The sequence below is a fragment of the Carex rostrata genome, chromosome 3 (genome assembly GCF_964058835.1).
Source record: "Carex rostrata chromosome 3, lpCarRost1.2, whole genome shotgun sequence".
Classification (NCBI taxonomy): domain Eukaryota; kingdom Viridiplantae; phylum Streptophyta; class Magnoliopsida; order Poales; family Cyperaceae; genus Carex; species Carex rostrata.
The window spans coordinates 15,214,716-15,355,007 of NC_135920.1; the positions used below are offsets into that span (position 1 = coordinate 15,214,716).

Genomic DNA, 140,292 nt, shown 5'->3' on the forward strand with positions numbered 1-140,292 from the left:
TCAACTTTCAAGTGTGAAATTAAACTGCGCTTAATCCTCTGTTTTTCCATCTCAATTGCAGACAAGTGTACTTTTTTTTTTTTTATGAAAATCTCGTAGGAGCTTGTATTGTATTAAATGAACATAAAGTCTAGATTACATTTTGCTACTGAAATTTAAAATATTAAAAGACCGTAAAAACTACTTATAAATCCCATCGTCCTAATTAATTAAATGCCTCTTGAGTTCCGCCCTCTTCTTTTGTAAATACTGATCAGATCGGGGTTCTGACTGAAATTTTTTTCTTCTCTTTTCTTTTCTTTTCTGACAGCTCTCCTCCTCCTTGAGATGTCCCTTAATTCATATTTTGAACAATAACCTTACTTGAATGTGAGGTTGCTTGAATATTGCTTCATTCTAACTTTCCTAGACGGAAATCATTTTTTTTTTATTTATTAGCTGACTTTCTTGGATTTATTGTCTTATCGCGCACACAAGGAACCAAAAGAAATCAACATCGTATTTTATATACAAGTCGAGTTTAATATTATATATTTGGGGTTCTTTGTGAGTCCAATTTATAATGTCAAGCTGATTATAATATCAATTGAATCAATAAAAACTCTTATATTAAATTCAATTTCTAAATTATCAGATTTTCAAGAGATCTTGCCTCTGTGGCGCCATTTTAATTATTTATCCTATTTAATTTATCGAAGTATATATATATATATATATAGGGATCAATTTACGATCATTTATTTTGACAGTCTTGATAATCTTCAAATATAAAGTTTAAATTCAAAATCTAACATCATAAGCATGCATGATCTATATATATAATTCAATATCTTGATTTTAAAAATGATGAGATTTAATTTATGTTTCACAAGTGCCCTTAATTTCAACAATTTAATTTGCAAGGAACCACCCTTGATGTATCATCAAATAATATTTGAATTGCATAAAACTCGATTGTTAGACTATCTATATATCTTATGACATATTTATAAAATACCTTTTGATTTTCAATTTAATTTAGATCGATCGATCGATCTCAAAAATGATTATTATTAGATGTACGTACGTCTACTTAATCATAGTTGTATGTATATTTTTGTAATTAATTAGTAATAATAGAGGAGTTGGGCTTGTGTGAAATGGTCAAAATTCAAACATATAAAGCCGTTACTTTTGGGTTCGTTGCTTCCTGGCGGCTTCCTTCCCTTCCTCTATATATACATTCATTTCATCTCATCTATTTTGTCTCTACTCGAATCAATCAATCAATCAATCAATCAATCTCTCTCTCTCTGTCTATCTAAAACTATATCTTACACTACTTGACTTTTGGGGTTTGGTCCGTTTGGAGGTTATTCAAGTCTAGAATCTCTTAAGTAGACAACTCTTACATATTTCAATCTCTTAAGTACAGAACTCTTATTTCTCCTTCCTTAGTTTTACAAAATCATTCTCCTAGTAATTTTTGGTGAAGAAAAGAAATCAAATTTAATTTCTCAGAATATGATCGAAGTCTCCAAGCGCTGTAACATCTGCAAAAATAGTTTTGCTTCTAAGAAACTTTCTGTCCAGAAGAGCTTCTATTTTTGGATATTTCAAATCTTTAACCGGTACTGTGTCAATCAGTAATTTACTCAGGAGGATGTTCTTAGATTAGCAGTAAATTGTACATAAATTAAACAGTATATTTTACTGGTTTTCTTGGGTTTTTTTAACCCCAAGATTCAGTGTTATTCAGTTTCTTTTCCATCAAATCCGACGAATTCCATTTTCTTTCTTTCTTTCTTTCTTTCGCAATATGGGTGCTTTGACTCTGCCACCTGGTTTCCGATTCCATCCGACTGACGATGAATTGATCGGCTACTACTTGAAGAGGAAAAATGAAGATCTTCAAATTGAGTTGGAAGTAATACCAGTTGTTGATTTGTACAAGTTTGAGCCATGGGAGTTACCAGGTAACCATTTCTAACTTAATTTCTCTTTGTTGAAATGCATGCTACTTACTATTCATTAAACAGAAGCTGAGAATATATATTTAACTAGCTAGGTTCATAATCTGAAAAATTGAAATGATTCTCTAGACTACACTTATATCATTTTTAAACTTCAAAGAAAATTCGCATTCATATATGGAATTAAAATGCATCACATAATGCATAATTTAGAAATAATTAATATGGTTTAGAATACCAGTAATTATGTGTCTAAAACAATTGAAATGTCTGCTTCTTAGCAATTTCTTCATTAAAAATGTAATAAGTAATGTGGTATGGAAGACCAGTAATTATGTGTCTAAAACAATTGAAATGTCTGCTGCTTAGTAATTTCTTTATTAAAAATGCAATTTTCAGTTTCCAAGTAAATTTAAAACAGCAAAAATTAGTTTACTAATGGCAGATATAGTTCATTAGAAAACTAAGGGTTCAAATGCCTCCATTTTTGTGTGCCTCCACCATGCCTCCATTTTTAAAACTTAAATAATTCAAAATATAAAACTTAAAAATCAAAATAAAACCGTTGGATATGATCTACATTATTTTAACTATGCACGTGTAAAAAATTATGACATTTCAATTAATGTTATTTTGATTGTTATCAAGAGCTTGTAAAAAAACATACTAATGTGGGTAATTTCTACACGTTGATTTTTCAACTTATTGATTCACATAAAAATAAAATTGAAATGTGATATTTTTTTTATGAGCACATAGAGAATATAACATAGATCACATCTAACGGTTTTATTTTAACTTTAAAATTTTAAATTTTGAGTTATTAAAATTTAAAAAAAATGAAGACATGATATATGCACAAAAAATGAAGACATTAATTTGAACCCTTCTTATTTTATATATAGTTCCAAAACGAATCATCCTTTATAGAATTCTCCAAGCATGGCAAGAATCTAGGTTTTCTTTCCAATAGGTCGGTTCTAGATAGGTTTACAAATGTCATTTCACAAATAAAAGTACACTTTTTTATCATTCCATTTGTGATACAAAAGTCAAGCTTGAGGAATATTCTTGTATAAAAATTGCAATTTTTCAGGATGAAAAGACGCAATTTATATTTTGGTTGGTTGGTCCCCTATAGCCAAGTATTCCTTTTTCTAACATCTTTTAAGAAAAAAAAAATTTGCAAAATTTGCACTCGTTAATTTTCTTAGTATATGAGCGGAGAAGGAAAATTGGGCTCTTTCATTATCATTTTTGTAAAAGGTTTACAAATACATCAAAAGTACTACATTGGGTGAAAAGAAAATGCTAAAAAATGGTATGTGTTATAAAGAACACTAAGTAGTCAACACATCATGCATGCATTGGGTGCAACTTGTAAGCCAAAAGGAAATTAACTAATTACTAATTAGCTATATTTTCTCCAATTACAGAGAAATCTTTTCTCCCAAAGAAAGATTCAGAGTGGTTCTTCTTCTGCCCCCGGGATAAGAAGTACCCGAATGGCACTCGCACCAACCGCGCAACTGCTGTTGGCTACTGGAAAGCCACCGGTAAGGACCGGAAAATTGCATGCGAACCCTCCATCTTTGGGCTCAGGAAAACCCTAGTTTTTTATAAGGGGCGAGCTCCTGGGGGAGAGCGTACAGACTGGATCATGCATGAGTACCGCCTCTGCGAGAATCTCTCACATGGATGTAACAGCTTTATGGTACTTATTTTTAACTTTCATTTAAAATGTTTAATAGAAGTCTACTTGTATTAAACTTTTGAATATGGTTACTGATACCATTATATTATTTGATGATTACAGGGTGCTTATGCATTATGTCATGTGGTGAAGAGGCATAACGACACAACCGGACAAAGGGCATTTTCATCAATCGAATTACCTGCTAACACAAATAAATACATCAGAAATGTTGAAGGGAGATTAGCTGCTAACACTAGCCCAGATGGAAATAATTCCGTCATGACAGATCAATTTAACATTAGCAATGCCTCGACACCTGCTTATTCTTTGAATTCCCCTCTTGAAATTAGCACAAGGGAGATTCCAACACTACCAAATTCAAATTCTTTAAAGGTACAACTTGCCATTATTACTTGAAATTAGGAGATATGTATGTATGGTAATTAATTTCTCTATGTATTTACCAGTAAACTAGTACTAAATTTTAAAAAAAAAAAATGAGGAACATACTCACTCCTTGTTGCTCCAACAGAGAGAACAGATAATTGCCAGTATTATTGGTTGAATGCATGGTCTCTACAACATAATATATAGTTGCACTTAATTATTTCTAATTTATAATTTGCAGTTTTCTTCAACAAACCAAGGCATAGACGATGACTGGATGTCAACAGATAACTGGCTTCCGGATTTAATGGAATTAAACCCAAATTCAAATTGGAACCTGATGCCCCCACTATCTTCCATCAGTTGCTTAGAAGAAGACCACTCGCTCACTCGTGGATCACACTCGACTGAACCACAGCCCTTGACTCCCACATTTCCAATACAAGAGATGCAGTTGCAAGATCAGATCCTTGAAATGGATACACTCATGAAATATCCATTTGAATCTTCCAATGGTACGCTACCTGTTTGCCAGTTCATACATTACTTTTTTTTTCTTTCATAAAAATCAAATTTTACACATGTACGTAGTTCATGTAACTTACAATATATTATCAAATAAAAGTTTGAGGCACAAATAGAAAATAAATCAATAAAAGATGTCTAACAATATTTGTTTTGAATGATTTTAGGAATTGAGAATTGGAACACAATGACTTCTATGGCGCTTTGCAGACAAGCAAGTGAAGAAGAAGCTAGCTTGTGGCTACAAGATGATAACATGTTCCGCATGATAAATTGATGCATGCATGACGGTTAAGAGAACCTTATTATGTTACATTTTATAGATGTGAACAATAAATTAATTAATGATCTTCGTGATCACGTATATAGTTCATTATTTGTTGTTGTATTCCTAAATTAAAGGTTTATGTATTTCTATTTCGGCTTGTATTTGTAAATTACCTAGTGTATGCGCTGTGGGTTCTATGTATAATATACATAGCTATAAACATGTGTATTGCTTTTATGATGCATCATGTTATATAGTATATGAATTATTAAATTTGAAAATATTTCTTCGCTGTTGTCAACTTTAATTCTAATTTATCTTTGTAGAATGGGATCCATCAAGTTCAATTCAGTCAATTGATTGTTATCCAAAAACAGAAGTGAGTGTAAAATTAAATCAAATATAGAGTTTATTACTAAATGCGCAACAAAAATTTTTGTTTAGTTGTAGGGGCAGTAGCCTTCTTCTCCGTTCTCGTGTTAGTTTTACGCAACAACAACAATAGCCACGTCTCTACAGATATCCGTACGAACAAGTTGAAAACAATTACGAGTCAGAGTGTTAGCGCCGACTAACAACCCCTCTTCTCTATCTAGATCTCTCTCTCTCTCTCGGTTTTTTAAATGGTGCATGTAAACTAAATGATCAAGAACAGAAAAATGAAATGTTCACTCCGTATTAATAAAGCATATCATCAGTTGGTTGCACCATTTCAAATGCAAATATCCAGATAAATATTTTAAGAAATGGAGAAAAAAATTTACCTCATAAATTATGCGATCCAATAAAATTTAGTTCATAATTTAACTATTAAATTTAGACCAGACAATTTGGCATGTAGGACACTTCTAACCTATGTTGTATGAATACGGGTACGCATATCGTATCGGACACGATACGGATACGGTGATACGATAATTTTCAAAAATCAAAGATATGATGTACCTATTATATATATTATTTATCATTATTTTATTTATATTATTAAAACACTTGTATACATTTAATATAATTTTGGAGTCCCAAATAACATTAAATATAAAAATTGTGGATAAATACAATAGCCTAAGTATAGAATAAATATGCATGATAGCTACTAATTTGTAAGAACAAATGTGAATTAGGCTAGTGGTCAAGAGGCGTGTTGTTTGGGTCATAGGAGTATAGGACCTTGGTTCAATTCCTCTAGGCGCAAGAATAAAGTTTTTTGGTACGTAGGTGGTCCACGCGCGGTCCATGGCTTGGAGCGTTGTCTGCTGGCATACGGGGGATGGTACCGAAACTTTTATTAATAGAAAATATAATAAAATAATATCCAGATTAGGAGACGCTTTTTGTGATTTTTCAGATATAAGGAAAACGTTTTTAAATATCGCGGCCAATGGCCGTTGTGGTTTATAACGGCCATACTTAGTGCCTTATTAACCATTTTAACTACATTAACCATGCTAATTGAACCAGAGAAAAAAACCGGAAAAAAACCCTGTCCGTTGTGAATAAAAACGGCCAGGCAAAACAAAATAAAAAATTGCTGTCCGTGATTAATAGCAACGGCCAGGAACAACAACAACAAAAAAAAAAAAAAAAAAGGCTGTCCGCGATTAACAGCAACGGCCCACTTTTTAAAAAGATGTGTCAAGAATGTTACAACAGTAAATCTGTATTGGAGCTTTTACAAAGAAAAAAGGCCTTTTATAAATCAATCCCATCGCATCATTTTTCTCAGAAAAATATTAAATAAATGAATGGTATTTGTGGGTCCCTAGCATCAATTTTCTCAATTGTCGCTCTTCCAATCAATCACATCACATTACAACATTTTTTTATTTTGGGTACAACTACAAGACTTTTATAAAAGGGCACGATATCGTTCCTTATCACAACAAAATTTGAGCCATTAATACCAAGTGGGCCGTTGCTGTTAATCGCGGACAGCCTCTTTTTTTTTTTTTTTCTTCCTGGCCGTTGCTATTAATCACGGACAGCAATTTTTTATTTTTTTTCGCCTGGCCGTTTCTATTCACAACGGACAGGGTTTTTTTCCGGTTTTTTTCTCTGGTTCAATTAGCATGGTTAATGTAGTTAGAATGGTTAATAAGGCACTAAGTATGGCCGTTATAAGCCACAACGGCCATTGGCCGCGATATTTAAAAACGTTTCCTTTATATCTGAAAAATCACGAAAAGCGTCCCCTAATCTGGATATTTTTTTATTATATTTTCTATTAATAAAAATTTCGGGGGGATGGTATCTTTCAATTTTTAAAAGTCAGAAGAAGTACCATGCATAAGCCCCGCAAAAAGAGCGAAGAAAAAGGAGAATGTACACATCACTCTGACAAATATGAATGTTGAAAAGAGAAAAGAAACCATTTGTTATATCACCTACTTGATTCCCAGGAGAGGAGAGGAGATGGTCGTGGTCCCCTTTGTAATCTTATGCACAATTATTTTCAACGTTCATTTTAGAAAATTGTATAACTAAAAAAAAAATAATAGAAATAGAAAGAAGAATCACAGGCCTTAAGTTTTTCCTTTTTCTCTTGAAACAGTAAATCAAATCACAGGCCTTGAGTCAGGCCCTGTAGGGCCCAATTAACATTAAAATTTGCGTGGTTCAAGTTCGCAACAAATCGAACGACTCACATTGGACAACGGACACAATATCCATCGGACGCTACCGTTTCCTTTGAACCCGACCCGATTACATCGTCCCGTTACGACCATACCAAAACTTTCAATCAATCGAAAACCAGATCCGACCCGACCCGACCCAGTGGCAAGGCAGAGACGAAAAAGACTATGGCGCGGTCTGGTTGTTTCTCGCGGCGGTTGGGGGTGGCCGTGCGAGAGCTCAAAGGAGCATGGTACGGGCGGCACATGGCAGCTTCTGAGCGCGCCATCGTGGATCGCCTCCCTATCGTCGATGTTGTCCTCGAGATTCGCGACGCTCGGGTAGGCACTAAGCAGCTCTTCTCTCTTCTCATTTTGCTCTTTTTTGTTCTTTCTACATAAATTCGTATTAATTCCATTGGAAGAAGCAAATCCTTATTAATTTGCTCTTAGATTCCAATTACCTCTGCATTCTGGTCTCTTAAGCGCTGGTTTGGATCCAGTAAGCATGTAATCGTGTTGAACAAAGTCGACCTAGCTGATCGCTCTTCCACAGAGGTGTGCATCATAGTTTTTTCCTTAAAAACTTTTCTCCAAAATTATGAATTGAACTTTATGAATTGAACTCATTGCAGGACTGGATGAAACATATTATGCAACAGGGTTGTGCATGCTGTGCAGTCAATTCACACAAGAAAGATAACATAAAAGAGGTAGAACAGTAGCAATTGCTATTTACGGGGAAAAAAAAAAACATGTTAATACCATGCCAAAAATATGTGTTCTGTTCAGCTATCAATTGTTCTAAGAGATAAAATAAGAGAGCTCAAGTCTGGTCAAGATAGTTACACTGCAACAGTTATGTTGGTTGGGATACCGAATGTTGGTAAATCTGCAATTGCAAATTCATTGCATGAAATTGGAAGGATCCATGCTGAAGGTACGCTTTTCTAGGTCAAGTTTATAGATTCAAGGCCTTCTAATTTTTTTAACCAACTTATGGTGGAATTTAATTGTTTCTGAACTTTTTAAGAGAAGGGGAGACACAGGCATGCTGTAGTGAGCACTTTTCCGGGTGAAACTAAAGATATCACTGCTTATAAGGTAACTCAATTACTGCATCATTATGAACTAGGCACTGGTACTGATGAAGTATCTTGCTGGTATTGTACTGATTGTAGTATTTCTCAGTAGTGTTTAATTGGGTTGAATATGCTTTAGCTCTATTGAACAATTAACCGAAACCAGCTGGTACATATGTGGATAATAGCCTTAACAGTACAAGTACTCAATTTGTATTTGAATGGGAAATGAGTGGGTTTCGTAACTGAAATATAATAATAATTAAATGAGATCACATGTATTCACATATTTCTGATACTCAAAATCGCCTTTTTCAGATGCAAAGCCATCCAAGTATTTACGTATTAGACACACCAGGTGTTCTATCTCCAATAGTTGCAACTGATGACTATGCCTCCAAGCTAGCACTAACAGGTAAGAAATCCATGTCATTTCATTTTGTATAAATGTATTTGTCATGTTTTTGCAATGCTCACTTACCTCTCACTGAAGGAGCAATCAAGGACTCAACTTTACAAGATGGCGGTCTGGTCGAGTTCTTCCTTTTTGTTCTTAATTTTTCTGGCAAGTACAACAGTTGGGAGGATTCAGATGATAGAGCTGAACTCGTGTCTCAAAAAAAGATCAGAAAACATCATTCAGATCATACCAATGTATGGGTCATCATATTATAATTGTTTCAACTCAAAAAAAAGTATCATAATTTTTTAACTACTTATTTGCTTATTTGTTTCATTATTCAAGAGTTTTGTTGGATGTTCCCTCCTATTGTCTTCCTTTTCGTGGCACCCAATCCAAAAAGAATGGGAAATAAGGGAGGAAACATTTCAAAAGTGTTTGAGCTTTAATATCATGCCTTCCCCTGGGGAGTGAGATCCATTTCATATCTAATCTAGACACTAGAGAATTTTATTACCAAATTTAATCATCTGATCAGGCTCTCCTAATTTTTTTTCGAGTCAAAGAACAACCTACCTTATTCTTTTTTTTCTTTCCTTGTGTAGAAATAAAAAGCAGGAATAGGAGCTTTGTTACATTTGGAATAAGAAAGTTATAGAAAATATGTTAAGTGTTTATCGACTCTTGAGTTGTTTGTTTTTTACAGTCTGCATGATCCTTCTTGCTTTGCAAGCATACATGATATTGACATTATGCAAGGTTACAAGTGAATTACCTTATTAGGAGAATCGATGGCGTTAGGTTGTCTTGTACAACATGGCATAATATAGATAGCTCTAAAAGGTACTTTTTCGCTTGTGTAGGATGTTATTGTGAAGGATGTCCGAAGAACCCTTGCCAAGATAAGACACTCCTTTAATGGTGATTTGGAAAAGGAAGATGAACATGGAAAACTTATAGAGTCTCAGTTAGTGGCACTGCAAAAGCCGTTTGGGCTACATTGTGGTTCGGTTGGGGACAGAAATAGAGCCATTGCATCAAAATTGTTGGACCTTTACTGGACTGGGAGGCTTGGTCACTACACACTTGATACTTTTTCAAATGATCTGTAGAAACATAACTGTTTCAAATGTTACAAATTCTTAATATCCAGATATTAATTTAAGGAAATACTTCATAATTTGTTTCAGAGTCATCTTTTCTTGCGTAAGAGTGAATAGATGCCATGAATGAACTGCAGCATTAGAACACAGATTGTAATCAAATATATCATTCTCATGTTACTTTATTCCTTCCAGAACAGCAATTTGATTTAATAGTTGAGTAGTCTCTAATGCTTTCTACTGACAAATAAGGTGAAATATTATTATTGAATGCCTGAATTACCATACCAGATGGCACAGAGGACAATTATTTAAATTGAATCCAAGAACAATAAAAACTTGTTTGATAGAATGTTAATTAAATGGCGCCAATTGGTAATGTTGGTTCCAACTTTTTTTTTTTGCATCAAAGTTGTTGGTTACAACTTACAGAGTCAATAAAGGAGGAAACTCGTGCCAAAATGTGGTGTGACATCATCTATGATTGGTTCATTACTGAACCTTAGCACACCTCTATTTTATAAACTCATCTAAATAAATAAAAAATAGTTAACAAAATCGATAAATAGCACGACAGCCACAATAATTGATTGTGTGATATTCAATTACCCTGCAGAAAACAATTTAAATAGGTCCACAAAACAGTTCTGCAGCAAAATCATTTAAATATTTGAAACTTTTTGGAATCATATATGCTTTAATTTGTGATTTATAAGAACATTAGGTGTATAGAAGAGGTACAGGAATACATTATAATACAAGGTTATTATAATTTACTGCCACAATGATTTTGTAGCAGCTTTATAGCCTATTATTAGAAGAGTCCGGTACTTGTATCAACAATTGCCATTTTGGTTGCTTTGTTAAAGTATTTGCCAGTAAATTTTACTCAATTACTAACAACAAATGAACAACACTTAACAGTATCATGCCAGTTAGCCCAACTCAATTTACAATACATTCAATTATTCTCAATTCGCCTCAAGTATACATCAACATGCAATCAAAGCATCAAAAGCCAAGGAAAAGTGCAAAATAATAGATTGAAACAAGACAATTGACAGATTTATTAAACCATTTCTAATATGGTACCAACAAAGTCAAATCATGAAACAGTGGATCAAAGGAACGATTAAAAAAAGTCAAAAGAAAAATCATCAAAGCACCTACAAAACTAGTATATAAAACTATTATATCAGAGTGACACACTACAAGATACTTGACAGAAAAGGAGGTAGAAACAATACTTGTTGCTTAAAGATACCGAAACACTCATGCTGCATCAGTACCCACTTCCAGAAGATCATCAAATTTTCTAGCTTTCTCTTTCAGAATACCTATGATTTTCTCAGACTCCTCACGAATCACCATGGGCAGGAAGAATTCCATATTATCAAACCATTCATCAAGTGTCATTTTTTCAAAATCAACCCTGGCTTCTTCACTATTCCTCTCTCCCTCTACTCCGACATCCTCTTCTCCTTCCTCTTCTATAACCATAGAAGAATCAGCACTGGTTCTGGCCTTTGTTCCCTTTCTGAGTTCTGGAATGGAAACATGATCAGGATCAGAACTGGGACTATCCAATTTTAACACTAAATTGTCAACATTTTCATTTTCCTCCTCTGAAACAGTAGATGCTGTGTCCCTTCCTCCTCCCATTCCCTTTCTCTTCATACCAACCTCCTTTACTCTCGGAACTGAATCAACCGTACAATTCCCATCTACTTCCTTCAAAACCCTAGAGGACTTAACCCTCCTAGGATTTCTTCTCACCTTTCCCTCTCTGTTGTGATCTGATTCTTCAGTCTCTAAGTGAAAAAACGTCACAGAATCCCTAGACTCCTCTTTTTCCAAAACCCTAGCAGTACTCCTTGCTATAATATCCCCCATACCTTTTTCTGTTTCCTTCTGGCCCATTTCAACCCCAGAATCAGAAACCAAATCAGGATTTAAAGCTTCCACCTCTTCTTTATCCGAAACCATAGTAGAAATAGGTCTAACATTGTTCCTACGACCCCTTACCGGAGCCGAGACTTTAGATTGAGCCCCTTTCAGCCCTATTTCCTCTACTCCGGCATCCTCTTCTCCTTCCTCTTCTATAACCATAGAAGAATCAGCACTGGTTGTGGCCTTTATTCCCTTTCTGAGTTCTGGAATGGCAACATGGTCAGGATCAGAACCTGGACCATCCAATTTGAACACTAAATTGTCGCCATTTTCCTTTTCCTCCTCTGAAACTGTAGATGTTGTGCTCCTTCCTCCTCCCATTCCCTTTCTCTTCTTACCAACTTCCTTTACTTCCAGAACTGAATCAACCGCACAATTCCCATCTACTTCCTTCAAAACCCTAGAGGACTTAACCCTCCTAGGGTTTCTTCTCACCTTTGCCTCTCCATTGGGATCTGATTCTTGAGTCTCTAAGTGAGAAAACGTCACAGAATCCCTGGACTCCTCTTTTTCCAAAACCCTAGCAGTATTCCCTGTCACAATATCCCCCCTACGTCTTCCTGTTCCCTTCTGACCCACTTCAACCCCAGAATCAGAAACCAAATCAGGATTCAAAGCTTCCTCCTCTTCTTTATCCGGAACTACAGTAGAAACAGGTCTAACATTGTTCCTACGACCCCTTATTGGAGCCGAGACTTTAGATTGAGCCCCTTTGAGCCCTATTTCCTCTCCAGAAACCCTAGATGAAATAACACTCAGAGAAGCACCTCTTCTAGTAACCCTCCTTCCCCTTACATTGTTACCATCTGTTTTCCCTTCCAAAACCCTTGGTGTGACAATTTTGACACCGAGCTTGGTTTTGAGACCGATCTCAATGACATCCCCATCTGAGATGGATACAAGCTTGGATGTTTGAATTTTGGAGCCATTTATGGTTGTGCCATTGGAGGTGTTAAGATCGGAGACAAACCATCTAAAATCATCCTGAATAAATCGGAAGCAGAGGTGATTTTGAGATACAGCTGGGTCGCGCAATGCCAGACTGTTACCCTTCATGATTCGACCGATTTGGATGGGGGAATCGGGATTGCAGACAAGAATTTCGCCATTTCTGGGGCCTTTGAGCACGGTTATTTGGAGAATCGGCGCCTCCATAGTAGATCGGAGATCGGAGGAAGAAAAGCAAGAATTGGGGATTTGGGGGGGGACTGGAGGAGGGATTTTGGAGAGATTTGAAATTTTGGATGTTAGAATAGTAATGGGCTGAAAAGATGTGAAAGAAATCCAGGTCCATTAGTTGAAGTCTTTTTACTTTGTTTTTACTTTTTAGAATTGCAGATCCATTTACTAAGTTTATTTCGGGGCTTACTTTCGTTATTTCAGTTCAGGGTAATAGTGCAAAACTGGTCCCAATTTTGGACAGCACTGAGCTTCTGACTTCTCACGAACCAATTTGTGGTTATTTTGATTTGTATCGACAACTTTTAGGGCTTTTTATATGAAAGAGTGAATGACAACTATTTCCTTGAGAAATTTGGTAATTCTATGGATGGTTTCTTAATTATGCAATTAATGCAACAGGGAGGCTAAATTCATAATGTCATCGGTTTGAATTTTCTAATTTAAGAACTTACAAAATTCGATATTTTTGTTTTACAGTATTCGATTTCACTGTTGAAAGAAGAACACGACGAATCATCTATGATCTTCATCATTTGCGTTTGGATTGAAGGGCAGTGTCGAACATCATTTGCGATTCAACAGATATATTTGTGTGTTGAATATTATGCTTGTGTTAAACAAATGCTTTTCAATTGTTGTTTTTTGTTGAACAATGATGTATTATAGTTTGCAATTGTTATCTTTGTAGTTAACATATGTCAGTTTACAGTATTAAAGTGTTATAGTTTTATTTTTTCACTTTTTATTTTTGATGTTCTGGATGTTGTATACATTCAATTGGTTTATAGTTTACATGTATCAGTTTTACAATATTGGTATTTTGTAGTTTGTACGTTTTGTTTTTATAGTTTAAGTTTACAGTTTTACAGTATTAAAATTTTGTCTTTTTACATTTTTTTTTATCGTTTTCATCTGCTAATTTTATATTATTAAAATTTTATAGTTTGTACGTTTTGTTTTTATAGTTTAAGTTGACAGTTTTATAGTATTGAAATTTTGTACTTTTTTACGTTTTATTTTATCGTTTTCATCTGCTAATTTTACATTATTGAAATTTTATAGTTTGTACATTTTATTTTTATAGTTTGTACGTTTTGTTTTATAGTTTTCATCTGTCAATTTTGCACGACTGCAATTTTGTAGTTTGTACATTTTATTTTTATAGTTTAAATGTGACAATTTTACAGTATTCATTATTGAGATGGGCTACGATGAGTTGCGAAGTAAAGCGACTATTTTACTTCACGCTCATATTTTGCGATTTTAAAGTTGAAAATGTCGATTCGAACCATTCATCTTGTTCTCCATATTGAAATGTGCTTGGAGACCAAATTTTACATTTTTTGGAATTTTTTTACTATTTATTAAACAATTTTGAAAGTCGCTAATCTGATGGTCCAGAAAATTTTACTGTTTTTTAGTGTTCACAGCAAAATGATAATTTTAAAAAAATGCTTAATAAATAGTAAAAAAATTCCAAAAAATATAAAATTTGGTCTCCAAACACATTTCAATATGGATTAAACATCTAACGGTTCAGATCGGTCTTTTGGACTTTCAAAATAAAAATACAACGTGAAGTAGAAACGCGTTTTACTTCGCAACTCACCGTAGCCCATCTCTTCATTATTTATATAATTCTTTTGTGTGTTGATTAAATAAAGAAATTTTTTTAAAAAAATTCTAAAAAAAAATTATTTGAAAATTTTAATTTTGTCTTTTCATCACGTGTTTTTCGAAAAAACTGCTAATAACTAACACTAACTGCCAATAATTTTCAATAACTGCAATTTCCAAAAGTACAACAAGTGGACCCTCTGAAAGTATATTTTTTTAGTCCTGTTGTGCAAGTTGCAAACTATTAATAACAAACTTGGGATCACTTTGAATACCAGCTAATTGATATTTTATTAACTGATGTATTTTATGTGATATATTGTGTAAATATATAGAATGATGGAAGAGTTTTATAGTATTCATGCAAGTTAAATGACATTTTTTTCTGTGGACAATTAGACGCTTCCATCATATTGTTGTGTAAATCTCACTTTATATTATTATTATTAAATCGCTTTAACTTTTACAAAAAATGATCTTTTGTTGAATAAAAGTAGAAATAACATTTGAATAGATTAAATAAGTATCCGTATAACTATATATGTTAAATCAAATCATCATGGTCAACCAAAACTTACTTTATTTAGATAACAAGTATGAAAAATATAGCATAGTAGGAAACTATGTGCAAAAAGGACAATTTTAGCAACTAATAGGTATATAACCCTGTAAACTTGGTAACAAAAAACAGCTCAAAAGTCTTCATTTCTGCAATCTTGTGAAACGTAGGTATAAATTTTCAATTAAAAAAAAAAATAAAGAACATCAAGCAAGAGCTGCAGATTAAAACAGAACCTTTCTGTCAACAATACAAAAGAAGTAGAAAAGTATTGAGTGACGCTATGGTACTATGCATAGCGCATATTAGACCATACTATGAGTCAATATCTCTGTTTTCAAAATTCAAACAGTCGATCTAAACCGTTTAACATGATCTCTATATGTAAATGTACATGTGGATCAAATTTTATAATTTTTTTTACAATTTTTCTACTACTTTTATAGATGAGTAGAAAATAACTTGATCTAAAAATTCTTCAATAGGATTTTTCAAAACTGTGTTTTCCTAGCTTGAAGGATTTCTCATAACAAAATGCAAAACAGATGAGCAAAAGATAAAATTTATTGAGAACGGGAGTAAAATATCCAATTCATTGGCAATTTTTATGCTCTTTTTTGGTTCCTTCCTCATCAGATGACACGCCAAATGGCTTTGTTATGCTAGAAAGCAGAGTTAAAACAAATCCAAATCTAACACAAAAGAATAAATACTTGTCCAAATTTTGGTCTAATTAATTATTGCATGAACTCAAAATTCGGAGGAATAATATTGTCCCTTGAGAATCAATCAAGGGTCTCTACAACAAATATTTTTCCCCATAGGAGTAAGTATAGTGGCCTTGTGCATTACAAAATAGTGCAACTATCTGCTAAACAAAGCATATATATGATCTCATTCCCAACTTCTCAATCAACAGCAGGATTTAATTGAGGACTATACAATTCCCTGCTTTTTGCATTCTCCTTTGATTCATTTCGCCTCACCTCAATCGAAACCAAGTCTTCTTCTTCGTATTCCTTAAAACTCGCTTGTCGGCCCAACTCCTCCACCTCCTCTATAACAAGCTCTAGCCTTGCCGCCATCTCCACTAAAAGTGCCGCAAATGCAGCAAAAGGAAGCGCCTCAGAGAACTCCAGACTCAGCATAGCTATCTTGCTTAGAGTTGGTCTCAGCACCGGCTGAGGCTTCGCTTTGTTGCTATTGTTGGTGTTGTTGGTGTTGCCATTGATGTTGCTGTTTCTCTTTTCTAGCAGTGCGGCTACATCGGTCTTAGCTGAAGGAAGTGACACCATCCAATTGTTATTAGTTGCATGTTTGGCAGCAGAACGGTTGTTTTTGGGATTCAGAAAAAGTCGGGGCTGTGAACGGATGGCAGAGTTGAGGTCATGGAGGGCTTGATGGAGGTGGTCAGAGAGGACGTCAGGGGAGCACCGGCGGTGGGTCCGTAAACTGGAGGCCAGGTCTATGAGAACTTTGGAGACTTCATTGGCAACTTGGATGCAAGGGCCTCGAAACAGCGCTCTGACGGATGGCGTGGTCTTTGAGAGTGTTGCAACCATGCAATGAAAATTTAAGTGGTTATGAAGGCAAAGATAGATGCATGTAATGATGTAAATTAATACTGCTCATAGATTAGTTGGTAGCTAGTACTGTGATATTATATCTAAATCAATGGTTTAGATATATATAATTCTGTATGTAATTAAAGGGGGTTCACCTTTTCAGATATACTGTAAAATGAGTAGATAAAGCTGTATATATTTGGCAGATAGCTATTATATCAATAGGATGCACTATTAGGGGCATTGTATAAGTTTAATAAGTTGGATTAGTAGATATATTATCTTTTTATCTACTTTGGTTTCCTCACACCCGTATGTCAACAAAGTAGAATTATACTGTGATTAGTGTCATTGGTGCCAGACATCTCAATCTATATATATATTCTGGGTTTATTACTTTTATTTAAATTGAATTATAATTACCTGTATTTCAGATTCCAAACATCCATGAAGAGATACAGCTGTATAGCCAAAATGCCTAAGCACAGTACCAAGCTTGACATACTGTTGCCATGGGTACTTATAACAGTGTCTTGAGTGGCGCGGCTCCCAGCTTGCAAACAATGCCTAATTTGTTTCAACATAATTAAGATAGAAATGTTAATTTGTCATTATTATTAATACTTATGAGAAAATCAAATCATGTAAAATAAGAACTTACAAGGTTCTCATCGCTTGATTTCGAATCCAACACAAGCCGATAGCCATTGGATATCATCTCCTTGGTTGCTTTCACATCAACAATGTTTCCATCCTTGTCTTCGTCGTGAAAATAGAGACTTACACATGCTGGATTCATTTTTTAAGATGTTATCAGACACAATATACTGTTATATATGCATCTTAGTTTGCGGTTATTGAACAACTACGCTGGTGTTAGCATAAGCTTTCTCTACAATATGTCTTCTAAGTGAAGTGATGATAGTTGAACGAACACTTTGTGATTGTTTCAGGACAAAAAATCATGTGTAGTATTAGTACTCTGACATAAAATCAAAATAATTTGACAGATATTTTTTAGAAGTGACAGATATCTAACCTTCAATTGAAGTAGCTAATCCTTCAATTTTACGAACAGTATAATTGTGAAGATCTTCACCCGACCAATTTGGAAAAACAATGAGGCTCATGAAGAGGCAAATGCCACAACCAATAGCAATGGTGAAGAGGCGGTCACGTGCCAATGGTACAACATTCTCTTCCCGAAAGCTGGAGACGCTTATCAGATTAAATGTCAGTAGAAAAACCAACACCCCGTAATCATAGTTTCTTTTAATTTTTGTGTGGAATCTCACATATGTGGCACCAAATCCTGTAAAAAATATAGATCACAAAAATTAGCTTGCTTAAATATTCTTTCATTTATAGTTACTGCAATCCAACGGCATCATTTTTGGTTGCTACACAGCAAAATATCACTTAATGCTTATAGTAAGTACAAGTCACCATTAATTCTATGTGGTTATTGGTTGATTAAGCTCAATGTAAACAAATTTAGCCTCAGTGAAACCTCAATGTAAGCAATTTTGTTATATACCTATTATAAAGACTGATGCTCCGACAAAAAATGCACGAAGTGTTTTTCCAGACTTCTCAGCTACAACTTCAATAAGAAATGCTAGAGACCCTGCGCATAATGTCCCAAATCCTCTATTCAGTCCCTTGCAAAGAGTGGCTCCTACAAATAGAGCATGTATAAATAAAATTTAGAGAAAAGAAACAAAGCATAGTAGTAATTAATTAAGGGGGGATTTCTTCTGTACAGAAGATCTGAAGATGTGCCATAATACCTTGAAAAATGAGATAAAAGAGTAATATCCACAATAACCTATCTTTCTAGAATTTGCATGTTTAACTATATGAGTGAGAAATAGGGACACTGTTTTAGTCTTTATTGAGTGAGGCTATTGTACTATGCATAGTACGGATTAGTCTGTACTATGGATCAATATCTTCGTTTTTAAAGTTCAAATAGTCATTTGAACCGTTCAACATGGTGTTCATATGAAAATGTACTTGCTAACCAAATTTTACATTTTTTAGAATGGTTTTACTATTTTTTTTTAGATAGGTAGAAAATCACTACATTTGATTGGTCTAGAATTGTTAGATCAAGTGTTTTTCTACCTATCTAAAAAACGTTACAAAATTGTAAAAAAAAAAAAAAAAAAAAAAAAATTGATCTGCAAGTGCATTTTCATATGTAGGTAAGGTTGAACAGTTCAAATCAATTGTTGGGACTTCAAAAATAGAGCTATTGATTTGTAGTATGGACCAATCCGCGCTATACATAGTATCATAGCCTCAGTCTTCTTTATTTTTAAGATTTGCAGGGCATGGGCATGTTTCATCCCTTTTTACTGCAAAACCTAAAATGAAATTCCTGAGTATGACTCCTTTTTAGAAAACAAACAGAAGAGATTAAATTGAAATTTACCAGCAGTGAATTCAAGCACCACAACCACAGTCATGACGGCCCACATCGCATTTTTACCGATACCTTCAAACAATGGCTGAAATATATACAAGAAGGAAACCAGTGTAAGTGCCACACCGACCTTTACGGCATGCACCACTCGTCTCGGATCCTCCCTTCCAATTAGGTACCAAGTTTTCAAAAATGAAACAAAAAATGTACTTATTTTCAGAATGAACTTCTCCATTCTTGGAAACCAAGTTTGCTTTGTTTCATGAAAGGAGAGGTTTCCAGCCATCGACATGGCCCAATGAAGTTGTGCAAACACCATAAGACTTTAAAATGTTCTTAGTTCATGTGTCGAACCCTCTATATATGAGGGGAAGGAATCAATTGCAGAGTCTAGTTTTGCTATCTTTGTATTGTGTGAAGAGTGTAGTAGAAGCAGTTGTTTTCTGTGAAGTTGGCAACACCTCTCTTCTATAAAAAGGAAAGGCTTGTCAATATCAGGTCACATGAATCCTACTTAGAAAGTGACATTTTGATGGCCAAATTAATTAAACTCCATATTAGGTTTCGTAGAGCAAAGATGCATTGATTTTGAGCCATACATTTCCAGTTGTATGGGGAAATCGTTGGTCCGTTGAATTAATTGTGCAAAAAAAAATTATATAAATATTGTTTTTTGAGTCACATGCATTTTTGTTTCTAGAATTGGTACTCCTTGGTACCTTATTTAGATACCAAATTGTTTCCCTGATTTTATCAAAAAAAAAAAAAAAATGCTTCCCTGATATTTTGAACTCTTAAGAGCAATCACATAGTTTACTGTATTAAGAAGCACATAAGCACTAGAACTGTAGAACATAATAAGTTTTTTTTATAAGATTTTCACTTTGAAGGTAAGCACTATCTTTTAAAAACAAATTTTCCATATTAGTAAGCAAATTATTATTCCTTTTTACTTGTAGCAATGTAGGATGCTTGCCTTGTGGAGAAATTTTTATTGGCTGTTGATTGGTGGCTATCTAAATAGAGAATTACTCTAATATCATTTCTTAAACCTTAAAAAAAGATCTTACTATAAACAAAATGCTGTTATGTTTGTTCTTCTTTGACAAATATAATGTAGACGCGTAACAGGACAACTACAATTAGACTATTGAAAAAAATGCAATAATTGATTAAAAAATAAATTAATACGAAAAAACTCGGGTTTTCTTCTAATGAAGAACAGAGACAGCTCCAATTACTTGGCTTCGTTTTTTCAAGTTTGACTTGTTAGCTAGTGACAGTGATTTGGTGTGTCAATCAGGTCATGAAAAGGGAAGGTAAAGGAGAAACTGATTGTGCCATGAAAGGTGAATATATTAGCAATTTCCCTGTAATTGGGGTGGTTTGATTTAGGCTTGAGAGGTTTAGATTCCAGGCAAGTGTCATTTTACAGGATATATATAACATTTATTTCCAACTGTACTGTAGGGAGAGCATAGAACAGGGGGGTATTTACCTTTTGTACCAGAAAAAGTATCAGCTGAATGCAACTAGCTACTAATATTATATTTTTGCGGTACCGAACCGTACCAACTACCAAGGAGGTCGAGTACTCTCAACATTCAAATATGGGGGTTCATAATTCATTCATTTCAAGATTTGCACTGAATCTGAATTCAATATCATCGATCATCGTTTAATTTGGTGCAGTTACTACTGATTTTATATATAAAATGCATGCATGTCAACCCCATAGGATATAATCTTCATAAAAATATATAAAATAATTCCAACCTAGCTACATATGCACGGCACCTATCAGCCGATGCTATATATGAATCTATAACTCAATTTTCAATATCCAAAAACTAAATTCATTCGACAACTCAATTTCAATCTACATATTAAAATTTTGTAGAAATCAAATTTGTATTTTGGTCCTATTTTTCGCATTGGGAGAAAAACTATTCTATTTCTTTATATTGAACGGAAATCAGTTCTTTTCTCTCTATCCTAGAATTAGTAAAAGGATTTTTTTTTTTTAAATGTAAATTTTAGTTTCTTACAAAATTTTGATGTGTAAATCGAATTGAGCAATTCAGATCGACCATTCAAATACTTCATATTGAAATTTAAAGTTGTAGCTTCACCTGATTGATGCTATACATAATAATACCATAAACTCATTCAATATCTAAAGTATTTTTTTTTTAATTTTCCACAAGATGAATATAGTCACTTTTCTAGGGTTGATTTGTAAGAATGAAAGTTCTCATTTGTGCAAGTTCCTCACCCTTCCCTCTCTTTAGATATTTTAATCATCAATGAATTCTGCATAATTTTTTCAACTAGATAAATAAACAATGACACGCCATTTAATTTGAATTACTGTATTGATGATCAAATATATATGTAATATTTTGTGACGGAGATATGTCAATTATTTATGTTATATGTCAGCTATCAGAACCATATTAAAAAATAAAAAATGTCAGCCATACGAGCAAGGTATTCTAAAGGAAGAAGCCGTCCAGTTGTTGTACTAGTAGTATTACAAGACTTGCTAGATATATATATTTTAGTATGTAGCATTGACTTGCTAGATATATTATTTTAGAGAAAAGTTATATTTTAACAGAATAATTTTGAGTTTATGCAGCATATGGTATTACACTTTTGTTTACTCAATGTACAAACTCAAACATACTTTTAGCTGATGTGATACACTCTCAATGACAATTAGTGAAATTTAGAACTTCATTAGTAGGAATAGATTTTCAGAAATGGACATAATTACTACATCTAATCAGCTCCACTTCATTCAGTTACTCACACGACAAAATTGAGTGGAAATGGAAAGCCTCAGAGAAGTTTTCAACTCATTCGATTTATAAAATTCTTAACTTTGGTGAGTATCAACCAAAACATTCAATGATATGATGAAACTTGCTGGTACCACAAAAAATTAGAGTATTCATGTAGTTAGTTTCGCATAATACACTATTAACCAAAGACAATTTAGTCATTCAAGGGTGGGTTGGAGACCCCAAATGTCAGTTCTATTTGCACCATGAATCGATTGACCATCTCTTTATCACTTGTACATTAGCTCAACAAATTTGGTTTTGATTAGGAAAAAGTCAATTTATAATGCAATCATGGACAACTTGAGATAGTATACTTGCATTTGCATATTCTCTCAGTGTCATAGATAGAACATGATTCTTAATTATCCTTAATGCAGTTAGTTGAAGTTTGTGGAAACATAGGAATGAGGTTTGTTTCAATGTTTGTGCTATTAAAAGTGCTAGAAATCTGATTTTACTAATTAAATTTCTTTGTTCTTATTGGGCAAGAAACATGAGTAAGAAAGTCAAGAATGCTGTTGGAGAGTAGCTACCGGTCATAGAAGATGCAATTTCCTTGAACCAATACATGCCGATGGAGCTAGTGTCTTTCCACTCGGGTGTAGAGGTCTCTGGATAACAAGGAATTGCTGCTGCCGATGTGTTATCTTAGTAGAAAATGAAGATGCTTCACCAATTTTGTCATATAGTTATACTTAGCCTTAGCCCAAAACTTTGTGGCTTAGTTTTAGCAAATTTAGCATACTTTTGATGCCTTGCTAATAGCAAAATTTGGCGGTTATATTGCATTTCACTAAATTTTTGGTTTGTAAGGAGGAATAATGAACTCCAGCCTAATGGATAGATAAGAACTAGTCCTTGTATTTATTATATTTCTGAAATGAAATGAGCTTTTTTGCCTTTTTTTTTAAAAAAAAAAAACTTAATAACATTGTATATAATTAATTTGTGTGCTACATGGAGTTAATTAAAACTGCTCTGTTAAAATCATTACCCTAATTTTTAGTACAATTAAGTCACTCTTGTTGATACATGTGCATCCCCAAATATATGAATTAAAATTCGTAATAATTACAAGTCAATGGAAAGACACCAAAAAGAGCATCCAATAACCCCAACTATATATGATAATGAGTTATCCTAAAGTTTCTTCAGCTTATCTAAATTAATAGTAATACAATGTTAATTATAATTCCATTTAAGGTTAATGCTATGTAGTATTAGATTTCAAATTTGGTGTGATTTGAGAATCAATTCGTTTCAATTATATTCAATGGAAAGTAATATAATAGTCCTTACAAATTAGTGAAGAGAATAAGAGATTATATATGCCTACGGGCGGTTTGACAAAAAAATAATAATAATATATTATAATATGAATATTGAATTTGTATTAATTTATGTTTGTAATTTTATGGGTTTTTTCTATTTTCAAATGGATCTAATAATTTAACTTGATGGTCAGATAATTAACCTGATTTTGTTTTATTTGAGATGAAGAGTTCTGAATTCTGATCTAGCAATAATGCTTAGTGACTTGAACTTGAGAAAAAAAAATCAAAATGATTCAAATCTGGTTTGGTCCAAATCTAAGCAATCTGAAATCCATATCGATCTGAAGTCAAAACGTCTCAAAACTCCACCAAAATTGAGCAACTCAAAATCTATATTAGTCTAAATTGAATGATCCGAAGTCGAACAACTAGAACCCAACCCGACTTAGTCCAAACACAAATGATTCGAAATCCAAAAATGATTGAACATATGACTTATTATACATAAAACATTATATATATAATAATCTGACAAATCTTTGAACCCGAATTTAATCGGATCTAAAAAACCACGATTAGACAATCATTTAAATCAATCTTAATTTGAGACGGCCCATCTAATTATTACATCTAGCTCCAAACTTATATAGAATTGAGGTACAACAAAATTGTGATTCATGGGTAAAATTATTGACAGTGTTAATTTAGCTTCATTCAGAGCATGATCAAGAGATAAAATTAAGATTAGTGCGCTGCTCTCCGTTGAAGGAGTTGTATCGGTGAATTGGGAATTTGGGATCTAAACGGACAGCCGTTTATGAAAGTGGGTGCTTTTTGTCGTGCAGCTGAAACAGGAATTCTAGCGATTTCCAAGGCCAAGCCAAGCTGCCTGGGATCCAACTTCCTCTTCTAGCGACATCTCACATCTTCAGTTGGAGGATTATTTCCTTTGTTGCGAGCTTGTTTACAGCACACCATGTAGCGAGTCTTTTGGTCTACTGACAAAGACACATATAGGCGCCTCTTATCTACCTGTTTTTCAACCTTTTTACCTACTGATACATTGCATCTACCCATAGTTCCATAATCCATACCATAACGGTAATGGAATCAATCATGGTTTGCTTGTCACCGTAAAACTCTTGACGCAATCAACAGCTACCATGAATATATCCTATCCTCATTACCTCATATATAAATACAGATTAATAATATTAATAATTAAAAAAGTTGCATTGTACACTTATAACGGAATTTTTTTTATAAACCATAAATAATTAAATTATTTTTAGGGAACCAATATGATTACTTTTTTTTTTTTTAAATCATAAGGACCGGACGGTCCGTCCGGTCTCAAAATCAGTTTTTCCCCAGATCGGACGAACCGTTCGGTCTCACTTTTTTTTTTTTTTTTTTAAAAACAGAAAATTTTTAAATTTTTTTATTTTTTTGTATTAAAATATTAGAAATGTTGAATATATTTCTTTGAAAATAGATGAAATACAATATAATTTGATTTATTAGAAAGACTGCAACAAATAACCCGGATCAATATTTTTCAGATCGGGTTTTTCGCAGCTGTAAGAAAAATTAATATATTTCTTTATGTGTTATTGGAAAAAAAATAAAAATGTTTAGATTCTGAGTTATTGATCCCGGTTCAAAAGTCATTTCTAGGTAATCCAGAAAATATTGTGATCATTCTAGGACATTTAATTTATAAAAAGTTGTATCTATTTTTGAAAAAAAAAAATAAAAACTTTAAGTTATTTAATGATTATTATTCAAAAAGAATTCTCAAAATAGATATTACTTTTTATAAATTAAATGTCATAGAATGATCACAATATTTTATGGATTACCTAGAAGTGACTTTTGAACCGGGATCAATAACTCAGAATCTAAGCATTTTTATTTTTTTCTAATAACACATAAAGAAATATATTAATTTTTCTTACAGCCGCGAAAAATCCGATCTGAAAATATTGATCCAGGTTATTTGTTACAGTCTTTCTAATAAATCAAATTATATTGTATTTCATCTATTTTCAAAGAAATATATTCAACATTTCTAATATTTTAATACAAAAAATTTAAAGTTTTCTGTTTTTTTTTTAAAAAAAAAAAAAAAAAAAGTGAGACTGAATGGTCCATCCGATCTGGAGAAAAACTGATTTTGAGACCGGACGGACCGTCCGGTCTTTATGGTTTTTAAAAAAAAAAAATAATCATATTAGTTCCCTAAAAATAATTTAATTATTTATGGTTTATTAAAAAAAATTCCTTATAACGGCCCGGCCTTGATTGCAACTTGCAAGACGTGGCATCCGTACATGTGAGATACAGATTTTTCACTTTTGTAGGGATCTCCTGATAATTTTCCCTCGGAAAAGAAGAAATAAATTCACATCCTCTCCAATACCTAATAAGGGAATCTTTTACAATTACTAGGTCTGGACCGTTCTTTTTAACTTGACACGAATCTCAAAGCTCAAAATATTGTCACCTATGGTGACCCGAATCCCAAACCGTAAAGTGAGGGTGATCCTCTACAATACCTGAGAGGATACGGATTCGGAAAAGAAAGTAAACAGTGAAAATTCAGCGTCGAAGAATTTTCACAAAGACCCTTTCTGATTGTCATTTAAGTCGCAGTGATAAGCGTCTCTCTCTCTTTCTGCCCACAGAATTACTTCTCTCTCGCTCGCTGTAATAGTGTAATGAAATTGAAAAGCATGGCGATGAAACCAGCAGTAGCGAACCTAATAGACGAGCTTGCCTCTCTCTATCGCTCTCTGCCACCAAGACCAGCCATTGAAGAAGTCGAAGCAGCCATATCTGTTATTGACTCCTCAAAATCAGAAGAAGAGGCTAGACTGCGCGAACTGGACAAAATGGAGAGGATCTCTGAAGTGCCAGAGGAGCTCTTTTTCGTTTTGAAAGAGGCCAAGAAGAACTGGATCTCTCTCATGGCGTATGAACAGATCAAGGAGGCAGTACATGTGCTCAATTTGGACAAGAGGCTCCAGGTGTTCGACGAATTGATCCAGAGAGCCTCTAAGACAGTAAACCCGCATGATGATGAGCCTGTTGTGGTCACATTCGATGAGGTTGTCAACAACAAAGAAGAGACTGAAAGAGCTTTTAGCTTCAGAGAAGAAGCAGGGTACGGAGATGATGTCAAAGTTGACTCCTTAAAATCTGAAGTTTCTGAAGGTTTACTCCTCTCTCTCTCCCTCTCTCATACACACACACACACATGTAGCATAATAAGGTAGAGAGAGTCTTCGTTTTCCAGGATTTATGCCTTCTGAAATTAATAAGTTAATGATTAATTGCTAAAATGCAAATTCAATGTGGTAGCAAAAGGTTGTGTGCGCACTTATTGTGTACTTTTCAAGGATTTCCTACTGTTCTCTATGAGATAAAATAAGAAGTCTCTCGTAAAAATGTATTTTACTTTTTCTCTCTGTTGTTGTTATTATTTAATTTTTTTATTTTTAGAAAAAAAGGCAACAAAATAATAGTCTGACTTAAGCACTAACAACAATAATAATAGACTTAAGCACTTTCAAATTCCAGCAGTCTTGACTGAAACACATTAATGTGGAATAACAGTATAACAACATTAAATAACCGTAAATTTACAGAAGAAGAAGAAGAAGAAGAAGAAGGGTACATTTACAGAACAGTCCTGTTATTCTTTTTTCTTTTTTGCGTTTTGTAATTGTATTAGCTAACTGAATTATAGTGCTCTTATGAGGTAGTATAAGTATTGCATTTTTTTTTCCGTGAAGAATACAGTCTCCTTCCTTCTCTCGTAACTGTTACCATATGCATACTAAATATACCATCAATAATCTCTATTAGTTTAATCCTACTTACTAATCTATCAAATTAAAAACTGCAGGATCAGGGGAACCGGAGAAGCTGAGTCTAATTCAAGTTGCAAGTGTAATTGAATCCTCAGCCAAAAAAGTAACCCAGGTTTTGAACCTAAGGGGAAAATTAACTGACCAGATTGAATGGCTTCCATCCTCACTTGGTAAGTTGGAAGAAACCACGCAACTTGACTTGTCAGAAAACCGAATTACAGCCCTTCCAACTTCCATTGGCAACCTCAAGTCCCTAATAAAACTCGATTTGCACTCAAACCAGTTAATAAACCTACCTGACTCATTTGGTGATTTGTGCAACCTGACGGAACTTGATTTACATGCAAACAGGCTTGCATCACTTCCAACTACATTTGGCAAACTTGTAAATTTAATTGACCTTAACCTCAGCTCAAACCAATTTTCCACACTACCTGACTCAATTGGTAATTTGATCAACTTGAAAAGATTAAATGCTGAGACAAATGAACTTCAAGAACTGCCATACACTATTGGGTCTTGTGTTTCCTTAATGGAGCTCCGATTAGATTTCAACCATCTGAAAGCTTTACCTGAGGCAGTCGGCAAGCTCGAGAAATTACAAACCATAACCCTACACTATAATAGAATAAAAAGTCTACCAACCACGATGTCATCACTTGCAAGTTTGAGAGAATTAGATGTGAGCTTTAACGAACTCGAATCTGTACCTGAGAGTCTCTGCTTGGTGACGAGCCTGGTGAGATTGAATGTATCAAGGAACTTTGCCGATTTGCGCATGTTGCCTCGGTCAATTGGGAATCTTGAGATGCTAGAAGAGCTGGATATCAGTAGTGATCAGATACGTGTTCTGCCTGATTCATTTAGGTTTTTGTCAAAGCTTCGCATTTTTAATGCCGACGAGACCCCTCTAGAGGTACCACCTAGAGAAATTGTCAAGTTGGGAGCTCAGGTATTTTTTATTCTCTTAAGTTATTCAATTTAAGTTATCACCATGGATTTTTCAAAATTAACCATCAACCATATATTTTAGTATTTTTGTAATTAAGTTCCTGAATTTTTTAAGTATTTGTTGCCTCGGTATCTTGCTAATCTTTTCCAGATACCAGTATGAGTGGTGTGATATTCCTTGGATTGCAGAGCAAATATTTTTATAAAGCCAATAAATTGAGTACTGGCCTAGGTATTCATATTGGTATCTCGCTCAGAAAATCCTGTTATTTAAGTTTTTCAATTATGCATTATTGTTAATGTTATCTAATTTGCTCCGAGTTTGTGTACCTTGGTATAGAAGCAGATCTAGAAACTTCTGTAAGGGTATTCATTAAAGGGTTATAATTGAACTTGTGTATTCTACTTTATAAAATTACATTAGACAAACTTGTTATGAGCACATTTATATCATACTTTTCCAAATTTTGGGCATTCAATTGAATTACCTAGTTTTTTACATTAGTACTGTTTGGATCGGCTAGTAATAGTTTCTAATTACTAACTGCATAATCAACTCATCATCCTGTATAAAATCTCATATTTTAAAAAGGATTAAATTAGCCAGTAATTTATAACTTTGATTTATTTATTAATGTCTTTCTTTTTTCCAATATGATAGGCTGTTGTTCAGTATATGGCTGATTTGGTTGCCTCAAGAGAGACAAACAACAAGAAAAAGCAGGGCGGTGGATTCTGGTTCTGGATTTGCTCTGTGTTTCGACCCATTAAGAATAGAAGAGAAGTAAGATCCGCATCTGATATTGTCTAAGTTTCTACCCTTTGTATCGATCAGTAAGCCTGGTGGTGTCATTCCAGGCATCAAGTTTGCAATTTTTAAGAGTTTGTGCTAGGCCATAATATATCTATTTGGACAATGTCATATGCATCCTTAATAAAACCTCAAAATGTCAAGTGTGGTGTGCCTCTAATAAAATATTATCTTGAGGTACCTTGTATTTCGCAGGGTATCTGTGACATTTGAGGTATAGTAGGAGGGGAGTGCACGACATTGTTTCACTTTTTCTTTTCTTTTTTCATGGGAAGACATTGTTCCACTTTTGTTGTGGTTTTATTGTATTTATAAGTTGTAATAGCTGTGTAAGTATCTTGATTTGTAAATTTAAGTTGTACAGTCTTTTTGTAATATATTTCTGTATTTCTGTATTTTTGTATTTCCGATTGTCTTTAAATATCATGAAGGATAATATATAATATCTAGTATACTGTTACTCTCTGAAATAATTATAGGTGACCTCTCGAGTTTAATTTGTTTTTGAAAATTCGCATGATTCGCTGGCCTCCTATGTACCTATTACTTCTCTGATCTGAGATTTGAAGAGTTCATTAAGGTCGTTAATTTGCGGCTGCCTTGACCGAGATCTTTTGATATGTCCGTACTTCAATTTGGTGTTTGACATATTGCATGTTGTTTTCAAGCTGGTCTCTCTCTATCTTTTAGATAGGATCAATTAAAGATTTAATTGTATAATTAGGTATGAAAGGAGGACCTTTACCTGCAAGCTCGCAGCATGAAAACACCAAATTGAAATTTGATCATGGAGATTGTTTGTCGTGATCTAGCTTCTATTTCAATTATTTTATGTAGTATGTAAGCGTTAAATTAAACTGGGATCTTATCATGTTACAGATAAGATTGTTGACTAATCATGTTAACAGCCTTTCCTCTTCTTCTTAATTCAAAGGAATAATTAATTATCAAAAGACTTATTATTATATGCCAGTTTAGAAAGTTCAAGTTAGTGGGCCCACCATGACGTGCATTAACATGTACAATTGTAAATATGAAATGAAAATCTTCACAAATTATGACAGACGAGACGAGAGGGGCTAATTTGTCAAATTGTACTAAAATGTTTTGATACTAAATGAGGTTCACTGGCAAAAAGATAACAATTTATTGATTTAATCCAGCTTTTACAATTTATTAATTTAATCTAACTTTTACTATGAGGACAGAACCATCCCTTGTAGTACAACAAGACTCATAAAATAAAGAGTTATGTTTTATTCTACTTGCATCCATTGCTCCGGTATTCAAAGTTTTGAAATAAACTTGGTGCTCGATCGGCGCCCCAGGGGAAGTTTTAAATCTTCCCAGTTTGAATCTTCAATTTTAGAAAAATATTTGTCAACCGCCTGATCACCAATCAGCTCCAATTTAGATGGAGTCCACTACAAAAATCATCACAAATTAAACTTCTTGTCACCATGAAGCAGAATAACTTTTTGAGGAATTATATGGAGATAACGGTGGGAATTAGCACTATTCTTCCTTCATTCCTACCCAACGCTGGAACCAGAAAGTAAGCATGGTTGATGAGTTAGAACCAGTGAGAGAGAGCACAGGTAAGATATATTGGAGAACAACCATGTCTTTTGCTTGATATTTTCACAGATTCTTGCCCAGCAAGGGGGGCTGGTAATTAAATTTACCAACAGACAAGAAATTATGCACCTCTCAAATCCCCCCTCCCACACACACACACACACAACTCATTAATCCCACAATTTGATTCTCAGAACAGAGAAAACATCAAGGCACTGACTTTTTTAACCTGTCTCAAGTTTAGCTTATAGTCTGGGGTAAGAACCAAACAGTACTCAGAAGCAACACCAAAATATAATAGATTTGTTAGATAATATCAACACACACAAATAAAGTATATTTCTACCTTTGGGTTTCTATCCTTGTCAAACAAAATAGCGCGACAACCCTGCAATTGAAAATATTATTTTCCTTTCACAAAAAAGATGGAGGCTTAAATAGGAATATAAAAATATATAATTAGATGTCTTTCTTTGCAAAGAACTTATATTTACTTCAAAGAAATCCTTGCTGAAATCACCACGTAAAACATGGCAGACCATTCTATACTCTCTGGTCAAGCACTCGCCAACAGTTTGCATTCTTCCTTCCCTTATCTGCACCAAAATAAATTAAATTAGTATAACAAAAAATGGATATATAATGGATGGATTAATACGAATTGCCGATCAATATTGCTAAAATTAATAATTAGATCTTAAGAAAATTAGAACAGAAGTAAAATAATCCTGTACTTGTTCTTTCTTTATTTTTTATTTTTTTTTAATACTGATTCACAGAAATATTTAGGTAAAAAGACAATTCAAATAAACTTCTTAGAATAATCATTTTAATCCAAGTTATTTTTCAAAGAAAATAAAAGGTTCAGCCCCTAAGCTCATATAGAAGACATACTGATCTTAGGAATATCTTTAGACTGGTAGGTGAAGCCTTCTTAAGTGACTCAATTGCTGCATGAAGCCATTTGTCAGACACTTCCAAAGCCTCTTTTTCCTTGAAGATGGAGAAAATCAAATTATAAAAAGGAAATCAGTAAGATGCCCAAATGCATTAAGAAATAGTCTTAATACTTACAAGAGTTGATAAAATTTCTTCAACTGTTCCTTTGGAGAAGCACTTGTTTATAATTTCCAGCCTAAAATTACCCAAACAATAGCCCATAAGAGAAAATGTTTAAAGTGATAAGTTTATTAGAGTGGAAATAGAATCTGTACCTATTAAGAGCACTAGTCTCTTTCACTGGTACATCTTGAGAAAATTGATCAATGATTCCACAAACTGTGAAAGGGTCAGAGGTTGCCGACTGAGCAAGGGCTTCCTCTAATGAAGCCAGTTTCTGTGAACATGAAAAGAACTTTCAAAAGTACTCCATTTCTGTGTATTAAAGACAATCCATGCCTAGGGAAAAATTACAGTTTACTCCCTAATATTAATTTTAATTGAAATTAAAACATACTGTCGAATGTACAAAGTGTGTTGCGAGGCCACATGCTAGCATTTCGGACCCATCAAGCCTGACACCTGCTAGGCCAGCATACTCACCTGAAAATAAAAAATATAGAATAAATTAATCAGTTAAGAAAAAAACATCCAATGTAGATTGGAAATGTATTTTACTACTGTTAAATGGACAAAATAGAAGAAAATTACCAAAATAACCAGGGAGCTTTGATAAGAAATAAGAGGCACCTATATCAGGAAACAAACCCAGTGCTGTCTCTGGCATTGCAAAAACCTTAAAAATAGATTAAAGTGTGTTCAGTATTGATTGCTGTACTAGTATTGTATAAAGTACTGGCAGAGGGGTAGAGTTTGCTCTGCAATTTCATCAATATGTTAGCTTCTTTCCTGTGCTGGCTTATTAGTAACTTACCAGCTACATATCAGTTGGGGAGTTGTAATATATGCCATCGCTATGGGCACACTCCATTATTTGGTATATTAAACATATTCAGGTACAAACTAGAATGCATAGGTGCCACTGTCCCAGGCAGTATTTTAAAGACTATAAAACTACTAAACTATACTTTGCAGCATCAGCCTTACCTCTAATACAATATACAGAGATATTTAATACAATAGATGAAAATGAAAATTCTTACTGTTTTCTCTGTAACAACTCGAAATTTGCCATGGATAGACACACCAGCTCCACCTCCCATGCAAATCCCATCAAGAAGAGAAACCTTTAGAAATGCAACTATAACAATGAGAGCATTAACATAATAAGAGGTACAATAGGAGATGGTTTCTCAAAAAAGCCTATCCTACCTGAGGTTTGTTGGAAGTAGCAATTAGGTAATTCAATGTAAATTCATCCCTGAAAAAATCAGCCCCAACAGTCCAATCAGCTGTAGAAAAGGCAAAAGGCACATTACAAGTTATGAAATATAGATTGTATTGTATCTAGACAATATATTAAACCAATTATTACTCAAATAAATACCACGTGCAACTGCTGCCACGTCACCTCCAGCACAAAATGCCCTTCCTTTACCCTAAACCAAAGGGCACGGTTGTAATTAAGAAAGAAAAGAAGAAACCTCACTAAAAATCAGAAGATGATAGGCAATATATATTACCTTCAATATTAACAGCTTTACATTTGGATCCTCTTGAAAGTCCTTGAAATTCTTCAACAAGAGAGTAATCTGAGAAGAAATTTTGAAATATTAGCAGGTGAGAAATTAAATTGTTATATGGAGAAGGATTGATTATTGTTAGATAGTGATGATACCATTGTATAGGACAGTGCATTCAGTTGCCGAGGCCTGTTTAGAATTAATGTCCTTGCAAAACCTTTTTCTTCTACCAAAACCTACAAATGAACAAAGTGAGCAGCCAGTCAATCCATTAGAAGGCCTAAAGTCCCTGATTTGAGCGCACAGAAATGAAAGGATCCATTAAAGGAGAACTCCATTCAAGAGACATGACAGCGCATATAATATATTATGTTCAAAGAAACAAACAAGGTAATAAGCAAACCAATTAAAAATCGATTTGATTTTTAAACTTGTTGGTGGAAGTACCTGATCAGCATCGTTGCCATTTGTTAGTTGAGTCGCCATGAGAGACAACTATACTATAGGTATAGGGGCTTCAAACACTGACTGAAAAATTCGATCCGATAAGAACACAGGAGGTGTACTGTACGCAAGTAACAATTAATAAGAGGCGAATAATTTGAGAAATAAATAGCACGCGAAAGCTGATGTTTATCACCTAGGCTAGGTCTCTGATGCGCAACTGCGCAAGGAGACAGCGGAAGCTAAGCTCTACCTACCTGCTCGTATCGTATTGTATCAGTTTGTTCTTTTTGTTATTTTCTTCGATATTTCTCTCTATTCTATCTTTTTTTAGTAGTGGGCCTGGGCCTGGGCCTGCGCCAGTAAGTAGAGAGAGAGAATGAATGGATGAACAAGGAAAGAGAGACTCAGACGGTCTCACGGTCGATGTAGTCTCGATCCGCAGCTTCAGATTGGGATCTGCATATTGAATATGCGGTCCCACAATTTTTTTTAAGAATGCTTATTAACAAATACAAAATGTTTTAAATGACACAAATTTCAAGACAATTATCTTACACAAGAAATAAAAATAATTATTTGGAGAACATGAATTTCAAAAGAAAAATGAGATGTCTCGGGAGAAAAATAACACAATAAATCGCTTGAGACTAATTTTAAATAATTATATAAAGGATGGTAAGTATATATGTTAGTTCCGTAACCACAATACATAAACAACTTGTCAACTCATATATATATTCATTGTTGATGAGAGAAGATTAAAATGCTGATCTTTTATTTTAGTACCAAGAAAAAATGAATGTGATATTATAATTATATACAAGAGAGGCCGATATATGCATAGATTAAGGATTACAGTATGAACCACATCTTCCTTAATTGCTGCTAAAATCAACTTTTATTTCAATATTCGTGACATTTTGTTAGAACGGCGAAGGTTTCAACTGTAGCTGTTTATCAGCCTGGGCCCTGGGTAGTGGGTAGATGAAGGGCGGGCCCCACAAAAAGTAATTGTAATTCACGATGTCCGTGCACCACATATGCGCCGAGCGCACGAGAATTTGTCTTTGAATGATTTGGAGCCTTTGGTCGGAACGAAGAAGCTTCTACTCCAGTCAACACCCTCCCCTCCCCAATTTTCTCTGTACAAGGAGAAGGAGGAGATACCCTAGCTCGATCCAACAAGAAACGATTGCTAAGTGCTGTAGGGTTTCTAAGGAGAAGAGAAGAGATGCCGGTGGCGGCATCAGCCATATATTTTCTAAATCTCCGTGGCGATGTTCTAATCAATCGCCTTTATCGGGACGATGTCGGGTAAGAGAGTTACTTCCGTTGTTTATTTAAAAGTTTATTAAAATTTTAATCAATAACTGAATATTTGGCTTGATTTGGAAAAAAATAAATAGTTTCAGTTTCCGGATCATTTCTTATTTTCTACGATCTACAATTCTATGAAATGTCCTTCCATAATTTTCTCCGCTTAAGAGCAAATGCAAGTAGATTTGAGTTAGATCTGATTGGTTTAAATCATACAGTATATCTGATAATTGGTCATGATTTGTGCTTCCAGAGGTAACATGGTCGATGCATTCAGAACGCATATAATGCAAACGAAAGAAATGGGAACGTGTCCTGTTCGTCAGATCGGGGGATGCTCCTTTCTCTATATGAGAATTAGTAATGTGTATATTGTGATTGTTGTCAGTAGCAATGCTAATGCTGCCTCTGCATTCAAATTCGTGGTCGAGGTATATCTCCTTTCTCATGGTGTGTGGTATCAAAACCATATTTGTCACGTCCTATTAAGGTGTACATACTTGCAGTACCAGAATGGTTTTATTGGATTGGGTAATGAAACTATTAAAGGGGGAAAAATATTGATCATAATAAAAAAGAAAGAATATATATATATATATATATATATATATATATATTTTAAAGAATATATTTTAAAGAAGGAAAGAATAGATTGATGGAAAGAAAATAGTTTGCAATACCTAAGGTCTCCACATGCTTGTCTATTGCAAATGTAAATTCTAAGATCACTATTTATGAACAAATCAGTACTTGGAGATGTAGGTTTTGTATATATTAATAGGTTCTTACAAGACCAGACCTGTCCCGGCCACTACCTGTTCTTACCATACTAGAACTGGTGGTACTATAATGTTTTGTTACATACACTGGTTCATGCAGACAGTAACACAAGTATGGGCACAAAGAGCTAATATTACCAAAATTATAAGACAAAAAGATTTTCTCTTCCTTGTTACTATATGTTGAAGACTAGGCTCCTTTACAATTTGTCTTAATTATTCAGGTAAAAAATTAAAGCCATATAGCCTTTTCCGAACTTAAGCCTTGGCATAGGCCTACGTTTGTCCGTATATAGATCTGCTCCTCATTACATGAACTTCCTAAACATTGGTATCAATGCATGTTGCTCTTTTCTCTGAGCAGGCTGTTGTTCTATTTAAGTCTTACTTTGGCGGCAACTTTGATGAGGATGCTATCAGAAATAATTTTGTTCTCATTTATGAGCTACTTGACGGTATAATCCTGCACTTCGCACACTCACAAACTTGAACATTTTTGTTCCTTTACTTTTCCATATCTCCAACTTTGGAAATACCATTAACGCAATATTGAGTATTGACTTCTAATCGCATTGGGTTCCTAAAAGCAATGAATCTTACTTTTGTCCCAGAAGCTTAAAGCTTCCTATTTTGGTTCAGAAAAGCTGCTATTGTTTCTTTATGCTGTGGCATCTTTAGTATGAAATGAGCATGAGGTGCATATTTAAAGTTTTGTAAATATCTGCCCACATTTGCTAAAATGGCAAGAAATTAATTCAATTTGGGCTAGAAATACCAGGCAAGCGTCATGAAAACCAGGGTCCAGCTTGGAGTTCCTTTCAATCATTTAAACAGAAAATAGAGGCAGAATCAAAATTATGCAAAAAGTGAAGTTTTAAGGATCGAAGAAGGTACAATCAATAAACTTAGGGAGCAAAACAAGAATGAAGCGATAACCTAATAATTTATGTAACCACTCCATCTTTATCAAATCTTCCTGTATGTAGATTCTTGTGTACAATTGTTTTTCTATGTTCCCTTTTCTCCCTCAATTTGCAGAAATCATGGATTTTGGCTACCCCCAGAACCTTTCGCCTGAAATTTTGAAGCTGTATATCACGCAAGAAGGGATCCGGTCTCCATTTTCTTCCAAGGTAATTAAAAGCACCTTCTAGTTGCAGTTTGTGATTTATTTAAGTTGAAATTGTCGAACTTCTCAACTTCTAGTATCTTCTCTTCCTACTTTTCTTTTAACCAAGGCGTCAGAAAAGCCAGTCCCAAATGCTACACTACAAGTTACTGGAGCTGTTGGCTGGAGACGTGAGGGTCTTCATTATAAGAAAAATGAGGTGATCTTGTTTTGTCCCTCGGATTTGTTTTCCACTTTATTAACAGCAAATTGTCAATGAAAGAATGCTAACTGTAAGATAATTTTAGGTGTTCTTGGACATAGTTGAAAGTGTTAATCTTCTCATGTCCTCTAAAGGTAAGTTTTTACACATTATCATAAAGCATAGTTTTGTTGGAAGATGATTTTCATTTATAGTTTTGTTTGTCAAACTGGAGTTGTGAACACATGGATCTTTTATTTTTTAAGCATCCCAAGTTGAATAATACAATAAGTTGCCAGTTTAGCTTCTGGAAATTAACTGAATGTCTGTTTAATCATTTTATCTTCAATGTTAAAGGAAATGTACTAAGGTGTGATGTGACTGGAAAAATTCTCATGAAGTGCTTTCTTTCGGGAATGCCTGACTTGAAGCTAGGGTTAAATGACAAAATTGGCTTGGAAAAGGAATCCCAACTCAAAGCCAGGCCTTCTAGAAGGTGCAAGATTATTTATATTCATTAAATACTTTTTGGAAAAGCTTTCTTAGGTAATTCACCATTTGCATGCCAATTTGCATATTGTTTTTTTACAAAACAATGACCATTTCTTTCCAGTGGCAAAAAATAAACAAGATTTCTTATTTGCAAAACCCAATCATTTTCAAACTGAAATGAACAATGTTGAAGAATATAGTTACCTTTTCTTCGATGAATGTATTTCATTTTTTTGTTCCATTAAGGAATCAGGGCTAGGATTTTTATTGGATATTATTGATTTAAAGGCAATCTCTTTGTCCAATTCCTTTAAAGTTTCAGAATCAAGTAGTTGGACCTTTTGCATTACAATGTGTTTTGTTGTTCTGATTTGGAAATAAAAGCTGGCGTGTGTTTTGGTGCAACTTTGTTGGATATAATTGATTTAAGGGCAATGGCTTTGTTCAATACATTTAAATTTCAACATGTAATTAGTTATCATATTTGTCATTGGCCTTCTGCAAATACAATGTGTTTTGTATCATTGGTTTTGTAGTTGGCGGGTGTCATGTGGATCTTTAACTCAGCTGCAGAATGTATTGTTTGCTCTTTAAAGTATTGTGTTGTCTGCAGGCTTTGCATATTTTGCAAATTAAAGTGTACACTCAATACGTAACTAGCAGAGCTTCATGATCTAACAATTTTTTTTTATGATAAGCTTGCTTTGTTTCTCTTTTTTAGTGGGAAGACGATCGAACTTGATGATGTGACTTTTCACCAATGTGTAAACCTGACGAGGTTCAATTCTGAGAAGACTGTCAGCTTCGTGCCTCCTGATGGTGAATTTGAATTGATGAAGTAACTCCACTCTGAACTATCATTTACAACATGATGTTCTTACAACTGCATTGTGATTAATATGCAGTTTGGTGTTAAACTTTATACTTCTTTTAGGTACCGTATAACAGAGGGGGTAAACCTCCCATTCAGAGTATTGCCAACATTCAAAGAATTGGGCAGAACACGCATAGAGGTCAATGTCAATGTATGTAGTCAACCATCTCTCTATATCCACAAAAGTATTGAGCTGTATATTTCTTTTCTTTTTATTTTCATGAAAGTATTTACATAATCTCTAATTTACAGGTGAAGAGTTCGTATGGTGCAAAAATGTTTGCTCTGGGAGTGGTGGTGAAGGTCCCAGTTCCTAAGCAAACTGCAAAAACTAGTTTTCAAGTAACAACTGGCAAAGCAAAATACAATGCTTCCATTGATTGTTTGGTTTGGAAGTAAGTTCATTATTTATGGGCCTTTTTTGTAGTATCGACCCGTACTTTTGATGCGTTTGCATAGTCCTACAATATATGTACGGTAGACTATTTGAAATTTCCTGGCTTTTCATATGATATTTGACTGTTAGGACGATTTGATGGAAACTGCATGTTTTGTTAGCAAATGGCAGTATGACCTGTATGTTTGCCATCAACAGTCATGCAGGCCAACCCAAATTGAACTTAACAAACCAACCGTGTATTAGCTGTCGGGGTTCAACTTTACATAATACATTTAGTTAAATTAGTCTGAAGAGGATATGGATGAGTTGATAATATAACTTAAATTTTGCTTGAATTAACCTTTAACACAATGTCATGTTATAGGTGAAAAAGTGTGAGAAATGTTGAATATTATTGCAAAGTTTCATCTAGGCAATTCTGTAGGCCTGAACTACAGAGTAACGTATATTCTCGCTTAACTGTTTTTGTTTGTTATGGCTTGACAAAACCTAAATGAACTAACACAATGAGTCGAAGCTTAGGCAGTAGGGTGAGATAAAAAAAATTTAAGATGGGTTCTAGGCAATAGGGTTAGATCAAAATTCTAAGATGGGTTATGGAAATTGCTGCCTGTTCTTATTTATTTCTTTTCCTATAAATGGTGAAAAGTGTGCACAAACCTGTAGATTTGAACTACAAAAATCAAATAGCTTATGAAATTGCAGGATAAGGAAGTTTCCAGGACAAACAGAGGCAACAATGAATGCCGAGGTTGAGTTGATATCTACAATGGGTGATAAGAAGGCAGTAACTAGGCCACCCATTCAAATGGAATTTCAGGTATCATTATTATATTTGTAATTATCAAGAAAAGTATTCTGTTTGTAATGGTGATCCCATTCAAAAGGGTGGGTCTAGTTGGGTTGTACTGATACTTTCCCTTAGATTTGTTGTAATCGGACAAGAAGCTTGATCATCTGTTTTTCCTTAATAATTAGAAGGATGCATTTCATGAATATTTGTTTAAAATAATAACGCTTTCACAATGGAATTACTATGCATGATAATTCAGGAGACAATTTTGGCAATGAATAGGAGAGCATACTATGCATGATAATACATTACTTTCTGGAAACTTCGATATTTTATTGGCAAAATATTGCCAAGATATCATTAATAGTTTAATATATTTCTTCAGATTTGGTAAATGTGTGACCTGACCCAAAAAATGAAGTTAGGAGTTTATCTACTTGAGCAGTGTTTTGTTGTATTCTGTAACCTTTGACTCCTTTAATTCAACTAATAAGATTATTTTCATCTGTAGGTCCCTATGTTTACTGCATCAGGATTGCGTGTCAGATTTCTTAAGGTATATACAGCCATCTTTCTTTAGTATGATGTCTCAACCCAATCTTAGAATGGAATTGTTCAACTGTTCAAAGTTGCACTATTATGATTGCTTAGCATGTATGATACTGCAACTGAGTGGCATAGAACCATTGTCAATAAGCTCATAACTTGGATCCCATCCCTCTATTTCAACCGAGTGTAACATTTACTTGATTTCCAGGTGTGGGAGAAGAGTGGATACAACACAGTGGAATGGGTTCGTTACATAACTAAAGCCGGGTCATACGAGATTAGGTGCTGAATTTTGTTGCACCTTAGTTGTTTCAATCAATTCTGCTCATAAGACTGTTGTATTTGTCTTAATATCCTTGTTTTGTTGTCCCAACTGTTATAGATTAGACATCCTTAATTTTTGCTTATTATTTGATTTGCGCCGGACAATACTGTGTAAATAATAAGTTAAAAGTTCGTTGGATAAATATTAATTTAGATTGCATTGAGCATAATACCGAGAGAGATTTGTTCTCAAGATACAAGTTTGTTTTAACAGAATGTGCCCTTGGCTGGCTAAGTATTTAATTAGTTCTTTCATTACAAATTTATCTTGCTTTACCTGGTCTATACAAGAATGTATTATAGAATAAACATTCTCAAGATCAAGTTCCTATTAATAGCGCTTCTACATGTATCACTTGGGTGTAACAATGGCTGGCGTAAATCCAAAAGCATTGCACGTGCACTGACATAGGTTCAATGATCAAATTTGCGCTATAATATATCTGACCCCGATTTAAGAACGATGATTATAATAAAAATGACACAATGACAGTTAGAAAAATATTTAAACCCAATAGTATTTAGCAATGATATTTAGTGTAGCCACTAACGACAATAGCTTCAAACACAAAGGTCTCATCAACTAAAGTTTAATTAGAAAACTACAACAGAATAATTAGAAATTAAAATAAAGAAATCAACTGAACTTGACAATACCTGCCTCGGAAATAACACAACAAACTACATATGGAGGGAGGGAGGGAGGGAGAGAGAGAGAGAGAGAGGTCAACGTCAACCTAATCTAGCTAATTACTTCGATATCATCTTCACATCAGACTCATGTCTGGTCTGATTTGCCCCAGAAATTGGCCAACCCATTGGGCTGTAACCAGAGGAGACATGGTGGACCCCAGAATTGCTAAAATTGTGGCCCATATGGTGGTCCACAGGGCTTCCCGAGTCGTCATCTGATCCGGACTCATCTTCATCTGACATCACATCAGAGGGCGGGCTGCTACCTGTTGAAACAGGACCAAAGCCAGTCATGTGGGGCGGCATTCCCCCCATGTTATGTTGTGGTGTACCAGTTTTCATCATGGTGGGGACCGCCATGTGAGGAGCAGGTGGTCCAGTTTTCATCATGGATGGGGTCGACATAGGCTCCCGGCTAAATTGCTCTGGCTTCGGTTTTGGCTTCTTTCCTTCGGCTATGAAACTACCCACCACAACCTATGAAGTTCAGTCAGAAGATCAGTTTAGCAATAATTAAACACAAAAAATAAATAATAAAACATGAATAAGTCATATACTAGTACCAACTTTAATCCACCACCACCCATTAAATTTAGTCAGAAGACAAGTTTAGCAATAATTAAACACAAGAAAAAAATAATAAAACATGAATAAGTCATATACTAGTACCAACTTTAATGCAGTACTTGCTGGTTTTGCTAAATACAAAACTAACAACACGGTATGTGTGATATTGCCATGTTTTCCCACAGTAACTTAACAAAGCACTCATTATTGTGCATCTTTTGAGAAACAATAATAATGCAAGTCATTTCTAGGGTACAGAGATATATCCCAGGTTAATTGCACCAAAAGTTAGTCAACTCTGTCCTCGTATTTCGGTCACCCAATTTTGATTTATTACCCCACAACACTAGAAGTTTGATCTTTATCCTAATTAGGCCACTGTCTTCATTTTAATCCAAATGCACAAAATAGTAGTTTGGTGAATGTGGAGGGAGCAGAATTGGATATGAAGCTGAGTGAAACTAACCCTTTTCCATATGTGTGTTGTAAGAGTATGCATATGCTTTATATTTTTGAGAATTTGCACAAGTTTGATTTAGTAATTGCAACCCTCCATCACAGAAACAGTGAAGAAAAAGATGAATTTTAGGATAGGAAAAAAGAGTAACTGTAAAAGAAATAGAAACCTGAACAGGTGTAGAAGCCATAAGCATGCCAGCCACACATCCACCAAGCACACGACCATCGGATCCAGCCAATGCCACACTCAATCCGCCTGTGCGGCTGCGTGTGTCACCATCTTGTGCCAGCAGAAATGAACCCGAAAGAGATATTATCTCAAACCGACCCTGTTTCATCAATATATAAACACACCTTCAATGCGAAAGAAGAACAAATGCTTAATGGTATCAAGTTTTACTGAACACCATGGTAATATGGTACCTACTACAATGTAGGGGCCACCATACTACCTGCAATGCATTTGCAGGACAATTTTCAAAATATCAAGAAATATAACAACACGATTTTTTAGTCTTGCAACGTGTGACAAGTGATACTAGCAATGTGACCATACAAACAAAAATAATAATAAGAACCTCGTAGGTAACAAGGCCACCAGAGGTGGCAGGCTGACGCAAGGTAACATTACTTATGGCTCCATTGGCAGAAAGAACACATATTGTGCGGGGCCCTTGTTGTGAAAACGCCATTATTTTGGACGCGACATCCTGCAAAACGAAAAAAAAAAAGATAATCTTAAATTTGACTGTCACACAGAGGGTAACAGACAAAATAGGATCTGGACCACATACCTCGCCAGGTGTTACAGTTATAATATGAGGTGTGAATGCAGCTCCAGAAGAGCCTGAATAACACAGATTAAGAAAACAAAATATGAGATAACTACCTACTATATTTTCTTAGGCTATTACAGTAAGGTGATAAATTAACCAATAAACACTGTTCAACTTGCAGTATTTAGCAGTAGTAACCACATATATTTTCTTTCACAGAACATTCCTTGCATATGTTTTAGCCTCAAACAAAATCTCATGTAACTAAAAAAAAAAATATTAGGTTTTTTTTTTTTTTTCATGTCTACACCCAGGAGAAGTTCAAATTTCATGTACATCCCTCGTAAACTAGAAAACATGCATAATTTTACAAAAGTCACCAAAAGATTACTCTATGCCTCTCACACTTACTTCAGAAGATAACCCAAACTACTAGTTTTTCCTCACTTGTTATCTGTAGTCACTAAAAAAGAGTGACAACTTAGATATGTTTTGAGAGAGACTAAGGGAGAAGAGGTTTAAGCGATACTAATGACCTAGATGTGTGATTTTTCTCATTTTTCAAGGGTATGAATAAAATTTTCAAACAAAAAATATGATTTATTCCAAGTTTTTACCAAGAGCTTCAAGCTGCTTCTTTCTTCCAGACCCAGGAGGTCGTCCCTTCTTTTTGAAGGCGGGATCACTCGCAGGGCCATCATATGCACCTGGTGCAGAAGATCCCTGCCTCAAACCCAAAGCCATGCATCCATCAGGACCATACTTCCTTGGCCTTCCTCTTTTTTTCTTTGTAGGTTCACCTGAATTGCCATGACTATTGAGGAAGAAAGAACCCGGTGTTTGTGACCCGGGTGTTTGTGTACCTCCCGGACTTGGAGCATGTGATTCGAAAGAGAGTTGCACAGGTTGTGAGATACTAGAAGGGTTCCGGTTGGGAGCAAATGGAGACGAGCTGGGTGGATTGGTTGGTGGTGGGGGAGGTGCAGCTGATGCAAATGGAGAGGGTGCCGAAATGGAAGAAATTGGTGTCGGGTCTCTCGAGTCCATCTTACCAGAAAACAAAAGATCCTTATTCACTAGTCACTTCCTTAAATGTACTGATATCTGCAATTTCAAAAAAGTTATATTAAATTTTATGTAATAAAAAATAAATACATGCAAAAAATTCAAAGACCAAGTAAACAAGATACTTGTCCTGAAACAAACTAAGTAACATCATTCCTCTAGGTAAAACTTGCTAGTACTTTTTTTATAAAACAAAAATTATATTTAAGTTTATTCAAGAATGTCATATAAATTTAAGAATCTTGTTCATGTATCGAACTGAAATGAGCAAACAGCTTAGTACCATTGTCCAAAGAATAAAACACATATCTAGGACTACATTTTCATTAAGCAAACTCCAAATATAAGAATATTAATGCAGCAAGAAGTGCCGGCACTTGAAACAACAAAATCAGCACATATCTGAGACTACATTACATTCTAGGTTTTACCAACGGCCACATATCTGAGACTACATTACATTCTAGGTTTTACCAACAGCCACAATGTACAACTGATCTCCTAAAATTCTGACAAATTAGGAAGGTCCAAGACTACACCAATTAGAAAAGATCAGTCCCCAAAATATTGCAATTACTGCAATATGATCATTGAATTTTTTTTTTTTTAGAAAAAAAAAAGGACTTCGCCGATTTCAACAAAAACCTACTCAATTTCCAGAAAAACACCAGCCGCTTTACAAATTGCAAGAGATTTCACTTAAAGTCAAAACATAACCTGAGATCATGGCGTAAGCATTTGGGATCAGTACCAAATTAAAAGAGAGCAAAAAAACAAAAAACAAAAAAAAAATCCTAAACGCATTTACCGTACAGTGAGTCGCTCACTGTTACCTCACCTAGGGTTTTTACAGAGAGAGAGAGAAGGATACCTTACGCTTCCAGTCAGCGCAACCGAAGAGAGAGAAGCAGATCGAGAGAGAGAGAGAGAGAAAAAGGAGTGAGGGAAGACTAAGAGAGATATTTGGGTCATCTCATATTCCTTCGTATGAGGAGGGTACCCCGCTTTGACACATGGCCTTTCTCGTATCTCGATAACTACCTTTCTTTTCTCTTTCCTGCTTTTCAAACTTGTGCAAATAAATTATTAATTAAAAAGTAACCCGGTCAGAGATAACGGACACATTGTTTGACCGTGTCACAAGTTTCTGACAATCTTAGACCCCACGTAATTAAAAAAAAAAATTCTGGGATGCGGTGGGTCCCCCGTACCTGTGACCTACCACAGCACAAATTTGTATTCGTTTCAGAGAGCTGGAGATTCTTTAATGGGCTGTGAATCCAGAATAGAAACCAAATTCAAGCCCAAAAAATGGTCTTGGGCCGGATTCTTACATTTCCTATGGGTAGAGTCTGGTTAACTCGTTTTTCCTAGAACTTCGACAATATGCTTTCGGTTATCAAAATTTATCGGATCGGTCTTAAACAAAAAAAAATTCAAACTGATCTATTTAATGAGAGTTTTGTTTCGATAAAAAATTTAAATTTTTTCAATTTGTTTGCTATTAAGTCAAGCGTCAGAATGTGAAGGATTTTGTGTGCATCTTAATGCATTATTTTTGTTATATTTTTGAAGATTGAATGCATTATTTTGTTAAAAACCTTCACTTTTTTTTTTATCTCTTGACTTAATAGTAAATAAATTTGAAAATCTTAAATTTTTATATGGAACAAAGCTCTAATTAAGGAGATCGATTTGAACGGTTTGGATTTATTATTTAAAGCCAATTTGATAAGTTTTGATGGCTGGAAGCATATTGTTGAAAATTCTAGAGGAAGCCCACTAGCTGGACTCTGTGTGTGTGTGTGTGTCAGATGGGCTTCAAAGGACATATCCAAATCGTTGAAATCAATCTACTTCATCAGTTGATGTGCATATATGTAAAAATTCAAAAACTTCAAATTCATTTAGTACAAATTAAAGCGGTAAAAAAAATTGATGAAAAATAAATGCATAAAATAACTTATAAGATAATTGATAAAAAAATACATTTTATATATACACACATGTCTCATGAAGTAGATTGATTTCAACGGTTTAAATACATCATTTGAAGTCCATCCGCTTCATCTCCATATATTATTTACTTTATTTATATGTTCAGAATCGTGAAAAAAAACAGTCCTAAATATAAATTAAACATAAGAAATAAATTCAAGAAGACCGAAAACCGGATTCAAATTTTCTTCTATTCTTGAGAATATGAGGGCTCTCCTCGTCCTCTTTTATCTCTATCTTTCTCTTCAAAATCACCTGAGAATGGGATCCGCTATTCTAAGAGAGTGGAATTTATTTGAATCATTGAAGACCAACAGTTTAAGTCTTCTATATAAATAGCTGATTCATTTATATAAACAGAGCAAAGCTAGGGTGTGATGTGCTCACCAAGAGGGTTCAGTGAGCATAACTCCAAAAGTATATTGGATCGACTTCAAACACCGAATCCAAGCCGTTGAAATCCACGCACTTCATGAATGATGCATTTACATGCAAAATTTTGAAAGTTTCGAGTTTATTTACTACAAGGTCAAGCGGTTAAAGAAATGAATTTTTTATAAGTTAATTTATAAGTTGTTTTATATATTCAATTTTTATAAATACTTCTTTTCTCAAAAATAGAAACATATTTGGAAGCGAAGGAAAGCTTATCCTCCTGTATAATTAAAGTCCAAAATACTCTTTTGGTATGAATGTAGCCATGTAGCTAGGTATCAAATTGTGAATTTAATTATTTTACTATATTTGAAACTGCGTTTGGTGTCTTTAACTTTTGGATAAATATTCTTCGTTAAATTTTGTAACTGTTGTTACAAAAATATGGTATATATACAACGCAATAGTGATCGAATGCAACAACTTGTTTAAGCTAGCTAGCTCAACTAAAAGAGGGGTAATTTTGCATTATATAGTTTAATTAATATACTCTTCGGTGGGTTAGCAGTAAGGAACCCAAATTGTCTTTATCAAGGAATCTCATTAATTTTGATCGAGCTAGCTCACTCTCAGCCTCAGGTAATTAATTCGATATATATATCTAGCTAAAGTGGAAATTAGTTAGAACAGTGTTCAAATTAATTAAGAGATATATATATATATAGCAAATGTTGAAGGAAATGTTGAAGGAAGGCAGTATTAATTTGACATCGATCGGCACTTCACAATCAACGAGCTAGCTAGCTAGCTTCTTGTTAACCGATCGATCGAGAACAATTAAACTATATATATATATAATATATTGTACATAAAATAAATAAAATCAAGCATTGCATTGTGGTTGATTTATAGCATCCCGTACGTAGCGGCCATCATGCTTAAAGTACTATATATCCATGACTTGAATATATAATACAAAATGAATTAGTGAGATATAACGACCATAAAAAAATGACATGTTAGGTATATATATATATATTACAAATATTAATTTGCACTGTTTATGTAAGCGAATTGATCGAAACTTCTAGTCTTCCCTAATCGCACTAATTAATTAACTTTTAAGTAGACATTTTAATTACTCAAAAATATTATATGATGGATTAACAAGAAAAACGATATATAGGAGTTGAGATATTATAAGTAAAATTCATGTATTTAAGATTAATAAACTATATATATATTAAATCAGTTTTTGGATCGGATAATAAATGAGAAGTTAATCTTTAATAATTAAAAATAGAAATAGAGAGATATATATTCAGGGCTCGTCTGAAAATATCAATATATCATGAATTATTATATTAATACCTTCAGAATTAATGAGTCGGGAAGCATATATATATAGCTTGTTGAAAAAAAAACTAGATTCAAATAAGGCAAAGCATTCTTAATTTCTTATATTTTTAAATTTCGAATTCTATTAGTGGACCCTTTTTTAGGATTTGTACGTATTATATTTTTGTCGTCTAAATTTATATTAATCAAACTTCTTAATTATTAGCCATAATGATAAGTTCACTAAATAAATAGTAGTTCATTTTTATATAATTTTTTTTGTTAATTTATGAACATGCTTGTTATTCTCAGAAATTATCTATTTTCGCAATTTGTTTAGTTTTTTTTTCTAATTATATTTTTTGCTCATTAATCTCGGTAACTCTATTTTTTTTCTAGACCGGTAATTTATAACTTTTTTCTAATTATATATTTTGTTAATTTCATCGTCCTCTCGAAATTAATTAATTATCGGTCTATCTGAAAACACCACTCTATTAATTTTACCATGTCTGGTTTTTAATTAAGGCCTGCTCACTTGACAGTACGTACGCGCGTACTCCAAATTAAAACCAACAAAGAAGCGATCGATCAAGAAGGAAAATCAAGAAGTGATCAGCATGTCAACTGAGTGCGTATGCACATGCACATGCATCTTGAAGACGCCAGATTGGAGGGGGGTATTCCTTCGAAAAGTGTTTTCCAGTCTGACATTTCAACTGGTTCTCACAGTTTTGATGGCATCGATAATCGTTTACGTTCCACCGGTTGCTAATTTTTTGGCTTCAATTCGACTCTGTCTGGTTTTTTATATCGGTGCTCTAATTCTTCCCTATACTGGTATTAGTTACATATACTCCAATTAATTAGTTACATTTTATATATATAATTCCCTCTGGTTTTTAATTAATTTGTCGAAAATATGTTTCACACAGTGATGTGTCACAGATATATTTTTGACCGGTCCCACCCGGTCAGACTATTCTCACTAGGTGTGTTTACAGCCGTGATGTGCTTTGCGGTAGGATTGACATGTTCTTTCACCAAGGGTAAATATATAGTTTTATCACATATCTTAATTAATTAATTAATTAATATAAATTAAATTGTTAATTTGTAATTTGACAATGCCTAGCTTAATTAAATTAATTTAATTTGATGGTATTGACATGTACAGGATTTTATTTCCAGCTGGGTGGTGATCCTAAGCCTGACAATGTACCCATTTTGCCCCAAAATCAAAATCCATCCTCTCCAGTTCAGGTGCAGGCCATGGCCATGGTGTATGAAAGGACACATGCTTGCTGTTATTACCATCGGGATGATGTTTCTTTTCCTTCAGGTTAATTAATTAGTAACATGCACATGCACTACCTTAAAATTAAATTAAATGTGATTAATTAATTACCAGAGAAAATTAAGCCGAATTAATTTTAAATGGTTTCTTTAATTTAATTTAATTTTTCATGTAGATGATTTCTTCCCGCTCCATAAAATAATTTTGCTTTTTATATGGGGTGGTATATGTGGCTTCATGATATATGTCTGGCATGAATTCCCAGCTACCCGTGAACCTGCAGCTGCACGCACCGGAGGCAGAGAGCTCATGCGCCACTGAGCTCATGCGCGCCATGCACGTACGCGCGGTTGAACCTAGCTAGCTATATATATAGCTACCACCATTGGACACACCGGCCGGAAGCACCATGCAGTTTCTATATATCCAAATTAAGTACTGAAACTAGATAGCTAGCTAGATATATATATATGTGATACTAATTCCTTCATTATGCAGTTTCATTTAATTTTCCACATTGAAGCTAGCGCAAGTCAACATCCTCCTCATTATTAATTGTTCTTTTCGTTCCCAATTAAATTTGGAAACACCATTGCATTTACAGAAATTTTGAAACACCGGCCATTGCATGGATCTGTAAGCATGCATGCAGTACCTTCAATTTAATTTCCTAATTATATATATTCATCATTGTGATTATGTACATAGTGTGTTTATATATCTTAATTAATTTGACTAGAAACTAGCCTATATTATATATATATATATAACCTACATGTTACAAAATCATTTACTTGAATGCATTCCTCATTTCCTTTCACGCACTATAAATCTATAATTTAATTTATTTCAGATCTTTTGCTTCAGTCCTTACTTGCTGAATCCTGTGGCGAAACTTTCGTCTGTGATCGTGAATTTTCATAAGACCATGACCCAAAACCACAGCAGAGTAGATCCCATGAGTGATCATAGGCGCCAGAATGTTACCAGTCTATATATAATTATCAAGAAATTACTTAGTTAGAGAAATGGTAATTAAGACTGATCATGAGCCTGAGACAAAAGTAAACCAAAAGAATTAAAATAAGAATTTTGAAATTACCTGGATCCATTCAAAACCTAGGTAAAGCGCCAGCAATCCTTCTAATAAAGGAGAGTATATCTTTTTCATTTGCCTTCTCTGATACCAAGCTGAAATATATATTCAAAAATATATTGCAAAAGTATTCAGTATATATATATATCAAGTAACAGAACACTCACTAGCTAATATTAAATAACTAATAAAATTAATTAATTGTAGCATGAGATATATATATATATATATATATATATATATTACTTAGAACTAATTCTAATTACCTGTGAATAACTTCTTGTAATTTTCTCGGCTTGAAGGAGACTGTGGTATTGGTGTCACCACATAAGTAGGATCTGCAACAAAAATGTAAATATAATTAATTATAAATTGAAAGAAGGTAATGAAGATAAACAACTACAACTAGGGTACTAGCTTTAATTTACTTACCTTTAGGAGCAGTTGCTATGTAATAGAGGGAGCCGGTGAGGGCTGCAGTGACAACTGCCGCGAAAGCTTGAGCAAATGGAACGAAAAGTGGCAACATGCCCGTCTACAAACATATATAATTTTTGTCATCTTTTAATACATTATAAAAAAAAAATTAAGAACATTAATTGTTTTGTCTTACAAGTGATGCGATCCCTCGTGCATCTTTCATGAGCTCGGTACCCCTCAGGAATATGTCAGACAAAGAACCCTAGATATTTTTTGCAGGAAATCAAACAAATTAGTTTTTGGCATTTTTAGTTTGATATTTTTTATTTCCTAATTAAAATTTATTGAAAATATAGAAAAATTCTGAAAAACTGGGTTTAATTAAGAGGCACATAAATGTGCAAATTAACTTAATTATTGTACCTGAACCGCGACACGATAGAAAAGCTCCTCTCCAATTGAACTGGCAGTGATGATCAGAATGAACTACACAGATACATATATAATTAGGAAATTAATAAACGTGCATATATATATACTTCATTAATTAAGAAAGACGATGAAAAGAAAATATGGTAGCTAGGTGTAGCTAGTATTGCAATACCTGCCAAGGAGACATGCCATAGAAAAAGCTTCTCAGCTCATCATCCTCCACATCTCTTATTGCACGGGCATGTGGTGAATATTTCACCACCTCATCCTGCATTCAACAAATTAATGAAAGCTTCGTTAATTTGTTTCTTCTTTTTCATTCTATTTATACGTACTTAATTTGAGGCTTAATCAAGCCAGATAAATGACTAATTAATTAATTCAATTAAATACCAAACTAAATGACAGATTAATTATTACAGGAAGTTGGATTAATGTATATTGAGTTTAACTAGTATACAAGTTAATTGTACATATGATCATCTCTCATAGTCATAGTGAAGCAGAGAGAAAAATAATTAATTGAGTATATATGAAGGAAAACAGAGATTGGTTTAATTTGGAGACATACGTCAAGGATAAAGAGCAGAGCCATGATTGGTGGGGCCGCATAACCGAGCCCCTCTACAATAGCATTCATCGACGGATGGAATCCCCCTATGCAATCGACGCCAGTAATCGAGCAAATGAACTTGCCGGCAAATGCCATTGCTCCGTATATACCTATCCTCATTTTCAAAACACCAATAAATTAAATGCATGTTACAATTGATTTTAATTTAATATCTCTTGATTTTCGTTTAATTATTACTTCTGGGTACTTTGAGATTTAATTCATTCGAGTTTGTTACATACTTACATATATTATATATAGATCTGAATTTATTAATTGCCTTGTTGCCATGTATCTAGATCATTTTGAAATTGCTAGTTGTCATTTACCAAAGTATCACTGTATCAGACTATGATTTATAAACTAACCAATGCCATAGCTGAGCCGAACAATAGCACCAAGCTTCTCCCAGACCGGGAAATCTGTCTCGGTCCCACCAAAGCTCCTGTCAATTGCCGACACCTGTCCGGTAGAAACACCCATGGTCGGTCCATCGGCAACAAGACCTCTCTGTATGCGACTTTCACTGTGTCTTCGAGTAGAAGAAGTACTGACTCTCTCTCCACTAGTACTTCTCTCGACCGATGCTCGGGTTTTAAAGTACCTCGGTCTGGATAAGAGATTTGTATTGCTTGCTGAGCAAGTTGGAGAAGTGGATGTGGAGGTGGAAGGGTGGAGAGAGAGACGGTTTGTGGAGAGAAGAGATAGTTCCATTAGTGAGGTAGAGAGAGAGATGAGGTGCTCAACTTGGCAGCCTCTGCCAAGCTTTCCAAAAAGAGAGAGAGAGAGAGATGAGGTGCTGAGAAAAGAGAAAGACAAAGAGAAGGAGAGTTTTTTAAGTCTCGACGCAAGACGACGTGAAGCGCGCTGAGGCCACACCACAGTTTTGCTGTTGGAATAGTTTCGATATTTGCCTCAGGTGGACCCGGTGTACTATTATTTTTTTACAATGCAACATGTCCTTCAAAATGTGCAACATCATAGGCACAAATTTATTTTTTTTCATTTGCACCTTCTTCCACTTCTTTTATTACTGCAATCGTAGCAATAAAGATATATATGTGATATATCATTAAAAGAGTTATTTAAAAAAATAATTATGACTTATGAAGACATGCACTTATATATGTTAAATTTTTCCAGGTAGTTACATACAAAAAAAAATTATCATTGTTGAGTTTGAATTTTGACATCTAGCTAGCATTATTGATAGAGAGTAAATGATAGATTTATTTTTTACTTAATGGCAAATGCTATGAATCACATTTTTATATTATTGTAAAATTAAATTTTTAGATAAAATTAGTTATAATGATTTTACATAATGTATATATTTTTTAAGATTGGTGGCTAGATGCCTACCAACAAACTAGAAAAATAGAAAATATCATGTTAATTAAAACCATTATATTCTATTCTTAAAAAATATGGACTTAGTCCACCCATTAAATTACCGGGTCATGCCCACCATTTGTCCGCTCAGACAATTGTTTACCGAATTCATTCCTGCACACGGTTCATTTCGTATTTCACAAACATAACTCCATAGAACAACTAACATTACAGCCCTCAACTTGTTTTTAACTGATACGAACGGCTCCAGGTCCAGAGAACATAAACCTTCTTATCCGATCAAAACAGACGAATATTTTTTTCTCCGGAGAGCATAAACCTCCCGTTTTAAAACTTTAAGCCCACTGTTTTTTTTTTGTTTTTTTTTACCATTAAAATATAAAACCAGTACTGGTGGGCCCCAATCCGGGGATTAAGTAAAATTATTCTTAGCTTATTCGGTATTAAGAATGTGCGCTCCATCCGTCGAGTCGAGAAATGAATGGATACTGAAGCTGGTGCGTGTTTGTACACAAACAAGCGATGACGAGATACTTTTAATCTCATGTTCTGCTGACCTTGTCACTCGTTCCTGCAGTTTTAGTTTAAGGATTTAAGGATTTGGTGCAGATTTTCGAAATATGTAGAGCCAATGACGAATTGCCACGTAGAAAAGAGATGAGGTGGGAGAACGTGGGGTTGGAAATGGGATGGAATCATGGAATGGATAGTTAGGTCAATTATTAGTCATGTTTTGATCCTCTGCTGCGTGCACGGGCTCACGGGCTTGAGCGAGGTTAATTGGAGCCTTTGCCAAAAATAAATAACAACCGCGAAGAAATTAAAAACAGTATCAAATTAGAGCCCATTTTAGTTCTGTTTCATAAACTAGTCTACTCCATCATAAATAGTTTGTTCTTTAGTGCCAGTATCAGACTATCTGGACGAGGATAGATTTTTTTTTTTTTTTCTTTTCTAAAGAGTGGAGCAGAGGGTGGGAAATGATAGGTTAAAAATATATATTATTGTGAGATAAGTAGGATTAAAATGTACTTAGTTTGTGTTTCAATGATATTTTATATTTTTATCTCTATTTTTAAAATTCGAATCACATTTAATTAACATGATTTTTTTTATTAAAATGTGCTTGGAGATAGGGACAGAGGCAGGAGATGGGATGGTAGCACAATTAATTAGAATAAAAAGTTCTACGACTGTGGTTACTCAAAGATCGAGAATTCAAGCCTCTATTACAACTTTGTAACTTCTATAAAGCTTTGAAAAAAGAAGGGTGGAGCCAAATTTTCAAACTATCAGGGTCAAACACATATTGGATTAAAAATTTCCTACAGAAAATGAGAATCAATTTTACATCTCCTAACATTTTACTTTAAATTGTATAGAAAATTATACATAAATGTAAAAAGTTAGAAAAATGTATGTGGGTTAATTGATCTTTATTATCTCTTCTAAAATCTGCCTCCGCTTTGAGACCAAATTTTATACTTTTTGGGATTGGTTTACTATTTTTTTAGATAAGTAAAAGTCACTGAGTTTTAGATAGTCCAGAATTTTCTTCTGAAAATGGCGATTTTGCACCTATCTAAATTAATAATAAATATATTTCAAAAAATATTAAATTTGATTTCTAATTACATTTTAATATGAAGATCATGTTGAAAAGTTAGAATCAACTATTTAGATTTTGAAAACAAAAAAAAAGTTGTGAGACATAATTGGAATACAAAATTAATGGTGCATTCTAAATTTACTATTGTGAATATATATTAGTATTTAGTAGAAATAATTAATATTGTTGAGTAAGAGATGAAACTTTAAAAGTTATTTAGGGTCTGCTTAATTAGGTTAGAAAAGACAAAGGAAGAAGAAAATGAAGGTAAGCAATAAAATAAGAAGAAATATGTTTATGAAAATAAGCAGAGAGGTTCTCTTTTATTCTCTATATATTTCACCTTCATCTGTAAATTAAAAACTATAGAAGGTGGCAGTGGCTGGGGGCCGATTTTTTTATTTATATCCAAAAATTAAATTAAATTTCAAAAACTAACCGAACCGGCTGTCAAATTTTAAATCTACCCAAACCGGTTAACCGTTAACCGGACCAAATTTCCGGTTAACGGTTAACCGGACCCTTTGAAATGGTTCGGTTAACCGTTAACCGGACCCAAACCATGGGTCCGGTTAACGGTTAACCGGATTCGTTGGTTCGCTGAACCGTTAACCGAACCCAAATTTTTTTATTTTTTTATTTTTTTTACTTTTTTTTAAAACAGAAAATTTTAAATTTTTTTTATTTTTCTATTGAAAATATACATGAAAATTCGTATTTAGATTTATCAAATTTACACCAAAAATTTTTGTAAATCAAATATGAAATTTAAAATTATAGAAAAATACACATACACAAACACATACACATACACATATACATATACATATACATATACATAAATAATATACGGTTACCAATTTTTTTTTTTTTTTACTTTTTTTTTAAAAAAATTTAAAAGAGAAAATTTTAATAAATCTAAATACGAATTTTCATGTATATTTTCAATAGAAAAATAAAAAAATTTAAAATTTTCTGATTTAAAAAAAAGTAATAAAAGTAAAAAAAAAAAAAAAATTGGTAATCGTATATTATTTATGTATATGTATATGTATATGTGTATGTGTATTTTTCTATAATTTTAAATTTCATATTTGATTTACAAAAATTTTTGGTGTAAATTTGATAAATCTAAATACGAATTTTCATGTATATTTTCAATAGAAAAATAAAAAAATTTAAAATTTTCTGTTTTAAAAAAAAAGTAAAAAAAAAAAAAAAATTGGTAACCGTATATTATTTATGTATATGTATATGTATATGTATATGTATATGTGTATGTGTATGTGTATGTGTATGTGTATTTTTCTATAATTTTAAATTTCATATTTGATTTACAAAAATTTTTGGTGTAAATTTGATAAATCTAAATACGAATTTTCATGTATATTTTCAATAGAAAAATAAAAAAAATTTAAAATTTTCTGTTTTAAAAAATAGTAAAAAAAAAAAAAAAAAAAAATTTGGGTTCGGTTAACGGTTCAGCGAACCAACGAATCCGGTTAACCGTTAACCGGACCCATGGTTTGGGTCCGGTTAACAGTTAACCGAACCATTTCAAAGGGTCCGGTTAACGGTTAACCGGTTTGGGTAGATTTAAAATTTGACAGCCGGTTCGGTTAGTTTTTGAAATTTAATTTAATTTTTGGATATAAATAAAAAAATCGGGGCTGGGGGTCACGATAACAAAATGACATATATTGATCTCGTAGTCATTCATCGTCTCATCAAATTACGTTGTCAACAAAACAAAACAAAATCTAAAAATAGTACGGAATCAACTACAAAATTTAGTGATTGACTATTTAACGACACACTTCTTTAAAATTAATTTAATTAAAAAAATAATCACACAAATAAATTATTCAAATTATGCATGTATATTTAACCAACGATACCCCATCTGAATCTAGATTATCCGTAAAAACAAATCACACAATTTTCACGCATTTGAGATCCCTTTCACATACATTTTTTTTTTATTCTTATAACACGCAATCTCATCGTTTTACAAATCAAATTCAACCTCAAATGCTATTCCATTAAATATGCCTCATAATCCAATATTCAACTTAAACATCCAATTTAACCACACAAATCGAAAACACAGTTTAATTAGTTCATTAAACATCCAATTTTAATTACCTGATAGCGATATATCTTTTGTTTTTCATTAAAAACAAAAGAAAGTTTAGTTCACACCAAGGTAATAATCTTGTGGAGAGCACTCTCTCTAAGCTGTCCATATATATATATATCTAACAAACTATTCTACTGTTCTCAAAAGCATTAGTTAACTATTGAAATTAAGCCTATATATATCTCACAGCAAAGGCTACAACACAACACAACACACACAAAAGGAGACTGTTAACTACGTACCTAACTGCATACATCACACATAGAATATGGAAAGGCCGGCCAATAATATATAGATACATCACAAAAAATTTGTTTATCCTAAACTGTTGTTAATTCAAGCAGTACTCTCAGTAGATGATTCTTTTATCAGCTAAAACCATATGCATGCTTTCTTCCTCTCCAGGCCAAATAATCCCCAAAGGTATATATAACATCCTCAAAGGCATCTCTTCTCTTCTTATTTTTGGAATGTCCTGTCCAATACAAAACTAAAGGGTGGAATAAGGAGTTTAGGCCTCATTATTCCACCAAACGAGTATTAATTGAGCCGGCCTAAGATGGCATAAGCCGATCTTTAAGCCGGCCTAAATTAAACGACCTCACATGGTGGTTTAATTTTATTCCACCTCGTGACCTAACTTGAATTATTATAATAATATTTTATTTGTATATAATCAGTATATTATTATTAATAATTATTATTAGTATATAATTGTATAATTAATATCTATATTGTTAATATCTTAAATAATTATTATAATAATATTATATAATTAATATCCTTTTATTAATCATTATTATTAATAAATAATTATTATATAATCTTGTAATATATTATAGTTATTATTAATATATTAATATTATATAATTAGTGTCTCATTAACGATATATAACTATATAATTAATATGTTATATTGTTAATATATTAAATAATTATTATAATAATATTATAATATTTTATAGTTATTGTTAATATATTAATATTATATAATTAGTATCTTATTATTAATAATTATTATTAATATATAATGATATAATTAATATCCTATATTGTTAATATATAAAATAATTATTATAAAAATATTATAATATATTAATATTATATAATTAGTATTTTCTTATTCATAATTATTATTAATATGTAATTATATAATTAATTTGTTATATTGTTAATATATTAAATAATTATTATAATAATATTATAATATATTATAGTTGTTATTAATATATTAATATTATATAATTAGTATCTTATTATTAATAATTATTATTAATATATAATTATATAATTAATATTTTATATTGTTAATATATTAAATAATTATTTTAATAAGATTATATAATTAGTATCTTTTTATTAATAATTATTATTAATATATAATTAATATTTTATATTATTAATATATTAAATAAATTTTATAATAATATACAATATATTACAATTATTATTAATATATTAATATTATATAATTAGTATCTTATTATAAATAATTAACCAATTTAGGCTTTCAAAACTTTAGTCCTCCGCCAACTCTAACTAAACTAGAAATAATTTAAGCTATGATTTAACTTTAGGCCTCAATCAAACATGAATAATTTATACTGGCCTAAGTTAAAATAACCAATTTAGACCTTCTTAGCTTTAGGCGACAACCAAACATGGGAAGAATGCCTCCTCTCTCTCTCATTCACCTCCTTTACTTCAACACGAGAGCACATTTTTAATGTTAAAATGTACGATTTACGTATATATTTATGTAGATAATCACTACATATAAAATTTGCACGTATTAATCTGCTCTGTTACTAAGATGATCTTCAGCCACATATCACTATATCAGAACGAATTAATGCATCAATCCAATACGCAATACGGACTAGATCCATATTTTTCCTAAAAAAAGAACGAATTAATGCATTGATCATGTTTATGCATTACATGCTTTTTGATAATAAAGCTATTAGACCCGTTTCATTTAAAACAAATCGATAATTTAATATTATTTTGTTTTAAATGAAACGGACCTAGTAGTCTTATTATAAAAAAAGCATGTAATGCGTTAATATGTTGCTCGACATCCATAAACACAAGTTCTTGAGCATATCATTCAGCATTAAATTTGAAAGAAATGCGGCATTGATTTAGTATCAAATTCCAAAACTCAAAATTAAGAACAAGAATATAATTAGATTATTTTTAAGCTCATCAAATTTTTCAGTGAACTTTAACTTCGAAATTTATCAGATTAATTTTAAAAAAACAAATTCAAATTATAGATATTGATTTATTACACGAGTTACATATTTACATGCAAAATTTATTAATTTTTAAATTAAGTGGTCAAAACAAAAATTTATAAATAATTTTAGTATATTATAAATTTCACATATAAGACTCGCATAATAAATCGGTTTCAATGATTTGAATTCGTTATTTAAAATTGATTCGATATATTTTTAACGTTAAGTAATTTGGTGAGCTTAATATATACTCTAACAACAATAAGTACCGAGTCAATTTGAACTTGGCATCTTAATTAAGTTCAATCAGACTGCATGAATAGTCAAAACTAAGTGAAAAGTCCGCAAATGTCAAATCTTTTATTTATCTTTTGTCATGACACGACGAGGTTTGAATATCTCATGTTTTTTAAGTTTCGTCCATATCTCACACTTTAATTTTATTTTTAAAATTTAAAATAATTGATCTGAACCGCTTAATATGATCTTCACAGTAAAATGTATTTAGAGAGAATATTTTATATTTTTATCTAAACTTTTTTTAAAAATTTAAATAAGTGAGGAATTTTAATCCTCATGTGATAACACAACTTTTTGAAATTTTTATTAATATTCAAAGTTAATTAAAAATTAATAATTATACCCATATTTTTCTGGGTATTTTTAGACACTATGGAGAGCAAGATGTTGAAATCTAAAATTAAAAATTCGATTTTTTTTTAAATATTTGTTAGATTACTTCTTTTGATGTATAATTAGCATAATCATACTAAAATACGCTAAATTACTTGAAATTATGTTAAATTACGCTAAAATACGGTACGTTACGCTAAATTACGCTAAATTACACTAAATTACGCTAAACTACACTAATTATACTAAAATACGCTAAATTAGGCTGATTTTGTGTCATCTTTCATAAATTATAAAAAATAGTAGAAAAATTTTAAAAATAGTAAAAATTGGTATTTTACAACTTCATTATATGACTAATTTACTGAACTACTTAAATCGAAAATAGAAATGAAAATCTTAATCGGAAACTTCCAACTCAAGTTTTGTGGCCCTTCCCTTTGTCTTTTTTGGCAATTCTGAATTTAAAAAATTGCAAAGCGGTCAATGATGCATGCATCTTTTTGCAACTTTCCAAAAAGTGATCATTTGCTGAAATCACACACTCGAGCGGCATTTTATGACCGTTTGAAGTTTCGTCATTGTTTTTCGCCTTCTCAGTGGAGATATTGTCTCTTTTAATGTGGTTTAGCGTAATTTAACATAATTTTAAGTAATTTAGCGTATTTTACTATAATTATGCTAACAAATATTAAAAAAATTGAATTTTTAATATTAGATTTCAGCATCTATGAATTCAGTGTAAAAAAAAAATTGAGAACCGGCCATTAAATGGCCGGTTGAGAAAAAAAGAGACCGGTTATTAAATAGCTGATTTGGGTATTTTAAAAAAAATCCAAAAAACGTGGACATAATTATTAATTTTTATTTTATGTTGAATATTAATAAAAATGTCGGCACAACTTTCTTTGAAAATAAAATGTCACCATGGTGTTTGGGCTTGCAGGTAATGGGCTGTTTATTAGAATGAAATAAGACATGATTTTTTTGGGCCTGAAAGTGTGAAGCGTTTCTTACAACTTCAAAGGCTTAATTAAAAAAAAAAAAAAAAAAAAAGGATTGCCATAATATTTGTCATAAAGAAAGTTTAAATGCTCTTCCAAATTCCAACTATTGAAAATATAGCTGTCTTCCCTTTTCATGTTGATATTCTTTGAATTTTTTTTTTCTGAAATATGTGTTGGAGGTCAAGTCACTTAATATATTTCAAACTCCTATGTATTAATATAGAGAATTTTCTCACTTTGTAAGTTTCGAATCCATGACTTCTCACATAAAACATTTTTTGAATCTTTTTATATTTTATTTTTTTAGTGATGAACGTTTGAATATTTTCTTATGCCCGTGAAGATTTTTATTAGCATTTTGTATTGCCGACCCTCGTGTTGATCAATCAAGGGCGGAATAGAAAATTTAGACTGAAGACTAATATCTAAATTCATAATGTTTAGTCGATAAGATTTGAACTCAAGTCTCTATAATTACAAAGTGAAATTCTAATCACTAAATTACAAGTACATATTTAATATTATTATGAAACTGACTGAATTATATAAAATTTAAAAAAAAAACAATTAAATTTTAATATACATAATTAAAAAAATTAAAATGATAAGTGTCACTAAGTATGTCCCCAGCCGAGATATATGAACACAAAAATAAGATACTGATGATGCATACATACACCAGCAGGAGAAAAGAACATATTTATAATACCATGTTTGTCATGCTCTGTTTAACATGTCAGTATCAAATCCGAGTCAAAATGAGGTAAACATGAAGGAAGTTTGGGGGATGTCCTTAATTATCAATTGATGTGTTTTCTTTACTTTGTTCATTTAATATATGTCACGCCTGTCTTTTTATTTTACTTGAAAATTACAGAAATTTTCTAAATTTTTTATTTTTTATTTTATTTTTATTGGAGCCTGGATGAGATATGCAATTATTTGGAGTTCGGATTGGGTAACTCTAATATTAAGTTTGAATTCAGACCATCTCAGATGAATTCTTCAAAGGTGGAATGTACAGAATTCTTTTAATATTTGTGCCAAGTCAAAATATTATGTTACCTTAGATGATATGAATTCAATTATTGAAATGTGTCAAGTCATCAGTACAAATCTTTCTTTGTGATTTGTTTCTCCCATAAAAAAAAAAAGGGAAAATAATAGTTGGGTGAAGGGTCTATTCGGTTTTCAAGTCTCATGGGTTGTGTTGGAATTTTGTCACAATTTACATAATTGACCTATGATATGATGTCCTTGCGGTTTCTTCAAATTCAAATTACTTCCTCATATACAACTATACAAGTGGTAGACAACTTAGCTGTCGAATATAGTTACTATATATATATGTTATTGAGGAATGTTAATTCCAAGGACTCGATTATTTGTAGGAATCTGCATGCATTTAAAATACGGATCCGTAGTTTTTTTGAGGTGTGCAGATCGGATAAATTGAAGTAAGAAGCGTAATTTCAACTAAACAAATGTAGATTGTAGACACTAGACTAGACAGACAACATTCTTAATTATTTCATTTATTAATTTCATATTTTCATGAATGAATGAATGTAGACAACTACTCAGCCCAAGCCCATTAATAAAAAGACGAACAATTACTTTAATTATACATTGTAAGTTCGGCCCAAAAATAGCTCACCTCTTCTTTATCTTTTTCTTTTTCTCTTTCTCTTTCTCTTTCTCTTTCTCTCTCCTCTCCACCATTAAAGTTGTTTTCCATTTTTGTAAATAACAACAACTAATTTTATTACTGGGAACAGAACACCTGATATTTTGTTGACTTTTCACCCCTATACCTCTTTCGATCAGTATCTTAGTGTAAGCTGATATAGTGATCATAAATCAAACCTGCCTTAGTTTGCAAGTACCTTTTCAAGTGGTTTGATTTCAAATTGGAAAATGACAAGTTAATCTTTTTTTAACTTCACCTTGATTTAACAGTTGATTGTAAATATTCAAAACATTTTACTAGGTTGAAGTTTCATGGTACTTGAAAACCATAATTTAATTTATTGGGTATGACTTTGCAAAAATATCTTATTTAATAATATGCGGGACTTGAACTCTTAACAGCTCAACACTATATTTCCAGTATCTAATTCTTTCTGACTTTGCATCTATTTATCTATCTATTTATTTATTTTTGTTCCGGGATTAATACAATCAAGATTTTAACATGACTTTACTCATTTCAGATGGGTTATCGGGAGGGAATAACTGAAGGTAAAGAGGCTTCAGCTCAAGAGGGTTTTAATGTTGGCTTTAGGCAAGCAATTGGAGTTGGTAAAAGGTGGAGTCTTGTCAGGGGAATTACTAGGTAAAAATATTTTTTATTAAGAAAAAAAAAATGTTTTCTCCACTGAGTAACAACTTTAATAATGTTTTGGATTATAAAATGGAGGCAGGATCCATTGTTACTGATCTGGCAGTAAATATGCGTTGAGGGTTTTTGCAAATTGCAGTATATACTGGCAGGTAACACCCAGAAGGTGAGTGCAATTGGAAAGAGGCCCAATGTTAGTTCTATTTGCAGGACATTATTTTCTTAAAAGTATCTGCAAATAGACCTATTCTTTAGTTTGAGACCTATTCTGTTAAACATTGGCATCTTGCGTAGTAGATTACTAGTAGTAGTGTGTAATTCAGGTTACTGGTCAAGTTGGTCAAGCTAGGATGACAAAATCAATGGCACTCTAGTTGTCATTTGATTACTTACAAAATTTTGCTTTAGTTAGGGTGTTATTTGCAACTATATTAAAAGGTCCTGGGTGTAAATTGCAGAATAACCTGTCAAAATGCTGATATTCCTTAGTTATGGATGGAACCGTTGTGCTTCTAACAATTATTTGCAAATAAGAGCTTGCTGTGGGATTAGAGCCAGGTCTGCTGGGCTTATATTTGAAGTAAATTATTACCAGATTACCGAGTGGTCTTAATTTTTCATCTCTTAACTGCTGTGTTTTATTCCCCATACTTCACAGTGCAATATCGTGCCTTCCAGAGAGTTCAGTTGAGAAATTGGTATGTGACATTGAGATTAGAGAGAGGCTAAAAGAAATAAAGAAGGCGGTCCAAGCTATTCCAAGCCAAGTGACAATGCACTAAGAATGTATCATGATGCCATTCAAAAAAGTGATTCTTTAAGGTCAATGGATTGTGGGGATCATTGTGAAGAGATTTTTGGTTTTAAGGTAGATTTGTCTTCAAACAAATTAGATAATCACTACAAGGATCTTCTTCAACTGTTATGTAATTGTCCCCAGATTAAAGTAGGTGAAAAATTAGGGATCAGAAATCATTAAATTAAGAATTTCATACCTAGAAAGAACATATATAGTTCTGTTTTCTGTGTTTGAGAGAGCATGCAGCTATTTTGTTATTATTGTAACATAAATTTATTTGGATGACCTGATTTGAGGTGTAAGGTCTATAGATTTTGTTATTATTTTATCAAAGGTTAATTACTGGTCGAAGCTAGGAGTTTTGTTAATCACTGGTCGAAACTTTGTAGATTTTGTTAATTTATTTTTTCAAATCGAGCTATCAATTCCACAGATCGTTGAGCTGCTGATATTCATCCCAAGCTCGTATAATTTTAATTAGATGAGAATCTGTTTGACAACCCATAGAATAGATCCATATGGAAACTTAATTAAGACTGATATCCTGCCAATTTTATAGAAATTGCATTTGTATGTGCGGGTCAAATTATTTATCTTCTCACTTTATACATTAAAAAAAAAAATGATTGGACATTTTTTCCTGCTGTTTGACGAATTCCTCTTTAAATTCTTAGCAGCCGAACAACTTTCTTAATTAGCAGTCAAGTAATCAAGCATTCTCAGTATCTTAATTTGAATGTCCAAAGTTTAGTCATAGTCTATATAAATTGGTAATTATAATATTCCTCACCTATTCATCCCTCATTTCATCCCCCAACTTTCTATTTTAACTATAATTATAACTACTATTTTTAACAACTTTTATTTCTTTCCTCTTTCTCCCTTTCTCTTCCACCTCTATTTTCCTCTTCCACCTCCATCTTCTTCTCCCACCTCCGCCTCCGCCTCCCTCTCCCACCTCCGCCTCCCACCTCCCACCTCCCTCTCTCACCTTCACCTCACCTCACCTCCGCCTCTACCTCCCTCTCCCACCTCCGCATCCCACCTCCTCCTCCACCTCCGTTTTTCTATTGATAAGTTCCCCTCCCTCTCCCACCTCGAAATGATAAATACAATAAGCTCCCTCCCTCTTACACTTTCGCCTCGGTTTTTTCCCTCTATGCCTGCTGCTCCTGCTCTAGCGAACGTTCTGCTGGAGATCATCTGTCACTCCATCCCAATCAAGCACGCCTCTGCCAGGAATGAATACTTCAACGTGTATGAATGAATACTTCAATGTGTTTGAATGAATACTAGAGCACGTCTCTACCGGGCCAGATCCGTCACTGTCGATCATATCAAAATAATTTTGTATATGTATATGCAATTAATCTTTTTCATGTTTATGTTCCCTTTCCTCATGAAGTAGCGAGTTTTGCAAAGAACAAAGCTTTATTGATGGTGAATTAGGCTACTGCGTATTAAATAAATGACATAAAAATAAATTTTGAAAAAAAATAGAGATATATGAATGAATACTTCAATGTGTATAAATGAATACTTAATATCTTATGTATGAAAACTTGTGTGACAAGATATTAATACTTGTGCAACAGACAACTCGAAAGTATGTCATCATGAATGTCATTTGAAAGATAAAATTGTGTAGAAAACGTTCGTGGTTTTAGATTTGCAAAATTCTTCCCAGATCGTCAGAAATATTGGTTAGATTGAACGGAGAAAAAAAAACCCACCTCTAAAAACATGTAAAAAATGGATGAGTGACGTGTCTAGTTTTTATATTTACACTTACACAATGAGGATTAATACTTTCTCGATAAGAGATGAATACTTGTGCAACGGACAACTCGAAAGTATGTCATCATGGATCTCATTTGAAAGATAAAATTGTGTAGAAAACGTTCGTGGTTTTAGATTTGCAAAATTCCTCATATATTGTCAGAAATATTTGTTATATTGAACAGAGAAAAAAAACCATCTCTAAAAACGTGTAAAAGATGGATGAGTGATGTGTCCAGTTTTTATATTTGCACTTGCACGACAAGGATGAATACTTTCTCGATAAGGATGAATATTTGTACAACGGACAACTCAAAAGTATATCATCATGAATCTCATTTTAAAGATAAAATTATGTCAAAAACATTCGTGGTTTTAGATTTGCCAAATTTCTCACCGATCGTCAGAAATATTGATTAGATTGAACGAAGAAAAAAAATCCCACCTCTAAAAAGGTGTCCAATTTTTTTTTTAAATACTTGATATATTAGATATGAATACTTGATGTGTTATAAATGAATACTTAATACATTATAGATGAATACTTGCGCGCGCCAGTTGTAAAATCTTTCAAATATTATGTGGTACCCAAATAGTAAGTGGTCCTCCTAAGTAGTTAGTAGTTATTGAAGTAGTTAATGACTGGAGGATGAAATGGGGGATTGTTACGGGGAGATAGCTAGATGCTCCCATATAAATTATGTGGTGTACAGTTGAGGAAGACTAATGAAAAGAAAAGAAAAGAAATCAAGCAAGATTACTTTAAGAAACCGCTTTTTCAAAGGAGAAAGTAAAGTAAATGCCTTAATTGGAAATGGCGAAGACAAATTGAAACTGTAGTCTTACATTTGTTAATATTTCTTTGGTGCCAACTAATTAATTGCACTTCTCCCTTCAAATTCCTCCATCTGCAGATGTCAACTACTAATCCGTATTTTAGGGAGGTGTTGAAAGGTTATAGGAAAAGATATTGAGACTATCCATATTTGATTGGTTGTGAAAGAGTGAAAGCAAAGATGAAAACTTTCATGTAATGAAATATATATGATATAAGCTTAAGTAAGTTTAAAGAAAGATAAACTAATTATTACTCGTAAAATATAAAAATGAGAAATTTGTATTGCACAATAATCTAATTATTACTCCTAAAATAAGAGCACGTATTTGAAAGACTTTGGGTAAGAAAATGTGTTGATGTTTAAATTAATTTGGTGAATGAGCGCCACAAATTATTGAGTCCTTAATTGCAATGAATTAACACGCTAAACAACCTTCTCTTTAATGGGATATGAATCATATGTTACAGCTGCAAGTCAAGATCTCGATCTGTTGTATATAAAGAACAACGTAACATTCCTTATTCCTGCAAAAAGTTAAAGTTGTCTATATATTTTAGTCTCCAAGTGGATCGTAATATATTGTAAATTACATTTTGTAACTGATTTTATATCTCTGCAATTAAAATTACGTCTATCACATTTTGTAACTGATTGTAATGTCAATGTTAGTTGTAGCCTTGTAGGGATATAATTAAAACACTTACGAATATATTTTGTAATCTTTAATTCACAATATGTCTAAAATTAAGTATCACATAAGATTTTGTTCCAGGAAGCGCGTTAGGCCGTCCGATCGTTGTGTTGAGAACTTGAGATTGCAAAGCTAGTGTTGGATGTGTGTTTGGGTAATTTGAAACTAGCGATCGATTATCAGCGTATATATGGACAGGACCTATCCACCGCCCACCGCCCAAAGCTCTTTTGAGGTCTTTGAATCTAGACCCTACAATACAATACAATACAATACAATACAATACATACAGTCATACACGCTTAGCTTAGCTTAGCTGCTTAGGGAAATTAAGATAGATATTCTACCAGCGGTTTGAGGGCATCAGTTTTCCGTGTCTCACACGTATCAGATAAACTCTGTTCTGTTTATGGCTTTATGCTCACCTCACTCGTTTTTACCAATTTACATTTCGGTCCTCCGTAAAATTTGACATACAAATCAGATACCTTTCATACAGTAAAGAAACTGCTTGGTAATAGAGAATATCTCGCGGGCTAACAAGTTATTTAGTTCAAATACCATCAATGCATTCATAATTAGGTTAGGGGCCATCATGCATAGCGTGAGAAAAATAGCATAGGACAGTCACGTGTGTCAGTTACATGTTGTGGTTTTGCATATTTTGTGTCATAATTATTTACGTGTCGTGATCATCTTTAAAAAGTTGACATAGCACAGCACATGATCAAACGAGTTACATGTAATTATGACAGTTAGATGTTGATTAAATGACGAATATTAAATAAACTAACATAAATTATGATCAAATGATTACGTGAATCGCGCTAGTCATGTTTGGTCACGGTATGTTAGGGCACGCGCGACTCATGTGGCATGATCATTCATGTGACATGATCATCTCTTGATATTTTAGTCACGGCACGGTACGTAAAGAATTAACTTGATCACAACACGGCACGAGACGAAACACAAAATCACAACGTGTTAATCACAGCACAACACAATATGTTTTTTCCACTCTAACATGCATGTTCCATTAATTAATTAGTTTGTGTACTTAATTACTGCCGAAGTAGATGAATTTTATTAGCTGGAACATGGGAATTCACGGTGCATGCAGTCTCAGTACCATTGGTTAGCTAGATGATATATAGTTCATGATACACATGGTAGGGAAGGGATACTATTTAATTTGTACTGTGATTTGACAAATGTGTCTCTCTGTGAAATTGAAATGAGAGCATTTATTTGAATAGTTAAGTAGTAAAAGAAAAGCTAGCTGTGTTAAAATGAAACATCTATATAAATCTTCGTAACTCCACTGTACGATGGTTAAATCCACCGAACAATGTTTTTGGTTCTCTATGGCATATATCATATGCACTACATGCGTTGATGGATATAAATTTGGGGATGCGTAGCAAAAACATGGTGTGAAGGCTGTTCTGACTTCCGAGAGATTGTTTGTTAAGCATTTTGATTATGTGTGGTGTTTGTCACGCTTAAAAGGGGATAATTATTTGAGTGCCGGACGGTTGGTACCAGTATTTTGGGGCTTTTTTTTTTTTGGTATTTAAAAAAAATTACCGAAGAGAAGAAATTTAATGTAATAACAGAAATCAAAGTGCAAAAAAATCTACGAAGTATGAGAAATTGTTTATATTTTCCTTGTGTTCAATTTTATGGATTGTTCGTTTATATTTTGGAAATTGTTTTTATTTGTGTCGGTTACATGTTACGTGTCTAAATCTACCTGTCACGCTATTTCAATAGAAGAGCAGAGCAGAGCATGCTAATTGTTAAATGGCAAAGGTTTCTATGGACATAAGGACCTATTTGTAAAATGAACATATTTTTATTTTCAAAGTTCAAACAGTCGATCCGAACCGTTCATCTCGTTCTCCATATTAATTTGTGCTTGGAGACCAAATCTTACATTTTTCTGAATTTTTTTACTATTTATTAAGATGGGTACAAAATTCAATGGTCTGAATTTGATATTTTTTGTACCCATCTTAATAAATAGTAAAAAAATTCAGAAAAATATAAGATTTGGTCTCCAAGCACAAATTAATATGGAGAACAAGATGAACGGTTCGGATCGACTGTTTGAACTTTGAAAATAAAAATATGTTCATTTTACAAATAGATCCTTATGTCCATAGAAGCATCACTCTAAATTAATTGCAGAAGCATCACTCAAAAACAAAGCATGCAGATTGCAGAAGAAGAAGAGGCAATTTAACAAGAGTGATGCTTTGTTTTTAATTAATTGCGTGCATATACAGAGAAGAGAAGAGACTGAAACGTATAGTCTTAGTCAGCGTCAAATGCATCGGCATGGCGGAAATTCGTATAAAAGCCAACACTTGATCTTTAACAAAAGCAGCCCTTAATAAAAGAATAATTTTATTTGACCGAACGCAATTAATTTGTACAACTGCACACTGGTCCCTATTTCGACAGGGAGTTGTATATTGGTCCCTCGACGTTAAGGGTTCCTTTTCCTTTGGTAATATATATATTATATTGAGAAAATGTTTCTGTCCACTGAGTTTTGTCCATCATTTGTCTACAACTTTATTCACTTCCATCTAACTGTCTTTTTACAGTATACAAGATTCAATTGAAAATTTACAGTATTATTTGAAAATTTTACAGTATACGAGATTCAATTTTACAGTATGCAAGATTCAATTGAAAATTCTACTGTATACAAGATTTAATTTTTACAGTATACAAGATTCAATTGAAAACTCTACTATATACAAGATTCAATTTTACAGTATACAAGATTCAACCCAGTGCGGACGCTAATAATTAACTCTAACTGCCAATAACCGCTAATAACTAACTCTAACTGCCAATAACTTCCTATAACTGTAATTTTCGAAAGTACAGTTTGAAAGTACATTTATTTTGTCCTATTGTGCAAGTTGCAATCCTTTTCTAACTATCATGGGACCAATTCAAATAGTTGCTGGATGTTTTGTGATTAACTGATATATTTTATGTGATATATTGTATAATTATATAGCATGTAGAAGTAATTTTACAGTATTCGCGCAAGTCAAAGCTGTGGACAATTAGACGCTTCCTATTATATTATATTATAAGAAATTAACCAAAGCTATTTCGAATTAATGGCTAGTTACTAGTTAGATTTTGAAATAATTCATAATTCATAAATTAATATATTGTTCTCTTTTTTTCTCTTCTCATCTCTTTCACTATTTTAACATTTGCTTAAAATGACATAAAATATAATATTCATTTTTTTTGTTTGAATAGTAGTTAAACCATAAAATTCACTATAATCTATTCAATATATACTAAAATTAATATCTTCTTTTCTTCTATCTCCTCATCTTTCTCACTATTTTTAACATTTTCTTGAAATTAATAGCATAAAATATACTATTCGTTATTATGTTCGAATAGTAGTTCAACCATCATATGTGAAATCAGTTTCTTTTTCTCTTCCCTCATCTTATCTTTTCACTATTTTAACATTTCCTCTTAAAAATAGCTAACATAAAATATACTATTCATTAATTTGTTTGTTTAAATAGTTAAACCATAAAATCTATTATTTTTTCTCCTCTCTTATCATCTCTTTCACTATTTTAACATTTGCTTCAAATAGCATAAAAATATAACATTCATTATTTTGTTTGAATTAATAATAGCTAAACCATTAAATTCATCACAATATATTCAATATATAGCTTTATGGTACCTCATGTCCGTATCCATGAAGTTAAATTGAATTATAATTCAACTAAAAGTATTTGAATGACAAAAAAATAATATATGAAAGACATCACACCATCATACAAACTGAATCAACAACATGAAACCATCATGTATGAAACAAAATAAAATCTCAATTTTCAACTAAATAGAGCCAATCTAGCCTCTTCTTATTTTATAAAATAATGAAAATAATATTATAATATCAAAAATAATAAAAATAATGATGGTCATGATGGTATAATGTTAAGATGATAATAACAACAACAATATTAATAATGATGGTCATGATTCTACAAATTACGGAACCAACCATTAATCTCCTGTATTTTCGCTTATACATAACTAAAGTTATACATATTTGACTCCAAAAATAAAAATCTTGTTCCTCACGTATGTATGTTTCACCAAATCTTCCACGGAAGATATCAAAATTTGCAGATCTCTATAAAGAGACAATTACCAATTTACGGAAGGGGTAATGGAGAAATTTCGTTGAATTGTGCATCGCATCAGTGATAGAAGTTTGTTTATTGGGGATTGGAGTTGGTGCGGGCCCCACACTCGGACAGTCTCTCTCCCTACCTCTTCACCTTCTCTCCTCCTCTCCTCCTCTCCTCCTCTCCTGTTCTCTCAACTCTCAACTCGCCATTATTTGATTTGCCCAATAAATCTTTCACCACAAACCCAAACCTGCGCATCCTCTCTCCAATCCTATCGCGATTCAAATACTAGTGTGCAGCAAAACCACAGCCGGCTTACATTTTGGTGCCTTCTCACCCTCACCCTCTGATGGTAAGTTAAAGCTAATTCTCTCCTAGCGCGCATGAAGAATCGAGAAGATCGAACCATGATGGACCTCTACGATCGTACTCACAAGATCCCTCGATTGAAGGTCTTATCGTATTAATTTCGTATGATTTTGTCTTGATTTAAATTCCTCTATCCAATCGAGTAAATTGGATTTCAAGTTAAATTCTGACGATACTGCGATGATAATATGATTTTCTAATCTTTCATTCTGATTTTAGATTGAGGGAAACTCTTGCAAAGAACCCTTGGATCAGTCGGTGAATGAGTCTGGAGGAATAAACGAGGTAACAATTGAATTAGCATTTAAGCTGTTATGCTTTTTTTTTTTTTTTTTTGTGCGTCTCGAGCATCACAATGATGTAAATAAAAGCTCTACAACGACGAATTATTTGAAACTTGAAAATCTAAGCTTTATTTCTTTGTTACTTGGCAAGAGTTATAATGAATAGTTTCTTTTTGCAAGTATATGATAAATAGTTTGCAGTTGTTAAAATCAACTGAAAAGCACGAACGAAATTGTTAAAAATACTTCTGCAAGTTCTATTTAGTCAATTTTAGTGTGCACACGTCAAATTAAATCCATCAATTTGTTTGCTTTTACTTATCACATGCCTAACTCGTAACTGGAATGCTAATTTCACACATCTCAAATTTCTTACTTCCCTGGCAGAATAATAAGTCTCCTTCAAGAAAGAGAAGCATTTCAGATGATGATAATCCCTGCAGAAAGCCTGGATCTGGCACATGTAATGTATGTAATACGCCCTGCACATCTTGCATGCACCGCATGCGTGTGGATACTGACACCTGCTCGTTCGTGGGTACCTGTAGCGAACACTTCCACTGTGAAAATGCTGAAACCGAATCCAACTTGAGAAACCCCATTAAGCCCAAACCTTTTGATATAGGAATTGTAAACCAAGAGGGGCAGGGAGAGAATACTTCCTGTATAACAAAACATACAAAAGAAAAAGATATTCAAAGGATAGATAGCCATAGAGAATCTAGTTCTGACAATTGTAAAGAAGAATCACTAGAGAAGAAGTGGTTTGATTCAACTGATTCCCTAGAGAAATCCGATTCCAACTTCAGAGTTCCAAAAAAAAATTCTGCATGCAATGAAAAGATGCTTGGTGGATTAGAAAATCGTGACAAGAGAGATTTTTCAGAGAAAGATCAGATGCAAGTTCAGAAAGTAGTGGAAGTGAAAAATCAAGAGACCGATAATGGGTTGGTAGATGTAAGTACATTTTCTTTTTCTCTCTTAAATTAGACGCTGTACTGAACTTCTGAGATTTGTGCAGTTTACCTTAGATTTTGGACTACCATGCTAGGAAGGGTAATTTTTTTTAAATTCAAAGAGGAGGTCTTTTTGTAGATTTTACATTCCCTCCCTCCCCAACCGCCCTCACCTATTGCCTTCAATTATTGTATTGTTGATACGTGAGAAGTATGTGAAAGTGTTTATTTAAATGGTCATGTACAGGTGAAAGTTTGTGATATTTGTGGAGACACGGGCCGTGAAGAGCTATTAGCCACCTGTAGTAGATGCATTGATGGCGCCGAGCACACGTGAGATTCTTTTTAACAATCTACAAATCTTACAAGCTGGGCAAGCACTTTTGGTACTATGCTGGTAAAGAATGTTATTGTATATATATGTGGCATGGACTGTACCTAAAGTGTGCCTGCCTGATCTTAAATTTGGATTTTTGCCCTGCAGCTTTCGTTCTCTTTTATTCTTATAACCAAGTATTGAGGGATCTACTTCCTTTTTATCTGGCATTGTATGTCAATGTACTGTAGCAGCCCTTCTTCTAATTCTAGATTATGAAGACCTGCATTTTTTATTTTTTTGCCTTGTGTTTTTTAAGAAAATCACCTTTTTAATCCCAATCTAGGTATTGCATGCGTGTGAGATTGGAGAAGCTTCCTGAAGGTGATTGGCTGTGTGAGGAGTGTCAGCTCAAGGACAAAGCTGAGAAAAAGAAAAAGAGACACACTGAAACAAGCCCTCTTTCCACACCACTACCAGAGAAAGAAAACAGAAGTGAACTCGTGAATTCTAAGAACCCTTTCTCCCATCACAAGAAGTTGCGTATTTCTACAGACCGTGCTGTTTATACATCTGTTCCACCTCCAAGTCCACACAAGTCTTTAAAGGAGGTGATCAGTCCGGGAAAATCTAGTAATTTGGCTAGAGAAAATTCAGTGAAAATGGAGATCTTCTCTTCTAAGGAGGTGATAAGCCTTAGGAAAACTACTAATTTGGCTAGAGAAAAATCATTGAAGGCAGAGATCAGCTTTTCCAAGGAGGTGATAAGCCCTAGGAAAACTAGTAATTTGGCTAGAGAAAATTCAGAGAAGACAGAGATTATCTCTTCTAAGGAAGTGATAAGCCCTAGGAAAGCTAGTAATTTGGCTAGAGAAAATTCATTGAAGAAGGGGATCGGTTCTTCTAAGGAGGTGATGAGCCCTAGGAAAACTAGTAATCTGGCTAGAGAAAATTCAGTGAAGACGGAGATCGGCTCTTCTAAGGAGTTGATAAGCCCTAGGAAAACAAGTAATTTGTGTAGAGAAAATTCCATGAAGATGGAGATTTGCTCACTTAAAAGTAGCAGTGGTGGTCAATTTATGAAGAAATCTCATTTGTCTCGGTCTTATTCTTTAAATCATGTTTCTTCGGTAAGAGATGTGGAGAAGAGTCAAGCAGAGATGCCTCCTCCCAAAGGTACACATAGAAGGTTTACTTTTTGTATAAGCTCCCACCATTTTTCCCATATCCAGATGTCTTTTGTTGTATTCAGAACAAATGCATGTTCATTTCTTGGAGAAATTTACCCCTTCCGATTGTATGGATGAGTGAAACTTGTTGGTCAAATGGATAAGTATGTTGGTACTATTGATTAAGGGCAATATTGTACTATGTCACATTTTTAAGAGCAATCCTTGTTATGGTTCTTTATTTTTGCCATTTTTTGATAAATAGTGGCAGTCTTCTAGAAGAAAGTTCGTCAAGTAAAATTTGTACCTTCTCCATTATTCCTTGATCTGGGAGCATAGATGCATGCATGGTGAGAGAGTGGGGCAAGGGGAGAGAGGAAGGAGTGGAGCATCACATTATTGCTTTGGTTCAGCATGTTAAATTGCATTCATGTCTGTACACATAAGTATACATAATAAAATTTACATGAATAGATGCAGAATTGTAATGCTGAGATTTGGTACATGTAAAGAGACATGAGTTGTAGACCATGATATATGGACTCGTCCAAACTTAAAGTGTCGATACATTCACAAAGAAATGCTATATGCATCCACTTAATGCATATAAAATACCAATGGATTAAACATGCATCAAACACAAGCGCAACATCCATATTTATTTATGAAGATATATACCTATCTCTCTTATTCCTTGGAGGTCTTCCTCCACTAGCAGGTTCTATGGAAAACTTTATCTATTTTGGTGTGGATGGCAGGCAGGCCTATGTCTATCAGTTTTCAATAGGACTCACGAACCTTGTTTCTATCTACTATTATCTCAAAATAATCAAGTTATTAATAGCTGGACGAAACCAGGAAATTACTCCTTACGTGAAATTGTAGAAGATCTCCTTTCAGATCAAAGAATTCCATATCAATTATTTTTCTCTTGTACGTGAAATTGCACAGCTTTAAAGCTATGTGGCTAAACTTTCCTTGTGTGGTGTAGGTACAATGACAAAGCACCTCTCGTTCAAAACCACGAGCATGAAGCCAAAAATCAAATCTATGACTGAAAGCATCCCAACCAAACAGAAGACATTGGGTTTCTCCCTTTTGAAACCTACTGAAGAAGCAAGACCTTTTAGAAGATTGATTAAATCTGCATCCTTGAAAGAAGCAAGCTCAAGTCGCGCCAATACCGATTCAGTTAAAAGAACCAAGCCCCTCAGTCCAACTGTCAAGGTCAACGCACCTAAGCTCTCAGAGATGAGTGCAGAGAGAGAGAAGAGCTCTCTGGAAAATAAGTATTCTAAAGGGGAAAGCCATACTAATGTTTTGGCACAACAGCCCAGCACAGTAAAGAAGTTTGAATATAAAACTGAAGGAAGTGTACCTAAGAAACCTGATTGGGGTACAAGTTGCAGTCACATGGAGCCAGGTATGCTCAATTCTGGTATTTTATTTGTTCCAGATATGTATCTTTTTATAAACATTAAAAAATTTCATGTGCCACTACTCTATTGATAGATATCCAACAATCCTCTTCAAAACATAGAAATTGCAGAACTTTTATGCCCCTAAAAAGCTTATGAGAATTCTACATAGTTTATTCCGGGGCCCTAGCCACCACCATTTTCTTGAAAAGTTTTCCAGATGTTCCTATTGTTGTTATTTTCTTTTAAACTCTATTTAATGACTAAGTAGACGGTATGGGCAATTGCTTGAAGAAGTTGGGGCTACTGTTTGAGTTATCTTTTCACTTTGCAAAGGACTTGCTTGATACTCTTTTAAGGATTTCAGGTGTTTAATTAAGTTTGCCAAAAAGAGCTTTTCAACTTGTTGTCTTCAGCAATTAAGAACTTGTATAAAATAGCAACTTCATTTGGTATTTCAGCACTTGAAGATAAGAAGATGAGCAAACCAGTCCTCACAAAACAACATGAAGCCAACAAAAACCCCAGGAACATACCAGCTTCAAAGGAAAGTGATAAGAAATTTAAAAGACTGAAAACCGCTGTCAAAACAGTTCCCCCAGAGGCCAAAGATGGGGGAAATAGTAAAATTTCAGACAAGCCCAAGGTGCTGCTTTCCAGATCTGGGGTTTCTCACAACAGCAAGAACCAGAAAGCAATCTCTATTGATGTTGAGGAGAAGTCGAGATCTACATTCTCTGACAAAAGTAGAGTTGAAAAGGCCTCAAAAAATGTGCTTTCACTGGCCAGCTCTGTGGAGAAAGAGGAATCATTTGATTTGGATGTAATTTCCCCCAATGTCGGGGTTGAGAAAATGAAAGCACCGAAGGATGTGCTCTCAATATCCAGCACTTTGGATAAAGAAAAAATGGTTGGTATCGATGTAAATACAATAGCAGTCGGGGTTGAAAAAATGAAAGCGCCTAAAGATATGCTCTCACAGGCTCAATCGTTGGAGAAACTTATGGATTCAAATGGAATTTCTGTTAATGTCAGGAATGTGGAGGTGAAACCATCTACTCCAGTAGTTGATGAATCATCTCTTGTTAAGACTCCTTCAGAAACTCTGGCCATTCCAGAACAGGACTTTGTGTGGCAGTAAGATTTATATTCTTGAAACAATTTGAATCACAACATTATGACCATATTAAACATCTCTTGCAATGGAAATTATTATAAATATATCTTTGCTTTTTCAGGGGTAGTTTTCAAATTTTGCGAGTCAGGACACAAGCACAGGAAAGTTTCGATGGGATCCAGGCACATTTATCTACACACGTCTCTCCCAAGGTATTTGAAGTGGTGACCAAGTTTTCTGATAAACTGCAGTTGGAGGAGGTGCCTTCTGGTACTGTGTGGCCAGTGCAGTTCCAGAAAACAGAGCCGAGTGAAGAACATGTTGCCCTTTTTTTCTTTGCTAGAGATCTGGAAAGGTTAGCACACACTATATTTTCTTCGCTAGAAGTTCTTGCATTTAAAAAGTTTCACCTTTTTGTTCTTTGATACATGTAATGTGATGTATTGTGAAAAATCACTCTTCTTTTTGTGAATTTAACTTTTATTATTTTGTCCACCCCAACAAATCCGCAAATCTTACAGAACAGAGGAAATATTCTCTGTACTGTTAGCATTGGTGGGCGAATCTCCTTTGTACCTCCTTATTTACTGCTCTCTTTTCTTTAATTGAGAGTAAGGCATTGAGGAATGCTTTTTAGAGTAAATACACAAATGTTCCTTAAAGTATCACTCATTTACTGTTTTGATCGATAAATGTGCGGCAGTTATGAGAGCTATAGCAGACTATTGGAAAGTTTGATTGGAGATAACTTGGCACTTCGGGTTGACATTTGTGGTGCTGAACTGCTTATCTTCCCTTCTGACAAATTGCCAAAGCAATCCCAAAGTAAGAACTCATTCTGGTACAAGTTCATACTTATAATTCAGTTTGGGATCAGTATAGCAGAGTAGGTTATTTCCTGTGGCGTTCTTTGCCTGAAAAGAAGCAAATTTGTTCAAAATATCTATGTACGAACTGCCATGTCTTAGCACATGTCTGGTACTGGCACCTGAATTAGGCTTTCAAGAAAGGTGCAAAGTAACACATACCAGTTGTAAAGATATCAATGTACTCAAATATGCCATTGAAATGATATACTAATAATTCAGTTTTGCAGGGTGGAACAGTCTATTATATCTGTGGGGCATCTTTCGTGCACGGAAACAAGTACCTTCCAAAATAATCTTGAACTCAGCAAAACCAAAACCGATTGGTGGGCCATCAGGGCACTTCCCAACAAAAATAAATGAAGACGTGAAACCCAGCAAGGAATTAACTATAGGCGACCACTTGCCAAAGCCGGAGGTAGAGAATGTTGCTGGTTATTTAGATCTGGGTCGAGAACCCTGTAAAAAGCCAGTCGAGCAGAATGCATTAAAATGCTTGGATTCCAGTGCATTCTGTTCTGAACAAGAAGCCCTGAATGCAAGTCATGCTTCTTTTACCAAGGTAGGGTATCCATGTATTATCTGTTTTGGGTGTTTAAGCATAAAGTATAAGCCTTGACTCTTATATTATACATCCAATTGAACAGTTTAATAGTCATTGTGGAAGTTTAATAACAGTAATATAGTGAAAACAAAAATTCATGCTGCCATATATACTAGTACATCTTATATATTCATTTTATCTTTCCAGATTTGTGCTACTCAAGCAGAAGATGCAAATGAGAAGATTGCATCCCTGCCAATTCTCCCGAGAAAGATGGCAGAAAATATTGCAGATGGTAATAGTACCTTTCCTCTCATTTTATATTTTACTTGATTCATTAGTAACATAAATCATAGCCAGCCAACTTCAATCCTGTATTTTTCATTCATTTTTTTTTTCTGATGTCAAAAATAGATAATAAAATCATGTCACTGGAAAAACCGAGAGATGCAGAATTGAAGGCAGGAAATAAGCGACCTCACTTGTCAGATGAAACCTCTTACGAGGAGATGGGTCTGAAGAAGAGGAAGGAGAGCGATGGCTTCCAAATTGAGGCTGAAAACAAGAGCAGCACTTTGCTGAAAAAACTCACTTCGCCCAAGATACATCCTTTGTCAATTGACCTTGAAAAACCCGCAGATGCTTGTGATGCGTACAGTGCTGAAGATGGAGAAAGCTCTAGCTTGAGAAATACAGGATGGTCAAAAATGGGGAGCAGTGCCATTAAGGTGATCTCGTCAGATGACAACGATGCGCCAGAGAATAAAATGCCTAATCTGAAGTTAGCTCTAGGAAATAAAAATCCCAGTCATAAGGTGGTTCTTCCATTGCCTTTATTTCCCTTAGCACGGTTAAAAGAAGAGGAGAGTGACGCATCTCCGTCCTTGTCTTTGACGATTGCGCCTCCTGGTTTAGAGAAAGGGGTGGAAAGGCCGGTTGTGAAGATACAACAGTTTCTGCAAGAAAAGCCTGGTGTAAAACCTTTGCGACTCTTCGGTGGGTATATCAATCCCTGAATAAATAGTGCGAGTTTAACTTACTGTAAATAATCTAAGACATAATCTAAGTTAGCACTTTGTAGTATCTTGTAGACTAGATAGGTGGTGAGAATGGTAGGGCTAGAGAGTTGAATGCTTTAGGTGTCTATAATAAAGTGTGTGTGTTTTTGTGTTATTTGTTTTTTTTTATTTTTATTTTTCTATGTTTTTGGTAGTTGGTTTCAGAATGAAGACTAACGTCTAGTGTATATATGACAAGAGAAAGGGTTGTTGCAATACAAGGTTATGTCGTAGCATCACATTATGTTGGGTTATTCTGCACGTTATGTTATAACATCAGAGATATAGGTTGGCTTGCTTGCATGACTATCTGCCATTTCATGATTTAAAATCATGTTGTGATCTTGATTTTTGTTTTTCAAATGAAGTATGATACAATATTGTCGATTATTTTTCAAATGAAGTATGGAGCGTTACAGCCTTTAAAAGTTGGTAGAACTAAGAATTGTGATGGTAAATCATCTTTGCTTTTTATGTCATTTTAGTTTCTACTTTCTTTGGGGTTTAAACCCATTTTATAGAGATGAAAATTTCTCCTACATTCCAGTGTGCTTAGCCCATGAGATTGAGAAGTGAATTAGTGAAAAATACTACAATATAAATACTTTTTCCGCACCATGTGACTTGATAGAGATGAAATTATGACAATGAAAAGATAGAAAATCAACCCCGTCCCTGACCCCAAATTAGGATCTTTCTGTTTTAGCTCGTGATTGCTTTTAACCATCAATTAGGATCTTGATTGGGTACTGTATGGTACAAATTGGTACAAATTTTGAACAAACTAATTGGAGATACAATTTCAAACACATGCAAGGTATTATTATTTTTTTAAATCCACTCCCGTCCAAGCTAATTTTGATTTTCTTTGGTTTGAATCTGTATTTTGAAACTTGTAAGTATCAAATTGGTCTTCTCAAATCATAGCATCAAACACATCCAAGCTATTTCTTGTTCAGCTTGCTCTGTGTGAGAACTAATGTCATCACGTGTCGTTTCAAAAACCATGCAGATTGAATCCTCCATCAACATGTGGTTTTCGCCATAGATCGAATTTGTGACGGAGATAGATGAATCTAGCATTGCAGTAATGCGGCACCTTGGTACATATCCCTATTTCAACAAATAAATAAATAGATCTTCTACATACTTTTCTTTTAAGTATTTAATGTGAAAATATAATCCAAATACTTATGTATAATGGAATGGAGAGTTCATACCCTTCACAAAAGGCTGCAGCTTGTATACATGTTGAAAGTATTCCTATTTTTCTGCTCACATTATATCGCTAATACTAATATATGAAGTTAGACCAATTTATGTTCATTCCTGGCATGAGCTATCTGGAACGCTAGACGTACCAGTTTGCTGCTTACTGGGCCAATTTATGTTCACGATGCAGATTGAAGCATTTTCATTGGAAAAAACGTTGTCACAAGAAATCGGAGGCAACTAAAATCTGCAATGGGGAAAGGTGTAGGAGATTAGAAACAAAATATAATTACTGTGTTGCAGATGTGTTTCTTTATTAATTGGGTTTGTGGATGCAAGGGCTTAGGAAATTATGTTTCTTGTTAATTGAATTATAAGGGTTTACTACTTTACTGGTATAGGTGTCTCTGTTGGAGCTTTTATTTTGTGGAGGGTTGTGTTTTATGGAATTGTATCTCTTATGTTTTCAAATTATTACAAACAATTTACTGGTATAAATAATGCACGTGTGTGTTATTCATCTCTAGTACAATCACAACCTTAGTTTGCTGATATTTAACATATGCTGAAATTCAAGATTGGTCCAATTTTTTTATAGAAAGTTCATCTTTTATTCAAAGGTCAAATTCTAATCTACAGAATTACAATTTTCATTAGCTATTACTTCCAATTTATGGCTGCATTGGATTTTATGAACAAAAAAAAACGAAAACACATCAATTAACAATCCTGGAGCAAGTAATGTAAACAAAAGCAAAAATCATTCATTTATATAATGGCAGCAATCTAATTTTGTCAAGCAACATCAATTAACAATCATAGCTATCTTATAAACAACAACAAAGCTCACACTAATCTCTATCCCCCAATGAATCCAACATAAAACAAAAATATATGGCCGCACACAGCAAAAGTTGTACTGCTCTATGGTACACGGACCAGGACCTTATATCAACATCTAAAAAAAAATACACCCTTTGAAATCTTGCTCAATTTAAACTTCTAGCTCTGCATCATGCATCTAGTTTATCTGCGCAAAAATACCAAGAGATGAAATTAGAGCATACAAAAAAACTTAAAATAAATAACAAGAAAACATACATGGCTTGTAAGGTTCCCATGAAAAGGTCACAACTGAAATATTTGATAATAAGCCACAAGCCCACAAGACACCATACTGTATATCAAGTTCTCCAATTATCTAATACAAATACAAAGTCCTATACCAGCCCATACTCTTATAGCTGTCAGAACTCGTAACAGCATGTACCAGCCAAAATTTCAAGTGTTGCTTAAGGCTATTTGAGAGCTAAGTTGTTGCTTTGTCAGAATGATTTGCTCAAATAAATTACAAACATATTAAGGTAAAAAACTATATAACAGTACTGCCTTAGATAGACAAGAAATCGCTTTTATAGGGAAAAACCAAAATGTTGAAACAAATGAACAAACCTGTAATAGTCTTGAGAGTGAAGTAAATGTCTGCCTCCTCACTACTTCACACGGATCGCATAATGACTTTGGTATTCTTGGGATATAGCTGCAAAGTTTGCAAATAATGTTGAAGTTTTATCAGTTGGAATAAATGTGAAAGAGCATTAAGAACTCAGATAAAAGCAGCTTATAGTAGGCGCGTTGTGGAGCCAGTGTGGAATGGTATAGGCTGGTACAGGAAGTAAAAATTTATTTGAGAAATAAGCAACAATATAAGCATCATGTAATGGAATCAGTGTGGGTTACCAGTAGTAAAAAAAAATCATACAAAATCCTTAGTCATTTATAGCAATTCATTACAAATAGGCATGTACCTTATGGCAACCAAAAAGGAAAGGAAAAAATACTTTAGTATATGAATAAAGCCACGTTTAATCTTCAATTTAAATAAATCAATGAATATTTTATACTTTTGAATCTGATTTTTATATAAAACCTACATGCCTACTGCAGTACTGAACCAAAGAAGACTAAGCGAATTTAAAATAGCTTTAGTATTGAACCACTTCACTAATCAATACCTTCTCTAGAAACATGAAGTTGGGGTAGCACAAGAGGGTCGCGAGACCACCATTGGGGACCTACCTGACTCGTGGGCCCCCTTCCCCACCCCACCTCCTCCTCTACTTCCTCTTCTTCCTCCTCCACCCAGTCGACGTCAGAAGGAGAGGACCGGGAGGAGCGGCAAGAACGTGTCGCCGAGAGGTTGCGCGATTTGATATAGGGTTAGCTGAGAGAGAGAGAGAGAGAGCCAGAGGGCGGGGCGAGGTTTGGGGTTTTAATTTACTGGACGGGTCCAGTCAATGGAGACGCGATAACTCTCAATTCCAGCGTCAAAATTCGAATCTGATCGGATTGATATGTACAATTTTTAAAGCAGATCCAATGGCCTGAAATGCGAATTGAAAGGGGTCTTTTAATTTGCGAAGTAGGGTAGAAGCCCATGTTGGGTGTTTGTTTCGATTAATTCTTGATCCAAGTTCGCCGATTCCAAAGTAGAGCAAGTAGAGATGCTAAACTATTCAATTTCGTATCGAGTTTGAACCATCACATGCGAGTTCAACACAAATATGTAAATTTGTGCTGTGCCTTGAATCATATGTCATGTCTTATTATGATTAAATTAAATTTTTATATATAGTAATTAAAATTATAAAAATAAGTATAGCACACAAATGATTTTGTTAGTCACGTCTTGATCAAATGTGACATTTAAAAAAAAGAGTCAAATATTTGATCATGTGTAATTATATTTGACCATATTTCAAATTTTAAATTAGTTCAAGTAAAATAAAAAACCCAGAAGTAAAGACAAATTGTAAATGTGTGAGGCTATGGTTAATATGCATATTATAGATCGATATGTACATTGAACTTATATTTTATTTTTAAAGTTCGAACAGTCGACTTAAACCGTTAAATATGATATTTATATTTAAATGTACTTGAAGACCTGATTTATATTCTTTATAATTTTTTTACTATTTTTTACATAGGTAGAAAACCATTGCAATTTACATGATTTAGAATTTTTTTTACTATTTTTTACATAGGTAGAAAACCAATGCAATTTACTATTTCAAGTCGAGTGATTTTCTACCAATCTAAAAAAAACACAAAAATTCGAAAAAAAAAAAAATTTAGTTTGCAAGCACATTTTCATATGAGATAATGTTGAACACTTCAAATCAACTATTTTGATCTTAAAAATTAAATGCAGATCCATATATAGCACAGAGTAAAACTAGGGTGTTCTTAAGCTCACCAAGGTGTTTGGTGAGCTTAACTCCAAAATATATTATATCGGTTTTAAACGACAAATCTAACTCGTTGAAATCCATCTACTTCACCAGTGATGAATTTACATGCAAAGATTTTAAGTTTTTGAATTATTTTAGTATAAAGTTAAGCGGTCAAAATTAGAAGGTTTATAAATTAATTTTAGTGCATTCATTTTTTAACACTTTTTGACTAGTTGACTCTATACAAAATTAATTTGAAATTCTAAAAATTTTATATGTAAATTCGTCACTCGTGAAGCAAAACAGTTTCAACAGTTTGAATTTAATGTTTGAAGCTAATCTAATAGATTTTGGAGTAAGCTCTCAAAACACATTGGTGAGCTTAAGAACACGCTAGTTTTACTCCCATAGCTCGAGCAATCTAATAGTTTTAAATAATGTTGTAACAAAATCTATGTATAAAAAGATAAATATATTGTTGGAATTGAATAATAGAATTTTATGTTATTTTGATGACGTGCAATTAGACTACTGCGCATGTTGTGTATTTTATTCCGGAGGATGATAACAGTAGACAAATTGTCATTCGTCAGTGCCCACTGGCACTGAGGGCACTGCGGCCCCAGTGATGTGAGCGTGTGTATATCTCATATTTTGCGTAACCGACGTATTCGGTCGGTGTCTATTCACTATTCAGGGACAGCGCATCGACAATTATTACTTGAGTTTTGAGATTCGTGCAGAACGTATTTGAACGATTGAGATTTTTCTAAAGTCACGCAAAATATGCGATATCTCATAAGATGTGAATTCCGGTGATGTACCGACACCGTGGCGTATTTTCATTTTTCCAAAAGCGACGACGTGACATTTTTATTGAGGCGTTTGTGATAAATTAATGGGTAAATTTCGCTGGAGGTCACTAAACTTTGTTATTTGTCACGAATTGGTCACTCAACTTTGATTTGTCCCTTTTGAGTCACTCAACTTTATTATTTGTTCCAATCAAGTCACTCAACGTTTTCCATCCAAATTTTTAACGGAATATGCTAATTCCGTTAGTTTTTTGGATGGAATATGCTAATTCCGTTAAAATTTTGGAAGGAATGGGTATATTCCGTTAATTTTTTGGACGGAATATGAATATTCCGTTAAAAATTTGGATGGAAAACGTTGAGTGACTTGATTGGGACAAATAACAAAGTTGAGTGACTCAAAAGGGACAAATCAAAGTTGAGTGACCAATTCGTGACAAATAACAAAATTTAGTGACCTCCAGCGAAATTTATCCTAAATTAATTGAAATCGTCATGCCTGACCTCATCTCATCTCATCTCATCTCGTACGTTCCTTCTTCTGCATCGCATCGCATCGCAGTCAGATATATAACATCCGACGGTCCCTATTTTCTTGTATTGCTTCTGATATATCTATCACCTATTAAATTTAAACCTCTCCTTTCTCCTTTCTCCTTTCTCCCCTATTTCGCAAAACCCTAACCCTGGTTTTTTCCCATGGCGGTAAATCCATCCAATCAACCTTCACCAGGCATGTTCTTCCCCACTCAGACGCCCGGTACGGTGCTTTGTTGCACCTGTGGCGTACCGATGGCGCCTAACCCAGCCAACATGTGTGTCAGGTGCCTCCGATCTCGGGTCGACATCACTGAAGGGTTGCCACGACAGGCGGCTGTCAACTTCTGTCCTGATTGTTCATCCTACCTCCAGCCGCCCAACAAATGGATGAGATTCAACCTTGAATCGCAGGAGCTGTTGCATTTTCTCGTCAAGAGACTTCACACGAGGTTCTCTCGTCTAGTAACGGTATGTCATGCCGAGTTCATCTTTACGGAGCCACATTCTAAGCGCCTCAAGATCCGCCTTCGTGTTCGTCGGGAGGTGCTTTTCTTTCTCAGATTGGTTTCCCCTTTTTTATTTCTTATGTATTCTCGGTTATACTTCTTTTGTTTCGTCTTATATTGTAAATTCTTACAATTTATATTTGATGCTTCAATCAAAGCTATAACTGCATAATTGATAGTTAATCGAGGCGAATTTGAACATATTGAATGGTTAATTGGTTTAAAACTTGTTACATCAATACTGAAATACTGTGCTCCAGGGTTTCAAATGAAAAGAAAAATATTATTTCCAGTACATGTTTATTTTTTGGAGTAGAACTATGGTGTTCTTAAGCTCACCAAGCGCTTTGGTGAGCTTATCTACAATACCTATTGAATTGACTACAACCGAATAATCTAAACCATTGAAATTTATCTACTTCACAAGTGATGCGCTGAAATGTCAAATTTATAAATTTTTGAATTAATTTAGTATAAAGTCCAGCAGTCAAAAGACGATAAAAATGAACGTGTTAAAATTAACTTATAAACCTTTTTTTTTACCACTTGACTTTATATACTAAGTTAATTCAAAAATTTATAAATTTGAGATTAAATGCATCACTCGTGAAGTAGATCGGTTTCAACGGTTTAGATTCGTCGTTTGAAGTCAATCTGATGGGCTTTGGAGTTAAGCTCACCAAAGTGCTTGATTAGAACACCCTAGTTCTACTCTATATTTTGCACTGGTTTTTTCATTAGACTTTCAATCTATAGCATACCAGCTGATTTATTTTTTGTAAATACTTAATCATCATCATCTGTGAAGTTAAAGTATCCAATGAGATAATGTGAAACTAATCAAATTATTGAACTGAGCTTGCAGGTTTTAAACGGGGCAGTACTAGAACAACCGCACATAGTTGAGTTTGTTGTGCATGACAAACTGTGCACCCCATGCTCACGTCTCCAGGCAAATCCAGACCAGTGGGTAGCAGCTGTGCAGCTGCGTCAGCATGTGACCCATCGCCGCACGTTCCTCTTCCTGGAGCAGCTTATCCTTCGCCATGGCGCTGCAACCCGTGCTGTGCGTATCGCTGCTGCACCTCATGGCCTTGATTTCTTCTTTGCCTCCCGCTCACATGCCAATCGTCTTGTTGACTTCTTAAACTCGGTAATTATTGCCAATTGTTGTTAAATATTTGTCTCAGTTTTTAAAATAATTGTAACTTCAAGTTTAATAATAGCTCTTTTTAGCCCTTGTGCAAGCCAAGCAACTTTCTCAATAGGAGGGTTTTAAATGCTTCCATCTTATGTGCCTCCATTGTGCTTGATTTTGTCCAAGTTCAACAACTAAATACATTCTTGAATTAAAATAACAAAATAAGACAGTTAGATGTTATCTATTCCACTTACGCTGCATGCACATAAATATTGACAGCATTTTGGCTTCAGTTTGATGGAGATTAAGAGCAGAAGTAAAATGTCTAGAAATTGGTTACGTCAGTGAAGTTATACAAATCATAGTGCTTAGCACATAAATAAAGTGGCCACACATGCGGACGACCTGGACGTGTGCTAAACAAACCGTAGTTTTATGTGTATATAATGAAAATGAACTAGATCATCTAATGACTTTATTTTGATCTATTTAACTCTTAAAATAGAGGCATGGTGGAGGCACAAAAAATGGCAGTCCTTGAACCTTTGTCTGTCATATTTAAATGCCTGATTTTGACTCTTTATACTAATGTTCCCGAAACTTGTGGTGTCTGGATTGTCTTAGCTTGAAGGATAATATCGAATTTATCTCATTCATTCTTAACAGGTTGCCCCCATCCATTTCCGCACTGATAAGCAACTAGTTTCTCATGACGAGAAATCAAGTGTCTACAACTATAAGCACACCTTTTCGGTGGAAATCTCTCCCATTTGTCGTGAGGATTTGATTTGTCTTCCACCAAAGGTGGCCCGTTCACTTGGCAACCTGGGTCCCCTTGTAATTTGTACCAAGGTGTCAAACTCTATTATCCTCATGGATCCATTTACTTTGCGGGTTGCCTACATCAATGCAACCCAGTACTGGAGCGATCCATTCCGCCCATTATTGTCTAGCCGTCAGCTCGTTGAGTACTCCATCCTTGATATCGAGCCTGAGTCAGATATTGTTACTGTTGCTGGATCCCGGTACCAGCTGGCTTCTGTCGAGGTGGCCCGGATGTCAGACTTCTCAAATATATTCAGAGTGAAGACACATATAGGCCACTTGTTGAATGTAGGTGATAATGCGCTCGGTTACGATCTATTTGGTGCAAACACAAATGACATGGAAATGGACAAGTACAAGGGATTAGAGTTGCCAGAATGCTTGCTTGTGAAGAAGAGTTATGAGGAGACGCGGGCTAAGCGTAGGGGTAAGCAGCGCAATTTCAAGCTGAAGCGACTTGAGGTAGAGGTGGATGCCACAAATGGGAGAAAAGGAGAAGAGGATAAGAAAGAGGAGGAGTATAGGAAGTTTTTGGAAGAGATTGAGGAGAACCCGGAGCTGAGGTTTAATATCTCCTTGTATAAGAATGATAATTATGAGCCGTCAGAGATGGGATCTTCCATGGCTGATGTTGATGAGATTCCATCTGTGCATGTTGATGAGCTAGTGGCAGATCTCGAGGATCTTGACATCATGGATGATCAAGATTAAAGGGGAATGCTTTAATCATAGAAATGTTTTGGTAGTTTTTGTTGACATCTTGTGTTCTATGCCTATGGGGGTTAAAGGGGAATGCGTGTTTTGATGTATCATAACAGTTGAGAATGCTGTATGGATTTTGTTTACTTCTTTTATATGGGATTTTGTCAGATGATGTTCTTAGAATTCTTTCTTTTTGCGTTTCTTTAGAATAAAATTGTACGAGTTTATTCAAATGAATCGAAGTTTGTCTAGTGTTTTACTAGGAGTTGATACTTACGACCTAAATTAAAGGAAGAAGTAAATCTTGCCTCAGTCAGAGAAATGAGCGGCGGCAGTTATTTGATTGTGGAAAGCAATTCAGAAATAAGAATTTTCACTGTTATTATTTATTAGAGAGGGTGATATCTTATATATTCGTTTATTTTTGTTTTGTTAGAACCATTATCAAGTATCAACATGCTTTGCACTTTTGTAGGTTTCTTTCAAACGTAGTGAAGCAGTGGTGGATTGGAGATGCTTGTTACGAATTTGTTTATTAATGTGCACGATCTTGCTGATGAGATCTTGTCCACTAAAGCAAGTTGGCATTTTAAAAGCACTCAGGCGACATAACCTAAATTGCAAGGATCGTACACTGCACTGCAGCAACAAAATATTTGATCTCATCATAAGTCTGGTCGTCTGGATGCTGAGTAGTTGACAACAGCTTTTATCCAACGGATGTAATTTCCGTGTTGTACTGTACTGTACTGTACTGTACTGTGCCGCTGTAGAGGATCCTTCTCAACTTTTGCGTGCTCTGCCTGCCCTTGTAAGTTATAACAATAAAAAAATTCGGTGGCCATCACCAAATTGGTTTCCTCAATCTGTTCAGTAGTTGGTGCAGACTTGAGAGCAATACTGTGCTCCATACTCCATACTCCATACTAAACAAAATGAACAGGCCAGGCCACTCCAGTCTCAAGAAACACAGGACGCATCCAAGTTTAAGATTTGGGTGCTGGAGAGGACAGGGATTGGAAGGAAATTGAGAGGATCAGCAATAGGATCTGAACAGACCCAAATTCCTCCGATTCCTCCTCGTGGGATGGGACTTGGGAGTATGGGAGTATGGGACTGACACTCTCCACCAACCACCGCTCCGCTGTCTCATCTCCCGTTGTCTATCTATAAGACTATAACTGATCCTGATCCATAGCGTTGATACGCAATCGGACGGTGTTTACAAGGAAGATGCGGTTTTAGCGTCATCCCATGAATCCCTCCTTTTTGAATGGTCTCTGTTTCTCTCTCCTATCATTTTCGATCGAATATCCCCCGTTCCCATTTCCCATTTCCATCCATCCACCCCTGTTGAACAGAGAAGCACAAACTAAATCTATATAAATAGCCCTCTCATTCACCCCGCACCTCTCCTTTCTCTCTCACTCTGGCATTTTCACAAGCAGGGGATAGGCGCTTCTACTGCCACGCCGACTCAAGGTTTCCTCTCATTTTTTACCACTGTCTAAATATTGAATTCTTCATTTTGAAAGAAGGTGTTATTTTGATCTTTCTCTTGTTAATTTCTCCCGCCGTTTTGGATCTGAGATGATCGATCCGAATAATTAAATCTTAATTGATTCTCGTTTCTATGATAAGCAGTGTGCTTCACTGGCAGGGACTATTGCGTATTGGGTTTTGCTTCTAGTCCTGTGTGACCTGAATTTGTCATAACCCGCCTAATAAAGGTGTGTATTTATGCGTCATTTTAAAAAAATAGAAAAAAAAAATGGTATCTACTGCTCAACTTCTTTTGTATGTTTTATAAGCAGACAATTTGTATACTTTAGAAAACATTTGGAAACTTTGGTCATTAATTTTGATCATGTGAACTCGTAGTAGATAGGTTAAATTAATTTCTTGATTTTCTCATACTGGTGAATGAAAAATAGAAGCAATACAGCTTTAATTGGAATTTTGTTTTAACACTTCAATTTTTGTTATCAAGATGGGTGATGTCGCTAAGGACCTTACAGCGGGCACGGTGGGTGGAGCTGCACAACTAATTGTGGGCCATCCTTTTGACACAATAAAGGTAAAACTACAGAGTCAACCAGTTCCATCTCCTGGTCAACCCCCCAAGTACTCAGGCGCAATTGATGCAGTAAAACAAACGTTAGCAGCAGAGGGTCCGAGGGGCCTTTACAAAGGGATGGGGGCCCCACTTGCCACAGTCGCAGCCTTTAATGCTGTGCTGTTTACAGTAAGGGGACAGATGGAGGCTTTGGTGCGATCTGAACCTGGTGTACCACTCACCGTGAACCAGCAGTTCGTGTGTGGTGCCGGGGCTGGCATTGCGGTGTCGTTTCTTGCTTGCCCCACTGAGCTGATCAAGTGCAGGTTAGTTTTCAGTGTGCATTTACAGGACCCCACTATTTATTATTGTCATAACTCATAAATTAAGAACTATTACTTCCTAGAACTCAACATGTTTGTTTCCTGATAGGTTTTCCTCAACATATATGGTGGCAAAAGAGAATCTACTAGTTACTGTACCAAAATTCATGGTTACCAGTACATTTCTTCTTTTTAATCTGATGCGAAGCAATTATTTGTGCAGTATGAAAAATTGAAAATCATAACTGGGGCACAATTAATTTTTACCCTCAGCCAAATGCTGTATATCCCCTAACCTTGAAAGGACATTTGTACTATTAATTGTAGAATTTCATGGTAAATGCATGACATTAATGATGTCATTTGCACTTTTCATAATTTATCCCAGTTGTTTGAGTTGAACCATTTACTGGCAAATATGACCAATTATTAATAATACATCTCAAATTTTATTACTAGGTTACAAGCTCAAAGTGCATTCGCCTCTGTAGCTGCAACTACTTCGGGGCCCACTGGGGCAGGAACTGCAACTGCTGCCATGGCTGCACCTGGACCTGTAAAATACAGTGGGCCTATGGACGTGGCCCGCCATGTGCTCAAATCTGAAGGCGGAGCCCGTGGCCTCTTCAAGGGCCTCGTACCAACTTTGGCCCGTGAGGTGCCTGGTAATGCGATAATGTTTGGGGTCTATGAAACAATAAAACAATACTTAGCTGGTGGGTCTGATACCTCCAGTCTCGGCCGTGGATCCCTCATGTTTGCCGGTGGATTAGCTGGGGGCTCTTTCTGGATGATAGTTTATCCAACTGATGTTGTGAAAAGTGTGATTCAGGTTGATGATTATAAGAACCCGAAGTATAATGGATCTATAAGTGCTTTTAGAAAGATTTTAGCCTCTGAAGGTGTCAAGGGGCTTTACAAGGGGTTTGGACCTGCCATGGTACGTAGTGTACCAGCAAATGCTGCGTGCTTTCTAGCATACGAGGTTACACGGTCAAGCCTCGGGTGATTCTATTCTTGTTTTCATGTCATTGATGAATTGGTAATTTGTAAATAGCCTGTTTGTTTCACGTAACTTGCTCAATTGATGACTGGTAATGGTGACTTGGTGGAACTAGAGGCTGTTTGTGTACTCCTTTTTCTCTCCTTCTCTATCTTGTTGGATTCCTAAACTATTCAATAATCTGATCTCATGAACAGTTTTCTCAACAATTGCTTACTGTGTAATTGCTTTGGTACTAGCGGTGAGAATGAGATGAAAGACTCCAGGATGAAAATCAGTTATTTCTCTCTTTTCACTTTTTGTTCAATGTATCCAATTACGGGAACATTAATTGAAGGAAGCTAATATATCGGAAGTTAGGTCCTTTGTTGTGGATCTATTTTGTAGAGAATTATTTACGACATATGGAAGTGATCCACAGGAATTTTAGCGTGAAATAAGGTGCAAGAAAAGATTGTACTAATATTGAAATAAATTATCTTGGTACCGTGAAGAGGGTACATATAAAAATTGTGGAGGCCAATCATATAAAAATTACGGTGTACAGAATGGAGACCAATTTTACGATACTATGACATTTTATTCTAATTATATAGAAAATTATACATAATTACAAAAAAATTATTTCCTTCTTAAAGCTGCATCTGGTACCAGCAGCATCTGTACTGGTATGTTTCCCGGCCCGTTATTAGGAGCCGAATATGCACATCTCCTGTTTTGTCTGTTCTTGGTGCTTTGTCATCTATACGATACTATGTCTATACTATGTCTCATTTGATTAATTCTCATCATTGATATCTTCAGTTTAATCTGGCGTGCAGTTCTGTGCGTCTCTTATTATAACAATTCTGGTACTAATTTTGGATCTTTTCAACATTAGAAAATTTGTGGGCCATTTTGTTATAGTAAATTAAAATAAATAAATCATGTTGCCATATTCTAATTCTTTAGTGTTCTCTGACTCAACCAAGAATAATAAAAAGTTAGCATCACTAGAACATGACGCATAAATTCAGATGGTTTGGAGAAAGGAGAGGTAGCACAATTGGCTAGGAAAATGTCCTAGAGTTGTTATATCTAAAGGTCGAGAGTTTGATTCTCCCTCATGAAGCTTGGTAGCTACTACCAAGTTTTCAAAAAAAAAAAAAATTCAGATGGTTTAAGAAATTCAATACCGATCATGTTTAAAAAAATTACAAATTTGAGAATATTTTCTTCATATGAAAAAAATTAAAATAGTAGAGCCCTGATAATTGTCCTCCCACTCTCATTCTCCATTATCCCCTCAATTTTATTTGTTCAATCTCGTCCACATTTCTCACGATCTACAAGGAATTTTGCGAATCTAAAACCATGAACGGCTTCTACACAATTTTATCTTTCAAATGAGACACATGATGACATACTTTCGAGCTCGTCGTCACACAAATATTTATACCTCGTCACCTAAGTATTTATATCTAATATTTTCCACACATGACACTGCTGACATTTAAAAGTATTAATATCAAGTATTTATACCTATGTACTAAAGTATTTATACATATGTGGTCAACTATTTTTGTTAGAGAAAGGTTGACGCAGGGACGATTGGGAAAGGTTGATGCGGAGATGCGGAGTCCGCGATTGGAGATAAATACTTACAAGTATAGGTATAAATACTTGCATGATGGGGTATAAATACTTGTGTGACGATGAGACCGAAAGTATGTCATCATGGATCTCATTTGGAAGATAAAATTGCATAGAATACGTTCGTGGTTTTTGATTCGTAAAATTCCTCATAGGTCGTGAGAAATGTGGATGACATTGAAAAAAAAAATCCACCTCTAAAAACGTGTATGATTCTTCTCTCTATGTAGTTTGAGTGATCCCTCAATATAGTCATATCATGTTAGACATGCAAGTATTAATATCTTAGTTTGCAAGTATTAACTTATTATCTTCTAAGTATTTATACCTATGAATTTAATTAAACTTGGAAGGCCATAGTGTTTTGAATAAATTTAATTAAACTAGCTAGTTAAGTTAGTTTATGGAAGTTAAAATCTATTTAAGAGATGGGGAGATGATGGGGAGACGCAGAGATGCGGAGTTCATGATTGGAGATAAATACTTACAAGTATAGGTATAAATATTTGCATGATGAGGTATAAATACTTGTGTGACGATGAGTCCGAAAATATGTCATCATGGATCTCATTTGAAAGATAAAATTGCGTAGAATACGTTCGTGATTTTAGATTCGCAAAATTCCTCATAGATCGTGAGAAATGTGGACAACATTGAAAAAAGAAAAAAAAAAACTCACCTCTAAAATATGTTTAAGAGAGGGGGGGGGGGGGGGGGGGGGGGGGGGGGGAGATGGAGGAATGAGAGTGGGGGAATTCATATAATTATTCAAAATAATATGATACATTGCAAACCTTAAATAGTTTGATAATAAAAATTACAGTAAACTAAGCTATTTCGGTAAATAGTTTAACAAAGTTTAATTAATACATGAAGCAATTCATTAAAAAAAAATTGGAAAGGGAGAATGAAAATTACAGCAATTCATTAAAAAGAAAATCGTTCCAATCTTTTCTAAAATATGTCTCGTAATATAATCAAGAGGAGGGATCAAGTTACAACACTTGAAAGTTACAACAAAGTTACAACATCATTTTTTTTCATTTTCAAAGTCCAAATCGTCGATCCAAACCGTTAGATATTCAATCTATATTAAAATGTGCTTACAGACCAAATTTTACATTTTTTGAAATTTTTTTGCTATTTATTAAGATGGGTACAAAATTGCTGTTTTTAATGGTGCAGAATTTTAATAAAAACAGCGATTTTGTACCCATCTTAATAAATAGCAAAAAAATTTCAAAAAATGTAAAATTTCGTCTGCAAGCACATTTTAATATAGATTGAATATCTAACGGTTTGGATCGACGATTTGGACTTTGAAAATGAAAAAAAATGATATTGTAACTTTGTTGTAACTTTCAAGTGTTGTAACTTGATCCCTCCTCTATAATCAAATTATGTATCGTAAATATAACATATAATTTCCAATAAAAATGTATAGACTTTTTCTTACTTTAAAATAAAATGATGAAAAAAGAATGAAAAAAAAATGTGATTATATGTTAAATGAGTAGGGTTAAAATGCACCATTGGCTCTGTGCTCTAATCATGTCCCATATTATTTTTCTCAATTTTAAAAGTTTAAACAATATATCTGGACCGCATAGCATAATCTTCATAATAACATGTGCTCGGAGATCAAAGTTTATGTTTTTTTTTAGTATTATTTTTAGATAGATACAAAATCACAATTTTGAATAAACATTGATTTTGTAGAGTAGAACTAGGGTGTTTTTAAGTTCACCAAGCCTCTTGGTGAACTCAAGTCTAAAACCCATCGAATCGGCTTCAAATGACGAATCCGAATTATTGAAACCCGTCTATCTTACGAGTGATGTGTCTACATGTAAAAATTTTAAACATTCGAATTAATTTAGTATAAAATCAAGCGGTCAAAATTAGAAGGTTAATAAATTAATTTTAATGCATTCATTTTTTGAATTTTTTTGACCACTTGACTCTATGCAAAATTAATTTCAAAATTAAATTTTTTTCACATGTAGACCTATTACTCGTAAGGTAGGCAGGTTTCAACGATTCATATTCGTCATTTGAAGCCGATTCGATGGGTTTTAGACTTGAGTTCACCAAGAGGCTTGGTGAACTTAAAAACACCCTAGTTCTACTCGATTTTGTATCTATCTAAAAAAATTAAAATAGTAAAAGATTTAAAAAAAATATAAAATTTGATCTCTAAGCACATTTTAATATGAGTATCATGTTCAACGGATCGGATCAAATGTTCGAATTTTCAAAATAGATATAAGAATGTGGAACATGATTAAAGCACAAAACTAATAGTGCATTTAACCCTATTCATGTTAAATTTAATACAATTTAATATATTGAGTAGGGTTAATGCACTTATAGTTACATATCCCAATTGTGCTTCACTTTGTTTTCAAAGTCCAAACAGTCAATCCAATATGCTCAACATAATCTCCATATTAAAATGTACTTCAACACCAAATTTTGATAGTTTTTGGAAATGTTTTACTATTTTTTTAGATAGATACAAAATCATCATTTTTAGAAGTTCATGGATAATTCAAAAACAATAATTTTATACCTATTTAATATAAAATAAAAATACAAAATTTGATATCCAAGCACATTTTAATATGAAGATCATATTAAAAAGTTCGGATTGACTGTTTTGATTTTGAAAACGTAGATAAGTACCGAAGCATAATTAAAGCATGAAAATAACGAGGTTTTAACCACTCTTATATATTTTGCAGGACCAAATCAACAAAAAAATGGTGGCAAAACATATTCAATTTTGACTTGTTTTGTTCATTTAAATAAAACGAGCATTCCACAAAAAAAAAAAAAAAAAAAAAAATCAATATAGACACATAGAGAATACTTATTTCATATTAAATTTTGCAGTTCTTATAGAACTTGAAGGGCCTCCCTGAGAATGTTATTCAATTTTAACATTATAAAATCTGGAACTGAACTATATGCGGCTTGTATTTAGTTACTTCTCATGTTGTAGTCGTCTCGTCGATAATAAGTAAACTACACATACTACCACACGATGTAATCCATAGAAGATCCTGAAGGGATTCGGAGAAGTTCTTTTACGCCTTTGGAACGTGATTCGACAACAGAAATCACGCGGGCCCCACGTGGTCCTCACCTCACGTAGATGTTGCCGTTGCTTTTGGGTCTTCCGTGTCTGTTTTCTATTTTTTTTATGAAACGAGTTATTCCAACCCGCTGTAATCGTAGATGTTTATGTTATAGAAAATATCTGAATTGATGAAAAAAAAAAATTGAGGATAAAATGAAAAATCAGAGAGGAGAAAGTGGGGCCTACCATTAAAGTTAAGAATAATAAAATATACATGGTGACTAGTGCTGTGCGCTGACGGGAATTTTTTGGATGGAACATTTGAAGATAATCTTGTAATTATCTTTAGAATGAGTTTGTTTCTAATAAGAAAGATTTCACATAGAAAAAGTGGCAAACAAAAAAGGAGCATCGAACATATTTAGAACAGCATAATGTAAAAGAACATTACAAAAATAATACTGTACAAAAGAAAATTAGTAAAATATATACTTTTTTTAGATAAGAATTACATACTATTATATATTAGACATGTTGTCCGATTGAAATCAAACGATTTTCACAGTCACAGAATACGGTTTTCGAAAATTTAATAAAATAACAGAATAAAATAGGTCAGGATATAATAGATTCGTCTATTTCTGAAAGATGGAGCCCAAATAAGCCCAAATAATCCCACAAGCTCCTTCAGTTTGCTGCGCTGGTGGGCCCTGCTCACATGTTGATGCGTAACACCGCACACTAGACAACAGACTTTTTTATGTGTATATTTTTTTTAAATTAACCGTATAATTTTGTCATGGAAGGGATAAAAACAGCGGCCATTTTTATTAATACCCTAAAAAAAAACTTAATTTTAAAAATAATCTTGCATTGTTTTTTTTTTTTTAAAATGCCCCAACCGCCATGTCCATGGACGGCCCAGAAATGCCACCAGACCGCCCCCCTCACAGGCGGGTTTTTTTATTTTTTTATTTTAGAGATCTTAGTATTTTAATTTAAATATTTTTGTCAAGAAAAAGTTTTCATGTTTAGAGTGTATATATGCCAAAAAAAATAAGACATTTGATATATTTATGAGTGAGATGTCATAACTTTTTATAACTTTGATTTGATTTGTTAGTTGGATATCACAAGTCTAAAGATAACACTAATTAAAGATTTGGCCTTGATTACAAAATTTCCAAGCTCTGACAACTTGTTGATCTTCTTCTCTTTATTTATGGTACTAAAACAGTAGTTTAGAGATACTAAAATATGTTCAAACCTCAAATTAGATCTCTGTCCATGCACAAACCATCCTAAACTGACCTCTGGTATGGTACCAAGTCCAAACTCAGCAGCCAAGCACTAGGCTAAGGCCACCGGTATAGTGCAATGTACTAAAGACATCAAATTTGAACTTTGTTGGTAAATCAGCAAATATGGATTGATACAGGAACTAAACTGCAAAAGTGATTGCACCAGCACGTAGAGCATTCAAAAATACACAGAATTGATATAAATTTCAACTTATTTGGATTTTTCTACAATTAGTTATGAATTTTCAAAGTTTAATTTTCGAAAAAACTTTAAATAGCCATAACTTTGGCTAGGAAAGTCGGATTTACGCGTATTAGCACTTTTCAGAAAGAGGAGGACTAGACGGATTCAATTTTGCCCGATTGGTACATGAAACATCGAAAGCATCGGAAGCATCAGAAGCATCAGAATTTCAAAAAATTATCGTTTAGTGCCTCAAAAATCCAGTTTAAGTTTTCGTTCGACGGTAGGCATTAAAAAACAACGATTTTCAAACCATCTTAATAAATAGTAAAAAAATTCAAAAAAAATATAAAATTTGGTCTCCAAACACATTTTAATATAGATTAAACATCTAACGGTTTGGATCGGCTATTAGGACTTCGAAACTAGAGATATGAGCGCGAATTAAAATGCCCCGTTTAATTCACGAAGTAGCGTAGCCTTACTCTACATGTTTATATATAATATATGTATATATTTATAATATATACATATGTACATATTATAAAAAAATTGTATACATGTATATGTGTATATCTGTATGTGTATGTGTATATGTATATGTGTATATTTATATGTGTATATGTATGTATGTATATGTATGTATGTATGTGTGTGTATGTGTGTGTGTGTGTGTGTGTGTGTGTGTATGTGTATGTGTATGTGTATGTGTATGTGTATGTATATATGTATATATTATACATATATTATAAAAACCGGAAAAAGAGAAGATCAACAAGCTGTCAGAACTTGAAATTTTTTGAATAAAGGCCAAGTACTTAATTAGTGTTATATTTAGACTTGTGATATCCAACTGATAAATAAAATCAAAGTTCACAAAAAAAAAATCAAAGTTATAAAGAGTTACGACATCACTTCATAAATATATCAAATGTCTTATTTTTTGGCATACACTCTAAACAAGAAAACTTTTTATTCACAAAATTATTTAAATCAAAATACTAAGATCTCTAAAAAAAAAAAAAAAGAAGACCGCCTGTGAGGGGTTCGGTCTGGTGGCATTTCTGGGCTGCCGGTGGGCCTGGCGGTTGGGGCATTTTAAAAAAAAACCCAATGCAGGGTTATTTTTAAAATTAAGTTTTTTTTAGGGTATTAATAAAAATGGCCGTGAAAATAGCTTCGGTTCTGGAATTTTTTTTATAAACCATAATTATTAGATCAAATTTAGCAAACCAATATGATTGATTTTTTTTTGAAAAACCATAAAGACCGAATGACCATTTCGGTCTCGACATTTACTTTTTCTTTGGACCGAACTGGCCATTCGATCTCCAAGGTTTTTTCAGTTTTTCACAATTTTTCGTGCGGCCAATGGTGTAAGAAGTTTTTATTTTTCCCCAGACCGAATTGGCCATTTGGTCTACATATTTTTTTAAAAATTTTTATAAACCATAATTAATAAAAATAATTTTTTTGTTTAGTGTAATTTGAGTTTTGTAGTGTAATTTGAGTTTTGTAGTGTAATGAATAATTATAGAATTTTTTAGTTTGCATGTGATGAGTATTTTGGAGATATGGAATTGTGCTTGACTTGTACTCTTTTCTCCTTTAAATTTATTACCTTTAATACTCAAAGAAATGTTAGTTGCAAGTGCACAACCGATCAATGTAGTACTTAGGGTGTCGAACCACAGGGAGTATGTTTAGTTACTTAACTTAAATTTTAACAATTAATTTTAGATAAATAAAGAAAGTAAAGTGCAATAAAGTAAAATAGAGGGGGGGAGTTTGTTCTATCAATCCTAAACTTGGGTTCAATACCTGGAATAAAGGAGTTTTAAATAATAAATGAAAATAAAATAAAGATTGGTTTGCTTTCAAGTTGAGGAGATCTAGGGACATTCAGTCTACAATTCCTTGCTAATTCTATCTATTCGGTATTGTTTAAATTCATGTATGATTTGATGAGGTTTCTAACCTAAAGTGTTAAAAAGGGTCACGGTCGTGAATTAATAACATGCCTAGATAGTTTCGGACTTCACGGTCGTTTTTCACTCTAGCTATCTAGATCCATTAAGCTCTTATTAGCCTATTTCAACTAATTATTGATACAAGTATTTTGGTGCAGTGGGTTAATGTTCCTCGAATTTTAGGTGCTGTCACCATCCTAAAGGGATATTTGACACTCCTGCACACAAAATACATATCAATACTTAGTCAATCTAGGTGTCCTAATTAGGGTTTGACTTCACGGTCGTTCTTCACCAAACCCTAACTTTTAATTTCTATAGCTCCCATTTTGGATATCAAAGTACGGTCTCTTCTAATCCAAATTCTAAGAAATTTGTGTTTATAATTTAGTACTCTCCTCTCATCCTAACTACTTTGGTTCTTTTGAATCAAAAGGGAATCCAAAGTAGGACTACATCGTTTGCAAGTACTAAACTATGTAATCAACACAAATGATAAATCACAGAAATTAACAATAAAATCCCATAAAATAATGATAATAAAAAAGTAACCGAATAAGATAAAATTAAACAAGTTCATGCATTGACCTAAACCCCTAGAGAGAGATCTACTCTCCATTGGAGAGATCTATTACAAAGTTTGGCAAAAATAAGAAGAAATGAAATAAATAAATGATTACACCCTTTCTTGGATCAAAACCCTCAATCTTGTTGACTTCTTGCTCAAATCTTCTTCTTCTCCATCCTTGAAAAGCTTTCTTGGCTGCAGAATTTTTTGCTAAGTGTGTGATGCCTTGAATGAGAATGAACCCCCTCTTTTATAGCTAAAGACCATGCTCAATTTAGATACTAGAATGTGGGGTTAGTGGGTGCTATCTTTACAATGTTTTTCAGACTAGCATGTATAATTTTAGGCCCTTGAAACGTGGCCAGGAGTTCCGAAAATAGAAAACGTCGTTTAGTGCCTTAAAAATTCAGTTTTAAGTTTTCGTTCAACGGTAGACGTACAACGATCAGTATTTTGTTTAGTATAATTTGAGTTTTTGTACTGTAATTATTAATTGTATAATTTTTTAGTTTGCATATAGTATAAATTAATTGTTGAATGATTTAATTTTATAGTGGAATTCAGTCTTTATGATTTTTGAAAAAAAAAATTAGTTAATTAATTATGGTTTATAAAAAAAATTGTCGGTTCTGCGGCTACTGACATTCCTCATTTCCAGTGACAGACTGGATTGATTGTCTAGGGAACTGAGAAACCATGCATTCGTTGGGACGGGGACGGCATGATGATCTCCAGTTGTCCAGTTCAGATAATCGTACGTCCCAAAGAGAACAGTTCTAGATCTCTATTTCCCGGGTTTTAGGAAACTTGGTAAATATGATGATCTCCAGTTGTCCATGTCAGGAGGAGCCTAGGAGGGACTGCATCTGCATGCATCCATGATCCATGTCTTGACTCTTGAGGGAGCCACGTACTCCTCAGCTTAATTCCCGGCCGGCCGCTTTACTTCATCAGACATGCATGCATTAGCTAGCTCTATATATGCTCTATCCAATATGTCACAAGGGAAATTATATATATATATATTACAGGCAGTTCTGCTTGTTTTATTAAGAGACAAGACATACATAACAATACCATCTACAGAATCTCAATTTATATTATATATGAAAAGTAAAATTGTTGACATCTACCCAAATGAAACCAAATTAATTAATGTGCCGATCGATCGAGCATTTAACAGTACTGTTTCCACTGCCAAGCTAACTGGCCACATTCATGTGTAAAGGCAGTGGAAGCACCCACTAGTGTAAAATATGGAATCAGGATCGGTTATATACACATATTAGTATCGGAATCCAACCGATCCTGATGAAGGCGATACTGATACTATCAAGATCGGTTTTATATTTTTTAAAGAACCGATCCAAATACGTACTATCAAGATCGGTTATTGAATAAAAACCGATCCAGATACGTACTATCAAGATCGGTTTTTATATAAAACCGATCCTGATAGTATTTTCGAATTTTTTTTATTATTAAAAATTACATATCAAGATCGGTTATTGAATAAAAACCGATCCAGATACGTACTATCAAGATCGGTTTTTATATAAAACCGATCCTGATAGTTTTTTCGAATTTTTTTTTTATTAAAAATTACATATTTAGATCGGTTTTTGAATAAAAACCGATCCAGATACGTACTATCAAGATCGGTTTTTATATAAAACCGATCCTGATAGTTTTTTCAAATTTTTTTTTATTAAAAATTACATATCAAGATCGGTTATTGAATAAAAACCGATCCAGATACGTACTATCAAGATCGGTTTTTATATAAAACCGATCCTGATAGTTTTTTCGAATTTTTTTTATTAAAAATTACATATCTAGATCGGTTTTTGAATAAAAACCGATCCAGATGTTTGGTTGAATGTAAAAAATAAATTTTAATTATTTGGCCAGCTTCCATTTATATATATATGCTGGCCCAATTAATATGCTACCGATACAAATCACAGATTGATAAATATATATGCATACAAATCACAAATAGATATCAAACACATCCTACGTATCACAAATCACAAATAAATATATATGCATACAAATCACAAATAAATATATATGCATACAAATCACAAATAAATATATATGCATACAAATCACATATTATAACAAGAAATTTAAATCCAAAAAAATTTAATTAACAAACATACACGTGACTAATTGAGCTATTTCTTCAATTAACACACATTTATGCAATTAATGTAAAGCACAACAATAAAAAAAAAACAATAATTACCTCTTTTGCAATCACATCACTTGAGATTAGAAAAGACCCGACAAACAAAAACAAATGTAACAATTAGATGGAAAAATATTTTACAATAAAAAATACAAAAAAATGTGTTTTTAAAAGTATAATAATGAGAAAATTAGATAAAGCTAATACCATGATAGTTGATCGGCCGGATGATTAAATAACTTGAGCGAGATGTCCTCAAGACTGTAAAATAATATACAAACACCATTAATTAATTTTTGAAACAATAAAAAAAATTAAAAACTGACACAATTGAGAGGTTCGGCTTTGAGAGGAAGAGACGGAGAGAAAGAGAGAGAGAGACACGGAGGAGAGGGAGAGACGGAGAAAGAGAGAGAGACAAAGAGTACTGTGGATTTGAGAGGGAGATACAGAGACAGAGAGAGAGACGCTAAGTTGAAAATGAGAGGCGCGAAATGAAAATAAGAAGAACCCTAAGCAGATTATATAGGGAGTTATCATTAGGATCGGTTGTTTATAAAAAAAAAACCGATACTGATACTTTTTTTTTTGCACCAACTTTGAAAAAAAATAGTATCAAGATCGGTTTTTTATAAAAAACCGATCCTGATACTATTTTTTTCAAAGTTGGTTCTGCTAAAAAAAACAAAAAAAAAGTATTAGGATCGGTTTTTTATAAAAAACCTGATACCTTTTTTTTTTTTTTTTTTTTTTTTAGCAGAACCAACTTTGAAAAAAAATAGTATCAGATACCAACTTTGAAAACAAAGTTTTGTGTGAGCTATATTTATTCAATGGCATGTAAAGTAAGGTGAAAATTATAACTTTTTTCAATATATCTTTGAATAAATTCTTCTTTTAAAATTAACCACTCCAATCATTAAAATTCAATTCCAAATCGTTTTTTTTCGACTCTATTCTATTAAAAGGGAATTGAACTCTTGCTATACCTTGTTTCCCATCATACCCTAACTAAGCATCACCAAACTACTGACTGTACTTTTTTGGGAGTTGGTGTGCAATTTTGGTGTTCACTTATCTAACATAGCACAAACTTGTAAACGGATAAGATACTGTTAAACTCATTTTGTTTGAGTATAATTTTCTTTTTCCAACTATTGGTTTTGTATTTAAACTCACTAGTCCAGGCCATTCATAGAAAAATCAAACCTTCTCTGTACAACACCGACTAATTGCAAATGCTCTTTCCATCCTAGGCCAATTTTGTCATATGTGTAAATAGAACTGGTTGATAAAATGATACTTAGCACATGTATAGTTCAAAAACTTTACTTCCATCTGCACTTGTTTCACCTTAATAGAGGTCTCACCATACTATTTTTTTCAAAGTTGGTTCTGCTAAAAAAAAAAAAAAATATATCAGGATCGGTTTTTTATAAAAAACCGATCCTGATACTATTTTTTTCAAAGTTGGTTCTACCAAAAAAAAAATAGTATTAGGATCGGTTTTTTATAAAAAACCGATCCTGATACTATATATGAGAAAAATCACTGAGGTAAACCCCACTCATATTGATGGTCTATCAACTATCAAACGGCTACCATTTATTTTCTTTTCTGTTTGGTAATGCATGTACACGGATAAATATTAAGAAAAATGTGAAAAATATAAAAATTATTTATTTGTGTTTGTATGGCCAAATCAACTCTACCATGATCAATTTTGTGCAATTTTATTATTATTAATGGCATCAAATTGTTAAATGGAATGCAGACCGTTCATTTCTGCATGATCATCCAACGGTGGGTTTGTAATTAAATGACATGTAATAATTTTTAAAATGATCAAGATATAACCGATTTTTTTATTTATATCCAAAATAAAATATAAATTTAAAAAACTAACCAACTAGCTAATGAAATTGCAAAACTATCCAAACCGGTTAACCATTAACCGGACTCAAATCAAATTTCCGGTTATTGGTTTCCCGGATCCATTGAAATAGTCCGGTTAACCATTAACCGGAAATTTGATTTGAGTCCGGTTAATGGTTAACCGGATTTGTGAATTTTCCTTTTTTTTTTTTTTTTTTTTTGAAAACAGAAATTTTTTATTTTATTTTATTTTTGTATTAAAATATTAGAAATGTTGAATATATTTCTTTGAAAATAAATGGAATACAATATAATTTGATTTATTAGAAAGACTGCAACTAATAACCCAGATCAATATTTTTCAGGCCGGATTTTTTGCGGCTGTACGAAAAATTAATATATTTGTTTATGTGCTATTGGAAAAAAATAAAAATGCTTAGATTCTGAGTTATTGATACCGGTTCAAAAGTCACTTCTATGCAATCTAGAAAATATTGTGATCCTTCTAGGACATTTAATTTATGAAAAGTTGTTTCTATTTTTGAAAAAAAAACAAAAACTTTAATTTATTTAATAATTATTTTTAAAAAGAATTCTCAAAATAGATACAACTTTTTATAAATTAAATGTCCTAGAAGGATCACAATATTTTCTAGATTGCATAGAAGTGACTTTTGAACCGGGATCAATAACTCAAAATCTAAGCATTTTTATTTTTTTCCAATAGCACATAAAGAAATATATTAATTTTTCGTACAGCCGCGAAAAATCCGGCCTGAAAAATATTGATCCGGGTTATTAGTTGCAGTCTTTCTAATAAATCAAATTATATTGTATTCCATTTATTTTCAAAGAAATATATTCAACATTTCTAATATTTTAATACAAAAATAAAATAAAATAAAAAATTTCTGTTTTCAAAAAAAAAAAAAAAAAAGAAGGAAAATTCACAAATCCGGTTAACCATTAACTGGACTCAAATCAAATTTCCGGTTAATGGTTAACCGGACTATTTCAATGGATCCGGGAAACCAATAACCGGAAATTTGATTTGAGTCCGGTTAATGGTTAACCGGTTTGGATAGTTTTGCAATTTCATTAGCTAGTTGGTTAGTTTTTTAAATTTATATTTTATTTTGGATATAAATAAAAAAATCGGAAGATATAACATGGAACATTAATAATGTAAAAGTGCCGAAGGCCCAACAACTGTAAGTCTTGATCCAACGTAAACTATTTACGGCCGTGCGATGTTGCTATAGTGTTTTGCTTTGATGAACTAGTAAATGAATCCTGAATTGTATCAAATTTTATAATGGTGAAATTAATATGACATTCTTTCATTTTAACGGTTCCGATCGACCAAATGCTGATGTTTGTATCCATTCCTTCACAACCCCACACAACAAGGGTTCAAGTCCTATGTATATTATTATATGGCACAAGTCATTGATGCATCATGCATGATTGTATAAAAAAATTCAATAGTCAAAATGACTTCAAAATGAAATATCAATGTCAAATAATTAATTATATTATCACATAAATTTTAATAATATAAATTACATTAATTTTCATAAAAAAAAAATTAATGTAACAACTGATTGGTTCTGCAAAAAAAAAAGAATATAGACTACATACAGCGCACTACACAAAGTTGGTTCCGCAAAAAAAAAAAAAAATAGTATTAGGATTGGTTATTTGAAACAACTGATTCTAATACTAATTTTTTTTTCAAAGTTGGTTCTGCAAAATAAAAATTATATCATGATCGGTTTTTTTATAAAAAACCGATCCTGATATAATTTTTTTTTTTTTTTTGCAGAACCAACTTTGAAAAAAAAAAGTATCAGGATCGGTTTTTTATAAAAAACCGATCCTGATACTATTTTTTTTTTCAAACTCTGAAAAAAAATTATCTTTCTAGTTTCTTAAAAAATATGTATTATTATCAGGATCGGTTTGTAGTAAAAACCGATCCAAATGATTGAACTATTAGGATCGATTTTCTTTAAAAACCGATCCTGATAGTATCAGGATCAGTTCCCACAAAAAACCGATCCTAATAGTAATAAATTAGGATCAGTTGTTACTAAAAACCGATCTGAATAGTTTTTAGGATCGATTTTTTTAAATAAACCGATCCAGATACTTATTAGGATTGGGTGTCCCACATAACCGATCCTGATTCCAGTTTTTCCACTAGTGACCTGATATATATAATTAATAATATTCCACTCTTGCAAATTGCAATAGCCTACCTGTCAGGTCCGTAGGGAAATTAATGACATATATATACAGTTACAGATATATACTAGCCATGATAAATACAAAATGTTTGCTATTATTAATTATTTGTCGTCTTTGGACCTTATAGGTAGACATTTTTTTTTTTTTTTTGCTACCTGTGTCATTCTTTCCTCTTCTTATTTGAAAATGATATACATGCATGTTTGATGTAATTCTGAAATCAACGTAATTCTTTTTGTATTCGTTTGTAGGATTAATTTGTCGGCCAATTAACCAATTGCGTTATTTATCTTTATGTCTGTTTTCAACACTAAAAAAATTAATGTTTTTGTACAAACTTACTCAATACAAAATTTCTGTTGCATATATATATTGTCTCATTTTGAACTTCAATTTTTTTTTCTTCAATAAAAAATTTCTTTATCGAGAGGCAATTGCACGGAAACAAATCAATTATTTGTAATTACTATCTGAAAAAAGTGTGACCTTTTTCCTTTGATTTATTTAATCATTATATTTTATATTTTTCAGCCTTATTTTTTAAGATAAGAAAAATACTTTATTGCATTTTGTGAATATACTAGCTTAGGAGCAACAAAAGACCTTGTAAAAAATTTAGAACCTATTTAAAATACAGAGGATCCAATTTTAAAATTCGTGTAAACTTATATTGAACGGTGATGAGAATTTAAAATATAGAGGATCCACTTAAAATTGATACAAATTTATATAAATATACCTGACGAAATCTGAATTGATCTTTTATATATATATATATAGAGTAAAGCTAGCGTGTGACATGCTCACCAAGAAAGTTTGGTGAGCATAACTCCAAAAGTATATCGGATCGACGTCAAATGCCAAATCCAAACCGTTGAAATCCATGTACTTCATGAGTGATGCATATACATACAAAATTTTGAAAGTTTCGAGTTTATTTGCTACACGGTCAAGTGGTCAAAGAAATAATAAAAATTGAATATATAAAATAACTTATAATAAAATGTTCATTTCTTTGACCACTTGACCGTGTAGCAAATAAACTCGAAACTTTCAAAATTTTGCATATATATGCATCACTTATGAAGTACATGGATTTCAACGGTTTGGATTTGACATTTGACGTCGATCCGATATACTTTTGGAGTTATGCTCACCAAACTTTCTTGATGAGCATGTCACACGCTAGCTTTACTCATATATATATATATATATATATATATATCTATGGGGTCGTTTTCAAGAAACGCATGCAATTTTCAGTGACATTCTTGATTTCCAATGACATGGCTTTATATATAATTATAAATGAATGATGTTACTAATTATGTGTGCAACTTGGCCAACTTGATTTGATCCACATCCTAATCAGGAAGGCATTGTCGTCGTCTATCATCTCTCTATCTCTCTCTCTCTCTGGTAGCTTCTCCAGTCAGTGTTACATTACATTTTTTTATATGTGATATACATGTTGACAGTTGACAGGCAGCTATATATATATATACTATCTATTATTGTTTTCAGGATAACCCATAACATTTCTATATTTAAGATACAGAAAACTACATTTCGTCACCACACAATATTATAATATAATTAAAAATATTTATTACTAATTATATTTTCCCAGAGACATATATAATACTAAAAGTATTGAAATTAGATGGCCGTTGGGCGTTGGTATTGTATTCTATCATGTCATGTCATGTCATGTCATGGCAATTAATAATTAATAGACGAAATATATATTTCATTAATCAATAAAATAGATTTAATATAGGATAAATCTCTAGAATTGGCGAAGAATCTACTTGTAAACTTTTTGAATAGAAATTCAAAGTATCTATGTAGAAATTTAAGATTCAATTTTTATGGTGATGGTTAAGCATCCTTGACATTATCTTCCTTTGAATCTTTTTTTCTTTTTTCTCTCTTTCCAACGAAGAAACATATATAACTATTCAGGCATGCCGAATGTTCTGTTTTTGAGAGGACAATCGCTAGTGGACACTCCAAAAGGGATATTATTGAACTTTTAAAATTATTTATTTAATTTTTCTTTTCATAACAATTCAATATTTCCTATATAATGAAACATAATTTTACCATTTATCACCAAAAACATTCACACAATAGAAGATGCAGCTGGCACGACATTAAAGAAGAAATAATATTTGAACTTTTACAGCAATTCTACCATGGTGTTGCTGACTTAATTGAGATCTCTTAACACGGCGAATGTTGTCATGATTTCGAAAAAAGAAGATGCGGTGAATATCAAGGATTTTAATTAGACTCTAATTTCAAAGATTATTTCTAAGTTTCTATATAGCTACCAGGCTCTCGAGATTTCTTTCGGAATTGATCTCGATTAGCCAAGCTGCATTTGTTAAAGGGCATCAAATTTCTGAAAATTTTGTGGCGGTACGAGAGGTGCTACAACATATCTCTCAAGCTAAACAGTAAGCTGTGTTTCTCAAGATCGATTTTGCAAAGACATTTGATTCTATTAATTGGGAATTTCTATTCCGTATTATGCAAGCTAGCCAGGGATTTCCCGAACAAATTAATGGTTAAGTTAGATTAAGATGCTGCTTCACACATCCTCTTCTAAAATTGTTCTTAGTGGAAAAGTTTCAGACTTTTTTCTGCCCAAGCAAGGGCTTCGTTAGGGGGATCCTTTATCCCCATGTTATTTGTTATTGGTGTAGATGTTCTTCAAAAGATGATTGTGAATTCAAATCAGTACCTCACTACTATTTCTAGTAGGATGAAAGAGCTGATTATGTCATTTCAATATGCGGATGATACTGCGATATATTGTTGCTCATGCCGATCTCACAATGATGAGTATTTTGGATATATGAAATTGTGCTTGGATTATACTTTTTATGCCTTTAAATTTATTACCTTTAATGCCCAAAGGAAGATTTGTTGCAAGCGCACAACCAATCAATGTAGTACTTAGGGTGTCAAACCACAGGAAGTATGTTTAGATACTTAGCTTAAACTTTAATAATAAATTCCAGATAAATAAGGAAAGTAAAGTAAAAATTGGGAGGGAGTTGTTCTATCAATCCTAAATTTTGGTAAAGGAGTTTTTAAACAAAAAATTAAATAAAACAAAGAAAATAAAGAAATGTTTGTTTTTTAGTTGAGGAGATCTAGGGGTATTCGGTCTACAATCCTTTGATAATTCTATCTATTCGGTCTTGTTTAAATTCATGTATGATTTGATGAAGTTTCTAATCTAATATGTCATTAAGGGTCACTTTCGTGAATTAATAAGGTGTCTAAGTAATTCAGACTTCACAGTTAGGTCCTTCACCCTAGCTACATAGACCTTATACCATAAGCTCTTGTTAGTCTCTCCTCTCCTCGAATATTGGTACTTCACGATTAAGTCCATCATACCAATATCCGATTCAATTTGAGATGTTCTAATTAGGGTTTGACTTCATGGTTAGGTCCTTCACCAAGTCCCTAACCTTAATTTCTATAGTTTCAGCTTAGATTACAAATTGGTTAGATCCTAATACAAACCTAAGGTATTTGCATTCATAATTTGGTATTCTCCACTCATCCTAGCAATATTGGTTCCTTCGAATCCAACACGGGACTACATCGATTTCAAATACCAACTATGTAGTTAACACCAGTGATAAATCACAGAAATTAACAATCAAATCCCATAAAACAATTATAATAAAAACAAATTTCTAAATAAAATATAATTAAACAAGTTCATGCATTGACCTAAACCCCTAGAGAGAGATCTACTCTCTTTTGAAGAGATCCATTACAAAGTTTGACAAAAATAAGAAGAAATGAAATAAATAAATGATTACACCCTTTATCAAATCAAGAACCTCAATCTTACCTCAATCTTGATCGGATCTTCTTCTTCACCTTCCTTGAAAAGCCTTCGAAACTTCGAGAATTTCTGCAAATTTTTTGCTGTATTTTATGGAAATAGACATGCACCAAGGGAATGATGAGAGAGATGACAATGATTGGGAAAAAACCCCCCAAAACCATGCCCAATTTAGAGGCTAGAATGTGGGGTTAGTGGGTACTATCTTTACAATGTTTCTCAGATTGGCATGTCTAATTTTAACCCTTGAAACGTGGCCAGCAGTTCTGAAAATAGAAAAATGCATCAAAAACGCATTTTTAGGCTGTCTGCGACCAAAATACGTTCACACTATGCTTCTCAAGTTATAGATATTCTCACTAGCTTTCCAAAAAGTTGTCACATGCCCAAAACGGAGTTACGAGTTAAAATCTATGACTATTTTAAGTTCAGGCTTCAGTTCTGCATTCTGCTACAGTGCATCCACATTAGGCTCGGACTTTTTCTGTACGACCAGAGTGCGGCTGCATCGAGATCTGTGCATCCGCACAAATTTTGATGCATAGCTCATTATACCTTTTTAAAATTGGCGTGCATCTGGAAATCCATCTAAGTACTTAGTGCGGCCGTATTGCAATCTGTGCATCTGCACTAGGCATTTTTCTTCATTTCCTGCAAATTAAAACCAAGCAAACGCAGTAACTTGATTATAGGTGTATTATATTCTTTTTATATGTAAAATACAAGATATTTGGTGTTATTTCGTGATAAAAATCAAATCAAATATGTATATAATTTAGGTCTATCACACAACAATGATCACTTTGAAATTGATAATGCGGCTATTTGCTCAAGCATCTGGGTTGCATATTAATTATGATAAATCATCATTTCTACCTCTTAATCTCTCAACAAGAAGAACTAGATATGCAGTGGCTATTTTGGGTTGTGCTCAAACTACTCTTCTTATTTCATATCTCGGGATGCCTCTTACTCTTAAAAATCCAAGCCGTCGAGATTTTATCCCTTTGATAGAGAAGGTGCGTAGAAGAGTGGAAGGGTGGCAATGTAAATTTCTCTCTAGAGGAGGTAGACTGGTTTTAATCAAGTCAGTTCTAGCAAGCTTGCCTATTTACCTCATGACTTCTTTCTTTTTGCCAAAGTGGGTAATTCAAGCCATTGAGCAGGTATGTTGTAATTTCTTGTGGGGTAAGATGTAAGGACAAGGAAGAGGTATTCATCTTATTAATTGGGAGGTGGCATGCTACCCTGCTGCTTATGGTGGCTTGGGTATCCCAAATTTGAGCTTGCAAAACACAACATTAGTACTAAGGTGGTGGTGGAAATTGTCCTCTGACAGGAAGGGTTTATGGTTTGTTGTTGCTTTCAAAACAAGGGATATTAATTCTAATTTGAGGGCTGACTTAATGGATTGTTAATGGTGTTGGGTTTCAGAGGTTCCAAAACTCGTTTATGCTTAAGCTGCGGAAAGACAGTAAAATAAAAATTTTACTTCTAACTTAAGCTAAGGATTAAAGAGATTTGCCGGAAAGACCACCGAGAGTGTCCCTCTCCAGTCTTTCATTGCAAGGACCCTTTAATCCTTTACAGATCTACTCCATGATTGATTTCTAAAAATTAAATCTATTTAATAATTAAATAAATTAATATAACATTTATACCTCGTTTCCAAATTCCAATTGGAATGTAAAACCGACTCATCTCGGTGCACTAGACATCTGATGCCTCTATCAGTTATCCACCAGGACTAACCGGAGAGCGATTTATTTTTTTTACCTGAAATATCGTAAATCGGAGATTATGCAAAAACACTATTCACCGAAAAAAGACAAAAATACGTAAACACGATTTTGGAGTGATTCAGATTTACTAATAAGCAAAACTGAAATACTGCAAAATTCGAGAAAACACCATTCACCGATCCCGCAAATATACTTCTCAACAACCCGCAAGATTATATGTGGATAACGTATAACTTTATTTTCTAACCTGAAACACTATTTGGGAGAGACTGAGAAAGAGAGAAAATACCGATTCAATTCAACATGAAACGATACGAGTGAATTAGTGGTTTCTCTCTCTACACCCTATGCCTTTATATAGGCCATAGGATTGGTTGCCTGATTACCAAAATACACCATGAATAGTAAGGAGGTTCGAAAGTGAAAAGACCAAAATGCCCTCATGTGGATAAGGATGATGACATGTATGGATAAGGATGACATGTGAAAAGACCAAAATGCCCTTGGTCCAAATTCAATTAACATCCATATAATTATTCTGAACAATTATATTTCTTGCGGTTGTTGTTTCGGTAACTTTTATATAGCGTACCTTGTACATTTATAAATTAACACTTTGTTTTTGTTTTGCCATTTTTACATGACACTTATAATTTAATTATATCACGTATAATTAATTATAACCATCTTATTATTAATCATAATTAATTTATAATTAATCAATAAGATTCTCCGAGTAGCTTCTATACGGTGTGACCCGATAAGATCTGTGTTATGTTGGTAAATAGAATTAAAATTGTTTTAACTTTTATAATTATGAGAGGCATCTGGCAAAATGCATCATGATCATCCAATTACACAGATGATGCTGCACTGTACAATATCACCATCCAGTAAACTATTTTACTTGTGTTTTTTATTTGTCTCATAGCTATCAGATCAGTTTCAAGATAGATGTGTGTCATCCTTGCAAACTTAATCTTTTCTTGATCTTGAGCAGATTATCAAATATGATTACTCTTGTAATCATACCGCTAACAGATAATTTTACTCTACCAAGGAGCCCAGTAATACTATAACTCGTATAATAAATACGAGTGACAATAGTACTTTTGGTAGACCATCACTTCCTCAGCATAAGCTATGTATACCGAAGAGCTACCGTTATAGTTACTTTTTACGGATAGCGTTAGGTAACAATCACACATACACGTATCTTAGTAAGAAAGATGAATACCTCATACTGTAGAACTTAACACTGAATGAAAACATTAATGACACAAACACAATTTCATTTAGTGTTTCATTCGGGGTCTGTCAAATACCTTGTTCCTGGAACAAGTATCTATGTGATTAAAATGTCACTCTGGTCTATGGTTTGTAAAACTTGACTATCTTTTAATCCACATACTAACTTTATAGTGATCAATGGTCAATTAGTGTTCTTGCTAATTACCTCGGTTAGAGACTTTTAAGAGTATATATCATCTATATTATGAAGTTTCACAATTTCAGTCATGAACTCGAAATGATTCATAAATGCAATAATACTCAAGATAACAAAATGATTAATCATCTAATTCATGAACAAAATATATATGATAAAATTATCGTATTATTGACTTCTAGATTATTACAAACTAACAAAAGGTTTATTTTTTTTAGAATCAGTTGGTGAGAATTAACTCCTTATTTCAATGTTGTGTTACTTGGGAAGTTGGAGATGGCCGTACAATTTCTTATTGGTGCGATGCTTGGGCAGGAGCTCCGATCAGACCACTGAAAAGGGCTGGTTCAAAGATATAGAGTTGGACATTTGTGTTAATTTTTTTTATATATATTTATCTAATATCTTATTTTTTTTTTTACATAATTTCTAAAAATAAAAGTTCGCAGAAGATTGGTTGGTACAGGAAGGAGCATTAATGATTATTTTTGTAGGAGTTGTAATGAATTAATCGGGCTGGACGGCTGGAGAAGCACTAATTCTATTGGCTGATGCCTGATGCAATACCACTAACTGAAAGTGGGTCAGTTTTTCCTTCTTTTGGACTATTATTCCTGTCAAGTGCTCTTTTGACTCATCTCAATTCCAAATCACCAAATTCTTAATCATTAATTTATTGGCTCTGCCTCTGATGACGACTGCTGTTGCAAAATCTTATCAACTGCAACAGGAATAATAGTTGGTGATTTCATATTTAATCTTCTAGCTTATTTATCTCCTATTTACATTACTTGGCTATCATTTCTGTTTTACAATAAGCGGTTCAGGTTCTTTTAAAGTTAGCTTAGCAGTTAGCACCCCTCTTTTAAGCCAAGGATTTTTTAAATGGTTAATTATAAAAAATGAAGCTTAAATCCGATAGTCAACTGTTAGTGACAACATGTTTAGGTAGCTGTCATGTAATTAATGTATTGTCCTTTCCCTCATCTTTTTATGGAACTTTAGCCCATGCGGCTATGCCTATCAGGCCTGGCATATTGAGATTTGAATAGTGTTTGGTAAAAACTCGTGGGGGCTCAACCCGGACCGGTCCGCCTGTGCTCGTGCTCGGACTGGACCGTGCCCGTGCCACAGGTATTAAACGGGCCGGACCAGGTTTTTTGAAAAAAAAAAAATCATGAGAACCCGGACCCCCATACCCGTCAGTTCGTGCCCGTGAATCCGTGCGCCCGTGCCGGTGCCCGTGACCGTGACCGTGAGCTCGTGACAGAATTTTTTTTTTGGTTTAAATTTCAAACTTTAAAGCCAAATCCCCCCCCCCCCCCCCCCCATGCCCCATTTCCTACCCGGACCCCTACCCGTTTTTTTTTTTTTAAATTCAAATTTCAATCCCTCCAAACAAAATTATATAAATATACACTCATTCCTTACAAATTTTCACATATCTCTCATTCTCTCAATCTCAATATTTTTATTATTCTCCAATTTTAATTTTATTGTTAAAAAAAAATATAGTTGTTAATTTAACAAATACGCAAACGGAAACGGAATTACGAAGGTATTCTCGAAGATTTTCCCGCGATATTAAAAGGTAACATTTATTTCATGTTACATTAAATTTTGTTAGACTGAAATATTGAATGTTAGATTTATTTTTGTAGAGTAATTTAAAAATTAAATTTGATGTTAGATTTATTTTTATAGAGAAATTTAGAATTTAAATTGAATGTTAGATTTATTGAATGTTAAGTAATTAGATTTGTTATATTTATTGAATGTTAGATTTATCAAATTTATTAAGTAATTAGATTTGTTAGATTTATTTTATGTTAGATTTGTTAGATTTATTTAGTTTATGTTAGATTTGTTAGATGTGAAGTAATTAAATTTGTTTTGAATAGGTTAGATTTTATTTTTGAAATTCGGATTTATTTTTAATAGATTAAAAAAATAGGTTTTTTTTTCTGAATATGTGAAGTAATTATATTTGTTTTGAATAGGTTAGATTTATTTTTCAAAATGTTGGATTTTTTTTAAACATATTGGTTAATAAAAGATGTTAGATTTATTTTTCAATTAGTTTTTAAATTATTCATTTTAACGAAAAATTACTAACAAAAAATAAGTTAGAACTCTACCTATGTTATTTTACATAACCGATCCCAAGTTCGGAATAAAAGAAGAGGGTAACTTTTATTTTTTAATCTATTGTTTTAAAATAAGAGCTTCATTATTTTTAAAGTAATTGATTTAAGAAATTTTTAATTTATATTTTATTATAACAAAAATTATTGAGTTCAAATATACAACCATAACCATGTCAAATGAATTTGATTTGGTATGAATTTGGATTTATAATTTATTGGTTTTCAAAGAAAAGAAAAACATAAGAAAAAAAAAAAACCAGATCCGGACCGCCCGGCCCCCCGTACCCGGACCGTCCTGCTCCCGAACCCGTGACGGGCACGGGTATTAAACGGGCAGGGCAGGATTTTTGAAAAAAAAAAAAACCCTTGTGCCTGTGACGCCCGTGCCCGTACCCGGGTTTTGCCCGGACCGCCCGGCCCGGACCGTTTACCAAACACTAGATTTGAGAACACAACAATCCAATATGATTGGTTGAAACTTGAAACATTAAACAAAACATTATATCTACATTCTACTTGTGTGCATCCCAATTAACAAATTATGTGCTATCATGTCCTCCTAGTTTTCTGACAACTGGCAAGCTACAATTTCGACAGTGCTGCATGTAATGACTCTCAGTTGTGGCCACATAAGATCAGAATTCTAGAATTAGTTATTTTGGGAATGAAATCTGCTTCTTACCAGAATCCTCCTGTTCCCAAATCATTCAAAATTGATCAAACTGTTTCAATTACCTTTTTCTTTTATATCGATATAATATATTAAAATGAATCAGATATAATTAAAGCTGTTTGATCGATTTTGAACGATTCGAATTGCAAAATAAGAGTATCTCCTTTTCTCAAAAAAAAGGAGCAGATTTGCTTCCATTACGTTGAACCATAATTTGAGCCATTTTTAAATGTGCAAAATCTTATTTCTTACTCCACTTTAATATTCGTCTCTGAATGCGTCCAGTATTTATTCTTTAACCTTATATATTAATTGAATATAATTAATTATTTTTAATATGTAATAATAAAAAATATCGAATGACTGTGTTCTTAACAATAAATAAGTTACTTCTAATAAAAAAAAACATTCTTGTAAACTTTAACATTATTTTTGAACGTTTATATATAATTCTTAAAGTATGTCCGATGATGATACGAAAGTGCGATGATAATTATAATGTGATTAGCGTATCATCACCAAACGCGTATATGTTGAAAAAAAAAATCTAAGTGTTTAAAAAATAAAATATATTTGTTACAAATAACTGGTTTAAAATAAAAAAATATATATATACAGTTATGCTATCATATATATATATAGAGGTAGGCTAATATACAATCGATTGTTTCTGAGGTCCCGTACAACCAAGTCATTTTCCGATTTTTAAAGTTCAAATGATCGATCCAAACCGTTCATCTTGTTCTCCATATTAATATGTGCTTGGAGACCAAATTTTATATTTTTTTGAATTTTTTTACTATTAATTAAGCCACTTTGAAAATTGCTGATACAACGGTAGCTTCTGGTTTTACTGTTTTGTTAAGCCACCGTTGGATCAACGGTTTTCAAAGTGGCTTAATAAATAGTAAAAAAAATTCAGAAAAATGTAAAATTTGGTCTCCAAACACATATTAATATGGAGAACAAGATGAACGATTTGGATCGATCATTTGGACTTTAAAAATCGGAAAATGACTTGGTTGTACGGGACCTCAGGAACAATCAATTGTATATTAGCCTACCTCTATATATATATATATATATATATATATATAGTCTGTGGCAAATTTGCTGTCGGCGGTGCTGCCGCCTTTTTTTTATTTTGTGATGTCTAAACAACAAATCCAAACCGTTAGATGTTTAATCTATACTATAATCTACTTGGAGATCAAATTTTACATTTTTTGGAATTTTTTTACTATTTATTAAGTTGGTTTGAAAACCGCTGATTTCAATGCTGCAGAAATTTACTGAAATCAGCAGTTTTCAAACCAGCTTAATAAATAGTAAAAAAATTCCAAAAAATGTAAAATTTGATCTCCAAGTAGATTATGGTATAGATTAAACATCTAACGGTTTGGATTTGTTGTTTGGACATCACAAAAATAAAAAAGGGCGGCAGCACCTCCGGCTAAAATGCTGCCGGCAGCAAATTAACCGGACCCTATATATATATATATATATATATATATATAGAGAGAGAGAGAGAGAGAGAGAGAGAGAGATAGGCTAATGTGCTTTCGGTAGCATATGGGCCGAAATACACACGGTCCAAATTTGAAATTTCAAAATTCAAAAAGTCGATCTGAACCATTCATCTTATTCTCCATATTAACATGTGCTTGGAGACCAAATTTTATATTTTTCTGAATTTTTTTACTATTTATTAAGCCACTTTGAAAATTGTTGATCCAACAGTTTTACTGTTTTGTTAAGCCACCGTTGGATCAGCCATTTTCAAAGTGGCTTAATAAATAAATAAAAAATTCAGAAAAATGTAAAATTTGGTCTCCAAGCACATGTTAATATAGAGAACAAGATGAATGGTTCATATCAACTTTTTAAATTTTGAAATTTCAAATTTGGACCGTGTGTATTTCGGCCCATATGCTACCGAAAGCACATTAGCCTATCTCTTTATATATATATACTAAGATCAAAGTGATAGTTCCTAAGCTTTGGTGCTACCAATTCATTTTTCAATTTTTGAATTTCAAAACATCGATCCGAACCGTTCAAGTTGTTCTCCATATTAAATTGTTCTTGGAGACCAAATTTTACATTTTTCTGAATTTTTTTACTATTTATTAAGCCACTTTGAAAACAACTGATCCAACGGTGGCTTCTGATTTTACTGTTTTGTTAAGCCACCATTGACGATTTTTAAAGTGGCTTAATAAATAGTAAAAAAATTAATAAAATTGTAAAATTTGGTCTCCAAACACAATTTAATATGGAGAACAACTTGAACGGTTCGGATCGACGTTTTAAACTTTCAAAATTGAAAAATGAATTGGTAGCACCAAAGCTCAGGAAGTACCACTTTGATCTTAGCCAACCTATATATATATATATATATAGAGTTAGGCTGGGGTGCTATGGATAGCATAGTGGCATCTATGCTACGGCTCAATATTCGAGTTTTCAAAATCCAAACGGTTGATCCGAACCGTTCATCTTATTCTCCATATTAATATCTGCTTGGAGACCAAATTTTATAATTTTCTGAATTTTTTTACTATTTATTAAGTCACTTTGAAAATCGCTAATCCAACGGTTTTACTGTTTTGTGCAGCCACCGTTGGATCAACAATTTTGTAAAATACTTAATAAATAGTAAAAAAATTCAGAAAAATGTAAAATTTGGTCTCCAAGCAGATATTAATATGGAGAATAAGATGAACGGTTCGGATCGACCGTTTGGATTTTGAAAACTCGAATATTGAGCCGTAGCATAGAGGCCACTATGCTATCCATAGCACCCCAGCCTAACTCTATATATATATATATATATATATATTTTATCTAAAGTAATTAGTGTTAAAGTGACACGACTCTTTTTCTTTTTGACGTAGCAAAGCAGGCTATGCGAAACAATCTGTTGTACGTACTGAGTCTTTGGTGCCACTGATGCAAATTAAATGCAATATGACCCGTGTGATTTAAATCAGAGGGATGATAGAGAAGGCTTAAAATTGATAACGTAAATGCAATGCCCCACGACCACGATTATGGCAGCTAGTTGATGGCTTGATGCGATGCGATGCGATGCGGACCCCTCCCTCTCTACTCTCTCTTTAGTCTTTAGTGGTTGGTTCTAAAAAAAATGTTCCAATTATTAATCGCACTTTTATATTGCGATTAGTTGAGGATATCCCTAGAACTAGAAAAAAGATAACCAGAAATTGACAATCAGTTCGGTAGATGAGTAAAGTAAATTTTGATTAGCAGTTAAGCCTCAATTATTTGACGAGGGAATTTCACGTATACCCCTCAAAAACTTCAATATTACGTATTTCCCCCTCTAAATTTTAAAATTACATAATTTTCCCTCTAAACTCCAAAAACTCACATATTTACTCATTTTATTGTATTTTATATTAAAACACATTCTAAATTTATAAAATACATATTTTACCATTTTATTAAAAAAGCATAATACGCCCATCTGACTCCAATTTGAATCTGAAGGTTCCTCTACCGTCAGAATTGCTTTAAGATCCGTGCACGCTACATCAACACGAATCTTGAAGCGAACACACACGGATATTGAAGCAAATGTGCACAAATTTTAATGTGTTGCATGCGGATCAAAATTGCTTTGAGATCCGTGCAGACTAGATTAACACGAATCTTGAAGCGAACATGCAATAATCTTATTGCGATGCGCTCGGATCAGACAGTATAGAAACCCTTTAGATTCAAATTTGAGTTTAATGGGTCATTTCATACTTTTAATGAAAGGTAAAGTAGGTATTTTATAAATTTAGAATTAGTTTTAATATAAAAGACAATAAAATGGGTAAATATGTGAGTTTTTGAAGTTTAGAGAAGCAAATATGTAATTTTAAAATTTTGAGGGGAAAATACGTAATATTGAAGTTTTTGAGGGGTATACATGAAATTTCCCCTTATTTGACAAAAAATAAAAATAAAAAGATTCATAACCCTCAATACACGAAAATAATAATCAAATTTGCAATGAACAGAGAAAAATGCTTGACCAACAAAGAAAAAGAAAAAAAGGAAGAAGAAAGAAGTGATTGTTGCATAGATAATTTCAATTTCAATTTCAATTTCCCACTACATTATATTACATTATAACCCCCAACTAATTAAATTATCTATTACAGAGAGGGGTCAAATGTAGTTGCAGAATGCCTTTATAGACTTCAACAAAAATTACACACTTCACTGATTTTACTTCCACTACTATGGATTTGATTGATTCATTCATTCATTCATTCATTCATTCTACATGAAGGATGACGCTCTTGTTGTGGACACCAATTGAAACACCAAATCCACATCTAGATTTTGTGAAATGTAATCGCAGGAAATCAGAAACCATGCATTTAGCCTCCTGATTCCTGATTCCTGATTTCTGAAAGCAAAAAAAAACCAAAAAAAAAACAGAATAACAACACCTAAAGCAAGGCAAGTTTACCTTTACCCCCCTGGTGAAATCAGGAATCTCCCATCTCAGCCGATGGCAGCCGCCTCAGCTACAGATTTGAGCTTCTGGAGATTCAATTTGATTACTGTATCAGCAAACAGCCTTGTATCCTCTTCGCTGTTCCCGGGCGGCACATCCACCACGTATGATTCCAAAACAACGGTCCAGATCTCGCCTCCCTCTTCAAACTGATTGACACTAGTTACGCTCTTATAATTTCTCAAACGATGCTCCCCGCCTATAATGGTAAATCCAGTGACTTTTCTTTCTTCGTCTAATATATCCAGCCGCTCGGTGCTGGTACTCGCTGGTAAGCCGGAAATAACGCTCAGTTCCCTGAGGCAACCGACCTGGACAGCACCTCTGCCTATGATCGAGCAGCTGCGGATGAAGTGTTTGTAGATCTGAGGACAGTCGAAGCGGCGCACCACGGACCATACAAAGTTGGAAGGACCTCGGATCCGCTGTGACAGAAGCGAGGAGCAACGGCCCGGTCCCACCTGGTAGGTATGGTACTCGTCGATGGTGGGGGCCAGGGAGGCATACTCGGCCGGGGTTAGACCGACGGGAGGAGGAGGCGGCGATGCGACGCTGGCAGCTTGATGCGAAGGCTCCGAGTCATGGGTTGCTGCTTCATTCATTTCCCCTATTCAATCTTTCAAGTATAATTTTCGTTTGCGTTTTGGATCGCAAGGAGATTGGGGTTGTGGCTCTCTCTCTAGAGGACTAGAGAGTAGAGTCTGACTCTCTGGAGACTGGAGATGAGAAAACAAAAGATGAAAAAATAGGGGCTCAGTTGATTGGGAAGTGGTGCCTTATTATTATAATACTATTTTTTATTTTTAATCTTTTGTCTTATTCTTTGAAAAGGAAATTGTATTTTGTATGTGCGCCTGGCGCGGCGCCTGCCTAGTGCCTTTCTTTCTTTTTATCTTACTACTGTGTTTTTGTTGATATGATATGATATGAATATCATAGATTTAGTTATTGACACTTGAGAGTAGCGACAATTTAATTGTTCCAAATACATGTTTATTCAATTAACGAAACAACATGAGTTAGCGCCTAATAGCCACTCATTTAATTATAAAATAACTTACAACCCTAAATTAGTATTCTTTTATTTCTCTATAATTCAATGAAGAATTGTTATTATCCCGAATTTTTTTTAATACCATATTAAAAAAAAAAACAAAACACCCCCGTTTGACCAGAATTCCATATCTATCCAGGCCGCAAATTGACTCTGTGGCCCCACCTTTTTTTTTTAAGATTCTGGAATCATTTAGTTTTGGAGAGTTTTGAATTTTTAAATCATAAATTTATGCTTTCAATGAGTTTTGAATCATAAATATAACTATAATTTACTGAAAACATCAACAAAAACACAAAATACTTTATAACTACATTTTAGAAGATTTGCATACGTAATTCTTAATATATTTCTTTGAATTTTGAAAAAATAATAATAATTATCCTGTAAAGGATATATACTGAACAATCATAGATAATTTCAATGATCTTTGAATAATAAATGAAACCGTAATCTATTAAAAAAAATAAGCAAACGCACACAATAAATAGTAAATGCATTTTAAAATAATTATATTGGTAATTCTTGAATAATCTCTTAGGCTTTTGAAAAAAATAATACTGGTCGTTGTATGACTACCGTTGATAGAAAACTTAAATTGAATTTTTTTAGGCACTAAACGACTTTTTTTTGCAATTCTGATTCTATTGGGTGCCCGAGGATGATCCCCGAAACAAGGTTCCGATCGTCTCGTCCCCCCCCCCCTTCCGAATTGGGGTCATATACACAAATCCGACTTTCCTAGCCAAAGTTATGTCTGTTAAATTTTTTTTTTTTTAAAACGGTACTTCCGTGCAAAGATACCGATAACGCACCGATGCTTTATATCCGGCTTAACGACGGTAGAAGTGCATCGATGTTTCATTGCCAAGACATCGATGATGCACTCATGCTCTCTAAATGACCATAACTTTATTATTGCCAAAACATCGATGACGCACTCATGCAGATTGGTCATAACTCTATTTTTTTGCAGAATTTTTGTTTTGTCTTATAGTTAATAAATGCTCCGTAAAATAAAGGAAGAAAGAAAAGTGGGGCCACATATTGGCCCTACGGCTCCATTATGGGGCCGCAGACTGTCTCTGCGGCTCACTTAAAATGGGGCCGCAGAGCTAATCTGTGGCCTGGGCAGATCTAGAATTCTGATCAAACGAGGGTGTTTTGGTTTATTTTTTTTTGGAATATGGTATAAAAAAAAATTTCGGGGTATTATCCCTGTGGAAACATTCTAAAACAATTGGGATATTCCTGTTAGAACAATTCTTGTAACTTAACTTAACGAACTTAGACCTTTTATTCAAAAAAAAAATCTAAAACAATCTAACTTGTCCATTTTTCTGTCGAAATATCGAACTTTCTATTTGTCTATTTTTAATAAAAAAAAGTTATTTTTTATGTTTATTAAATCTGAAACTTTTTAATTTAATTAATCATTTAGTTCTATATAATAGTTAAATTACATGTTTTACTATGTTTTTAAATGGATATTTCCATTTAACTTGCAGCACCGTGTTTCTTTCTTTGTGATTATGTCTAGCACTCTAGCGTCAGCCGATGCAACCTTTGTCCTTCTCTCTGTTATTATCTTTTGTATTGATTAATCTTATACCTAAAAAAAGTGTTTATGGGTTGTTATCACAATTTTGTTCCAATATTTAAAAAGAAAAGTTTTAAAAAACTACATTAGCTCAGAAATGAGAGGTTAACGCAAATTATTCGTACAAGTGTGGCGTCTCTAACATTAATTATTCTCTCTTTTCTTTTCACCCGAAACTAGCTAGCAGTTTTAAGCAATGTTATCATAACCGAATCGGATATCGAACCGGTAAAGTTTCAGTTCAACGGTTCACTGGTCAGACCAATGATTCAACCGGTTCATCGTTGGTTATTTTTCAAAATACATGTAACTTATTATCTTAAAGCCTAACTGATTATTTATTTGTATTTTTTTTGACAAGGAATAATAAGAGTAGGTATCTAGTTAAATAAAACATGTAACTATAACAAAAAAAATAGCATGTCGTCAAAAAAGTTGTGAAATATATTGCAAAAAATGAGTTTCTTCAACACTGAGCTAGCTTGTATACTGGAATCATACTAAGCTTATACTACAAAAATCGAGGTTCTTCAACACTAACAATATTGTTAAAGGATAAATTTCTTTGCCATTATAGAACAATTAAACCTTATACTGGAATCAAACAAAAAAGAATAAATGTATTTATACTGGAATCAAACTAAACTTGTGTGCCGAACCTTTTGTGAACAATAACTTGTACGGGCAAGTAAAACTAAACTATATAACAACCTACCTTACTAGCAAATAAAAAAAATAAAAATAAAAGTATATTACAACTTAGACTGTACTTCACTCAATTTGATTGTATTTTTAAATGAAAAAAAAAAAAAAATTTGATTATACCATAAATTAATATTGAGGACCAATGAAAGTATTTACATTATGAGAATGAAAATGAAGGAATAATGGATGATATATGGAATTGTTAAGATAAATAAGGATTGGAGGAGTTTCAGCTTTTGTTTTACCAGTATCAGGTTATGTTTTCATTTCTTCTTGTTTTATGTTACTAGTTACCAATATCCAGTTTACCAGTTTACCGGTAACCAGTTCACTTTGGTTTTTGTTAATTTTCCTTTCTTTTTGAAGACTCAAGCCTCTTGAATTCTTAATTAGATGTTTTGTAGTCGTGTTCTTGTTCGAAACCTGAACTTGTGTAATTTCATCCTATCAATATATAAATAATAAATTGATCATTATTTATACTAATTAAAAATAAATCATTACACCATACATCTTATTTCTCAATCACCATAGTCACCATAAATCATTCAACATATGGTTAACATTCGAGTTTCAATTTACTCCCTTAGTATTTGCATATATGTCACTAATCACTATCATATCACCTGATTTTAATTTTTTTTTTTTTACCCAATTGACATTCATAGTTATAAAGACTAATCATTCATAGTTATATACACTAGTCATTCAACTTTTGACTTTAGTTGAGAGATAAATATATATAGACTTATTAACAGGCAACTCCACTACTTTCATCTAAAATCTTATTTTGATTTGAGCATTTCATCAACCACCTTTAATGCATTAACAAAATAAAAGCATTTTTTTTATAAATTGACACAAATTGAAACTAAAATTGCAAAAAATTCAAAATAAAAGTCTTTGAACACAGTCACTATCTACACAAGAGAAATTAATAATCCCGCTGTGGAGGAGCAGTGATGAAGTTTGGTTTAATGGTTTGGCGTGCAGCAGCCAGCAGGATTGCTCGAAATACCAATAGCCAATAAGTGTGCTCTAAAAAATTCGGAGGGAACAAATCAAAAAAGAATTATAATTGTCGTTATTAGAAAGGTCTGATGCGGATTGAATATTGATTGCGGAGGTCATCCGCTTTAAGCAATCAATATTATACGGATATCAAATTATCAATACACAACACAACACAACATAGTTTAAATTAAAAGTAAATTTGGAGGACTAAAATAAAGTAAGATATGAGTTACTCTGAGGTAATTTATTTTGTAATTACTCCACTTGTTAATCTCACTGTCTGACTAACATTTATTTTTCAATTTTCTATCTTTTTACAGTTATTCTACTGTTACTTCCCAATTATTTCATCAAACATAATTAACTTAATTCACTCTAGTTACGACTTACGAGTAAGCAATTTAATCATTCTTAACGTTACTCCACAACCAAATATACACAGTGATTAAACTGTATATGTATTACTTTTCTTTTTTTAATATAGATATTAATTGCAAATTAAACATATATTAATACATATCAGATATTAAACGAATATGAATACAAATCGAGTATTAAACAAGTATAACTACGAATCACTGGCCATTTTTATTAATATCCTTAAAAATAAAAGAAAATTTTAAAAATGCCCCTTTTCCTAAGGATATTAATAAAAATGGCCGTAATACTTATATCTAATTAATAAAAATGGCCATTTTTGAATGCAGAGGAGAATAAGGAAGGGGGGAACCGGGGAGGGAGCCGAATCGAAAGCGTGATTTTGTCGGAGCTCGAAACATAGAGTTCTCATCTCGATTAGAGTATGACAATGAGTAAATTCGGTCGTCGGAGCGCGGCGGCGGTAGAAAGAGCGGATCCGACCGTTGAGCGAGACGAGAATTAATGTATGAGGATAATTATGAGTGTCTATAAGTAGATTAAAAGAGTAGATCTAGAAATTTAGAGAATGATTAATGATGATTAAAGTACTTTTGAATAATTTAGAGAATTTCGTGAGAATAAAAAAATAGATCTAAGAATTAAAGTCATTTGACTCGTTATAAATATATTTTTTATCAATGAAATTGTTAGTAGGCATTAAAGTCACTAGTTTTAAAAAGAATTTTTTTTTTCTTTAAACATATATAATTCTAAAATAAACGAATAATATCACAAAATTATACAGTACGAATACAAATTTTTGTATCCGCATCTGCTTACATAAGTGAAAACTTATTTGTTTCCGCATAAATCATATTCATATTTATATCTGCATCGACAAACTATCTATGTATGAATATTTGAATCCACTATAATTTTAATACGGATGAGCATTCGAATAGGAATGGATAATATTCTATCCATTTGAACTTATATTTTGTTGAATAAAGTCTGTCATCTGAGTCACATAAATTATAAATACCAGTTCGATCGGATGACAACTTTTTGAATTCAAGTATAGGAATAGGAGTGCCGAGTGCGTTGTTTTGTTGGAATGGAGCTATGTAAAATTGTAAATTAAATGAAGGTTCAACAATCAATATTTATAGGCCCAATTGACAACTCAGTCAAGGCCCTCTAGGCCCACTTACTCTATTATGTCAGAATCAGAATGCATGGGTTCTTTTAATATTCGTGCTAAAACAGATCGGACGGTTCAGATCTAAAACTCAAAATTTGGATACAGCTGGAGGTAGCGTAGCTCCAAAACCGAGTAGAACATGTGCAATCTTTAGCAAATTGGGATCAAATTGGGATCAAAATTTCAAATCCGTCAAATTCGTAACGGCTCTTTGTTCTTCCTATTTTGAAATTATTTTCCCAATTTTCCTACTTTCCCAATTCGGGAGTTGAAAGGGATCTAGCTATTTTAGTAATCAAGTTTTGTTCCACCGCAATTCCAAATTCCCACTTTTCAATGGCTGTTGAGGCGGATCCACCGCTAAACCTGGTCGAAATCTCCTCCGACAGCGAGGAAGACGGGGAGAAAATGATAAAATTCGAGAAGAGTTGTGGGAAGAAGGGCTTGAAAAAGAGGTGTAGCGAAAGGCGTTGCAGCAATAGCAAGAAGAAATGGAGGAGATATGCTGCTGATGTGGAAATCTGGACGGAGGAAGAGAAGCAAATAAATGATGACGAGTGTTGCATTCTTCCATCGGATCCTGCTGGAGAGATCGATCTCAGGCATCCGGTCTCTGATCCCAAGCAGGACGACGTGTCTGTGCTGGGGGAGCGTGGCAAGGTCATTCCTTCATCTCTCTCTCTCTCTCTCTATGTGAAGTTATAGCATTTTGTCCCCAATTCCCATGAAAAGCTTCATGGGATATCTCATAATATTTTTTACTTCTTAAATCCCAGATGATAATGTTGCTACTTTATTTTTCTCTACAAATTAAAGGCACCTAACAATAGTACTATATTGCAATTGCAAACAATGACACTAAAAACTTACATTCATCTCAGATAGGATAGCGGATGGAGAAATTTTATCATTATTTTCAAGAATTGGTATATACAATTTGCAAAGATTCTTCTTTATATATGCTGTGTTAGGCTAAAGACATAGTTTAGTGTCTATTGGAAAATGAGGTGATTGCCTTTTGTGGTAGCTGGAAGTTTTTGATGACTTTCAGTTTAAAAACAAAAAAACTTTATTTCTTCTTTTAGAAATGTAAAAAAGCAGATAATATACACATGAACAAATTTAGCAGCTTCAAATGACAACAAAGCCGAAATAATACACAAGTTTACGATATTCTTTTTCGTTAGGTATAGTAAAGTTATTTATTGTCAATAGCAGTATTCCATTAAGTTCTTCATTCAGTAAATAAATGTTGCAAGCTTTTCTTTCAAAAACAAGAAAGTTTCTTTAGACAGACTACCTCTTTTAAAGAAATATCTTTCTTTTTTCTCCTTTTGGCATCACTAAATATCATGTGGTGGTCTAATCCAATCCTTTCCAACCATGTTGAATTTTCCATGTGTTGTGGAACTTCTTTGTATGTTCTTTTCTTTATGAAGATCAAAAGAGGTAATGTCATGCTTTTGTTTATTGTTAGCCTCGTTAGTCATACGTAAACTGATTTTGCAAAATATAAGTCCTCAAATAGGCAACAATCTAATTTGAGTTTTTTTTTTTTGACCAATTGACGTTGTACAAGACAATATTTGACGTTTTTTTTCATATTCTCTTTTTCCAGTTATACCAAATTAAGTTTTGGCTATTTGAAGACTGAAACAGCTTATCATAAAACAAAGAAAATTCAACTGAAAGGGTAAACAATGCTATAGTGTAATTATCCCAAAAGTTTAACAGTGTAATTAAATATTACAGGTGGCATGTAGAGATTATCCCCATCCAAGGCATTCATGCGCAAAATATCTCTTCAGTGAGACTTCTCATGAGAACTGCTGCTCCCAGGTCTGCATGTTGGTACTTGTTTGGTCTTGCACTAAATATTCCATCCGTTACTGGCTGTTTCCTGTGTTATAACATTTCCCCCCTAGGCTTTATAATGCATGCTATTCCAGTTACATCATTTAATAGATTGATTCTTATTTCTTCATCCATTAACAACCTCAAAGACCAGCTCTAACAAGGTAGCAAATGTACGATGCTGAAAGTAGGTTGGCCTCTTCTCTCTTTTCCAGGAAAGTCAACCGGTATTTGGTGTGGGGGCTAATATTCATTAATAGCGCTTGTTTTTGCCCTTTAAAATACCTATGATTTAAATTTTTTAATCATGTATATTGAAATTTAATTCTACTTTAATTTTATTTTTCTTGAAGTTTTTATATAGTTTAGCCCCCCTCATAAATTATCAAGTGTGTGCTTGAACTCTAGTGGTTAGAATTTCAATTTGTTATTGTGTGGAGACTCGGGGTTCAAGTCCCGGCCATGCATTTTAAATTTTAGGCCCCCCTATCTATATATATTTTCTAGTTCCGCCCCTGCACATTAGACAAGTATGTTTGGTTCTTTGGTAGAACAAAGGCATCTAAAAAGAAACCCTACCCCTTAGATATTACATTCCTATATATCTGAACTGCAAATAAAAATTGTTTGTTTTTTATTTAAAACAGTGCTATTGCTATGTATGTGATGTTTCGGCCCCATGCAGCAATTGGAAGGGACCGAATGGGCATTGCCATGCCTCAAGTCAAGAAAAAGGTTGGAGTGCTCGTAGACGAGCAATGCGCCAGCTGACTAAATGGCAGCTAAATCATCATTCAACCAAGACTGGCCAATAAACCATGGCCTTCTAAGTTTGCTGGATTTTTTTATTTTTTAATCATTGTCTGAGTTGTGATTGTACGACTCCATTTTGCTACTTGGATGCATACTTGAGAAAATTAAATGTTTCTCGTATGTTGCTTTGAAAGTGTTATAGTATGTTATATAATTGTAGCTTAGGTCTTTTGTAATATATATTTATCAGCCATTCTAGTCTGGTTGCCTCTCTATTTCTGAATCAATTATTATTGTTATTATTATTATTATTATTATTATTGTTATTATTATTATTGTTATTATTATTATTATTATTATTATTATTATTATTATTATTATTATTATTATTATTATTATTATTATTATTATTATTATTATTATTATTATTATTATTATTATTATTATTATTATTATTATTATTATTATTATTATTATTATTATTATTATTATTATTATTATTATTATTATTATTATTATTATTATTATTATTATTATTATTATTATTATTATTATTATTATTATTATTATTATTATTATTATTATTATTATTATTATTATTATTATTATTATTATTATTATTATTATTATTATTATTATTATTATTATTATTATTATTATTATTATTATTATTATTATTATTATTATTATTATTATTATTATTATTATTATTATTATTATTATTATTATTATTATTATTATTATTATTATTATTATTATTATTATTATTATTATTATTATTATTATTATTATTATTATTATTATTATTATTATTATTATTATTATTGTTATTGTTATTATTATTATTATTATTATTATTATTATTATTATTATTATTATTATATCGATCATTTACCTGCAGGATGAAAGCAAAAATATTTCTCAAGATTTTATCTTTTATGGTTAGTTCTAGCTGAGGGGATGTTATGGCAAACCAATTTCTAAAAATGAGGAAAATATGTATCTAGATTTTAGTTGCTTCATTGTTTAGAGAAGAATTACGGTGTGTACATGAAAATACGTAGCATAGATAATATTCCTTCATTTCTAAAAACAAGGTTTTGAATTATCCATATTATACATTGTGCATTGTTAAATTTTATAATGTTATCCAACTATTGATGATATAATTAAGGTCCCATAAGGAAGGGCTCTATTTGAAATTTCATTGGAGAAGCATACAAACAAGCGCCACAAAGAAATTAGTGATGAAAAGCTCCTCATTGTACTTAATCAATAGTGCAAGTATTTGGTTTGGGTAAAAAGCTAGGTGCCTAATGTAACTTGAGAGAAATAATATTGTTTTCGTTTATTATAAATATGGAAATTAGGTATGTTATTATTACTTACTCCTCTGATGCGATTTATAAATATGGAAAATATATATATGAATGGTTCCGGACAAAATAGCAATATTCTCAAGGGGCATATTGCAATTTAGTCATAAATTTAGAGTAAGACGGAGCAAAAGTCAACAACCTCAGCTCTGACTCGGAGTGTCAAATATGGAAGAAGAAGGGGAAGAAGGGGAAAGGAAGGTGAAGGCCCAAGATGAGGCGAAAGACGACGATCGTTCTGAAATCGATTTGGTTGAATTTTCACAAAAGCTCTCCATTAGTGGATGTGCATGTGCATGTGCATCTAGTGATGCTGATGAAGACGATGAGGTTGTTGTGCTTGGTACCAGCGGACCAGTACGATTTCCTTCTCTTTCATTCTCTCTCTGTCAATTACTTATATGCCATGAGAAATTATCCTGTCCTCTGAACTCCACAATCAGGTTGATATTCAATTGCTGCCGGATTTGTACTGGTTTTACTAATCTAGATTCTAGACAGATGAGATGAGATGAGATACAAGACCTGGTGTTGTGTTCTTACCAAATTTACTAATCTAATTAGGTACTAGTTTCCTCATCTCATCTCATCTCATCTCATCTGATTTAAAGATTAATTCACTTCACAGGTGGCATTGAGAGATTTTCCACATCCAAGGCACCTTTGTGCAAATTTTCCATTTCAAAGTACCCCTCATCAGAACTGTTGCAGTCAGGTATCTTAATCTTAATGTTAATCTTAATCTTAATGTTAATCTTAATCATATAAGCGAGTACTCTCCTACTCCTTCTCTTTTCCTCTTTAAGAGCATTTACTGATTTTGCAATTTGGTGCAGTGTTACTGTGTTTCATGTGAAGTAGTTGCACCTTGTTCCAACTGGGAAGGAAGAGATGCACACTGTCATCTTATTTCCAAGAAATGCATAGACAAATTGGAGACTGCAACTCCCACAGAGAACGACAAGAAAATTATTTAATTTGATCATTGAAGAATAATGCAGGATTGTACTGTGTTGTGTAGTGTGTACCCACCTCTTCCTGTTGTAATTTATGTTCTAGGTGGACAGTTAGGGGCAATTTTATGTATATCCCTCAAAAACTTTGAAATTATCTATTTTTCCTTTCTAAAATTCATAGTATCATATTTACCCTTCTAAATTTCAAAACACTCACAAATTTATCAAATTTGTTGAATTTTCCATTAAAACTCATTATAAATTTATAAAGTATCCAAATTTTATCCTTTATTTTTTTTTTAGCAAAGGTTGGAGGTCAAGCCACCCGACTATTTAATATCCATAAAGGATTCCCCAATTTTATCCTTTATTAAAAAATAAAAATTTGTAGTTTGTATAAGAAAAATGTTTCAGTCTCTAATTGATTGATTTTCGGGAACAAATGGTTTATTTTGTCTACTCGTGACGCATACACAACCACATTTAGTATATGATTTTGTGTGCATCAAAGTAAGAAAGTGTAAAATGAATTTCAATAGAAAAGTCAATCAGTTTAATGAATTTGTGAGTTTTTTTAAATTTAAGAGGATAAATAGGATATTATTTCCCTTATATTAATTGTTGTTACCCCAGTTGGCTTGAATAGTTGGTGTCAGCTTCGTATATATAATTTCATTTTAAGTTCTGAAAATCTTTTGATTAATAGAAAATGACAATTCACAGAAAACAGGACCTCCTGTCTCTGCCTTGTAAGGTTTGTAAGGTCTTCAATCTTCCCCAGTACTATTTCTAACCGCTGCTTTTCATTATCAATCTTAGCCGTTGGATCATTGCTAGCAAAGGCCAAGTAGAAACGTCTATCTCCATTAGCCCACAAGAATGGAGACAATTCTATCAAGCATAGAAAAACAAAAAGGACCTAACAATTCTCTTAATAATATGCTAGATATTATATGGAACCTATACATATCTGCTCACCATAAAACTTTAAATAATAATGATAAATTAAAAAAAAAAAATTCAACAACATAAACAAGTAGCACCCCACAGCCCTCAATGTTGTCAATTTTTCCAAGAAGAAAAAAGATAGGCATGGAGTTCAGTACCTCTCCTCCATTTCAAAACCATTCAAAGAAAGAAGTGGATGAAAGCAAGGGTATGGCAGAGATGGGGGGAGGCGAAGAGCATGAACATGATGATTGCTATGAGATTGATTTTGTCGACGATGATGATGACGGCAATGATGATGAAGATTATTGTTATGTGATCGATCACAGCAACCATGAAGCACATTATGTAATTAATCATTGTGAAATCATTGAAGCTGAAGGTTATAATAATGGTGATGAGGATGAGTATGATGACTCTGATGATAGTGATGATGATAGTTGCTTTGAGATTGTTCCGACTGACTTCTCGCAGAAAATATCTGTGCAGGTTCCTCATGATGCTTTGGCTTCATGAGTACAAAGAATCAGGGAAATGAGGTGTTTTGTGTTGTTTTTTTTATCCCTCTGTGAGATTCTTGATTTCCTGTAGTCTCATGATGTAAATTCTTTTTGAAATTGTTTTTATTTTATCTGTCAATCCGTTTGAAAGACATAAAACTGTTTTCCATGTTCTTTTATCACAAATTGAGTTTCTTACAGAACAATTTTTCAATTTATCATTGCGCTATCTTGCTTGGAATTGGATGCATTGATTATGACTTGGGAATTCATACTAAAACTAAATTTAAGTTTTTCATTATTTTAATTATTACATTCATACTATGTCATCTGAAAAATATATACAATACAAGAATATCCTGTGATTTAAAATGACAATACAATATATATGCTGGTAAAAAAATACATAAATTTGGGTGTCACACATCAAAACAGTTGACCTTTTTTCTTCTCTTTCATTCATTAATCATGTTATCATGCTGATGAATAAGAATAATCCAGTGGCCAGTGCACTGCCATCTATTAAATCTTTATAATTTAATTTGATCATGATGGCACAAGACCATAGAATATAGATAATAGATAATAGGCTCCGCTCATGTATGGGCCAGGCTATAAGCCGGGCCTGTTATCAGCAACTTTCCCATCCATCAAAGAAGAAAAGAAGAAAAGAAGAAAAGAAGAAAAGAAGAAAAGAAGAAAAGAAGAAATGAGATAATAAAGAGGTGGCGGTTCGGAAAATGAGATTGTAAAGAACGAGGAAAATGAAATTAAGGTCCGTTGTACTTGTACGCACCCATGCCATGCATGCATCCAAATTTTCGATGCAAAAGGGAAGTAACTAACATGTGTATATATAGATCGATCTTTTTCTTTGGTACACTAATCTAGCTACTCTTGCAACAAGCATGGAAAAAGAGAAGAATCTTCAGGTGGGAGAATTTCCTGCAACTGGGAGAAAATCAGGAAAAATAAAAAAAGAGGAAGAAGAAGAAGAAGAAGAAGATGATTGCTATGAGATTGACCCCTTGGACTTCACCAAAAAGTTGTTGCTTGAGGTTTCTGACAATGAGGTTGTCCTCGTTGCTGCCAAGGGACCAGTAAGATTTGTTAAATTAATGATTACTCTTGTTGTTGTGTGCTAATTTGAGTTATCAAAATCAGGTGGCACTAAGAGACTTCCCGCACCCAAGACATCTCTGTGGAAACCTTGTTTTCAATAGCACTCTTCACGAGAAACATTGCAAACAGGTAAATTGACTTGAGCTCGTTAGCTAAACAGTAACCAGATAGTAACAAATTAAGACTCTTCTAAACTGCACCTGCTATTTTACTTTGGTGCAGTGCTATTGTATAGTGTGCGAAATACCAGCTCCCTGCTCCAAGTGGAAGAATGGAATTGGTGCACACTGCCATGAGTCGAAGTGGAAGAATGGATCGAACCACCCAACATTCTAATATTCACAGAGCATTGTCTTATCAAAAACTGGTTCTTACTTTTATTTTCATTAATGCAACTGAAAATGTCGTATTATGGTTCAGTTCTGGGTCTTCAACATGTATGAAATGCAAAATTTATTGTACTTCTCTCTGGCATGTCAAAGAAAAGTTCTGTTCCTGTACCTTTTACCACACTCATGTTCTGTTCATAGCGTATAATCGTAGACAAAATATAAAATGGACAATAATGTTAATTACCAGCTGAAGATAAACAACATAATGGGGGATAGTATCAGAGATGTTTTTGTTGATGATACAATCAATCCCATGATAATAAAATGATAAAAAAAGACGAAAGGATACATAAATGGGCAGCAAGGAGGGTGTGAATTGAAAACAAATTCTCACCCAAATAAACACCTCGCTTCTTAGAAGACACTACACAGTTTGTTTCCCTTTACTTAAATTAAGAAAGAATTAAACTTAAATCAATTGTTGGCCTTTGTTCTAAAGCCATTAATGATAGGAGCCCCGTTAATAGCAGGGGCAGCGCCTCTTATTGATTTGACATATGAAGCGTAGTCAGCGAATTGCATGGTGTATAGGGTGCTCTGATAGCGTGTCACTCTCAGCTTCTTCCTGAGTGATTCATTTATTACACCGTTATAACCAGCCTTTCTCATCAGAGAGTCGATCGTCTCAATCTTAGTCCATCCTTTAAATGGGTAAATGCAAAATTAGCACCAATAATGAAAAAGGTTGTGACTGGTAAAAACTTGAACTTGCCATTTTGGTCCTAGCTATTTTTTGCCCTATTATAATCTTCTCAAAAAAATAATAGTCACAATTTTATTGCTAGAAGAAAAATGTAACAGTACCAATTTCACATTCATTCTGACTAGCATTCTAAAATGTCCATTCAAATGAGACCAAAAATGCAAAATACCAATCTTCAAGAACCAAAATGAAAACTTCAAAAACTTTTAAGGCTGAAAATGAGAAATTCTAAGGACTATTTATGCAATGTAAAAGTTTATTGTTACCTTCATGGGCAGGGACATCAGGCAAGTAGGTTGCATTACGCCTCATGTTGTAATCAGGGTCAGTGAATTCTATGATCAAACCATGCTTCCCGACCTTTGTTTAGGAAAAGAGTAGACAGTTGAATAATTCAATCCGAAAATTATAGCTACTATTCAGAGCACGTTCCAGGTCAACAACCATGGATTAAAAAGAAGAACTAAGGGACAAAAAACAAGGATGAGAACATATACACATATTTCATCAATCCATCAATTGAAGTATTAAAAAGAAAACCAATGACCCTATAGGAGAAGTAAATGAGCAAAAATGAGTTTTTTAAAAAAATACCAAAATTGGTAAGGGATTCGGTATCAGCCAGTATCAATCTGACCTAACCATAGTGGTATTTGTTGATAAAATACATATCCATAGCTTTGAGCTGATAAAAAATGTGTGAGATGGAGAGAGAGACCTCCCAGTCAAGGTGATGAAGAGCTACTTCATAGTTGGTTAGTACAGAGACAGTACACTCCAGGTATGGTATCTCCTTGGCCTGTATCGGTGGAAACCGGCGGTCTCTCAGTGCACTGCATAGTAAAAAAATAATAAAGTAAATAAGGCTAATGTCATAATCTAATTGCTCTATAAATCATGCCTATTGCTTATTCAAATTGTTAAAAGTTTCCATCTTTAGAAGATAACAAATTACTTGAAAACTTCCTGACTAATGGAAAAGTTAAAAACCAGTATAATTATGCCATCGGAATATATTTCTTAAAGACTGTATTGTAATAGGTCAAAAGAAACCCCAATCAAGCACAATAACTTAAAAATAGGTAAGATGTAAAATTGTTCGTAGACAGCTCTTAGTATCAACAAAATCTGACAGAACATACATGCATGCAAAGAAATGTGCATACCTAGTTAATGCATACTCTCTGAAGCCACTAATTATATGGCGTGCTTCTAGAGTACCAATGCAACCCCTTAGACGCGCCTCAGAGCCATTTGTTGTTTTCTTCCATGTCACAAACAGTGGGCTGTAAATGGTGAAAAACATCAGCAATTTTGGAGAGAAGAAATTTTAAGTGATACTGGTATACAAAACGAACTGCATGTACCTTGCCTATGGGGATATGATAGCACAGCTAGATGAGCATAGAAGTTAAGCTGACATAACATAGATGTACAAACTTACAGTGTAATAAAGTGCAAAACATGCAAGAGAATTACATTATAATGGCTGACCTCCACGTGCTTTGGCTAGTAGGTCCATTTTATACCATTAATAGGACTAATTTAATTAACTTTGGCAATACTGTGCTATAATGATTATGTACCATTAGGACTTGCATGATTACATGAGTAAATATTGATGAAATGTTATACACTAACCACACATGAGATTTGCCCCCCAACTGTGTGGTATTTACTATATTTCAAGACTATCTGATTGATTAATAAAAATAACCCCACATAGGAATCCATCTCGATGAACCCTAGTATTCAACAAAAGATCACAACAATATAAGAACAGGTAGTGAGAAATGTGTCCCTAATTATATCATCAGCTAAACTGAGCATCACTTTAAAATCTGAAACAACCAACAGTTGATTTTATCAAATTTCAGACCAAACTAATTTAATGGAAATAGGTCAAATGGTGACAACTCCTAACCATTTACAAAAGGAGCTAATTAAGCATACTAACTAGTTCTAGTAACACCCTCTATCGGTGAGGAACCTCCACAGACTGTACTAACTACAAATTAGCATTGGCCTAAATGTAAGAAACAAAGTACAATCAGGCAAAGATCATCCTTTCCAGCTTCCACCAATTAGGTACAAACCGACATGGAAAAACTACACAGTTCAATCAAAACCCAATTAAGCCGGTTGATTTCAATATTTGAAACTATAAAAAAAAACCTTGAAATCCACATCCATCAAATCGGATCAACAAAGCAAAAAAAGAAAAAAGAAAAAAGAAAAAAGGGGAACTTCCTACTGTTGGCCTTCTTCAAAAGCAGGAGGCGCTGGTTGCTCCCCACTGTAGTGTGCGACGAGCGTATCGAAGCAATAGACCACCATTTCCCTATTAGCTGACACCATTGTCGCACAGCTGAGAGGCCAATACCGCGATCGGTGCGGGGAATTGGAGAATTTTCAGGCGATCGGCACCGATCGCAGAGAAGCGGCAGAGGGGAGGGAGGGAGGGAGAGAGAGTTTAATTTAATATGCGTATTATTAAGTTAAAGAAAGAGAGAGAGAGATGAGAAAAAATGGGACTAGTATCCCAAATATAGATGATGATGATACGGTACCTCGCGCGTTGAATCGATAGTAAATGGAGAGAAAGAGAGAGAGATATGCCGCTTGTCTTTTCTTTCCGACCCATTTTTAATAATTAATATTTAATAGTAATACAACTCCGCCTCCGGTTTTTGTTTACAACTTTTAATAATTAACAGTTTAACACTAACCCAGCTTAACAGTTAACATGATTATTGAAATGCGGATCTGACAAAATAATAACACGTTAATTCAAATTAACATTCTCACTGCGTTCTATTTTATTTATAGCTTCTCTATAGATTGCTTTACTGAATGTTAAAATATTTATTTCTTGGACTTAAATCTAAATTAATTAGTCAATATGAAATAGCTAAAAATATATCAAATTTGTAAACAGAAAAAAAAAAATATATAGTGTGATTAATATAGTGCTGTTAATATCAATCTTCTGATACAATAGTATATTGTAAATCTAAGATAGATACAACAAAATTAGCTAAAAATATATAACCATTTTATTTTATTTTCTCTATATAGTTTGATTAACGACAAATTAGCTATGTGTGGATAAATTTTGCGACTAACCATAAACATAAAGGATTACATCACACTAAAAAAAAATCAACAAAGTAAAACAATACAATGAAAAAAAAAATCTTAGCAGCAAAATATATATACATATATATATAGGAATATGCTAACATGCTATGCATAGCATAGAGCCCCTCCATGCAACGCCTAGGATTTCGACTTTTCAAAATTCTAACGGTCGATCTGAACTGTTCATCTTGTTCTCCATATTAATATGTATTTGGGGACCAAATTTTACATTTTTTGAAATTTTTTTACTATTTCTTTAGATTTATTGAAAATCGCTATTTTCAGCAAATTTGGACCATAAAAAAACAGCGATTTTCAATAAATCTAAATAAATAGTAAAAAAATTCCAAAAAATGTAAAATTTGGTCTCCAAATACATATTAATATGGATAACAAGATGAACGGTTCGGATTGACCGTTAGGATTTTGAAAAGTCAAAATCCAAGGCGTTGCATGGAGGGGCTCTATGCTATGCATAGCATGCTAGCATATTCCTATATATATAGGGTCTATCTAAATTGCTGCTGGCAGCATTTCAGCAGAGGTGCTGCCGGGGCTATATTTAGCCGTGTGATGTCCAAACAACAAATCCAAACCGTTAGATGTTTAATCTATATTATAATCTACTTGGAGACCAAATTTTACATTTTTTGGAATTTTTTTACTATATATTAAGCTGGATTGAAAACCGCTGATTTCAGTAAATTTCTACAGCATTGAAATCAGCGGTTTCCAAACCAGCTTAATATATAGTAAAAAAATTCTAAAAAATGTAAAATTTGGTCTCCAAGTAGATTATAATATAGATTAAACATCTAACGGTTTGAATTTATTGTTTGGACATCACAAAATAAAAAAAAACAGCTGCAGCACTGCCGGCAGCAAATTAGCCACACACTATATATATATATATAGAGAGAGAGAGAGATAGGCTAATGTTCTTTCGGTAATATATGGGCCGAAATACACACGGTCAAAATTTGAAATTTTAAAATCCAAAAAGTCGATCTGAACCGTTCATCTTGTTCTCCATATTAATATGTGCTTGGAGACCAAATTTTACATTTTTCTGAAATTTTTTACTATTTATTAAGCCACTTTGAAAATCGCTGATCCAACGGTTTTACTGTTTTGTTAAGCCACCGTTGGATCAACAATTTTCAAAGTGACTTAATAAATAGTAAAAAAATTCAGAAAAATGTAAAATTTGGTCTCTAAGCACATATTAATATGGAGAACAAGATGAATGGTTCAGATTGACTTTTTGAATTTTGAAATTTCAAATTTGGACCGTGTGTATTTTGGCTCATATGCTACCGAAAGCATATTAGCCTATCTCATATATATATATATATATATATATATATATGTTGTGGCTAATTTGCTGC

The 140,292-nt window shown here is 33.3% G+C and overlaps 16 protein-coding genes and 3 long non-coding RNA genes across 25 annotated transcripts; 11 read left to right on the plus strand and 8 right to left on the minus strand.

The window, feature by feature from the left end:
- Positions 1–1,406: 1,406 nt before the first annotated feature.
- Positions 1,407–4,888, plus strand: LOC144551761 (NAC domain containing protein 52-like). Its single transcript, XM_078299858.1, has 5 exons — positions 1,407–1,955; positions 3,389–3,666; positions 3,769–4,041; positions 4,277–4,550; positions 4,728–4,888. Exons 1-5 carry the CDS (start codon positions 1,799–1,801, stop codon positions 4,835–4,837), a joined length of 1,092 nt encoding a protein of 363 aa, XP_078155984.1. The 5' UTR covers positions 1,407–1,798; the 3' UTR covers positions 4,838–4,888.
- A 2,700-nt stretch (positions 4,889–7,588) lies between these two features.
- LOC144551738 (P-loop containing nucleoside triphosphate hydrolases superfamily protein) lies at positions 7,589–10,210 on the plus strand. Of its 2 annotated transcripts, XM_078299821.1 has the most exons (8): positions 7,589–7,782; positions 7,894–7,998; positions 8,076–8,153; positions 8,233–8,380; positions 8,474–8,544; positions 8,841–8,937; positions 9,016–9,176; positions 9,786–10,210. In XM_078299821.1, exons 1-8 carry the CDS (start codon positions 7,630–7,632, stop codon positions 10,032–10,034), a joined length of 1,062 nt encoding a protein of 353 aa, XP_078155947.1. In that variant the 5' UTR covers positions 7,589–7,629; the 3' UTR covers positions 10,035–10,210. The 2 variants fall into 2 exon arrangements, with proteins under 2 accessions (XP_078155947.1, XP_078155948.1); XM_078299822.1 differs by lacking the exons at positions 7,894–7,998; positions 8,076–8,153.
- Positions 10,211–11,187: 977 nt separating this feature from the next.
- Positions 11,188–13,177, minus strand: LOC144551739 (uncharacterized). Of its 2 annotated transcripts, XM_078299825.1 has the most exons (2): positions 12,822–13,177; positions 11,188–12,599 (listed from the first exon to the last, which is right to left on the minus strand). In XM_078299825.1, the coding sequence occupies exons 1-2, from the start codon at positions 13,128–13,130 to the stop codon at positions 11,298–11,300; spliced, it is 1,611 nt and encodes a 536-aa protein (XP_078155951.1). In that variant the 5' UTR covers positions 13,131–13,177; the 3' UTR covers positions 11,188–11,297. The 2 variants fall into 2 exon arrangements, with proteins under 2 accessions (XP_078155951.1, XP_078155950.1); XM_078299824.1 differs by having other exon boundaries at positions 11,188–13,177.
- Positions 13,178–16,026: 2,849 nt separating this feature from the next.
- Positions 16,027–19,773, minus strand: LOC144551740 (aluminum-activated malate transporter 12-like). The gene is made up of 6 exons (XM_078299826.1): positions 19,336–19,773; positions 18,436–18,576; positions 17,938–18,210; positions 17,560–17,687; positions 17,322–17,465; positions 16,027–16,874 (listed from the first exon to the last, which is right to left on the minus strand). Exons 1-6 carry the CDS (start codon positions 19,643–19,645, stop codon positions 16,242–16,244), a joined length of 1,629 nt encoding a protein of 542 aa, XP_078155952.1. The 5' UTR covers positions 19,646–19,773; the 3' UTR covers positions 16,027–16,241.
- Positions 19,774–26,069: 6,296 nt separating this feature from the next.
- Positions 26,070–29,489, plus strand: LOC144551741 (plant intracellular Ras-group-related LRR protein 5-like). Its single transcript, XM_078299827.1, has 3 exons — positions 26,070–26,665; positions 27,360–28,276; positions 28,937–29,489. Exons 1-3 carry the CDS (start codon positions 26,170–26,172, stop codon positions 29,084–29,086), a joined length of 1,563 nt encoding a protein of 520 aa, XP_078155953.1. The 5' UTR covers positions 26,070–26,169; the 3' UTR covers positions 29,087–29,489.
- Positions 29,490–30,209: 720 nt separating this feature from the next.
- LOC144551759 (putative 3-hydroxyisobutyryl-CoA hydrolase 3) lies at positions 30,210–33,880 on the minus strand. Its single transcript, XM_078299855.1, has 14 exons — positions 33,694–33,880; positions 33,402–33,482; positions 33,247–33,315; positions 33,111–33,162; positions 32,936–33,015; positions 32,767–32,850; positions 32,315–32,399; positions 32,121–32,206; positions 31,879–32,000; positions 31,739–31,799; positions 31,559–31,657; positions 31,159–31,260; positions 31,011–31,052; positions 30,210–30,510 (listed from the first exon to the last, which is right to left on the minus strand). The coding sequence occupies exons 1-14, from the start codon at positions 33,730–33,732 to the stop codon at positions 30,373–30,375; spliced, it is 1,140 nt and encodes a 379-aa protein (XP_078155981.1). The 5' UTR covers positions 33,733–33,880; the 3' UTR covers positions 30,210–30,372.
- A 782-nt stretch (positions 33,881–34,662) lies between these two features.
- Positions 34,663–40,774, plus strand: LOC144551757 (AP-2 complex subunit mu-like). Its single transcript, XM_078299850.1, has 13 exons — positions 34,663–35,007; positions 35,264–35,441; positions 36,154–36,244; positions 36,828–36,922; positions 37,028–37,117; positions 37,206–37,254; positions 37,457–37,595; positions 38,313–38,429; positions 38,526–38,616; positions 38,718–38,860; positions 39,571–39,685; positions 40,170–40,214; positions 40,416–40,774. Exons 1-13 carry the CDS (start codon positions 34,925–34,927, stop codon positions 40,494–40,496), a joined length of 1,317 nt encoding a protein of 438 aa, XP_078155976.1. The 5' UTR covers positions 34,663–34,924; the 3' UTR covers positions 40,497–40,774.
- Positions 40,775–41,027: 253 nt separating this feature from the next.
- On the minus strand, positions 41,028–45,154 carry LOC144551742 (AT-hook motif nuclear-localized protein 2-like). Its single transcript, XM_078299828.1, has 7 exons — positions 44,963–45,154; positions 43,644–44,130; positions 43,045–43,097; positions 42,829–42,960; positions 42,418–42,579; positions 41,263–41,701; positions 41,028–41,221 (listed from the first exon to the last, which is right to left on the minus strand). Exons 2-6 carry the CDS (start codon positions 44,071–44,073, stop codon positions 41,282–41,284), a joined length of 1,197 nt encoding a protein of 398 aa, XP_078155954.1. The 5' UTR covers positions 44,074–44,130; positions 44,963–45,154; the 3' UTR covers positions 41,028–41,221; positions 41,263–41,281.
- A 4,600-nt stretch (positions 45,155–49,754) lies between these two features.
- On the minus strand, positions 49,755–52,543 carry LOC144551760 (uncharacterized). Its single transcript, XM_078299857.1, has 9 exons — positions 52,029–52,543; positions 51,619–51,770; positions 51,220–51,315; positions 51,039–51,101; positions 50,809–50,877; positions 50,628–50,730; positions 50,462–50,533; positions 50,202–50,290; positions 49,755–50,090 (listed from the first exon to the last, which is right to left on the minus strand). Exons 1-9 carry the CDS (start codon positions 52,372–52,374, stop codon positions 49,944–49,946), a joined length of 1,137 nt encoding a protein of 378 aa, XP_078155983.1. The 5' UTR covers positions 52,375–52,543; the 3' UTR covers positions 49,755–49,943.
- A 10,271-nt stretch (positions 52,544–62,814) lies between these two features.
- Positions 62,815–64,136, plus strand: LOC144551984 (uncharacterized). Its single transcript, XR_013510909.1, has 2 exons — positions 62,815–62,980; positions 63,645–64,136. It is a non-coding gene; the product is annotated as an uncharacterized LOC144551984 (long non-coding RNA).
- Positions 64,137–71,383: 7,247 nt separating this feature from the next.
- Positions 71,384–79,611, plus strand: LOC144551754 (ASI1-immunoprecipitated protein 2-like). 2 transcript variants are annotated; one of them, XM_078299845.1, is made up of 12 exons: positions 71,384–71,745; positions 71,882–71,947; positions 72,334–72,903; positions 73,150–73,235; positions 73,565–74,394; positions 75,379–75,810; positions 76,267–76,942; positions 77,044–77,277; positions 77,626–77,747; positions 78,019–78,350; positions 78,540–78,627; positions 78,747–79,611. In XM_078299845.1, the coding sequence occupies exons 1-12, from the start codon at positions 71,677–71,679 to the stop codon at positions 79,346–79,348; spliced, it is 4,107 nt and encodes a 1,368-aa protein (XP_078155971.1). In that variant the 5' UTR covers positions 71,384–71,676; the 3' UTR covers positions 79,349–79,611. The 2 variants fall into 2 exon arrangements, with proteins under 2 accessions (XP_078155971.1, XP_078155972.1); XM_078299846.1 differs by having other exon boundaries at positions 71,441–71,745; positions 73,150–73,299.
- A 1,735-nt stretch (positions 79,612–81,346) lies between these two features.
- LOC144552054 (uncharacterized) lies at positions 81,347–82,846 on the minus strand. Its single transcript, XR_013510943.1, has 3 exons — positions 82,618–82,846; positions 82,055–82,142; positions 81,347–81,632 (listed from the first exon to the last, which is right to left on the minus strand). It is a non-coding gene; the product is annotated as an uncharacterized LOC144552054 (long non-coding RNA).
- Positions 82,847–85,288: 2,442 nt separating this feature from the next.
- NMD3 (nonsense-mediated mRNA decay NMD3 family protein) lies at positions 85,289–88,539 on the plus strand. The gene is made up of 3 exons (XM_078299829.1): positions 85,289–85,736; positions 86,565–86,852; positions 87,507–88,539. The coding sequence occupies exons 1-3, from the start codon at positions 85,353–85,355 to the stop codon at positions 88,374–88,376; spliced, it is 1,542 nt and encodes a 513-aa protein (XP_078155955.1). The 5' UTR covers positions 85,289–85,352; the 3' UTR covers positions 88,377–88,539.
- A 1,058-nt stretch (positions 88,540–89,597) lies between these two features.
- On the plus strand, positions 89,598–91,955 carry BOU (Mitochondrial substrate carrier family protein). 2 transcript variants are annotated; one of them, XM_078299860.1, is made up of 4 exons: positions 89,727–89,849; positions 90,012–90,097; positions 90,358–90,749; positions 91,206–91,955. In XM_078299860.1, exons 3-4 carry the CDS (start codon positions 90,358–90,360, stop codon positions 91,753–91,755), a joined length of 942 nt encoding a protein of 313 aa, XP_078155986.1. In that variant the 5' UTR covers positions 89,727–89,849; positions 90,012–90,097; the 3' UTR covers positions 91,756–91,955. The 2 variants fall into 2 exon arrangements, with proteins under 2 accessions (XP_078155985.1, XP_078155986.1); XM_078299859.1 differs by lacking the exon at positions 90,012–90,097 and having other exon boundaries at positions 89,598–89,849.
- A 28,818-nt stretch (positions 91,956–120,773) lies between these two features.
- LOC144551765 (abscisic acid receptor PYR1-like) lies at positions 120,774–121,938 on the minus strand. Its single transcript, XM_078299865.1, has one exon. It carries the CDS (start codon positions 121,825–121,827, stop codon positions 121,213–121,215), a length of 615 nt encoding a protein of 204 aa, XP_078155991.1. The 5' UTR covers positions 121,828–121,938; the 3' UTR covers positions 120,774–121,212.
- A 5,439-nt stretch (positions 121,939–127,377) lies between these two features.
- LOC144552005 (RPM1 interacting protein 13-like) lies at positions 127,378–130,037 on the plus strand. Of its 2 annotated transcripts, XM_078300117.1 has the most exons (4): positions 127,378–127,614; positions 127,660–127,819; positions 128,912–128,998; positions 129,661–130,037. In XM_078300117.1, exons 1-4 carry the CDS (start codon positions 127,496–127,498, stop codon positions 129,826–129,828), a joined length of 534 nt encoding a protein of 177 aa, XP_078156243.1. In that variant the 5' UTR covers positions 127,378–127,495; the 3' UTR covers positions 129,829–130,037. The 2 variants fall into 2 exon arrangements, with proteins under 2 accessions (XP_078156243.1, XP_078156242.1); XM_078300116.1 differs by having other exon boundaries at positions 127,378–127,819.
- A 1,247-nt stretch (positions 130,038–131,284) lies between these two features.
- LOC144551744 (RPM1 interacting protein 13-like) lies at positions 131,285–132,300 on the plus strand. The gene is made up of 3 exons (XM_078299830.1): positions 131,285–131,499; positions 131,771–131,857; positions 131,979–132,300. The coding sequence occupies exons 1-3, from the start codon at positions 131,311–131,313 to the stop codon at positions 132,117–132,119; spliced, it is 417 nt and encodes a 138-aa protein (XP_078155956.1). The 5' UTR covers positions 131,285–131,310; the 3' UTR covers positions 132,120–132,300.
- A 2,224-nt stretch (positions 132,301–134,524) lies between these two features.
- Positions 134,525–134,974, plus strand: LOC144551817 (uncharacterized). The gene is made up of 3 exons (XR_013510880.1): positions 134,525–134,646; positions 134,711–134,797; positions 134,891–134,974. It is a non-coding gene; the product is annotated as an uncharacterized LOC144551817 (long non-coding RNA).
- A 245-nt stretch (positions 134,975–135,219) lies between these two features.
- Positions 135,220–138,286, minus strand: LOC144551745 (AMMECR1 family). Of its 2 annotated transcripts, XM_078299832.1 has the most exons (5): positions 138,018–138,286; positions 136,930–137,049; positions 136,482–136,596; positions 136,030–136,123; positions 135,220–135,701 (listed from the first exon to the last, which is right to left on the minus strand). In XM_078299832.1, exons 1-5 carry the CDS (start codon positions 138,119–138,121, stop codon positions 135,475–135,477), a joined length of 660 nt encoding a protein of 219 aa, XP_078155958.1. In that variant the 5' UTR covers positions 138,122–138,286; the 3' UTR covers positions 135,220–135,474. The 2 variants fall into 2 exon arrangements, with proteins under 2 accessions (XP_078155958.1, XP_078155959.1); XM_078299833.1 differs by lacking the exon at positions 136,930–137,049 and having other exon boundaries at positions 138,018–138,275.
- Positions 138,287–140,292: the final 2,006 nt, after the last annotated feature.

What these genes read in the sequence shown, in the direction of transcription:
- LOC144551760 (XM_078299857.1), bottom strand. Translation starts at nt 52,374, where the DNA reads ATGGAACTATCTCTTCTCTCCACAAACCGTCTCTCTCTCCACCCTTCC. An exon ending in CACGAGGGATCGCATCACTT is followed by an intron (nt 50,731 to 50,808) that starts GTAAGACAAAAC and finishes ATATGTTTGTAG; the next exon opens with ACGGGCATGTTGCCACTTTT. An exon ending in TTACAAGAAGTTATTCACAG is followed by an intron (nt 50,291 to 50,461) that starts GTAATTAGAATT and finishes TATATATTTCAG; the next exon opens with CTTGGTATCAGAGAAGGCAA.
- LOC144551765 (XM_078299865.1), bottom strand. Translation starts at nt 121,827, where the DNA reads ATGAATGAAGCAGCAACCCATGACTCGGAGCCTTCGCATCAAGCTGCC.
- LOC144551738 (XM_078299821.1), top strand. Translation starts at nt 7,630, where the DNA reads ATGGCGCGGTCTGGTTGTTTCTCGCGGCGGTTGGGGGTGGCCGTGCGA. An exon ending in AGAAAGATAACATAAAAGAG is followed by an intron (nt 8,154 to 8,232) that starts GTAGAACAGTAG and finishes TGTTCTGTTCAG; the next exon opens with CTATCAATTGTTCTAAGAGA. An exon ending in TGGAAGGATCCATGCTGAAG is followed by an intron (nt 8,381 to 8,473) that starts GTACGCTTTTCT and finishes GAACTTTTTAAG; the next exon opens with AGAAGGGGAGACACAGGCAT.
- LOC144551761 (XM_078299858.1), top strand. Translation starts at nt 1,799, where the DNA reads ATGGGTGCTTTGACTCTGCCACCTGGTTTCCGATTCCATCCGACTGAC. An exon ending in ATGGATGTAACAGCTTTATG is followed by an intron (nt 3,667 to 3,768) that starts GTACTTATTTTT and finishes TGATGATTACAG; the next exon opens with GGTGCTTATGCATTATGTCA. An exon ending in TCCATTTGAATCTTCCAATG is followed by an intron (nt 4,551 to 4,727) that starts GTACGCTACCTG and finishes GAATGATTTTAG; the next exon opens with GAATTGAGAATTGGAACACA.
- LOC144551754 (XM_078299845.1), top strand. Translation starts at nt 71,677, where the DNA reads ATGAAGAATCGAGAAGATCGAACCATGATGGACCTCTACGATCGTACT. An exon ending in CCGATAATGGGTTGGTAGAT is followed by an intron (nt 72,904 to 73,149) that starts GTAAGTACATTT and finishes GGTCATGTACAG; the next exon opens with GTGAAAGTTTGTGATATTTG. An exon ending in GTCATGCTTCTTTTACCAAG is followed by an intron (nt 78,351 to 78,539) that starts GTAGGGTATCCA and finishes TTATCTTTCCAG; the next exon opens with ATTTGTGCTACTCAAGCAGA.
- LOC144551744 (XM_078299830.1), top strand. Translation starts at nt 131,311, where the DNA reads ATGGAAGAAGAAGGGGAAGAAGGGGAAAGGAAGGTGAAGGCCCAAGAT. An exon ending in TGCTTGGTACCAGCGGACCA is followed by an intron (nt 131,500 to 131,770) that starts GTACGATTTCCT and finishes TTCACTTCACAG; the next exon opens with GTGGCATTGAGAGATTTTCC. An exon ending in ATCAGAACTGTTGCAGTCAG is followed by an intron (nt 131,858 to 131,978) that starts GTATCTTAATCT and finishes AATTTGGTGCAG; the next exon opens with TGTTACTGTGTTTCATGTGA.
- LOC144551741 (XM_078299827.1), top strand. Translation starts at nt 26,170, where the DNA reads ATGAAATTGAAAAGCATGGCGATGAAACCAGCAGTAGCGAACCTAATA. An exon ending in AAAATCTGAAGTTTCTGAAG is followed by an intron (nt 26,666 to 27,359) that starts GTTTACTCCTCT and finishes TAAAAACTGCAG; the next exon opens with GATCAGGGGAACCGGAGAAG. An exon ending in TTGTCAAGTTGGGAGCTCAG is followed by an intron (nt 28,277 to 28,936) that starts GTATTTTTTATT and finishes CCAATATGATAG; the next exon opens with GCTGTTGTTCAGTATATGGC.
- NMD3 (XM_078299829.1), top strand. Translation starts at nt 85,353, where the DNA reads ATGGCGGTAAATCCATCCAATCAACCTTCACCAGGCATGTTCTTCCCC. An exon ending in GCCTTCGTGTTCGTCGGGAG is followed by an intron (nt 85,737 to 86,564) that starts GTGCTTTTCTTT and finishes CTGAGCTTGCAG; the next exon opens with GTTTTAAACGGGGCAGTACT. An exon ending in TTGTTGACTTCTTAAACTCG is followed by an intron (nt 86,853 to 87,506) that starts GTAATTATTGCC and finishes CATTCTTAACAG; the next exon opens with GTTGCCCCCATCCATTTCCG.
- LOC144551757 (XM_078299850.1), top strand. Translation starts at nt 34,925, where the DNA reads ATGCCGGTGGCGGCATCAGCCATATATTTTCTAAATCTCCGTGGCGAT. An exon ending in GGTCTCCATTTTCTTCCAAG is followed by an intron (nt 36,923 to 37,027) that starts GTAATTAAAAGC and finishes CTTTTAACCAAG; the next exon opens with GCGTCAGAAAAGCCAGTCCC. An exon ending in ATTGATTGTTTGGTTTGGAA is followed by an intron (nt 38,861 to 39,570) that starts GTAAGTTCATTA and finishes ATGAAATTGCAG; the next exon opens with GATAAGGAAGTTTCCAGGAC.
- LOC144551739 (XM_078299824.1), bottom strand. Translation starts at nt 13,130, where the DNA reads ATGGAGGCGCCGATTCTCCAAATAACCGTGCTCAAAGGCCCCAGAAAT.
- LOC144551740 (XM_078299826.1), bottom strand. Translation starts at nt 19,645, where the DNA reads ATGGTGTTTGCACAACTTCATTGGGCCATGTCGATGGCTGGAAACCTC. An exon ending in GGTGCTTGAATTCACTGCTG is followed by an intron (nt 18,577 to 19,335) that starts GTAAATTTCAAT and finishes CTCTATTTGTAG; the next exon opens with GAGCCACTCTTTGCAAGGGA. An exon ending in ATTAGCTACTTCAATTGAAG is followed by an intron (nt 17,688 to 17,937) that starts GTTAGATATCTG and finishes AAATGAATCCAG; the next exon opens with CATGTGTAAGTCTCTATTTT.
- LOC144551759 (XM_078299855.1), bottom strand. Translation starts at nt 33,732, where the DNA reads ATGGCGACTCAACTAACAAATGGCAACGATGCTGATCAG. An exon ending in CGTGGCAGCAGTTGCACGTG is followed by an intron (nt 33,016 to 33,110) that starts GTATTTATTTGA and finishes CCTTTTCTACAG; the next exon opens with CTGATTGGACTGTTGGGGCT. An exon ending in TAAAGATATTCCTAAGATCA is followed by an intron (nt 31,261 to 31,558) that starts GTATGTCTTCTA and finishes ATTTTGGTGCAG; the next exon opens with ATAAGGGAAGGAAGAATGCA.
- LOC144552005 (XM_078300116.1), top strand. Translation starts at nt 127,496, where the DNA reads ATGGCTGTTGAGGCGGATCCACCGCTAAACCTGGTCGAAATCTCCTCC. An exon ending in TGCTGGGGGAGCGTGGCAAG is followed by an intron (nt 127,820 to 128,911) that starts GTCATTCCTTCA and finishes TAAATATTACAG; the next exon opens with GTGGCATGTAGAGATTATCC. An exon ending in ATGAGAACTGCTGCTCCCAG is followed by an intron (nt 128,999 to 129,660) that starts GTCTGCATGTTG and finishes TATTTAAAACAG; the next exon opens with TGCTATTGCTATGTATGTGA.
- LOC144551742 (XM_078299828.1), bottom strand. Translation starts at nt 44,073, where the DNA reads ATGGACTCGAGAGACCCGACACCAATTTCTTCCATTTCGGCACCCTCT. An exon ending in TAACTGTAACACCTGGCGAG is followed by an intron (nt 42,961 to 43,044) that starts GTATGTGGTCCA and finishes TTCGTTTTGCAG; the next exon opens with GATGTCGCGTCCAAAATAAT. An exon ending in GTGGCCTTGTTACCTACGAG is followed by an intron (nt 42,580 to 42,828) that starts GTTCTTATTATT and finishes TTGATGAAACAG; the next exon opens with GGTCGGTTTGAGATAATATC.
- LOC144551745 (XM_078299832.1), bottom strand. Translation starts at nt 138,121, where the DNA reads ATGGTGTCAGCTAATAGGGAAATGGTGGTCTATTGCTTCGATACGCTC. An exon ending in AGAGAGTATGCATTAACTAG is followed by an intron (nt 136,597 to 136,929) that starts GTATGCACATTT and finishes TTTACTATGCAG; the next exon opens with TGCACTGAGAGACCGCCGGT. An exon ending in TGATGTCCCTGCCCATGAAG is followed by an intron (nt 135,702 to 136,029) that starts GTAACAATAAAC and finishes ACCCATTTAAAG; the next exon opens with GATGGACTAAGATTGAGACG.
- BOU (XM_078299859.1), top strand. Translation starts at nt 90,358, where the DNA reads ATGGGTGATGTCGCTAAGGACCTTACAGCGGGCACGGTGGGTGGAGCT. An exon ending in ACTGAGCTGATCAAGTGCAG is followed by an intron (nt 90,750 to 91,205) that starts GTTAGTTTTCAG and finishes TTTTATTACTAG; the next exon opens with GTTACAAGCTCAAAGTGCAT.